Below are 144,179 nucleotides of genomic sequence, written 5' to 3'. Positions count from 1 at the left end.
ACGCCTTTTGGCGTCCTCTGGTCTAACACCGGTTTGAGACGCGGCTCAAAAGAAAGCTGTCTCTGGTGTGGACCGATCAGTTTCAAAGACAATGCATATATTATCAGATTGCATTCTGACCACAAGTAGTGTGGTTAATGCAGACATGATTCCTTGTAAAATATTTCAGTTTGGTGTTTAAACATCTTAATACCTGTTTTGTTGCCAGAAAAAAGGTGAAAACCTATTCTCTTAGTATTTAAATAGTTACTTTTCTCTCTCTCGATGCGGCACACATTGTATTCAAGCGAATCGATTCTATATGAGCACACGATGACACATACAGCGCACAGGACGATTCATTATTAACGACGTAGAAAGGTTGTAAAAGTTTAAAAACACTGAATGTCAAAGCCGGCCGAAGAAAAGCCCCCCCCCCCCCCCCCACGTTAGCACGGTCACGGTTACGGGTAACGACAGCCCGGTCCATTCGCCCGAGGCCCTCTGTTCATATCGCTCTATGAGCTAAATGTCAAGTGTCAAGCCATTTGATATTTACTGCATGAAAAACACCAACCGAGTTTTGAGTACATTTCTCAGCAAATGGTAGACGAATGGATCTTCTTGGTAGATATATAATATATAATAATACAAAACCCAGGATGCTGGCTTTCGATCGTATGCTCAGGCGCCCATACGGGCACGTGGCACTTTCCTGGCCACGCACGTGACGTGTTTTCAGGCGGATAGGAGAGGGCCGTGCCGCCGCTCGCTGGCCACGAGGTTTCAAGTTAAAGTTCATTTATTTGGTATATAGCCCTGTGAGCCATTCGGCTCTTGAATCGGGTGCAACCGCAACAAACAAAAAACAAAAACATGAACAAGAAAACATCTTAACGTGAATATGTGACTAAGTGCAAACAGAAAATCCAAGAAAAGACAGCAAAATATTGCAGAAAAAGCACCGCACACCAACGCTGTGTGCAAAAATCCCAGTGGGATGCAAGTCAAACAACAACAACCACAAGACAACTTAGATTAAGGCCATCAGTCTTACTCCATACTACAACAAACAAACATGGCTAAACCAATAAACTTTTCGAAAAGTTTATTGGAACTGTGACGAAATTTTCACAATAAATGACATAAACAACATTTACTACCAAAAACCCTGCAGCCATAGCTGGCTGCATGAGTCACTCCACAACAGCAGGAGCATCAATCGGAGTATTTAAATGTTTCAATGCACCTTTAAGATCAGCAAACTAAATCAAAGCACAGGTCATACTTTGCAGCGATCATCCGAAGCTAAATATTTTATTTTAGGCCACTGAATAGCACTGGCAGCTAGGGGTGTACAACTCCTCTAGAGCAGTTTTGAGTGAAAATCTCATAGGTAGTGACTCAAGTTGCAATTTATTGGCAACAGCATTCCAGACCCTGCTGTGGCCGTACGCCAGCCGCCTACGCGGACGCCACGAGTAGACGGACAACAGAGACGGAAACCTCAAGCGGTTGTGACACGGCTGTTGCTTCAGTGACAGGAGGTGGGGGCGGGTGGGGGGAGTGGTGTTGGGGTGGCGAGGGGGGTCGCAGAGAAAGAGAGAGGGGGGGGGGGCAGAGAGAGAGGGGGGGGGCAGAGAGAGAGGGGGGGGCAGAGAGAGAGGGGGGGGGCAGAGAGAGAGAGAAAGAGAGGGGGGGGCAGAGAGAGAGGAGGAGGGGGATTCACATCAGCCATATCCGATCCACTGCTAGATGAAGGTCTCATCCGAGCCGTTACCATCTGATGGCCCCGATAAGCTGAATCTGGTGGTCGCGCGCTGCTCACTGTGACTGCGGTAATCCCCCCCCCATGATCTGTTGTGCGCGCTGAGATCTTACCGTGACGCTCGACGATGACGCTGCGGGCCTCGCCACGCGCACGCAGCAGAGACAGGCACACCACGATCCCAACGTGCATCTGTGGACGTGGTCTCGCACGCGGAATAAGCATGCGAGGTTTATGCGCGGTGTCGTCTACGGTGGCTAACATCCATTCATTAAAGCGTCGTAAACGAGACGTTCGGGTGAGCCGGATCGATAAACGATGCGAACGCACGGAGCCGTTTTGAAGACTTTATCGTGAATCTCACTCATCCCTCCACCCAGTGCTCGATTACTACTGGGATAATCTGGCACTGCCTCCACCCGATCCGCGGGTCCGTCGCGGTGTTTTGGTGACTGAGGTCGTGTCGAGGTGTGGGTGAGGCCCAGGTGTTTGCTCACATCTCAGCTGTGATTGTATTACACGCTTTTGTTAAGCGCTGTCAAAGATCACCGAAGCGTTTAGGTCTTTAACAGCAACAAAAAGTTTATCAGGGGTACGTTGACAAATATTTCAACTTGCACCGATTGAATAGCCGTCGAATTACAATTACGGGTATCCCTCGATTTACGAAACGGATGCGTTCTTAAAAAAACGCACGCAAAACGAAATATCGTTAATCGGAACGGCTTTGACCATTAATTTGATACTAAATGATAGGGATGTGTTATACACAGTCATTCCAGCTCATCTCCTAACCTAAAACTGTACACCTAAATCACTGTTCACAATACGAAAATAGTAATAAAAAACATAACTATTAAAACGATTTCATAATTAATTAAAATATTTTTTCAGATAACTCACCAACATATCTGCTGCATGTTGGAATGACCAGAAAGGTGACTTGGGGGTGTCGCTGTCACACACTACAGGGACACCGTGACGCTGTCACGGATGGATGACGACGCAGCCTCCCCGGAGCTGCTTTTTGATGACATCATGGGGCGTGCCGTCGTGAAATTTTGTTAACGTGGAGATTCGATTTCGTTCATCGAAAGTGTCCCTAATTTGGCAATTGCTTGAATGTCAAATTTTATAAACTGAACGTTCGTAAATCGAGGGATGCCTTGATTTAACAATGGATGATGTATTTAGAGACACATTGGATCAAGAATATTTTGGGTGGAGGAGTTATATAGTTATTCCTGATCTGCGCTATGAGCCCAGTAACCTCGGGCACTGCCAACATTTGTGGCAAGTGACATCTGAAGGGTCCTGGCACCCCTCATCACCTCTCCCGACTGAGCAATACACACTGACCAGCATGGTGAAATATGGTTAATCCCACCACCTCCCCTCCCTTCATGATTGACAGAGCTTGCGGAGGCCTTTCTCCAGCGGTAGATTGACAAAAGGCTGAATTTTATTATTTAATATATCAAATACTTATAGGCCGATAATATTTTATGACCACCATTATTTATTAACGCTGTCTTATAAATGGAAGGAAAATACATGTACGCTAAGAAAAATATGTTTTGCTCAAAGGCCATTCTTGGAAACAGAGAAGTCAGAATTTTGTTACGCATAACGTCACTCGCAACTGCTGTTAGCCGTGGCTGGGAATTGAACCCACGTGTCCAGGTTCATAGCGCAGCACGTTAACCACTGCGCCACGGCTCCTCCCGGAACGACGTCACGAGTCACGATTAAAACAAGCACGAGTTCAACGAGCGTGGACACAAGCAGAGATAGCACATCTTTTATGTTTCAATAACCATGACGCAGACAAGAAGATTTCACTGTGAGAGGTTCAATTTGCCAGCATGCTGCGATAAAACAAGGCAGCTCTAATCTTTAGCAGCGCTCGTATCAGGCGCAGCCTGTATGCGTTTCACGTACACGGCATGGAGCACTATCACTCGAAGCACAAATTCGCTCCGATTCCTGGATTCACCGGCCGTTTGATAACACCGAGATGACTGACTCGTCTATGAAAAAAAATCTAAATTGTAAGCATTTTTATTCTTTTTTGTGCTCCACTGGGCACACGTGACATTCGCGGGCATTCGTGGAATTGTAGTGAAAAAAAAATCATTTTTGGTTCGCATGTGGCAATAACATTGAAAGCTGCTGGAAATGCGTCATGCATAAAATATTAGGGAATCGGAAATATTGCGCGTGACAGCAGAATAGCCCCCTCGGTGCTGCGGGTCTCGCACAAATATATGGGAAATGTTTAATGCAATTATTTGGATATAAATGATTTAAGGGAGGGCAGGCAGGCAGGCAGCGGGGCAAAAATTTGAGCACAATAGCCGCACACAGCCGGAGAGTCTGACGTGAATTTCCAGAGGTGCAGACGCAACCACTGCTGAAACGTGTTCAACTGGCAGCGTTCACAATAACACATTCATCACGATTATCATCATAATCATCATCAGCCATGGTCTATCGACTGCTGGATGAAGGCCTCCCTACAACCATCACATTCCTCATGATCCAATACCGCTACCATCCATTTCAAAGCTGCACATAATCTCATCCCATCGCTTAATCTCAACCTTTTGGGCACGTCTCTGTCGGCTGCCATTCGATCACCAGTCCCATCCATCGGCCATCATCATCACCACATCTCGAGCAATGTGTCCTGCTAAAGTCCATTTCATTTTCCTGAATTGTCAATATGATGCCTCTGATTTGTGTAATTTCCCTGGTCCTTGTGTTGCTATTTTTTGTCTCAGTGTCTCATTGCACGTGACATGTATATATGTATGTATGTTGAACTTCTTTCGCACCGTACGTAGCCAACCGTGCACATCGGAGGTGGGTTAGAGCAGAGCCAATGAGCAATATTGAAGGTGGAAGGTTTACAAAGAGAATGGGTGCAAATGCCTGCAGATATTATTTGCATCACTACTCTTCGGAAAAATGATGGCCATTAAAAAAATATTATTGGGGAAATTCCACATTTTTAATTCACACGGGACTGATTTTGTACAACAACCAAACCCATCCATGCCGCTACGACTTAGAGTGGAGCAATTGCAAAATGGCTCAAAGTGGGCAGGGTTCGGGTGGGGGCGAGGGTGGAGACAACGATGCCAGACGAGTTTCTGCAAATGCTTTACATTTTCTGTTTAACAATTCTAAGCATTTGCAACAATACTACAATAAATGTGCCTCCGGGCTTTGGAGACCGCCTGGAGGAGATTCCAGGCATGTGCTGACGATGATTGCGAAGAAGTGGAGCCTCTTTGGCTTTTTGAAGCTATTAGCATACATTTGTTATCATGTTACAGTGTATTATCATCCGTTCTTTCGTCCATTTAAAACGATAGTCCCATACGAGTGTTAAACATGTTTGAAGCAAAGTCACGTATAAAGATAAAATAATAAATAAAATAATTGTATCTTTATACGTGACTTTACCGAAAGAACCAAAGAGTAATTCCTGCAGTCACGAAAGCTCCAAATTAAGAATGTTTGAAGCACCCTGTACTTGTGGGATCTCTCCTCCATTGAGCAGGGAGTAGAGGGCACTGCGGCAGCCCATTCAATACCAAATCGCGCGCACGTTTGGAGCCTCCGATCCAACATTTGAGAGCAGGTTTTTGTTTTTCTATACTTCGTGACAATGTGCAGAATGTCAATTTGTATGCACAACACGAAGACAATGGTGGTGATGATGAATAAAGACGAGGATGATTCAAGTTGTCATGCGCTGCACAGTATTCGGTCAATCTCGAAAAGAGAGATAATGACGAGCAGGGTGCCAAATTTCCCTCCAAGCTCTGCGGTCCCCTCTACATAAAGGGGTTTTAGAACAATTAATGAGCGTTTACAGCATTATAATGATGATGCTTTTGATAAAGACAATGATGTTGATGACTGTTATGATGATTATGTTGACGATGATGATGATGATGTTGATGCTGTTACTGTCGATGCGGCCGCTGATATTGCTGCTGCCATCGCTGATAATAATGAAGAAGATTATGCAGAAGCGGAAAGACTCCAGGGAATGCCTCATTGTGCTGTTTCCTAAGGCTCGTTTCGAAGAGTGTGTGGCAAGCAGAATGGACCTGAATGTGACACAGAAACCCATAACAACAGGCAGCAATCAAATTTCAGGACAAAGATGAAAAATACATCACTATGGTTGCTCTCCTCATCTAAATCACAATTTGATACTAAACTGTTGATTCAATAGGATAATATCGCTCGCGATTCCATTTCATATATATACAGAATATCTTTGTTTGTTTGTTTACACAGTGGTACTCTCTGTTTAATGTTTCTGGGTGGACTTAGCTTTGTAATTTGCGCTATTCATTTTGGACATAATCTTCGCCGAGCAGATTTGCACAACGGGGAATATTTTTGTTGCAATATTTTGAACTCCTCACGTGATGCAGTCATTTTTTTGTTCGCTTATTTTAATACTTTTGTTATTTTTGTTGTTGTAACCCGTGGTCATCTTTTGCAAATGCAACTAACCCCTGGTCTCTTGCATTTTTAACCTGGTAAAAAAACAACAAGAAATAAATGAAACTTGCCGTAAATGCCTTCGCTGGCCGTCTCGCAGCCAAGTGGGATTGGGAATCTCATAAATCCTCAAGTAATCCACCGATCCCACGCCTCCAGAGTGATGAGATTGCGAGCGTCACGCGCAAGTTGCACGAGGCGCCCATTTAAGGTGCAAGAAGAGAGGCGAGGAATAAGCTCTCATAACCACCTGCCACTCACGCGTGCTGTGACCAGTAATCAAACTTCAGCCACTGGGTCCTCCAGACCACACACACGTACTTGCAAAAGCACACGTATACGCAGATGCCAATGCACACACACTAAAAAGATCCCCCACCCCGTGGTGTTAGTGAGCACCTATTAAGGCCGGCACAGCGCGTGAGTGGGTTGTGGCCAGAACCACGCGCGGCCGCCTTCATCTCCATCGTGCCAATGCATACTATTTTTTAGGCTGAGTCAACCCAGTGGAGGCCCAAAACCGGTTCATATATGTACTCTCCACCGATGTGGGACGTTGGCCCAGGAATCGAACTCGGGGAAAAAGCCGCGTTCGTAGTGCAGTGTGCGGACCACAACGCTTACACGCTCCACCAACACGTATTGACGCGCGCGTTCACACAAGGCCACACACACATGTGCATAAGGGCAACGATTCCCTGTGGAGCCTCATAGGCTATTGACACAAGTCACGGGCTAGTAGTGGGGAGGAGGGGGAGGAGAGGTGGGGGGGGGGCTGGTGGTGGTGGGGGGGATGCGGTATGAACCGGTTAACCTCGGCTCGGCCACGGCTAACGTTAGTCAGTATCAAGGCCGTTATTATAATAATCAAATATGCTCAACATGTCCCCCAACAATATATTGCAATAAACAATATATATTTTTTAAATAATAATTGTTATGCTATGTAAATAAAAACAAGAATTTGCTAAACCTTGGCCGCAATATTTGATTTTAGGCAGTAAATGGCAGGAAATTAGTTTTCAAATTTAGATTGTTTTTCTGGGGGGGGAGGGGGGCCCCTAGACCCCCTGGAAGATTTGGTCCCCACCAATGTTGACTCCATGGCCTTCGGCGTTGGTCAGTAGTGACTGCCTATATCATCTACATTTTAGCACTGCATTCATGTTCGATTTTCATAAGTAGCACAATCAAACACTGTCGTTATTTTTACTACAATTAATAGCATATTCTTCATCATCATCATCACGATCTTCAACAACAACATCTTCGTCATCATCATCATCATAAAAATGGACCACAGCAGATATTTTTGACAGGACTTCTGACAAATCCGTCAAGTGGCCTTTTTGTCCCTTGCACAGCATGAGGGGGGGGGAGCACATTGTTACTCACTCTGCAACGAATTTCTTGTCGCTCGACACTCAAACTCAATGGCTGTCTCTGCAGAATTCTCTTAATCTCTTTCATTCTCTCGACATGCAGTTATGTTTCTTTTATATTGCGTTTGTTACGGGTGCACAGCCCCCCTTTCAACCCACAGCAGTCAACGATGTTGGGAATTAGTTGAACCACACTTCACTATGCCAGTCAGAGTGGGTTGGTGAACCTGCCATGTAGCATAGACCAAATGGGGGTTAAAGTAAAATACAATTTAAAAAAAAATCCGTCGGACACCACTTTAAAATTGGACGTGTTGATCGATCAACTCAAATTAATTTCCGGCAAATGTGGAGAGCACTAGTTAAATTTACACCAGTTGGGGACAGCCGTGGTGCGGAAGGCATCTTCGTAGGGATCAGCACAATAGGAGCGAGCATCATCTCCACGACATACACCACAAACCTGCTCAGAATAGTAAATTAATCCAACTCCCAAGCATCGCTAAGTCCATTAATGAACTATTCTTTAACAGTGCCTGAATGTGAATCCTGATGAATGTCAGTTCCACTGAGAATTCTCAAAGTAATTTCACTCTGCATAATTTGACTTCCAATCACATTCAATATATCAAGGCGCTCTTTTAGCTTCTCTTGGAATGTATTAATGTATTTACGCGCCCATACAGACGAGCTCCGCCAGGAAATATTTAATTCCATAGATGGTGTATACCTAGTGGTGTCTGGGCAATCTAATCCTTGCATTCGATACACAAACAGAACTTTGAAGTCAAGTGCATTGTGTTTAGCATTTGAAGGATTAACTTAAACTACAAATCCATAAGCCAAATTGATCTGACCTGTTCTTCAATATGTTTCGCACATGAGATATAAAAGACACTGAATGCTGGATCATTCACATGGGCGTATCATTCTTGTGATATTGATATTTTTAGTACTGCCTGTGGCCAAATCACCACCCAAATCATTAATAAATGTGCCCGATTTCGTAAGATCTCAGGGCTGAGATATACTTGCAGACATATACAAAGATCGCATGCACACGAACACCTGTACTTATGCGAGACATCAAGCTTGTGTGCATGGACAAACAGAAATGCATAGATGACATATGCGCATATCAATGGACACAGTATACAATAAAACACTTTTTTTATTAACACTTATTGCATATAATTGCAACCACATATTTGAAACATTGTACAAATAAAACTGGCAAAAAGGAGGCTTTTTTATTACATGCATAACTAACTTTCAATTTAACTAACTGTACACGTTTTTTTAAATACACAGTCAAATCATAATCATGGAATATGAGGAAGGTCTCGAGGCTTTACTTCAAGAGGAGTTTCAAACAAGACACCAAATGATCTGAAAAGCATTCGGCCTTTACGTGTTGTGAAAACAAGTCGACAGCAGTTCCTGAAGTGCATTGTGGTTCTATTATCTAAGATGCCACATTGACACGGATACAACTGTAAACCGGCGTCATCTTTATTAAGATTCATCAGCAACAGCATAATCACGAATGCTCACTGCTGCAAGTTCAGCAGCAGCACAGATAACTGGTGAAAGAGGAGTTCCAGATGACCAGAGCAACAGTGAAGGAGCGACCGCACACAAAGCAGAGGCTGACTTGGGGCTTCCACGGAGGGACTTGTTTGCTGGTGTGGGGAGCACGCATGCAATGGGCTGCAGAGTGATATTGAAGGGGGAGCAGTGACAGGAGCCGAGTCCATGGATGATGTCGAAGATGGGGAGGACAAGCGCGTCGTTGTTCCAAGACTAGATTTGAGCATTGGGGTGATGTGGTCTTGTTTACATGTCTGAGCAAGAAGAAGCGACCAATTGGCTGCTATAAATGTCCACGTGATAAGCCACTTCGCGCAGCTATCAATCGTGGCCAGGTGGCTTCTGAAAAAGTGCTATATAGCTCAGCGGGCCTTATGTGGTTAAAAAAAATAAAAAATAGTATCCGCCATTTGGAGATGAGAGATGTGGGGAGAGTGTGGAGGAGTTGTTGTAGTAGTCACCGTCGATATGTGACGAAGGGCGTGTATGGGGATCACAGCGACCACTGGGACGAGAGGTGTGCAGATGGGAGGTGTGAGGTCCTGCAAGGACAATAAACTAAAGACAAAAAGCAGTTCTAAAGACGTGAGCGCTCGGAGAGAGATACGCTGAGAAGAGCAAAGGGCCAAGGATGGAAGTCTGTGGAGAAGGAGATGGCCACCGTGTGGAAACGTCGGAGGAGACATTCGAGAGGCAAGAGCAGAGCCGGCGACGCTTACAGCCCCGAAGCGTCACCTCGTTTAAAGGAGAGTGCAATGAAACAAACTAGAGGGGGCACGGCGCAGGCGATGTTTCACAGACTTTCAACTATTTAGCGGAGGGGGTGAGGGCTGAGCTTTTATCATGGGGGGGGGGCATGGCCCCTTGCAGCCTCCCCGCCGCTAAGGGGCTAGATGCCTGCGTGGTATGGAGATGCTTGAGGAGGGTACCGTATCGTGGTCGTTGGTGTCCAAAGCGGTGGGAGTGGTCACGGAGATCTTGGACGGAGAGGCATCCACGGTCAAAGTGAGGAGGTGGTGGACCGCAAAACAGTTTCATGTTCAGAAAGGTACGTCAACAAACACACGCAGGTGCTGCACGTATATTGCACCAGGCATGTCGATTCATGCAAAATTCTGTATAATTATACACAGTTTTGTATAAATCCATGTAAAATTATGATGAAAAAGGGCAATTATGGCCTTAGGGCAGACATTTGAATGGCTCTGGTGGATGCACTGTTGTGTATTCTCTAGCTCGGCCATGATCGGCATGATTAACCTCATGTTGTAAAATGGCAAGGGACACCCATTTATCAATTATCATACAAGCACTGACTTAATGGCTTCATTTCAGCCTTTGACTTCTTGGAATTCCCCCCCCCCCCCCACGTGGGGTCTGCCTTCTTAGCCCTCCTCTTCCACTCATTCCTGTCCTGGGTCATCATCTCCAAATCCACTCCACAGTCCTTCACATCCTCGCTTACCAGCTGGAACCACCCCTCTCAAGGCATTCCTCCTGCCTCTAGACCTCTGCCCTGGCGCTTCCATGTCCATCACCTCTCTGCTTCCGATGTGGTTCTTTAGAACTGTTTTTTGTGTGTGTCGTTTGTTGTCCTTCCCCCGAACCTCCAATTTGCACGGTTAGCTACGTACATCGGAGTCAACTTTCCCTCAGCCAGACTGAGACGGGCACCACTAACACCTAAGCCTAACCGACATATCCCCCTCGCCGCCTGAGTCAATTTTATGTTGGCTTGCCTTCTTCCTGGACTCTTTATTTCAGACCAAACTTTTCGCTCCTACTTTAAGAACTTAAGTACCATCCATTCGTCTGATTTGCTTCTTCTGTGCTGTGGCATTATCCTTGTTTGCGAAACAATAACAAAGGTTAGCGTCAGCTTGTTAAAGACTGCATGTAATGAAAGGGGCCAAGATAGTAAGAATGTGTTCCTGTTTTTTTTGTATTCATCTTATAAAACGGACAAACGGGCCTATACATGCACGGCATGTCTGTAGAACTTTTTTTTAGCACCGCACGTAGCCAGCTGTGCTAATCGGAGGTTGCAGGGCAAGAACAACAATTGGGCCTAGATATGAAATTTCGGAAGATCTGAAAAAAATATTCATAGATATGGATTGACCTGAAAATGTGACGTCAGAGAAAATAACATCACATTATGGCAACATCTCTGATTTACCCGCCAAAAAGCAGCGTCAAGTGACACTGGGTGAAGTAGATTCTTGTTAAAGCGGAGACACGTTAAGTTATTTAATTACTTAACAATCCAGAAATCTGAAGATATCCTAAAACTGTCTTTAGAAATACAAAATCTGAAACATTTAAATCCGAAACTCTTCCCTATAACATAGCATAGCGATAAATCTGGAATAACAATTGTGCACTCTTTGCCTTACATTTCGATTTAAAGCTTTCGTGACTGCAGGGATTCATATTATTGGTTCTTTTGGTAAAGTCACGTAGAAGGTAAATAATAAAATAATAAAAATATAACAATAAAATTCTCACGACGTTTCGGCCACAACACAACAGGATGCTGTCTTTCTGACAGCTCTGTTCTTCGCCTGAGGACGGCTGCTTGTGTTGTGGCCGAAACGTCGTGAGAATTTTATTATGTTTATTTTTATTATTTTATTATTTATCATCTACGTTACTCTTTGCCTCGTTTACAAGATGCAATATGATTCGAGCATCACACGTGAACAATTACATTAACATAAATTCACAAGCTGGAGTTTGCCAGCACATTTTTACGATGCCGTAAAAGGTTCAGGCTGCCAAATGTTGAGGAATAAAAATAAAGCAAGGTAGGCAGAGCACATTTCATTTTGCTTCGATGATAAATCAAACGCACAGACAGATGCTCCCCCGAGAAGCTCATACCACTAACAGGAGCACACTCTCTTAATAGAGTGTTGGCCCCAGAGTGATTATATCTAAAGCACCCTTCAATTATCTGTTTCGGTAGCCTTCTGTTTAGCCACGCTCTCCAAATAAAATCATAGTCCCGTTGTCAATCCACCGCTGGATGAAAGCATCCCCATGTCTAGTATCACACTGGGCAGTGCAGTTTGGTGAATAGATTTTCAGGACTGGTTCAGATATAACTTGCCAGTGATTAGATCCCTGGCTGGGAATTACATATTATAAAGTGGATTTGCATGTTTTTTGTTTGTTTTATAGCCACTAACGAGCGTCAAAATGTCAGAGTTGCAAAATAATATTGCACTGCATTATTTGCCACGGCCGTGGCTTCACACACAATGGATTATGCGTGTGTAATCATAATCATCAGGCACGGTCAAACGTTGATGGATGAAGTCCTACCCCCCGAGGAGGTCGCTATCTTGGTCCCGTGATTCTGCGATGTAATAATCCACGTGGTGGCTCTCCGCACGCCGATTTCATCGCTCTATCTCTCGGTGGTAGACGTAACGTTTGAATTTAGTGTTTAACCCCGGTGTATGATCTCCAAATCACGTCTCTCAGTGTAATCCCAAGCGTGCATCTCTTTCAGTGCATCTTTGCACACTTTTCAATTGCTGTGTGGCACAGTGGTATCACTCGTGCCTCGCACCAGAAATGCCCTGAGTGTGTTTCCCTACACGAGCGCCTTTTTCCGTGGAGTTTGTACGTTTCTCACGCTATTCTGCGTGGGCTTCCACCGAGTTCTTCCTAAATTAAAACAAAACACACAAACACAAAATGTAACTGGTATTGGCCAAACATCTCATTCCTCAAAAAAATAACGACGACATTACTCAATTGGGATGACAACTTCTGAGCAGCATAATCACCCACTCATGAAAAGGACAAAACAGTTGACAGGACCCTCGTGAACAAGAGACATGAGACTCGGTGAGGTTTTTCATGGGTTAGTGTACACATAATAATAATAATAATTAACATACCAATGCTCCCGCAAAAAAAACATATTTAATCGGTAAGTACAACCTGTGATGATATGTAGCTTTTAAACATGGCCAGTAACAAACAACACAAATAATTAGCGAAATCTATAATTTTAAATAAATCTGTTTGTAAAAGCAAAAGTACTTGTGAGTGGAAGGTATAAACCATACAACAAAAAACTAAAATCCACGTGCTCTGACCTTAATCGGATTTGTTGGGAACAAACTGCTCCCAAAGAAAGCGGCGGTACGATCGGTGTGCCATTGAAAATGCAGCCCCACAAAAGGCACCTTTGACCTTATTCCGGCTAGCTCGGACCATGATGAATGCCTGGGATTTGGCATATCGATCCTTATTTTACAAAAAACCAATTAGGAGCTTTAAAAGAATTGCCGGGGGGCGGGAGGAGGGTGAGAGAAAAAATCTCACCTGACCCTTGTTGAATGCTCCGTGATACCATCAGCAATGTGTGATGCAAAAAAAAACACCCCCAGAAAAAGAGAAATAGAGAAATTAGGGGTGCCCAAACAGGTGGCCACTGGGTGCGTTTAATTGGAATTTTGCAATGATAATGACCCAGATGGCAGTTGGTGATGTGTAGGGCTGATGTGCCACACAGTCATTGTGATATTCTACATTTACTCGCGCAGATTATGTTAAAGATCATTAATATATGGATTCATATATATTGAATTATATATCAATGCATAATCTAAAAGGCGCGGCCATGCAAGTGCTTGATTACGCCACCGCGAGCAGAATGGTCTCCACTAGAGGGAGTTTTGCAGAGCTCCTCGAGAAAAGGTATCGGCCTCCTCTTCTACGCTGACCAGTCGTCTCAGAAGGGGTGGACACACCTAACGTTGACTCCACCACGCACAACCTGCGATCCACAAACGGGAGGTGCATCCATTTATACCGTGGGTACTAACAGAGGCGGGCGCATTAAAGAGCTTGCCCCACAGTTTCAACTGCCGCACAGGTTGATCGAACCGGTGACCTCTGGATTGCAAGTCCAGTTCCGCCCACCATTATATCACAGGAGCATCCACCCCGCCCCCCCCTGAATGGATTAACTATGTATATATATATGCCGCATACAGGACGGCACAAAAGACCGGCATTTATTTTAACAAATGTTTAAAGCGACTTCCGTGAATATTAATGCACGCACGAATTAATTATCTTTCGAAATGAATTTATTGATATAATAAAAATGTTTCATCGGTGAACGTTCATGAATTACGTTTTGTCTCAATCCACTCAGGGTTCTTGGTTGAGTTTTGTACATGACGGATTTGAGGTGACCCCACAGGAAGAAGAAAAAATGATATTAATAATAATAGATACAATATTAATGACAGTGTTGAAATACATTAAATAACCCTATATGTCCTGCCTTTGGGGCATTATTATGTATAGCATGAGTTTGAGGTATAATACATCTTGAGAAAAGCCCTTCTAAGTAAAACTGTAATCTTTTCCCCATATTGAAAAAAAGAATCCGTTCCTGTGGTCTTATATATATTATGACATTTGCTATCATAACCTGGTAGACTGCTGAATGTACCAGTGAGAAAAGCTTCTTTAAATAAATTTGAAATCCCAAGTCAATTTGCTCTGATGAAATGCAAATCTTTCTATTGTTTGCTTATTGAAAAAAAAGGCAACATAATTTAGGTTCAGTGAATAGATAAACTATAATAGCTGGCAAAGACTGAAGAATTATAGTGTGTTCACTCAAACGTATTAGGCATATACTGTACAATTGAAATGAATTAAAATGTTACAAAGGGCTCATTGTAAAGTCTGATATAAAATTGGAGGGGGTCAAATGTGGTCACTAAACAATAATTTTAATCAACAGAAGCTTGTACAACTTCGTAGCAAATAATATTGCATTACATCTTGTTTTTCTTCCACTGTTCGTATCGGAACTAGACACAAAATACAAATGACACTTGAAATGAATTGTTCAAAATCACATTCAATAGTTGTAATTTAAAATTCAATCAATCGGTCTCATTTAAATAAATGCGAGCGAGTTACCTGCTGTCGTGATTATTTATGTGAACAATTGAAGACTCAATCCCATACTTGGCAAGATAACTTCATTGTCAAAGCAATGGTGTACTACAACTACTCATTCGGATCACACAGCAGTAAAAATGTAACAAGGCACAATACACAAAAATGTGCGTTTAAGATTCAAATGTAGTTTGTTTAACCAGGTGAGAAAGTCAAGAGACCAGGATGAGTCCCGTTTGCAAGAGTGGCCTGGGGCATTAGTCTGCCAGTAGGGGGCTACGATTACTGCTGTGTGTATAATCCCAACTGTGTAATTTGCAGGTCATTTTGTTTTTTTACATTGACAAATATGGCCTACTCCTGCGACTGATCTCAAGAGATCTTGAACATCCACCGTGCATCAGACTGCGCGTATCGTTATGGTCACTACACCCACAGTAATAACCAGGGCGGCCGCTGGATTAGAAAAACACGCACCTCTTCAACAAGGGGCGAACGCGCTACGGATGGGCCACGTCGCCACCATGATCCGTGGACCCAGTTGGGGTGGTCGCATCTCATTGACAATCACGTCTGCACAGCTGAACCCTTGCGCATAATGTTTTCGGCTGAAAGACAAAGACAACGAAACTCCTGGAGAAAAATCTACACGAATTAAAAAAAAGTATTGAGCCAGCAAACTACTTTCTGTATTGTTCCATGCATATACTCGGTGCCATGGCAAATAGGTGGCTCATTTACATGCGATCCACCCACACTGCCTCCAATCGGTAGATTGTAGGTGGTGCCATCACGATACCTGGCCACAATGCCATTCCATTAGCGTTGAGTGTTTGTTGTGTTAGTTTCCAGAAATGTTAATGTATTATCGGCATCATGTCACGAGACTATCACAAATCTGTTTGAAACTCTTTCAGCTTCCAGCGCAATTCAATCAGGCCTCTTTATTCAGACGCACCTTGAATAGGCCCTGCAGAGAGTGTTCGTCGCATTTTAATCAGAGATTAAAAAAAATCTTCACACAACTGGAATAAGCCAGATTGAGTGACAAATTAAATTCAGCGCGCGGCTTTTTGTAGCGCTATTGGTGACCAGGCTGAGACCATGAACTCGCTTTCCTTGAAAACCCGGATGAATAATGGTTGGCTGAAACTTGTAACTTTGACCGTTACCTGTGCATCGATAGTTCAATGTTCACGTGCCGTTTTATTGAGGGACCGCTGCTGCCGTGGTGTTATCTTGGTGTGGTCTGGGATTTTTTATTGTCCTTTTTGCTGCCTTTCCCAAGCTTGATAAATCGGATGTATATAATGATTATTGTATTTTATGTAATTTTTTTTTTATATTTAGTGACTTGCTTACCTTTTCCTATATGTTGCGATCCTATCGGGTTGTGTTGTATTTATTTAATTATTTTATACCCACGTGACTTTACCGAAAGAACCAAAGAGTATGGATCCCTGCAGTCACGAAAACTTCAAATCTAGATTGTGTTGTATTAATCTTCTTGGTTCTTTCGGTAAAGTCACGTAGAAGGTAAATAAGAATCACAGCGGAGTGGCAGCCAAGGAATGGGCACGGTGGCTGCCGAGGACACGCACAGGCGAGAGGTGGAATGTTGCACGCCAGGTGGAATGTTGCACGCCAGGTGGATTGTTGCACGCCAGGTGGAATGTTGCACGCCAGGTGGATTGTTACACGCCAGGATCGTGAGGGATGGCGGCGGCTTTGGGAGGACTTCATCCAGCAGTGGATTGACCATGGCTGATGATATGTATGTCGCATCTAATAAATTATGGAACAAGAAGTTGGTCCTTTCGAGGACGTAACATTCCTGAATTGTTCCACTGTTTCCCTTGTGGCCTATTTGCACATTCGGTCATCGACCAGTTTCTCTTTAAATTATATGGCTGCTTATTAAAAAAGTTAGAGCTCGTACAATAAGCAGTTGCGAGAGTGATTCACAAGTGTTGAATTTTGTGTTTATCAATTCCCACTATTTTTTTTATTATGAAAATTACACTGGTTGCCAGTAGGGTTAAGTTTAAAATGTAAGTTTTGCACACAAAGCAGTGAACATGTGAGTACCTGCTGCTCATAAGTGCAATCTGTTCAGGCCGTATAGGTTACCAAGAGATCTCCTCTCAAACAATGAGTTAAGTAAATCTGATCACTTGTTATTGCGCGCTCTTATCAGTCCAGTAACGTCCATTACGAATGCGTGCTGATCACATATAGTAGCCAGCTCTTTGGAAAAAAACTGCTTTAATACTCTTCTTCTTGGTTCTTTCGGTAAAGTCACGTAGAAGGGAAATAATACAATAATAAAAATATAACATAATAAAATAATTATCACGACGTTTCGGCCACAACGCAAGCAGCCGTCCTCAGGTGAAGAACAGGTCTGTCGGAAAGACAGCGTCTGAAATACTGCTGCAAAACTGGCTCAGACTCAAGGATGGATACTGATCCTTTGCTGTCGGTAACTGGGCCCGGTGTGTCTGGGCCAGAGACCCTGTATCGCCGCAAGAGGTGGACACGGTTAGAGCAGCAGCAGGAGCAGTAGGGTCACTGTGGACTGCTCGTCATAGACGACGTCGATTGGGGTCCATTGAGGCTGCTACTGCACACTGCTCAGTGAGATGGGACGGTGCAGATCGGTGAAGACTCTTTTAGACGAGTAGACATAGTTGATCAATAATCCCATGTGCGATGGGTAGCCGATGTAACTCGTGCGCTATCGAGGTCGTGATGGGATCAAGTTGAGCCGTAGCATTCAACACCGACTGTAGCGGATGTGTAGTGACACTACAGCGCCTAGCGCCATCTACCGACAGAGAGAGGGGAATTGCGTGTGTAGTAGCCCTCTCTGCTAGCAGAGTACACGATGTCATGGAAGAGGTCTCTAGGGGAGCATGGTTCTGGGGGCTGGCAGAGTAGGGGGCATTTGAGGATGTAGTAGCCCGATTGGCTGGCAAGGGCACGTGATAGGGCGAGGTGAAGATGTAGGCCGAAGGTAACAGAGGGGACACGTGTCGTAGGGCCCAGAACCTTCCAGTAGGTTCCAGAAGGGGGCGTGTCCGAGGGCGGAGCGGGACCACGCTGAGGGGCATAAAAGTGGAGTCCTGGGGCTGCATCGGGGCTGTCTGCTGGAATGGATCCCGCCGTGCTACGTCTTCTCCTCCGTCTCCGGTCTTCCTGCTCGGCATCGTGGGTCAGGCAGTGTGCCAACTGACTTGACCCGTTAATATAGTTACCCCGTGGTGGTTACCGGTTATGTAGTTACCCCGTTGTGGTTACTGGATATGTAGTTACCCCGTTGTGGTCGTAGAATAAGCGTGTTGCCTCCTGAATTTGTGTGTCTCTCAAGTGAACCTACTACAGATGCACTCACTGCTAGCACAGCCAAAGCTGCAATAGTCGGTGTGGCTAATGACGAATGCATGGACAAGCACCGTAGCTGTCTCGACAGTCAGTGCACGACGGACAGCGCACAGTTGTCGAAGCCGATAGAATCACCGTCGAGCCAAACGCCTGATGTGAGCGGCGGTCAATGGCAAGTCGGCGGTGCCACGGTCAAGGAGGGTTGATCGCACATTTGCCTGTGCTGCACTGACAATTAGGAATGGACTGGTCGTGCAACAATCAGCCCAGCACCTCCACATAGTTAACCCTCTTATGGGATTATGTCCGCAGCGGTGGACTGCTACGACATTGTCATTTCAGGCACGGTGCACACGCCTCAAGGCTACCCCCTCCATAAGATGTCATCGATTAAATGCAACAACTGAGTGGTGAGCCATATGACGACAATGGCAGCATCATTGGGAAAATTAGAGCTTAGCTTCAAAGACGGTGACTGCGAGAATCTCGGTGTGCATTGTCATGTCTGCTTCTGAACTATTGGGTGAGCCGCAATCATTTGACACTGGACACTGAGATTCTCTACCAGCCACCATCTTGGCCCATTATAATGTCCATTATAATGGACATTGAGATTCTCCCAGCCATCATCATTGTAATGGACATTGAGATTCCCTACCAGCCATCATCATTGTCATGGACACTGAGATTCTTCCAGCCATCACCACTGCAATGGACACTGTCCGTTATAATGAGCACTGAGATTACATTGTGAGTAAATAAAATTAAGAAAAAACACATTTCTGGCGATGCCATTGACTACATTCACATTAAATCCCAAAACAATAATTTAGATTATTTTTCACCCCCTTTTAATAATTCATGCCGAACCCACTACTGAAGACGCAGACCCCCTTCTAAAATAAAAATGTGTTCGTAAAATATTTCACACGAGTGGCAATTAAGCGATGGTCGTGTCCCCGACCACAGGGGCTGAGTGCTGGAGCAGAATGCATGACAGCTATCGTTCCTCGTTCTCTCACGTGACAGATATCGTCACTCGCTCTCTCACGTGACAGCGCTGATTCTTGCATCAGAGAGTAAAACGTTAAAAGGTTAATCAGGGCCATTATCGCCTCCATTACTGTGGCTATCGTTATCGTAATCAAGAAGTCCACCTTCAAGACAGGTCTTAAGTCAAATTTGTCCACATTGGATTTTCCAGATTTTGCATTATTTCATTGAAGGAGGTTTTTGTTAATATTAGGGTACGGGTATCGGGTACCCGGTTGCGACCTCTGGCAGAGGCCCTACCTTCCACACATTACTAAATAAAATACTCTTATTCCTCTTCACCAACATCAGTCATCATTTGCATGAATTAAGAATCGTAATTCATCATGTGCTGGTTTTTTTTGTTACACAATATAAACTAATAGATATTGCATATGCCCAATTACGTGGCTGAAAACACATGTGTATTAAACGGAAGTGTGCAAACCTCCTCACATTAATCCGTCAAAGAAAGGCGCTGTAATTATTGTCCAAATCAGTGGGACACCATCACCTACACCGTGTGCCTGCATAGGAGATAGAATACACGTAAATCTGTCTCATCTTGGTTATGCAGACACACACTCAATTTCGCCTTCCTCCTCCTCCCCTTCCCATCACAAAAGCTCACCATATATTGCCTGCCCACATGTTCCTCCTCAGTATCCTGCCGCTTGCATACATGCCACACAGCGTGGGGTTATATAGCCTTGAGCGCGCCTCTTTAAATGTCAGATTCACGCCCACACGGTGACGGGCCAGACTTAATTTTTTTTCCTTCCACAAAACATTTTACACAGGAGCAGAGAGAACCACTAACTCAAGTCAAATATGGTTTTCCTTTTCCATAAAAGGATGTGCTGATTTTATGGTCTTTTTTTATAAGGGCCCTGTTATGAACAATTCTTCTACAGTTTCACGTCTTTCAATTTTTTATGTATTTCCAACAGCAGCCCGCAGCGCTATATAACCATGGGCGAAAGCTAGCTGTTCAATTCAATTCTACGTGGAAGGTTCCAGCATACGCAGCGAAATTTCTGGACCTTACGCTGAACAACACGCGGTAAGAACCCAAAAACACATCAGAGAGCTGTACAGCACAGCGGCCAAAAACCTACGCAGCGCCATTCCTAATTTACATCTCCCGTGGATGTTTCATGAAAAATAAAAGCTACGAGGCTTGAATGTTTTAGTAACATTCATAATTTAATCTTTGTATTTTTTAGCAATTTTTTTTTTGCGGTGAACTGCAAGCTATCCGTCAGGCTATGGCCTGAAGCATCACATAAAGCGACAGCTTTTAGCACGCCACGAATGATTAATGCATTTCACGCGGGAATGCGGCCATTTAAAAGTATTATAATTTTCCCAGCCTTATTAAACCAAATATTTCTCAAATAATACTCGAGACACCTTGCGAATATGAATGTATATATGTTTATTAATATCAGAGTAAATGAGCGCTGGCCCATGTTGAACACGATTAGACATTCAAGTCTTTAGGAGGGAGACAAAAGCACCGCATCGAAGGGCTGCGTGGTAATGTCCTTACCAAGGACTTGAATGCATAATGTGTTTGTAATGAAGCTAGGTTAGAGGTTTGCCTCTCAGCCCGGCGTCCACGACGTCGCAATTGCCAAATTATACGTTTTCCATGAATACATTTAACTATTATTTCAGTTCGGAAATATTTAATAGCTGTTACAGTTTTTGGAGACAAAAAAAAATATTAATCTGTTCCCTGTGTGCTAGATATTCTCTTGATACCAATCAACATTGAAATCCATTATGCAGTTCACTTTTTTTGCCCATATTAAAGGTATAAACATCTTCAAAACAGGTGTATGTTAAATATATAATTTAGTGATCACACTCATAATTAGCACTGCCTTTTAACATAAAAATATGCAACAAGGTACATTTTTTGGGGAAGGAATAACCTTTTTTTATCCACAATGTCAGCCTCTTATGTTGTCATGAAGCAGTGTTAATGATTCATGTGATATTTTTTTTAATGGTATTCTTGTGCACAACTCTTTTCAACGCGATGATTTTAAGGCGGCATGCATATAGTGTATGACAAAAATACAAGATACAATTACAAGTTGGGAAACGTTGAATAGAAAAAAAGTAGAGATACAAAACACCTTGCAGCACAACCGTTCTCAAGAAGAAGAGCATGCTCCGGACAATACCTCATTCCAGCTCCAAGCTCCTCAAAATGGCTTAATGCATCAGCTACACGTGCATAACGTCAATTGCGTTCTGCAAAAGAGCGTTTCAAGTACGCCGGCCCGAACAGCGTCTCTCCCCCGCTGCAGATCTGTCACCGATTGTGCCGCGCAAGATTGATGAACAATTATACCTTGTGAAGGCGGTAAAAAAAGCACGCACTTGCCAGGGATTGTTGTCAAATTAATATCCTGAGTCGTGCTTGTTTCACAGGCAGCCGGCCACGTCGCTGAGCATTCGCGCAGAATGAGTGAAGACACAAACGAGTATTCCGCACAAACCAATGTAAATGTATACAACAACAACAAAAAAAAGCATAACACTCCCGAGGGAAAAGTAATCCATTCCGTTTCTGTGTAACGGCTATCGGCAGCATTTTAATGAGGTAGATTGTTCACCTCGTGGGAGACATGCTCCTATTATTCACATAGACAACGTACACGCAAAAGTAAATAATTATACCCTTTACCCATTCATTTATTTAGTGGTTAAATAATGCTCACTCCGGACACTGGGAAAGAAAAAAAACGCACAACTTGGATATGCCATTCAAATTGCACATTCGCACAAACCTTTACGAGTACATTGGAATGCTCAATGTCACTGCAATGTTTATAACGGTCCTGCGGCTACGGTCAAACGCAAACATGTCACCTCTCAGTGTCAGCATCGCTCCTAGAATACAGAATTGGGGTTGCCAGTGAACATGGAAGAACAGCTATTGGAAGAGAGCCAAAAGAACTCACAACAGCTTTGACAAATTTGCTTGCACAGTCTAGCAAGTACATTCGATCAAAATGTTCCTTTGTTACATCGCTTGGTGGAGCGAAGGCGCAGTGGTTTTGCCCATCGTCTTACGAACTCAGCGACATGAGTTCAATTCCGAGCAGCCGCCCCCCCTGCCAGACTTCAACCCACGCTCACGAATGGGAAACCGTGGTGAACCACGATAAAATACACACAAACATACACACACACACACACAAAAACACACACAAACACACACACACACAAAAACACACACAAAAAAACACACACACACAAAAATACACAAAAACACACACAAAACACACACGCACAAAAAGCACACACACACACAAACACACGCACAAAAACACACACACAAAAACACAAACACACACACACAAAAACACACACACACAAAACAGTCACCAACATTGCATGTGGGAGCCTTTATCTAGCAGTGCATTTACAAAAAGGTCGTAAAAAAAGTGAGACTAATTTACGAGATTAATTTCCACCTCTTATTAATGTCAGCAAAATTAAGAACCGATTGATGACAAGAAGGGCGCAAATGCTCTGCTTTCTCTGAGTAGCTGGGACGAAGCACAGAGGTCAATATTCACACATTTCTCCCAGCAGACATGCTTGCCATCCACACATCCTCCGAGCCTACAGCTCTCATTTGTGTGTGCGTACGTGCATGCGTTTGAGTGCATTATATTACATACATATTTATTAGCTGCCGAGCATGGAGCTCATCACTTTATCTTGAATGTGCTAAGAAAAGCAAAAGGAATCGATCAATGATGCCAAGATTACGTTTGTTTTCTGGTGAGAAACATTGGAAGTATCAGATCTTCTCCCACACAGCCTATCGAGCCAAACCCAGCAGGCAAAAATTAGCACGCGCGCATCGCATGTCCATCGTATGACGCGTTTCTCAGGTGTGGCACTAATTGCAATTCAGTTGTGAGCTGATTTCATCATTCCCAGCTGATAGCTGTCCGTGTCGAAGCGAAGACGACATGGCTTAAATTTCGATTTAAAGCTTTCGTGACTGCAGGGATTCATCTTCTTGGTTCTTTCGGTAAAGTCACGTAAAGTCACGTAGAAGGGAAGTAATAAAATAATACCGAAAGAACCAAGAAAATGATTTTGAATTTTACGATACCGCGATCATTTTCATATCAGTTGCACTGAACTTTGTCGAGTATCTTACATCTTTGTCGTCCTGTTTCTATCCTCATGTATATTTTATGTACAAATAAACTTCACTTCAAAGTTCTTAAACTGTAGTCCACTCAACACAAGCCTGCCTTAAGTCTTCTCATCATCGCCGATTTTCAAACTATAATGCTCATGCATGGATGTGGAACTTCTTTCGCACCAAACGTAACCAACCGTGCTCATCAGAGGTGTGAGGGGAAGGTTCGCAACGCACACGGTATCCGAAGTGATGACTTGGCCATCAATTACTCCGGAAAACGCTTTACATAGCAATGATTTCGTTGGTAATAAATATTTGTTTCGAACTATAATTGCTATTGTCAACTTTAATTACTATAATTATTTGAGATTTTTTTATGGAAATTAAATACTTGTGAGAAATTAAACGAGCGACGATAACCAGGAGAAAACAACGAGTACATGACAGCCGGTCTATTTGTAACGCTGATGGGCAAGGCGTGGAGTCAATGCCATTTACCTAAGAAGGCGTCACTGGATCTCACAACTCTTGTTTGGGAAGGCCCTGCGTTTTGCGATGTTTCGCCAATCCATGAAGCACCTGAATAAAATACCGCGGAATATAAAAGCCACGAAAAATACAAGCTGCAGAAAATGAAACCGCGCGCAAAATAAAAGCCGCGCAAAATAAAACCCACGCTAAGTAAGACCCGCGCAAAATAAAACCCACGCCAAATAAAAACCGTGCAAAAAAAAAAACCCCGTGCAAAATAAAAGCCGCACAAAATAAAACCGCGGAAAATGAAACCCCGTGCAAGAGCCGTACAAAACAAAACCCGCGCAATTTAAAAGCAAAGCAAAATTAAACCCGCGCTAAATAAAACCCGCGCTAAACTCAAAGCTCCGCACAGATACAAGCAGCCCACAGACTCAATCCAAAGACTGGATCAAATTTGTCCATGGACCACACTCCTTGCTGTACTGCCACCTACTGGCACCTCGCAGCCCTCACGCTTTAGCACAGTGCAGTGTTGGTATCCCAAGAGAAAGAGAGAGCGATATTTAATTTGTCGTGCTTCCCCCGCACCTTCGATTATCACGGTTGGCGACGTACGGTGTCAAAGAAGTTCAACATACAGCACATACATACATGTTTTTCTTGGTGTGAACACCGCGCGTGCAGGTGATGCAACTGCACCAGGACTCTCAGGTGAGAGGGGTCGCAGGTACTGGACTACGAAGAGGTGGGGGGAGGTGCAAGAGCGGGGGGTGAAGGAGGAGGGGAGGGATATTCATCAATGGCACCAGGACCCGTGCCAACAACACTAAGCTACACTACTGGTGCAGACACCACACCTCTACCCTTCTGCTCAACCAGAAGAGGTCAACTTGACGAAGGTGAATTTAAGCAGTCTACATATAATCCTCCATTACATCAATTTGCCACGTCTGCCGCGGAAAATGCGATAAAAGCCAGGCTGAACATTACGGAAGCTTGCGCCGGTAAGCAATTCCGTCCTCAGCCGATCACAACACCATCTAAGTGGGAGCTCAAAATGTAATTAATTAATTGCTGTCAAACAGCATTTTGGCCCGATAGTAAATGGGAAATAAATTCTCTACGCATTTTAAAGGGCTACAATAGATATTTTATTTCTGAAGGAAGAGGCATGCAAATGTGACTGACCTTCGTGGTATTTTGCAAATGTGTTGTTCATGGCATGGGAAATGACCTCAATAGTGACGCACAAAACAAATATTTGCCACATATACTTCAGGTGTTTTCAATGGGTTTTTCATAATGATTGTTATTACATTGTGTAGATATTTATTGCGTATTATTCCCAACAATATATAACAGAAACATGCAGAGGTAATCTTCAGAGGGCATGTTTCTGTTCTATCCTGTTCTTCTATTTTCACTAAATAATACACACAACGCAAAGGTAAATGTGGCTGCGAATTCCATGTACAGCAGGCGATTCGCTTCACAACGGTGTATATAACAAATAAAGGTGCAGCCCTGCAATTTCTTACTCACGCCACTGCTCCCACAAGAGGAGATCTAGATAGGGTATTTTTGGCCTACTCTTTCCACACATCTTGGAAGAAGTGTGAGTCGTCATCATCATCGTCGTCACGATCCATTGGGCAGAGAGACCTGTAAATGTCCACGATGCATTTCATAATTTGTTTCCACTTTCCTCTGTCCTGTACCAACATGCTCAATCGACATTGTGAAGCCATTCTCTGTTAGGTCTTTCTCTGTTTACATTATTTAATTTTTTTAAAAACACACACTTTTAATTTTCCTGCTATTGTCCATCCTACAATTGTGCCCATCCTACATGTGTCCAAGAAGAGGGAGTATCCACCCTTTACCACACCAAATTCTGCCGATCGACTAACAGTGGTGTATTCATGATATTGATGAGTGGACAGAGGTGGGAGTATTTTAGACACTTTCACCATTGTTACAACTACCGTGCTGGGAGATCGATCTGGCAACCTCTCTGGAGTGTCCAGTGTCCAGAATTGGGAGTTATTTGTATGCTACACCTGTATGATGTAGCCTATCTGAATAGGCTGGTGCTGAGCTTGCTTGCCATTGAGCAGATTAGACAGCATTGGTATTTTTATTCCTTCAGCCATCCATCCATCGCAAAAGTATTCTCTAGGACACGGAAAGTGAAATAGCCATTGAGTGAACTTGAAAATAGCCGTTCAGTGTAGCCAACATGACAAGAGTGAAGATTTCCCACAACTTAAATGTCTCGGCATCTCACAACTTACCCTCCCAGAAATGCAATGCACTTGTCACAATCCGGAGTCACGATTAGAATCAAGCACATGTATTTTTTCGTCGTAATTTTAGCCACCTATTGGAGACGTCTGTCGGAGAAACAAAACAGGAGAACACAGCAGTGTGAATGTGTGTGAACGTGGGAGAGCTGGTGAAGGTGGCCATGAAAGAAATATGAATATTAAGTAAAGAGGCAGATGAGAAGATGCGACACTGCTTTTGAGCTGAACTTACCAAAGAGCCTAAAGAACAAAGTTTCCAAACATTGCATAGCACCTGCCACGACATGTGGCTAAGAAACAAGTACGGTAATTAGACATGCAAAACAAAAACTAAACAGTGCACGAGAGAAGCGGGGCGAGATACGTGCTTGGAATTACATTGGGGAGACAACGATAAACACGTGGATGAGAGAGCATACACGTGTCAAACACATCCAAACTATTAATAAGAGTGAGTTGGCTTGTGCAGGAGACGCTGCTGGCAGATATGATGGGCGATTGTAAAGAAGAGTAATGGAGTGACAGCCAAGGAATGGAACGTATTTTCAGAGGGCGTCTACCGCGGAGACAGAGTGATGAAATCGGCTCCTGCGCAGGAACCGGGTGGATTATTTATACCGCAGGATCGGGAGAGGTCCCTGCGGCTTGTGGAGGTCTTCATCCAGTAGTGGATTGACCATGGCTTGTAAGGGTGTCGCTTTTGGTTCGCTCACATGTTTTTCCAGTAAACATTAGAATGCACTTTTCACGAATTGTAAACAGCTTATTTAAATTTTCGATATAAAGCTTTCGTGACTGCAGGGATTCATCTTCTTGGTTCTTTCGGTAAAGTCACGTAGAATGAAAATAATAAAATAATAAAATAAAACATAATAAAATAATTCTCACGACGTTTCGGCCACAACGCAAGCAGCCGTCCTCAGGTGAAGAACAGGTCTGTCGATAAGACAGAGTCTGAATGACACGTCCTGGGCTTGGAGCGTCTATATAAGCTGGGAGGGAGGAGGAAGAGCGCCTTGACAAAATAATTCGCATATCAAGAGGTATTTTAGCATATTTTTGTAATATTACACTATGTATTATTCTACCCACCCTACTGCACACCACACTGCTGCATATTCACCATACAACTACGCGAATCGATGCATATGTCGTGAAGGTCAGACAATATATATAAAAGTATAAAGTATGCATCGATGCATCTCTAAAATGCCATACATTTACCCTACAGTAGTGAAGTTACCTTCACACTTTACACTCGAAGACATTTGGTCTCAGTGGACTGTTACTTTGTTTTTTTAAAATGGACACCAACAAAAGAACATTTTCAGCACCGCGATGCATATGAATACAACAACGGTTATGGATTTACAAATTGTCTTTTAATGGGAATATATGCAACATTATTCATGACCATTTCATTATTATTGCCAGCTTTGTCTTGTACGCAGAGACTTAGTACTAATGGGAGTTGCGATGATTAAGGAGACTAATGTTCCAACTGTGTTATAATGTGCATGCACATACACAGGGCATTCAATCGATCTGCACTAATTACAGAGCACCATATAATAAGAATGCATTTTAGCTTCGAGACAGAAGCTATGTCTGAAAAAGTATCTGTTAAATATTAGGAAATAAATGTGCATACTTGGACATATAAACATAACACGTTTGTAGGAAAGCTTTGTCGCTTGACATGATAATATTACAAGCAACACGTAATCTTTTTCACAATTCCTTTTTTCACAATTTCTTGAACTGATGACACTGTGTAACAATTTGTTTCGTTCCTGAGTAGTAAGTGTTATTTTATAATTGCTTATGCCTAAAAAGTACAATAAATGACTGTTATTCCCCACAAACTTTTCTTTTGTGACCAGGACAGTGATATTTTGAAATTGACCAATTTTCCAGAATATTCCAGATAGATTCAGTGCTGAGTAAACTTGGAGTAACTTCTAGAACATTCTATTACTTTACAGCAGAGGTGGGACAAAGTCATTGTTATGCAAGTCCAAGTCGAGTCGCAAGTCATCAAATTCATGACTCGAGTCTGACTCGAGTCCAAGTCACATGACTCGAGTCCACACCTCTGGTGTATAGTAGTGTATAGCAGAGGTGGGACAAAGTCATTGTTATGCAAGTCCAAGTCGAGTCGCAAGTCATCAAATTCATGACTCGAGTCTGACTCGAGTCCAAGTCACATGACTCGAGTCCACATCTCATAGGTGGGACAAAGTCATTGTTATGCAAGTCCAAGTCGAGTCGCAAGTCATCAAATTCATGACTCGAGTCTGACTCGAGTCCAAGTCACATGACTCGAGTCCACACCTCTGCTTTACAGTAATATAAATAGTAGCATAAATACAGGGGCCTTAAGCCCACCAGTTCAGTTTAGTTCCAGCTGCCTAAGTGGATGCATATCTGCATTTTTCTGAGATGGCATCAAGAGGCTGCAAGCATCCGGCAGACGCATTTTGCGGCCAATATATCAAGACAAGAGCGTTAAAGTACTCTGTGGAAGCATCTGCTAAGATGTGTGAGGCCTACAAGGCATATTTCGGCATGCCTGTCGGGGATCAAGACAAACCCTGGGCACCTCATTTCACCTGCGACAATTGTTGCTCGGAATTCGATGTCATCACATTTTTTTTTTTAAATGTAAGTTTTTAATTTTAAAATGTTTTACAGTTTTCAATGTTATTGAAAAAACAAATCAGATATGAAAAATGCTGTGATAATCTCTTACACATTAGTCATGAGTGAAATAAATGTATTTTTGTAGGATGGTACAGAGGGGAAAAGAGAGCCATGAAGTTCGCTATCCAAATAATTTGGCGGGAACCCACTGACCACTTTAGTATTGCTGCTTCTGCGTGGTGGACCCTTCCAACCGTCGGACTGGCAAGAATCAACCTGCTATCACGTACCCGGACCTTCCTTCATCCATCGCCCCGGTGCCACACTGCCATGAGCTCCCCGTACCCACTCCTCCGGAGAGAAAGCAGCCGTCTTTAGAAGAGAGCAGCAAGTCAGAGAGCGAGGAAGATGTTGTAGATCCAGATGACAATTTCAGAGGTGGAGCTAAGGAGAGAAACCCATACTACCCCAACCAAAAAGACCTTAACGACTTGATCAGAGATCTTGGTCTCACCAAGTCCAATGCCGAGCTTTTGATGTCTAGGCTCAAGCAGTGGAACTTGTTGGATGAAAGTGTGCAAGTCGCAGATCAGAGGAAGTGTCACCAACCTTTTTGCAGCTTCTTCACACCTCAAGATGGGCTCTGCTTCTGCCACAATGTGACCAGTCTGTTCGAGGCAATCGGAATCGCCTGTAACCAGAATGAGTGGCACCTCTTCATTGACAGCTCATCCAGGAGCCTCAAAGCCGTGCTGCTCTATAATGGTAATAAGTACCCGTCTCTTCCCCTGGCTCACTCGGTGCACCTCAAAGAGGATTACAACGGTATCAAGACCTTGCTGGACACCTTGAAGTATGGCTGAGAGGTAATCGGAGACTTCAAAATGGTGGCATTCCTGATGCGTCTCCAAGGCGGTTTTACCAAGTTTCCCTGCTATCTTTGCCTTTGGGACAGCAGGGACACCAAGGCGCACTACCACAGGTGGGACTGGCCACAGCGGACCGAGTTCTCTGTGGGGAGGAACAAATACAAATGTATCTGTTTTATTTTAACCTACGTGACTTTAACGAAAAAACCAAAGAGTATGGATCCTTGCAGTCACGAAAATTTAAAATCTAGAATTAAAACCGTAATGGAACGAGCGCCGACACGTAACAGCATCTCGTCGTTTGCAGTAGCGACGGTGTGTGTTCCCTCTATGTATATATTGGCAACACAAATAAAACAACTTGAGTCTTTCAGTTAAAACTGTCTGAAGTTACGTTAAAAATGTACAGCCTTCCTTACTGACGGATTCAATATTTGGAAACTTTTGATAATGGCGCGTTGGAAATGTGGGGCAACTTTTAGAGGCAAAGGTTCAATGTGTTGGCAGCAAAACTCGACACACTTGGGTTGGAAGGGAGAACGGTGAATTCAATTAAGAATGACCTGCCACTGAAATTGCATCGGGTGTATCACACGGAAGAACAACACTTTTAATGCATGCCCAATATATAAAATCGATGGAGGCTAAGGAAACACGCCACTAAAAGACCGCGTGAAAGAGTCGAAGTAAATCATTCCAGAGGCACATGTTTTGTCACAGATGGAACGCAACACGACATGTGAACAATGATCAACTGCACAGGGGTGAGGCTGTGCGAGACAGCTGCTCCAGTTAATATTGCTTGTGTGGGCGCTGCATGTGCAGTCGATAAAAAAAAACGCACACGCGGGCCGCAGGGAGCCTGGAATCCGAGTGTCATCCGGGTTCAGGTATGCTGAAAACGCTAGGTACTCGCCATGTGTTTGCGCATCTTGAAAACGCACAAATCTTACTTTCTCCCTCGTAAATTAACGGTCTAAACGTGTAGAGGACACACATGCAGGTACACAGGGACAAGTGATCAAACTGTGATGATGGCCGGTGTGTAAAAAATGACATGGCAGTTTGTCTCCAACACAAATCTAGGCAAGAAGTTTACATATATTATATACTTCCACAGGCGCTGGAGAAAATCTGCACAAAAGGCTTGTGTCACTATGTTGAGATACAGTCCCATCTTCCCGTCAAAGAGCGACTGTTTGCGAGTTACTAACCATCAGCTTTCTTTTTGCCAATTTCACGTTTACATCGTTTTTGTTACAACCATAATTTTTGCACGATGGATTGTGCTATCACACGACCACGAAAGATTGTGTCACACTGGGGAGGACTTCATACGGCTGCGGAGAGCTCATGGCCGATGATGATGATGATGATGCTGTATCGGCATTGAGCTGTATCAACGCCAAGATGCTTCAACAAAGGACATTACATTACAAGTGGAGCCTGGTCTTTGTTCTTGCAACGGATTTCATTTTGTTATAGCCACACCTTTCTGCTATAGACTTGCGCCAATAAGAAAAGGTTAATTAAATTGCGGCGCCACGGGCTCTCTGCAACAACAAAAAATACATCTTGAAGATTACATTTATATTGCAGCAATTAATTAGGCATAGGCTGTTATGTTACTGTGATGACATGTAACGAAAAGTACATTGATGTATTTTAATGCAGTAACTTTTTCGGTGCACTTTAAATTAAGTATGCAGTTTGTAAGTGGACCGTGAATGAGCACCAGCTTGTTTTACAAGTAATGGAATCGCAATAACAAAAAAATGTACTCCAGTCGGAGCCATTCCATGTTTGTACATTAACTTTCCTGTGCAATAGCAGCTGGGGCATCTGCCAGGGTGTACAGGGTTAGCATACTGTTTTGTAATCAAGAGTTGACAGTTGAAACAATGGGGCACGGTTATTAAATCTTGCACTCCTCCACCCACACTGTCCACACGGCAGTGTAAAATAAAATAGCGCAGTAAGGTCGATCGACAGCCCATGTGCGGCAGGGTGGGTAGAGCGTGGGTACCGAGATGTCTCGCCTAGCGTGGAAGAGTTGGCCAATATATATATATATAATCTATTTCTTGAGATGGTTCAACCAGATCTATAATAAAGGTTCGGTTTAGCATTTTTTCCCCTTCTAAATATGCATAGGCAGGCATAAGCCAGCGCGTGTAGCGAGTGGCAAATGGCAGTCATTTAGCCATGAATATACAAAAACAAGCCTCTGTATGTGTTCAAACTGGTGCCCTATGTGTGTACGAAAATGAGAGAATAGCCACTGATATTTGGATTTAAAGCTTTCGTGACTGCAGGGATTCATATTCTTGGTTCTTTCGGTAAAGTCACGTATGATGATTGCTTGTGTTGCAGTCGAAACGTCGTGAGAATTTTTTTTGTTTTATATTTTTATTATTTTATTATTTCCCTTCTACGTGACTTTACCAAAAGAACCAATAATATGAGCCACTGATATGTTTTGGAAAAACCCAAACGGATTTACGTGACCTCAGACGGGTGGAATAAACCTGCACACTAAGCCTATGTAAGCCTTCCACATAGGAATGGTTTCTTGGGATTAAGTGAGAATGCCCAAGGCTGTGAAAGCTAAAATAATTAAATAAGCCACCTGAACTATATGAGAATGAAGGCATTATAAGACATGGTTGGCAAAAATATCAGAACCATCGCAAATGCTATAATTATGCAGTGACTGCGATATGAAACATGTATTATGATATCCAGTACTTTACAAATGTTTGGCAAAATATGTGAATTTAGCAACTGAAATCCCGTAATTAAATTCCAGGACACAATTTCGAGCTTGCTCGATCTTCGCTGCAGTCCAAACCAAGAAAATCAGTCCTTAAAACTAACACACTCATCGAACTCGCCACACACACACGAAAGCATCCTAAATCTTGTACACAGTCACATGTAACGCATTTCCCAATTGTTTGAACCTCTTTTTTGTGTTCACTCATCGGGTCCTGTTCACTTATCTGGCGCCGCTCCTCCACACGTTGTTTTCTCGCCTCCACGCAGCTGCGAACGCGTTTCGAATTCACTTGACACACATGCCATCCAGCGGCTTTGCCCAGTATCACAGAATTAACAACAACAACCGCCATTCGCCACTAAGTGGCGGTGACGTCACCACGACGCCTGTGCCAGGCCAAGTGCACCTTGAGGCCACGTGAAGTGTCGAACGCCGGCTGGCAGGAGGTCACGGGGCAGACCCAGCAGGTGCCACGGGTCGACTGACCGAGATGACCGAGATGACTTAACATAATTAACACCCCCCCACACACACACACCCCCAACACTGCCTTCTCAGATAAAAATAGGTTCCAAGCAATGGGCATTCTTCACGAAGTGGCCTTGTTGCACCACCGCCAAAGCAGCATCGAAATAATTTGCTCGAACGGGAACGCAAAGTCTACGCGCTGACAAGCGGCAACGGAAATTCACGCGAATGGATACAACGGCGCTGCGATCCAATTATCGATACGCCACTAAAGTCACGAGGATTGTGGGTTTATACAGCAGCCAGAGTTGTATCACAACGCCTCGGCCACGTCTCCCGCCAATCTCCAGAGACGAGTTGACCCGAGAAACACTCTCATCTGTAAGATATATGGAGTCGTCGCTTCCCATCGTACAATGTTAGCGTTCATTTAGCGAACAACCAGCGGGGTTTCTATTGATGGACCACCCCTGTACGTGCATACTATTCAATTACACAATAGAATATGCTGTACTCTCTACAAGGTGGCATAGTCTACATCCTATAACAATGTGAAGCCGTCTTCTTGGTTCTTTCGGTAGTGTCACTTTACCGAAAGAACCAAGAAGATGAATCCCTGCAGTCACGAAAGCTTTAAATCGAAATTTAATGTGAAACCGTGTTAATGTTTTACCCTGGCAGCCGCAAGAGAAGGAATTCCAGTTGGACTCCAATGAATAGAAACGTGTTGAGTTTGGCACTACGCATTGGGCATTTTGGCACGTCACAGAACTCTTAACAGGATCGTTCTTCTTCGCACGCATAGCGGGAAACATCAAGCGTGCTGTCCACGTGTGACTGAACAGCTCCGTGAGATACACGCGGCGTGCGAAAGTCGTGACAAAGACCCGTGGCTGATCGATGCCCGATAACACCCCATGCGTCCAATACCGAGCAAGCAATCATCCAGCTTCAGGGGTCATCCATTTAGCACGTACGCATGGAGGGGGAAGGAGGGGGGGGGTAACCAAAATGCGTACCGCTTGCGTATGGGGGGGTCTACTGACATTGTTCGCATAGGAAACGAGGGGGGGGGGTGTCAAGCCTCGATAATGATTTGTCTACATTGGCCTTCAACTGAGTCAGATAGTCCGGCGGTGGACTGTCTGTTTGCGTAAACACGTGGATATAATTAATCCTTGATCGTTTCTGCGTGGATTAAATATCGGCCGTTCGATAGGATTCGGGGGGGGGGGGGGTGCGTCAGGCGTACGTACGCAGGTGGGGGTAGGGGGGTAACGAGTCCGCGTGCGTACGGGGAGGGGGGAGGGGTCAAGTTTTGACAGATTTGTGCGTACCTACTCAGTGGGTGGCCCCTAAGAGGGAATTTCTTAAGCAGAGCGCTTAAGAGAGATTCAGACTCATTTAGTGGGTGACCCGCGTCGGATAAGTGAACAGGGTTGGGATAAGTGGACGTATTGAAAACTATCCATGAGACAGGTTTGTTGCGTTAGATCGCGTAAATATATAAATGTGTCGTTAAACCCGCCACCACCCGACACAGCCAATTAGAAAAGGTTTGTCACGTAGATAGAACGTGGCCAATTCGTTAAGAGTACAGTACACCCGTGTGTTACGTGATCTAACCCCAAAACAGCTGTATTATGGATGATATTGGTCGCAAAAGCCGACTTCGTGTTATATTGAAAATGAGTTACATCGTGAACATAAACAATCTGGGAATACTTCAGAAAATTCTTGCACGAGAGATTCAGAATATTTTAGTGTGTGTGGGTGTCGGATAATAATGGAACAGGGTTGGATAAGTGAACATTTTGGAAACGTGTTACACCATGAACACAAAAAGGTTGTCGAACTCACAGGCAATCGCGACTGACTAGCTTATGTAAAATCTTATAATGTTCTAGAAAGACTAGCAACCTGAAATGGTATACATACTATAGTCGACGCTATGTTTATAACTACACAACTCTGAGAAGCTTTTCTTAGGTTTTTTTCGGTAAAGTCACGTAGGTAAAACATTAAAATTAATAAAAGTAAAATAAAATAAAAATCATGATTTTAATTTTATTTTACTTTTATTAAAATAAAATAAAAATCATGATTTTTATTTTATTTGACTTTTATTAATTTTAATGTTTTACCTAAGTGACTTTACCGAAAAAAACTAACAATATGAATCCTTGCAGTCACGAAAGCTTCAAATCTGAGAAGCTACGTCCATCTCCATGACGTTACCGAAAGAGCCAAGAATCTGAGAAGCAAGAGCTTCGGCCTGGAAGTTGCTCGGTCTCACTCGGACAACCGGCTCAAGCCTGACATTCCACATTAGCTATACTGAACATTGTTTTAACCTTCACGGCTCTCACCATCCCTATCATCAGTGAATCAAGTAATTCGCCTCCCGTGGCGCTTAAGCGGATAAACGGGCAAAATGCCGCGACAAATTGCTTGCTAATTTACCATACTGCTCACAACGTGATTGCAAAAACACAAAGGACCATTTGCAGCTCTCTGAATAAAGCACGCAACACGACCAGTCGTTCTACAGCAATATCCCATAATTGGATTTAAGGTCTATTGTTCGAAGCTATTATACATTTAATTCCGTCCAAGTGTGTTACTGACTGCGGTGTTCAATTTGAATCTCCGCGAGAGACACGCGGACAGAGAGTGCCAGAGGGTCGTGCTTTTACTTGGCTTGGTTCTCCACGAACTTCCGACGATCGAGTTCATGGCTGGAGTTGGTTGACAAAGAAGAAAAAATTAACTCGTAAAAACAAAGTTTTTGACTATAAATCCTTTATTTGCGTGGCGGCTAGAGTCCTCTCGTCCCCTGGCTTGAGATGGCTGCCACCTATGGGTCAGATGATTGCATTGCACCATTAAGCAATTGGTAAATAAATATAATATTTTTGTCCTAAAAAGTGTAAAATTTTGGAAAAAAAAACGAACATTAATTGTCACGCACAACGAGTCTGTGTGCAAAATGTCAGCTCGATTGGGTCACGGGAAGTGGGTTAAAAAAGGACCGAAAGATTTGCACGGTCGTAAGCGCGCAAGCAAGCAAGCAAGTGAACTTAATATAAAGGATTTAAAAACATCGTATCGTGATGAAGGTCACTTGACATTTCACATTTGGTGCCTGGGCTAAATAATGATGGAATTATCGATGGAATTATCAAAGGCACATTCAGGCTCCAAATACGTATATAATTGCTGATCAAATGTGTTGTTTGCGACACGTTTGCTGGGGCAATTGACGACATGATGGCGAGCTGATATGACCTCGACATTTTCGAAGGTTAGATAATTATTTACTGGAGAACCCAAGCCAGACATAGCCTCAGCTGTTGAAAAGTGAAACACAGCATCAGGCAGGACACTTACTGTAGACGTGCTTAATTTGCATATCGAAGGATCCCAACTGTTAACCACCTGTGTGTATTCAATATATCGAACAAAAATAATCAGAATATTTATTCATACTGGAGGAATCCGGTGAGCGATAAAGCTCTTTTTTTCACAGATGTCCAGTAGAGGCAGGTCAGAACGTTACAACAAACAATAGAAACGACACGATAGGAATATCAAAGTATAGGAAAGGTAAACACATCACTTAAAATTATACAAATAAAACTAAACGAGTTATTGTATTTCGATTTAAAGCGTTTGTGACTGCAGGAATTCACATTCTTGGTTCTTTCGGTAAAGTCACGTAGAAGGGAAATAATAAAATAATAAAAATATAAAACAATACAATTCTCACGACGTTTCGATTGTAACACAAGCAATCATCATCAGGTGTGGTTTAACCAGTTAAAGCACTTCGAGCTATGTAGATTCTTTTTCAGAAGCGACCTGGCCTCAAATGATAGCTCAACAAAGTGGCTTATCACGTGGAAATGTATAGCTGCCAAATGCTCGACAATAAATGCATCGTGTATGATGCCCATTCGATTCATGTTCTCAAAGTCCCAGCGAAGGCTGACGTTTGGTATGGCTGAGGTCATGTTTATCACTAACAAAAACTCCAAACACTTGTCAACGACACCGCCTGTAAAATTGCAATATGTATCATCGGCGGACGTTTCGGCCAATATGGCCCTTAAGCATGTACACAATATTTATAAGTAGGGATGTAACGATTTACACCCCTACACGCAACGGTTAGCCGAGAGAACAACCTTGTTTTAAGTCTCGTGCTAAACGCTTCCCAATCTACTGTCCCTATCATCAATTTTGGTCATATATTCACATATTCACATATTCACTTTAAGATGTTTTCTTTTTCATGTTTATGTTTTTTTGTTTGTTGCGGTTGCACCCGATTCAAGAGTCGAATGGCTCGCAGGGCTATACCTAATAAATGAACTTGAAACTTGAAATTAAGGAAATAAATTTTCACCTTCCATAGAGTGTGACGCTAAAAGTCGAGAAGCAAGCAATGATGATATTGCCGTGGTCAATGATCGTGGCCAGAAAATCCTGCAAAGCCACCTTCCCAGACGACCAATAACTCAGCCACAAGGGGGCGAACGGAGGTCAGGAACTCGCCCTTCAACTTTCTCCTCCGCTGTACGTATTTGCTCAGAGACGTGCGGCTACATTGAGTCCTTGCGGTCACTGAGGAGACACTGGAAGTGACAATGAAGAGGCGATCACGACCTCTGGCCCATTGATATGATCACACCTCGCCATCGCTTCTTTCCTTCTGAACTTTTATTTTTTTAATTTCTCCAAAATGTGATGATCTTTAATTCCTATTCCATGCTCGATCACACTCAAACCCGCAACATCGTGTACCCATGGTCGATCCCATGCTGTAACCCGTGGTCATGGATCCAGTGTAACTCGTGGTTGAGCATGAGGTCAACCACTCTGGAAAGGTGTTATAGATTTGAGCACGGAATCGAGCACGATGTCGACCAGAATCACAATATGTATTTATACTGGAGGAATCCGATGAGCCGTAAAACTCTTTTCCTACAAATGTCCAGTAATTCCTTGTATGGACAAGCATACGCCCAGGATAACCATATTTGGCCATCACACACCGACTTTATCATAATGTAGCCCTCCATGTCCGTGTGTGTTAATTTCTACGTATGTGCATTTGCCAGTTTTTTCTTTCAACCAATAGCTAGTCATTCAATAAAGAACACTTAATACACTTAAATGAATACAGGGATGGTAAAAATGTTGTCACATAAAAGGATTCTTTCGCAAAAGGTATTTTCCAGATTGTAAGAACATTTATACGACATTTTCTCATGTATTTGTATTTCATTTGGCTTTAAGATTTATGTTCGCATGCAGTTTATTTATCTTAGCTATGTCCAAATGACATACGAATGATACATTAGTTTCCTTCTTTTTAAAAATGTAAACTTTATGTGCAACTGATATATCGTTACCATCTTGCCAGGCCCGACTTGAAATAGAGATGTTTTTAATTATTACTCTATTTTGTTGTTCTAAGTAAATATCTGATTATGGCCGTGTTTTTCCGGATTATAAGATGCATTTTTTCCCATATGTTAAATCAGCATTGTGGGTGTTTGTTTTACCAGATTATAACTTTATTGACACTGGGCACAAGTTTGGGGTGCATCTTATTTTACGGATCGTCTTATAATCCTGAGAATACGATTTTTTTCTTCTTGGTTCTTTCGGTAAAGTCACGTAGAAGGGAAGTAATAAAATAATAAAAATAAAACATAATAAAACAATTCTCACGACGTTTCGGCCACAACGCAAGCAGCCATCCTCAGGCGAAGAATGAAACACCCCAAGCTTGGAGCGTATATTTAAGCTGGGTTAGAGGGGGGGGGAGGTGGGAAGAAGAGCGCCTAAACAAAATAATTTGCATATCAAGAGGAATTCAGCATATGGAAAATGCGTAGGAGGTGGGCGGGGGGGGTTCCAAATCAATACTATGCCCGTGCATTATGCAGGATTAGCAGCATCAAAGGGGGGGGGGGAAGGGGGGGAGCATTAACAAAGGAAAGGAATGTTAATAGTATGTAGCTGTAGTTACTAAACAACCACGTAAAAAACTACAGTATAAACTGCATGACAAACTAAAGTATAAACTACATAGCATCATCAGTAAACTTACTATACTCTACAATAAGCTGAGTTACTAACAGTAAGTAATACATGAAAAATTCTACGTTGTAAAAAATTATATAATATGCTTCCATCTAAACTTTATTCTCTTACATCACACGCGTCTATACCGTACTATATACTTCCATAGGCAAAACCAACATTAAATTACATACTGTATTGCTATAAACCACCCTATACCTTATACATTTTTAATATAACACTATGTATTATTCTACCCACCCTAATGTGTATCAAAATGGTTTATTACGTCCTTCCAGTGATTGCTAAGCCAGAATCCATCTTCTCGGTTAAAATTGTCTCTGTGTTTGTAAATGTGGATCGCCTCATGTACGAATCTCTCATGATAGCCAGATGGCTTGCAGAGAACCTCTGTCTTGGAGAAGTCAATGTCATGTGAGCCCACTGAGTTGTAACAGTGATCTGCCACGGCTGAGGTGTTTGTCCTACAGTGTTTCAGGTCAGCTTTATGTTCACGGATGCGGTCCGAGACATGTCGTTTGGTTTCCCCAATGTAACTGCTACCACAGAGGCAACTTAGTTTGTAGACACCAGGGTACTGTATGTCTGGAACCACATCTTTTACAGACGGTACCAGATCACGGATTTTATGTACTGTGTTGAATCGGACCTGGATCTTGTGTTTAATCAGGATTTTGGAGATCTTTTTTGTGACCCCAGCAATGTAGGGTAAGGTGATGGTCTTGAAAGGCTCCTCAACAGGATCCTTCTTGGTGGTTGGAGTGATGGCTTTGCGGATTGTGTAGTCGGAGTAACCATTAGCCTTAAGAGCTTGGCGTACGTGTTTGAGTTCACTGGAAATGTGTTCATGGTCGGAGATGCATTGGGCTCTATGATATAGAGTCTTGATGAGGGAATTCTTCTGGGATGGATGGTGGTGGGAATCCGGTTTTAGATAAGCATCCGTGTGGGTGGCTTTCCTGTAGACAGAGTGGCTCATTGAACCATCAGGTCTCCTTTTGATTAGGACATCCAAAAAGGGTAGCTTGCCATCATTTTCGACTTCCATGGTGAATCTGATGGCTGGGTGTATGGAATTGATATGGTCGAGAAATTGGTCTAGAGCAGGCCGGCCATGTGGCCAGATGACAAAAGTGTCGTCTACGTACCTCTTCCATAAGGTCGGGCGTAGAGTGGCAGTCTGGATGGCGTCCGTCTCAAATTTCTCCATGAAGATGTTGGCTACAACCGGAGATAAGGGGGAGCCCATTGGGGTGCCCTCAATTTGCTTGTAGAAGGTTCCATTCCAGGTGAAGTATGTATTGGTTAAGCAGTGTCTCACCAGGGGGGGTACCCCAGCATTCAGTCCTTGATGAACCAAGTCTTCAATGATTGCGATGGTGTCAGGCACAGGTACCTTGGTGAACAAGGAAACCACATCAAAACTGACAAGCAGGTCGTCTGGGGACAGGGCAATCCCCTTGATTGTTGATACCAGGTCAGTAGAGTTTAGTACTGCAGAGGTGGTTTTTCCAGTGAAAGGCCGTAGGATTTCGGACAAAAAACGAGCCAGTTTGTAAGTCGGGGAGTTGATAGTAGAGACAATGGGACGAAGAGGTGTATCTTCTTTATGTATCTTTGGCAAGCCGTACAATCTTGGTGGCCTGGCTGCAGAAGGTTTCAACGAGAACTGTTTGGTCTGATCAATTAATGCGGTTGAAGCAGAAATGATGTTGTTGGTTTTGGAGACGAGGCTGTTGGTGGGGTCTCTTTTTATTTTTGTATAGCTGCCATCGGTGAGTAGTTCTTGAATTTTGTTGTTGTATTCTATTTTGTCCATGATGACAGTGGCATTGCCTTTGTCGGCTGAGAGGATGACAATGTCATCCCTCTTTTTTAATTGAGCTAATTCAAAACGCTCATCTTTGCTGATGTTGCTAGCTGGCATCTTAGCGTTTTTGAGGGTTACAGAGATTTCCGATCTTGCTACGTCTGCAGCGATGTGACTCAAGCCCTTGAGAGCTACATCTACTCGAGCAATTATATCATTAACTGGTATGTGTCTAGGTGTGACTGCAAAGTTTAGTCCTTTAGCTAAAACGGATTTCAAACCTTCAGAAATAGGACTGTTACTGCGATTAATTACGACTTTGTTAACATCTAGCTTTTCAATGTGTGGGTCCGGTTTCTTGTTTGAGAGGCGGTTGAATTTGGAAATCAAGTTGTCCTTACATTTAGTCGACATAGCGGCAGCTGAAGAGGCAGTCATTTTTTCCACATGTTCCCAATCCGATGTGGACATTGTTGCACTCAAGGATAAGTGTGATTTGTAGAGTGTCTTGTCTAACTGATCTAGTTCGGTGCGCGTAAGTCTGATTTTCTCTGAGATAAGAGCTAAGCTAGTTCTAGACAGAATTCGTTTCGCATTAGAAGAAGTTACAGCAGCAGATGTTAGTGTAAATGCGTTCGGTATTACCTTAGAGTCGCGGCATCTCTTCAGAAAGGTGAGAGACTCGATTAGCTGAGCCTTCTTGTCCCGGAGCTTGTTGAAGGATCTCAAAGTTATGTGGAAACCCTCCCCGTAGAGGCGGTTAAATTTCGATTTAAAGCTTTCGTGACTGCAGGGATTCATCTTCTTGGTTCTTTCGGTAAAGTCACGTAGAAGGGAAGTAATACAATAATAAAAATAAAACATAAAGCATTTACACTAACATCTGCTGCTGTAACTTCTTCTAATGCGAAACGAATTCTGTCTAGAACTAGCTTAGCTCTTATCTCAGAGAAAATCAGACTTACGCGCACCGAACTAGATCAGTTAGACAAGACACTCTACAAATCACACTTATCCTTGAGTGCAACAATGTCCACATCGGATTGGGAACATGTGGAAAAAATGACTGCCTCTTCAGCTGCCGCTATGTCGACTAAATGTAAGGACAACTTGATTTCCAAATTCAACCGCCTCTCAAACAAGAAACCGGACCCACACATTGAAAAGCTAGATGTTAACAAAGTCGTAATTAATCGCAGTAACAGTCCTATTTCTGAAGGTTTGAAATCCGTTTTAGCTAAAGGACTAAACTTTGCAGTCACACCTAGACACATACCAGTTAATGATATAATTGCTCGAGTAGATGTAGCTCTCAAGGGCTTGAGTCACATCGCTGCAGACGTAGCAAGATCGGAAATCTCTGTAACCCTCAAAAACGCTAAGATGCCAGCTAGCAACATCAGCAAAGATGAGCGTTTTGAATTAGCTCAATTAAAAAAGAGGGATGACATTGTCATCCTCTCAGCCGACAAAGGCAATGCCACTGTCATCATGGACAAAATAGAATACAACAACAAAATTCAAGAACTACTCACCGATGGCAGCTATACAAAAATAAAAAGAGACCCCACCAACAGCCTCGTCTCCAAAACCAACAACATCATTTCTGCTTCAACCGCATTAATTGATCAGACCAAACAGTTCTCGTTGAAACCTTCTGCAGCCAGGCCACCAAGATTGTACGGCTTGCCAAAGATACATAAAGAAGATACACCTCTTCGTCCCATTGTCTCTACTATCAACTCCCCGACTTACAAACTGGCTCGTTTTTTGTCCGAAATCCTACGGCCTTTCACTGGAAAAACCACCTCTGCAGTACTAAACTCTACTGACCTGGTATCAACAATCAAGGGGATTGCCCTGTCCCCAGACGACCTGCTTGTCAGTTTTGATGTGGTTTCCTTGTTCACCAAGGTACCTGTGCCTGACACCATCGCAATCATTGAAGACTTGGTTCATCAAGGACTGAATGCTGGGGTACCCCCCCTGGTGAGACACTGCTTAACCAATACATACTTCACCTGGAATGGAACCTTCTACAAGCAAATTGAGGGCACCCCAATGGGCTCCCCCTTATCTCCGGTTGTAGCCAACATCTTCATGGAGAAATTTGAGACGGACGCCATCCAGACTGCCACTCTACGCCCGACCTTATGGAAGAGGTACGTAGACGACACTTTTGTCATCTGGCCACATGGCCGGCCTGCTCTAGACCAATTTCTCGACCATATCAATTCCATACACCCAGCCATCAGATTCACCATGGAAGTCGAAAATGATGGCAAGCTACCCTTTTTGGATGTCCTAATCAAAAGGAGACCTGATGGTTCAATGAGCCACTCTGTCTACAGGAAAGCCACCCACACGGATGCTTATCTAAAACCGGATTCCCACCACCATCCATCCCAGAAGAATTCCCTCATCAAGACTCTATATCATAGAGCCCAATGCATCTCCGACCATGAACACATTTCCAGTGAACTCAAACACGTACGCCAAGCTCTTAAGGCTAATGGTTACTCCGACTACACAATCCGCAAAGCCATCACTCCAACCACCAAGAAGGATCCTGTTGAGGAGCCTTTCAAGACCATCACCTTACCCTACATTGCTGGGGTCACAAAAAAGATCTCCAAAATCCTGATTAAACACAAGATCCAGGTCCGATTCAACACAGTACATAAAATCCGTGATCTGGTACCGTCTGTAAAAGATGTGGTTCCAGACATACAGTACCCTGGTGTCTACAAACTAAGTTGCCTCTGTGGTAGCAGTTACATTGGGGAAACCAAACGACATGTCTCGGACCGCATCCGTGAACATAAAGCTGACCTGAAACACTGTAGGACAAACACCTCAGCCGTGGCAGATCACTGTTACAACTCAGTGGGCTCACATGACATTGACTTCTCCAAGACAGAGGTTCTCTGCAAGCCATCTGGCTATCATGAGAGATTCGTACATGAGGCGATCCACATTTACAAACACAGAGACAATTTTAACCGAGAAGATGGATTCTGGCTTAGCAATCACTGGAAGGACGTAATAAACCATTTTGATACACATTAGGGTGGGTAGAATAATACATAGTGTTATATTAAAAATGTATAAGGTATAGGGTGGTTTATAGCAATACAGTATGTAATTTAATGTTGGTTTTGCCTATGGAAGTATATAGTACGGTATAGACGCGTGTGATGTAAGAGAATAAAGTTTAGATGGAAGCATATTATATAATTTTTTACAACGTAGAATTTTTCATGTATTACTTACTGTTAGTAACTCAGCTTATTGTAGAGTATAGTAAGTTTACTGATGATGCTATGTAGTTTATACTTTAGTTTGTCATGCAGTTTATACTGTAGTTTTTTACGTGGTTGTTTAGTAACTACAGCTACATACTATTAACATTCCTTTCCTTTGTTAATGCTCCCCCCCTTCCCCCCCCCCTTTGATGCTGCTAATCCTGCATAATGCACGGGCATAGTATTGATTTGGAACCCCCCCCGCCCACCTCCTACGCATTTTCCATATGCTGAATTCCTCTTGATATGCAAATTATTTTGTTTAGGCGCTCTTCTTCCCACCTCCCCCCCCCTCTAACCCAGCTTAAATATACGCTCCAAGCTTGGGGTGTTTCATTCTTCGCCTGAGGATGGCTGCTTGCGTTGTGGCCGAAACGTCGTGAGAATTGTTTTATTATGTTTTATTTTTATTATTTTATTACTTCCCTTCTACGTGACTTTACCGAAAGAACCAAGAAGATGAATCCCTGCAGTCACGAAAGCTTTAAATCGAAATACGATTTTTTATTAAACTTATAAGCTATCCAGTTATTTTTCAAGCAATTGTCCGTTTGAAATTTAATTGCACATTAAAGTGCATAGAAATATACAGTACTTACAAAACCTGTCCAAATATAGTTGTCTAAATGTCAGGATTTTTTTTGATCCCACATCAGACCTTCAACAAAATGTTAAACTGTAATTATTATTTCGTAAAAAAGAAATTACATTGTGCTATGCGGTCAATTTAGCAATTTGCCATACCCACGTGTAGAATTCAAATATTTCCAGTTTAGCTCCTATGGCATTACTTTTCATAAAGCACGCTCCAAATATTTGCTCAATTAGTTTGCACGCAATGAACCCATTTGAGAAGGAACATTTGGAACATCAATTTAAAAAGTGGAATTGGGCCAGGGCACGTCGTAAGAAGAGTTGATGATGGACGATAGTCAATAATAGTGACGGATTACCGGCCAAGAAATGTAAAGTTGGCAATAATTGAAACAACTTTCAAGACTTCTAACAATCCCGGAAGTTGGGGATGATGAAGTCAGCACGTGCTGACCAGCAGTGGAACGAACATGGCTGATGTAGATTTTGATGGAGCACATAACATCTATGACTGTACAATGTTCAACACGCGTACTGTTTTGATTTATTTACACATTTACATGTCTGACAATTGAGCCTTTGAATTTCTGCCCTGAGGATGATGGGTGGGTGGGTGGGGTGGAGGTGGGTGAAACTTTTTGAAGAATTAAACTCGATTTGATATTTCGCCACAGCCAATCGCCGGCAACCCCTGACGACCCCACGCGTGCTCGTGGCACGGAAATGTGCGGAGTATAAAGAGCAACTTGGGCTCGTACCACCCCCCCCCCGCCTGCCCGCCCCAACTTCACGAGCTTCAAGGACTCTTAAAGGGGGGAGATGGGGGTTGAAAAACAGAGGGTAGGGCGAGAGGCGGCGTCGCGTGGCTCTAATCAACGACTCTCATGGAATATTGCTCAGTGCAAAAAACCGAGCGCACGGGTTACGCAACTGACGTCTCGCCCTCCCGTCGCGATGCCTCTCGTCGTTGTCACGGGCGCCACGAGGCCTCCGGCAGGAACGACACCGCGGTCTACGCATCAGGTAACCGACTGACGTCGGAGCTCCGATTTAAAGCGCACGCGGAGCTCAAAGCACATGCGGGGGCCACGCGTTTGTTGTTCGTGGGCGAGAAACTTCGCGTGAACGGCTGGACCCTGTCAGGTGATCGATGACAGACCGGGTACTGTGGTTAACATGAAATGCAACGCTACTTGCTGCTTGCTTGAGCTCAGTGCTGGGGTTTTGTTGGCTGCTGTGTACTTTTTTTTTAAGACTTCGTTGTCAACAAAATCGGCATTTATCACTTTGATTTAAAGCTTTCGTGACTGCATGGATTCATGTTATTGGTTCTTTCGGTAAAGTCACGTAGAAGGGAAATAATACAAATATAAAACAATAAAATTCTCACGACGTTTCTTGTTGTGGATTTCACACCTGATGATGATTGCTTGTGTTGCAGTCGAAACGTCGTGAGAATTTAGTTTTATATTTTTGTTATTTCCCTTCTACGTGACTTTACCGAAAGAACCGATAATATTCATCACCTTGTTGTGTAACTCAAACAGGAGCATTTTTGTCCAGCGTGCTGTGGGTTAGCCGAGGTCGTCACTGCAGCTTATGCGCTTTTAAATCTCGAGTGAAACCCCCACGTCTTTCGAACCGCTTGCTTGTGTTAAGTTCATCCTCCGAACCTCCGAGAAGCACGGTTGGCCACTACACACGGTGCCCAAAGAAGTTCTACTTAACAGCACGGACAAATTGGTTGTTTGGGACGCCCTATTCTACTCTGGGTGCGTTCCCCCGCCGCATGCGATAGTCATCGCCGTAACTGTTGCCAGGACCCAATGAATCTGGGCTACGTGAGACGGTCACATTTAGCGATGGTGGGAATTGGGCCAAACACCGGCAAGACGACAACCTGCCCGTGACACCTTCCAGCGTTACAGTACCACAACACCGGCGTGTGCCTAAACATGCGTGTTGGTATTCAATGGACATTAACTAACATGTTCATATATAAGAATCGTGTTTTTTTTAGAAGAGTCACCGAGATTAACGGACGCTATTCACGCTTAAAACATTCCTGTGGGGTCATTCAATCTATCATGTCACGAAAACTGAACGCATTTGTCAATAACACTGCCCTCAAGAGGAATATCTTTTGTTACGAAGGGACATTGCCCGAAACGTCACGTATTATGTTTTTTTTTTCTCTATCTCTAAGGCAGTGTTATTGAAGAATGTGTTATTTTATTATTTGCGGACCCAGTATCGCAAAAAAAGTAATTTTCCGTATGTCACTGCAGCGGAAACGTGATAGCTCATTTAATACACAAGCTTGACGTGTGTGCCCTATCAGTGACAGATTAACAGGTTCGAATCAATGAGGACCTAAAGGGCGCGTCTAATGTGACAAGTTAAATGGAATATTGGCCGCAGGTTTCAGTGCAGCGTTAACAGTAATAATATAGGGGATGGTTGTGACCTCCGTGATTTCTTATCGGGACATTCAATAGGACCGCTCTCAGCTGAGGTGCTTTCAGTCGTAATTACAATTCCAGACTACTTGGCCCACAGATTCATACGGACAAAATTTGTGGGTACTATTGTCCATAACAGCAAACGATAACTATTCAACCATAATCTCTCAACCGCTGAACTTAACTAGAAACTCCTAAGCTTAAGCCCTAACCCCTGATGTCCAAACACTAACCATGAACGTTTAAGTGGTAGCCATATACCGCACCCATAAACAGCACATATAAAACTAAACTCACTTGACCCTGACGCCTGTGATCGGATGAAAATATGGTCAATGCTTGAATAAACATCTTTGGGGACAGTAGCCACAATAAATAACACATGTATGGTTCGTGTTATAGGTGTAAAGCCTATGCATTTCTCGAGAAGTAATGCGTATTTTTTTTTTTACCAGGTAAGGTCCACTGAGCTGTATAGCTCTTTTTCAGAAGTGACCTGGCCACAAATGATAGCTCAACAAAGTGGCCTATCACGTGGACATTTCTGGCAGTCAAATACTGTGCACGCACGATTGTAAATGTGGAGGGAGAAAGTGGAGAACCCGGACAAAAAATCCACGTGACCACGGGGAAAGAGACACGCAAACTCAAAATACACGGGCGTCAGATCTGTCGACCCAGCTGTGAAACGCCCAAATTTCACATTTTTGCATGTACTGCTCAATGTATAACTTGAGTATATTAGTTAAATAATTTGCATTCGTAAGTCTTGTGTGCTCACTTCATACTCGAGATCCCAGTTTGAAATTTACCTGCAACTGTTTAATCATGCAGACGTGGGTACTTGCATAGGCTTCCGCATTTTTCTTGCGAAAGAGAATGTATCTCAATATGCTTCCACAAGATGACAATATCCTGCTGTTTAAAAACAACGTGTTTAAATCCAGTTGTATCTAGACGCTCTAAACAGTCCAACCTGTTTTGCGATGACATCGGTGGCGAGTGGTATCTGAACTGGCCCTGGTCACTCTTTCAATAACCAGCACTATCCAGGGGCCCACCATCCAGCCAAGTGCTGCACATTGTTTTGTTAGAACTCAGACTTGTATACAATGGGTGCACCACGGTCAACAGACATGGTGTGTGTTGTTTGGCAATGTGTGTGGATATCCCCACATCTTCCAGGACAAACTGGCCAGTGGAAGAGTAGGCCAGATTCCTTCCAAAATGACTCTCCAGAATCCCCCACCCCTCGAGTGGAGGTGTTCCCACCAGCGGTGGTTGTGAGCAAGAAATTGCAGTGCAGCACCTTCGAGCATTTTATTGCGTTGAATTGAATATAATGTGTAAAAAATTTATACATTTCCTCTTAATGAATTTTTGCAAATGCAGTAAATAATTGCAAACATAAAGTGCATAAATGCTGTAAACAGATGAAGTGCAGTGGTCAATTATTCACAAAGGGCTGTGAATGATTATTTACCATTCCATGGGGTTGTGAGATAATGCCACTTCTGCGTTTGATCTCGTGTGCAAGCAGGTGGCCTGCAGGCACAGAGGGAGAAGGGGCCTTTCCCTGCACATCGCCACCATCCTGCTGCTGTGGCTGTGCTGTGCGCAGTCGCTGACCCAGGGACCCAAGCGGCAAGCGGCTGCGGCCAGACCCCCGGGGGACTTGCCCTCGCCGCGCAAAGAGCGTCCCAACAGCTCGGCCGGACGCGCGCCCAAGGACGAGGTGCTGGCCTCCAGCCAGGACGCCCTCGTGGTGACGGAGCGCCGCTACCTCAAGAGCGACTGGTGCAAGACGCAGCCGCTGCGGCAGACCGTGAGCGAGGAGGGCTGCAACAGCCGCACGGTCATCAACCGCTTCTGCTACGGCCAGTGCAACTCGTTCTACATCCCGCGGGGCGCGGCAGGCCCCCTCGGCGCGAACGCCTTCCAGTCGTGCGCCTTCTGCAAGCCGCAGCAGGTCGGCACGCTCGCCGTGGCGCTGGACTGCCCGGGCCGCCAGCCCGCCGTGACGCGCAAGCTGGTGCCGCGCATCAAGCGGTGCCGCTGCATGTCCGTAAGCGTCGGAGACTGAGCTACGTTTCGTTTTTGCCGCCGCTCGGCCCGGTCTTGCTCGCAAGAGACGCCGGGAGAAGGCGACGATGGACTTTCGTGGTTGTCGGGCAGTGAAATGGCCAGTGTTACGTTTTCTTAAAAATATTCAGCCGTTTTTATTTCAGGTAATTATGGCTGTGAGTGGATGAAAATGACTGCAACTGCCTACCGAGATTATTACGGGAATCTTAACGAAGTCTGACTGAAAATGCAGTCTAAGATAATTTAGTTAAGTTCTTAGAGACAGCAGTGTACCGAGGAAGATCAAAGTAAGTAATTTTCGAGACCTTAGATGTATATACAAGATGTTACCCAGTTCACCGATTGGCTGACCTGATAGTATTAAGAGAAGGGGGTCAGATTGCTTGCCCCTTTACACCAACATTTAGCAACTGAGGATATACTACATTTGACTGCCTTCCCACCTTAGTCGACTAGGCTAAGATTATAATTAAAAAGTCTGACTAAACGAACACTGGTTTCGGCTGTATGTTTTTTGATGTTCCAAAATTGCTTCATGTTCAGGTGAAAGTCACCCAGTTAAAACTTAAAGTTTTTTTTATTTTACCAGGTAAGGCCCACTGAGCTATAGCTCGTTTTCAGAACTGCCCACAAATGACAGCTCAACGAAGTGGCTTATCACGTGGACAATTTAATGCAGCCAAATACCCTAAACGCGCGTTGATTCTAAATGTGGAGGGAATAACTAGAGGACCCGAGGAAATGTCACAGTCGGAATCAAACCCACGACATGCTGTATACCAGGCGAGGTAGTTAACATCTCATCACCATGGCGCCCCAATTGTTGTTGTTGTTGTTGTCTGGAGTAATAAAAAAGAGAAATACCCGCGCGTGCACGATGGAAGAATTACCGACGGCCGCGTGTAAACAATGAACAAGCCTCGGCTATTCATCTCGCCTACTCCTGGGGTTTTTATTTTCTTTTAGAGTATGTTGCTACAATTAAAACACTTAAACCTGGAAAATATCGGATCAATAGCGCATCAAAGAGGGGCACGCGGTTGGAATAATAAACACGACCCTCTTGGGAGTGATCCCTTCCTTGGACCACTTCAGCTCCGTGCGATCGACTCCACTCAACACGACTGCCGTTGAATACCCCTCCAGGAATTCATAATTTCCGATTGGTTTCCATCCGATGGGTAGCGTTCGAGACGATTTTCAAGCCAAGGGGTCTTAGTGTGTTGTGTGTCAAATGCTTAAAACTGATACGAAAGAGGTTGAATTATTGTTTCCGAGGTTCCCTATGGTGTGTGTTTCTGTACGTCTGTCACAGAGGTGGTTCTCAATCAGAATATAACCCAAGGTTTTTTGCAAAATCAATAAGTTACTCAAATGTTCAGATTTTTTTTAAGCAAAAATGTGACATTGCCTATTTTCCGTGCTTTACCGAACACAGTAGTGAACTTTAATAAAAACAAGTTTACGCAATTTCAAGATGTTATTTCATGTAAAACTAACCTATTCTCCAGAACATTATGCACCCCCAACTTTTGCTGAAGAATACTGGGGGTGGGGGGGGGGTGTGGGGGGAAAGCAATTATATTTTAATACGTCACAATTGTGCCATTATCGGATACATTTGATTTTGCGCGGTAGATATGAAAAAGTATATTATTATTATTATTAAGAAGAATAAGAAAAGCCTATTGTGTGTTAAGCAATGTGCATTGTATATTATGAGTCTTCATATGGCAATTGGGTTCAGTTCATTAATTTAAACCTGGGGGAAAAAAATATCTGGCCCAGGTTTCTGCAGCCCTCGCAAAGGCGATGCCCTTGCATGAAAAGCTACATCATTCTAAGCATACAGTGCAACAGCACTTTAGAGATTATTACACCACATGAATATTTAAAATTGGATTTAAAATCGTTTTTACGGCATTACACGTTCAGGTAACTGGATACGTAAAATACTGTTGGTCATAAAGAGACGCTCGTAATGATGTGCATAGTTGTAAAGATAGCATCCGAGATTTACAAAGCTGATGTTCTTTACAATGACGTGAGAAGATTTCGCCTGGGTTTCATTTGTTTTATATATAAACTGTAGCATTTTGCCCAGTTTCACTATCTTCAATAAAAGAGCCAAACTTGAGGACTTTGGACCCAACATTGATAATTACTTTGAATATTTTTTTGTTAAATATTGTCATAAAAATGCTTGGAAATATATTTTTTTATTTGTAAACTATAATCATACTTGCTTATTTGTGCATTGCAGTCCTTTTTGTGAAATACATAAAAGATACGTGGGAAAAATGAGGCTTTTAAAATTATGTGTTGTCTTTTAATAAAAAAAAAATCTTGAACTACAGTTCATCTTGATTAAGATTTCAAGATGTGCATGTGATGTGTACGCTTGTGGGCACGTGGCGATTAAAGGGCTTCGGCCTGGATAAAGGGCACATGATCCGTTTTCTTCAAGGCATCATTAACCACGAGCAGCAACGAGCGATCCACTGCTGGATGAAGGCCTCCCCTCTAGCCATCGCCAGCTCACCTAATACACAGGAGCCGATTTCACCGCTCCATCTCCACAATGGTCGGCGGTGCTCTCAGACGCGTCACAATCCTCGACTATCGGCCATCTCTCGCCATGTGTCGTGCCCACTCCCCATTTTCTTTTCTTGCTGTCGACAGTTTAAAATACATCATTTAACCACCTTATTCTAATTTGGGAGTGAAACGGAAGATGCCCACTGCAACTTGAACCCCGGCTACCTGAGTTAAGATTCCTGGCCGCTGCTAACATCGGTGGCGATTTGAATCGGAGCTGCACCTGGACACCCCTTCAGCAACTCTCACTGACCAGCATGGTGAAAAAAATATGGTCAAGTCACTCATTTATTTCTCAAATTTCCAGATAGCTGCGAGAGTAGTTCAGTAGGGTAAGTGTACAATGTCGACTTAAAAACAAAAATACTGCAGAGTTCATAAATGGCAATTATGCACGCAAAAAGACCAATGTCTGATAAAATATGGCAAGCTATGCTATAACGGCACGTACACATACACACATTGGGGCAAAGAAATAAAATTGCAAGTACACATTTGATACATTCAAATTTGAGAGACAACTACTTCACCTATACATTGCTATTGTAGGTGTAAATTATGTACAATTATTTACAATGTGCAAACTATTGCTTTTCTTGATTTCTATTTTTTTGGGAATCCTAAGCTGGATAATCATTCTCTTCGAGTTAAGGTGGCAACAAAAAGTGCATCCACCTCAATTACATCCACTGCACAAGATGCATTTTTCCATTCTCTCGGCGATATTTGCTTCCGTCGCGTGGATCTTCCTTGATATATTTTTGCAATCACTCCAGCTTTCATCATATGACTGCAACACTGGCGGATGTGTGGCATTACAATTTGGAATGTTCGAATGCACACACACACACACACGGGGGTGACACAGTGATGGCAAACCACCGTATAGTGCCACCAGTGTATGTCCTTCCTGCTATACCTTTGTAAACAACGATGCGGTAAACGGCATCACGCAGACTTGCAGAAGTCTTCAGGGCCCACTTATAAACTTCAGTGAAATACCATTGGCCACAAAATGTGCGTGGTGAATATGCAGGGGGCTTGACACTGGAAGTTTCCACGTCGGTCAACGTTTGCAGAGAACTAGGGTTTGGCCTCCTTCTGATGTAGTTTGGCTTTCTGCAAAGAAAAAAAAAATACAAATGTAGACACGTGTCTCAGACAAGTCACAGACCAAAACTCGACACATTCGTCAATAATACTACGGCCTTAAAATTGAATAAATAAAAACCAATCCTAGGTGACGTTTCAGGCAATGGCGTTTCTATCATCACGCATAACGAGTACGCAACTCTGACGCATCAATATTTGCACCAGTGCCAACGTAGCGTCAACAAATATATATTTTTGTTTCTCAGACGAGTAAGTGCTCGCCACAATTCAACATGTAACGAAGCTCTATTTTATAAGAAGTGCTCCACAGCAGCGCATGATGGGTTTGTGTACAGGATTGCGTTTTGCATCAAGTGCGAGCCCTTTCTTTTATACGGAGCGTTCTTTCCGCGAACATCCCAGAGCATTTATTTACAAGTTTTATTGCCGATGAGACCTAGAATTGTTGAAACCAGTCCAGAGTTTGCTTGGTTAAACAAATGCTGTTTGGTAATATTGGTCTGGAACGCAAATGGACTGATGGACGAAAATATTATTTTATTCTAATGTAGAGACACAGAACAGTGTTCTTGCCAATACTTATTTGACAACAAAGTAGAGGAACATAGTTTGAACATTTTTAAAAATATTGCATCGCATTTAAAGTCTTAAATCTTGTCATTGAACACTGCTGTGCATTATTAAGAAACTGTGTAAAACATTTGAGGCATAGCTGGGTAAAAGAATGAATTGTGCAGTGTTAGACACATTGAGATGATTTACAAAAGAAATTCGTGCTGCAAAAAACCCGAGCATCACAATTTTTACGACCAACAAAGTGATTCAAATCATTAAACATAACACATTCTCATGCAATTAATTAAAAACTGTTACATCGCAACAAAAAGCTAGTCAGTATTTGTCAGTCACCCGATGAGAATACTGTACAAATGCACACGACTACACATAATATACAATGATACATTAAAGCTCTTGAAATTGCCTTAATGTGTTTTTACTTGTGTTTGCAATATTTCATAAGACTTTTTTTAGTACAGTTAAGTTCACAATTGCTGGGGTGAGCAGCTGGTATGACCTTACCAGTCCTGTTGACTTTTTGACAGTAGTCGGTGCCTTCTTTTCTTCCATCTTCTGCTGGACATTCTGCTGTGCTTGTTTGAGTCTAGAATAAAAAAACAAAACCACGCGTATATGCACAGGCATGTTGTATTCTTGTCATCTTAAAAGTCAGCCTATTTTAATTGTGATAGGAATGTCTGGAGCGCTAGGGCAGCAGTAAACGCACTGCAGTATGAACCTTAATTTGAATCTCATCAATAGCTAACATCAGTGTTGAGTGATATCTGATAATGGTAATGGGGTCAGCTACTTTGCGAATCCGCATTGACTAGTGTGGCGAAGTATGGTCAAACCCCAATGACCTTCAACATTGAACTGACCAAGGGCTGACAATTAGGCAAAGATGCAGTCCTGTAATTGTTGCTCACATCACTGCTGACAAAAGGGCCTCTATTAAAGGAATTAGTCTTGAGGGTATTTGGCCTACTCTTCGACGATTGCAATTTGCAGCCAATAATTTGTATAAAAAAGCGTATATTTTAAACACACAAGAGTACATTAAAGGGCAATGATCTCGTTCTTACAATGTTATTTGGGGATGGTTGCCAAATACGTATGGAAAGGTCTGTGCGCCTGGGTTTGCGTGCCACTGAAAGTCACGCTAATAGCCAACGTACAGAGGCCATGCAAGCGAGGGAAAACTCACTCATGCCAACCGCCTCGTAGAGCAGCAAGTAAAAATAAATAGATGATGCGGGAGAGGCAAAGTAAAATAAATTTCCCTCCATCATATTAAACCTAAAATTAATACATTAAAACTTATGTAGTGTAAATTATAACCTATGACAGCTTGTGTGTGTGTGTGTGTGAATTTTTTAAAAGTGATATACAGTGTGGATTTGCTTTTATTTATTTGGGCGAATGTGGAAAACATTGAAAGATTCTTCAGCAACGTGGTAACCCGAACGGAGAGTTTGCCTCTCCAAATTTGTAGGGGAACTTTTTAGGCAACCACAGCAGTAGAATTGTATTTCAAGCAGATTTTTATTTTACATGTATATGAAATTTAAAACGACTCCAAATTTATTTCCCCAACTTTGTATTGGACCGTGCATTATTTTACACATACTTGCCCACCCTACCGATGGTTAAAGCGGTATGCTGGTTATTTTAAACCTTTTTCCTCTACACCGATTTTCTAAGTAAATCATTATCGCTATATAACATTTCCGAACAGAAATTCAACGCCTTGGATGCAACACTTGTGCTGAAAGTCGGCAAGCAGTAAAAGGGTTAGCAAATCGTCAGCCTACGACTTTCAGATATGCTTCTGCAGCCGTCTGGAACGCTCTTCCTTCCAACATTAGGATGCCACTGAAGCTACGTAATTTTAAATCTCGGATGAAAACTCATTAATTTAGAATTGCTTTTTGTGTTGAGTTTTTCGTCCTTCCCCCGCACCTTCGATTATTACTGTTGGCTACGTACTGTGCAAAAGAAGTTCAACATACATACATACATAACTGGGCAAGGACGTGACACACATGTATCTGAACTTCAGAAAGCCTCCGAGTGTCTCAGCATGGCCATATATATTTTCCAGGCCTCCCCTAATGAGCATTAGGTAGAAGCATTAGTCATCAGCGTAGGGGTTTTTATTTACACCATGTGATGATGGGAGTCGGTAATGTGACTAAGACTGGCACGGAATTAACAACGGGGAGTGTAAATCTCACGATGCGCGCATGGTTAGCTCTAAAAGCACACAAGGTGACATTGCAGTGGCAATTTGTGCCATTGTTCATAGCACACCCTGAATACTTGCCTCACCCCCAAGCCCCAACGCGCATTGCTAGCCGTCTCGTACGTAACTTATTCAATGTTACGTCAATCGCAGTGGCCGTCGCTATTATTTTATATCTGCAATTGTTTTTTTTATTTTTCCTACAAGTTAGTTCCGTAAAGAAACGCTTAAAAACTCACGTGTGAACTAAACAAAATGAACATTTTACACCACTGTTTATTATTAAAATTGAAGCGCTTTGGTATAGTAACACTTAAAGTGAACCACGAGAGCCAGTGTGATTAAAGGGGATGGGAATACATGTGCAGTGGATGGCTAATTGCAGCAGCTCGCTCAGCGGTAGAGCAAGCGGCTCACATTCTGGAGGTCCCATCATCCTTCCTGGGGTCATTAAAACGAGTACCACTTTGTGGTTGCCCTGTGGAAAAACCTGCCACCACCATACAAGTGTGTGATATGCACCACTGGCTCAGGACTGTAAAAACAGCAGATGACCAACACTTCAATGCTCATTGAAGCAATAACTTACTTTGAAATTCAGCAGACCGATGGGCATGTTACATAAAGGTAGAGTGGATCATATCAACAGTACAAGCAAAAGCTAACAAATATCACATAGCTCCGCATGATTGTTTAGCCATGCCTCGCCGTGCCATAGCGTACTAGAAATATCAGGATCTTACAGCTCTGCAGCGATGAGCTTGCTGTCTTTCTTCCAGCAGTCCTTGAAGTGTGAGCAGAACTCGTGCCACAGCGAAAAGAAATGATTTGGAGAGACCTCCTTCTCTCCTGACCGGGGCTTTATACCAAAGAAGCGAGCCGTCTCGAGAAAACTGACCCGATAAACAATTGCAAACGCACATCGTCATCATCATCATTATCATCGTCATCATCATCACTGACACAATCGCCTCCATCAACATAATAAAACACAGTACACACCGTCACATATCCGACTTGCAGGGAAATTTTGTTGTATATAGGTGGATATGTGAAAAGGGCCAGATTTTTGAACGTATAGATAAGCATGAATGTATCCGCCAATGCCACACAGTGAGTGTGGGCAGTCAATTGTACAAGGGACAGTCGGATATGTGTCATTGTGCTGTACGATCGTTCTCATGAGCATTGCCTTGTAACGTTAAATGTCAGCGTTAAACATGCACAAAGATAAATCGAGAAAACTATGAAATGCCACTTTTAGTAAAAGCTACGAAAAATAAAATAATTAACACTGCTGGCTTATTTTTCTGGAAAGTTAAAACATTTGCTTCGAGTGATTTAATAGTTATTTTGGCGCCGTAAAAAAGTTTGTTAGATCATGCCTGGTCTTTCATCCTGTTCCTGTGGGCTTACCTTGTGTGCGATTCTTCCAGAAACCTCTCCTCCGCATCTTGTTCAACTTTTGCTGAAAATATATACAGACACGGTAACACAAGGAGAACTCTTTAGAATTAATGTTTATTGCGCCAAACTGGAATAGCGAAGCGGAATTCTGGAAATCAATATATTTCAGCAACAATACCAATGGTGCATTACAAATGTGGGGGGGGGGGGCTATTCATATTTACTTGAGCGCAAGGTTGCCTTGTTTTGTCGATAACTGTGTTAATAAGTTGTCTGCTGTTGGCATTTCTCACAGCAGACTGAAAATGTGAAACACTATATCATTCATTTATGCATCAAAGCAATGTTTGGCAATAGTCATGTAACAAACACAAGTAAAAATACATATTTTTTGTTGTGTTTACTAACTCAAATCACCAACAACTATCATGGACATAATAATGCGAACGTTTACTAATTATTCAAATGGTAAGCAAGTTACACAGCATATTGATATCGGTTGAATCTAGATGCAAGATAAATCTAAATAGTAATTGTTGTTGTCATGTATGCTACATTTAAAAAATAGCGGAACAAGACAGAACACATTAACAAATACATTGCAAATAAAGATCATACAATTGAGACAGAGTGGATTCCTGAATAGAATTGTGACCTCAAATTGTGACACTTGGAAACCAGGCATGCAGATTTAGAGCGCCGACACGGCCTTTCGATTTCTCACAGTTGTATACAGCTTGGAAGCACAAGCACACAAGTAGTTCGCAATAATTGTTGCGCGAATGGATCTAATTGTTGCTATTTAGCAAAGGCGAGGAATTGTACTGCTGCCAACACCGTTAAACATTTTTTTGGTTAGGCACCGTAAAAGGTTGGGAGTTTATTTTTCCCCACGCGTATATATTTATTGGCTTCAGAAGTCCTCGCGGGCGAGCCGAGATGCCTGACGCGGGGATGAATGTTGTTGCTGGCCAAGCTCACAGAAGCTGCGTCCAAAAACAACTGGGCGAAGACAAATGTGCTCGGTCCACTTGTTACAAAAAGCCACTGCCGTTATGGACCGCGATGTTTTCTGCTGGCACCGGGCATACGTTACACATTTTAAGTGAATAATTTCTGATTAATATCAATCTATTTTGAACTATTAAAAAGGCTGAACGGAAATGTATTGCACTTTAGCGAAGTAAATCGCAAATATTGTTTCAAACGTTAACGCAGTATACTGTCAGAAGGCTTAATTGGCTGAGGCTCAATGTAGGAAACATTCTGGCCTTCTTACAGGGTATTCTAAACGATATCAAAGCAATCGTCCAATTATAGGCAACATTTTTTGCTACCTGAACCTTAACTCATTACACTGTTCGAGCTTTTGCACCTTAAAAAAACAAACCAAGTCTTAATCATTTCAGGATATATGCAAATACATGTTTTAAGGTGACATCAAACACTCCTGACGTCTCAATTTGAACTGGAAAAGAATAACACAAAGGAAAAAAAAAAGCAACGGTAGAAATTTTCCAGTGAAAGAAGTTCTTTCTTGTTAAAAAATAAACAAGCAACTCATTAGACAAACAAATACGCTTGCAAGCAAAACTGCCGGCGTGACATCGCCAGGGTCTTTAAGGGGTTAAGCCCCCAGAAAGAGGGATAGTGTCCCTAACAAACCTCTCCCACTTGGGCGGCAAGAAAAAGACCGCTTAAGTCTCAGTTTTTCCCCCCTCCGCCACTCTCTCACGCGTTTGCCATTCCGTTGGGAAGTCGGACAGGATGAACTATGTGTCACTTGGTGCCTCCGCAGGGTGCAGCAGCACACAGCAGGGGGGGGGTGGAGAGGGGTGAGGCAGGGAGGCCGCTGCCTGGCCGTAGCCGCCCTGACCTCTGCCCTTTCTCTCCGCCCTCTCGCTCCGCTGCGCCTTTCATCAGGCGCCTTGTGACTAATGCATTGGTCTCAGGCCGTGACTTTTCCCCGCGCGCAGGCAGGCAGGCAACTCGCTGGCCCCTCTCTCTCTCCCGCTCAAATTGTGAGGCCACCTTTCATCTCGCGCGTGTTGTTTCTTCGCTACTGTTACAACGTCCACCTCCTCTCTGTCGCCGGCTCCAGCGCCGCACTCGCAGCACGCCGGATGATGGGGGTCAGGCCGTGTTGTTCCAGCAATTACATCGGCGACGCTCGAAAACTTTTCGGAAAGTTGCTCTCAATTGTAATTAAGATCAGCAATTGTACCCGTTATGTCACTACGCTGAAAATGCCACGGAAGATAAGGCAATTAGTGAAATGTCACACTTCCAGTCATGTTACTAGAATTTTTATTTAGAATTTATTGCGCCGTGTATGCATGGATGAATGCCTCCACCCACCACACTGTTGTTGGTCATGGCGGTTGATTGACCATATACTCTTAGCTTTTTCGGTAAAGTCACGTAGGTAAAAAATGAAATTAATAAAAATAAAAGAATATTATTAATTTTAATTTCATTTTTTACCTACGTGACTTTACCGAAAAAACTAAGAGTATGAATCCTTACAGTCACGAAAGCTTCAAATCTAGAATTGATTGACCATACTTCACCATGCTGTTCAGTGCCCAGGGCTCCTTCATAGATCACTCGCCACGGATGTTAGTCACGGCCGGGGAACAAACCCAAGTGGCTAGGCTCACCACGCAGTGGGCTAACCACTGTGCCACCACTGACCGCACAGCTGTGCCATTCCGCTGCAGATTATGAACAATCAGGATTGACAAAGTATCGAAGTTGGAGTTGCGGATTAATCACTCGTTACAAGGAAGCCTTGCAAGCTTTGAAAGCGGCTTTGCGAATGGGGCGATGCGTTCCTGCACACGCGATACACCAATATTCTGACACGCGAGCTCTTTACCTCCGCAAGCTGCCTTCATCTCTACGCGACATCAACTGCTCACCTTACTAAGCTTTTTGGATCAATGCGGCTGAAAAAAAATCAATTTTGAGTGGCACTGACGGAACCCGCTGTGAAGCATTTAATAGGTTGTTTTTGTAAACAAGTCACCCGATATATTGTTTCAGCACTACCCTACGGGCAGCACCGGCCCACTGCAACTGGAGGAGGGCCTAGGGATTACTGATCTGAGGGCACACGATGAGGCTTCACTTCGTCAGCCACCGCGACTACCCGCGGAGAGATACATTTCATCAACTGAAGACCTACACATATGTGAACAGATATTATTTCAGTCGCCACGAATTGTATAAAAACACGTTGCAGGCATAACGTTCTTGTTGTTGTAAAAGTAAACGTGGATTGGTGGAGACTGCCGTGGCGTTAAACAATCTGTCTAGTTTTAACAAAATATCCCTGCCACCGTCCACCCAGCGATTACAAATGGGTGCCCCACAGATAATCATCAGTTTGCATATCTTGGGGGTAAAGTGTGGGGATTTCCAACTTCTTCCAAGATGTTTGCTCAGTGTGGAAGAGTAGGCCAAACTTCCCTCCAAGGGGGCTCTCGAGACCCCTCTTGTGTCGGCCCTGTTGCTAGCAGTGGAGTGAAAAAGAAATTGCAGGACTGCACATTAACCTTTTCCATATCCACAAATCAAACATTTTTTCGTAATAATTTCTACACGAAGCAATTTAATATTTCTGTAATTGATAACGCTTAAGTTGCTATTTTAATGAGGCCATTAATGCTCACAATTACAATTGCTCTTGCTGGCAGTGTGTTCATTTTCAAGAGCAGATTAATTAAGTGGTATTTGGCCTGCTAACAAAGAACACTTTATTGCAATTTGAGAATCGCACTTTGATTAAAAATCAGCCACGGTGACCCTACACTTGCACATTATGGCTGTGAGATCAAATACAGTAATTAACTTATCGGAGGCCAATTCACTGGCCAACCAGTGGAAGGGTGTGATGATGTGTAATTCCCTTCCTGCTCTGCCCTTCATACTAAACCAAGGTCTAAGAGCCTGGGCTAAAAGCCAATGAGCTGGCAGACTCTAAGAGGGTTAAGCGAAGATACCATGCTGCGTTTCCACGGCCATCGGTAACCAGACCCGAGTAACGCTTCAACGTTCTTGTCATAGCCCGGCAGAGCTCATTTCTTGCCTCAAAGTTTCATTTTCGCACGGCTCCATGGGCTCGGGACTGGACATCTGTGAAAAAGAGCTTCATAGCCAGTGGCGGCTCCTGCAAAATCTCTCAGGGGGGGGGCAAATGTCTGGATGATTGATAAGGATAAGGTCCACCCATGCAATGGATAAATTAACAGCTTAAGCATGTAAAGGCAACTTCACTTCTTTAATATTAATGAAAAATAAAGTGACTCTTACAATACATCTTGTTTGTTTCTATACTCACTATTAAAACAAACCACTCAGGTTTATTTTATTAAAGATTCCACTAGGTGGCGACAAATTATATTGTTGGATGAAACGTGCTTACGTATGATGACGTAAGCACGTATGATGACGTAAGCACGTTAGGGCGAGCCCTCCCGGAAGCCATAGAGAATGCATTGCAGCGCCCCCGTTCGAAAAAAAACATCTTTGAATGTAAGTCTATGGGACCACTCTGGGCGATTCTCAGCTGGAGGGAAATCGCCCAAAAAGAGGCGGTACTCCACAGAACGTAGCATGACGCTGATTGGACTATATCCAGAGGCACAGTGACGGCTAGCATGACTCTGTGGTTGAATGACATTGGTGGTGCGTCGCCCAATCGCCCTAATGAAGAAACCGCCCCTGTTCATAGCTCAACGGATTTGTCCAGGATGAAGAAATATTTCTGATTCCGACTCCTCCTCCATCCCTCGCCACCTCTCCCTTCGCCCAGAGGTGGGCATGAGTAATTCATAATAAGGTTTAATAGGTGTTTGTGTTAACACATACTATACAAAGCTAAAATCTCTCCATATGTAATTTTGCCTATGCGTCGCCATTTTATGCAGATATTTCATTTTTTACTGGTTTTTTTTCTTTCTTTACAAGTGCAATTTATCTTTTTAGCTAAATAAGGCACTTAGCAGCTTCCACATAAAAGGTGCTTTAAGAGAGTACATTATTATTATCCGATGGCATTATAACTACTTCCGGAGAGCAGCTCCAATTACCGGCCTACTTTGCAGGTTTCTGATATCGAGCAAGCGGGCCTCGCGCGCGAGCCTCCTCGGCCCAGTTCGGCCGACGTGGGAAATCCGGGCCGGCTCGCCGCAGCTACCGCAGGGAACGTGGCACGAGAATCCGAAACTCCGAGCGCGGGATGGGCCACCGGCCACCGTCATCCGTGCCTTACGGCGGCCGCGCACCTTTCTCGATGAATTCTTCCATTTCGGACTTGAACGGCTCCAGGTTTTCCTCGCTGGAAAGTCGGCAAACCTTCGCCATCTCAGTCTCGCACACTGCAAGGGAGAGATGCGAAAAGGGGCCCGGTGGTTTAAGTCACAGACTTGTATGGCGAGTAACGACGCGTTGAATGAGCAATCACAGATGTAGATTTTTTCTTGCTGGTAATAGATGCGAAAAATCACGCGTGTTCATGTGCGAATGTGGAGCTTCTGTTACACGGAGCCTGATCAGAGCAAACGAAGGTGGAACTCATAGGAGGCAGGCAATACAAACGAGACAGGACATGGGAAACGGAGGGTAAAGCGAGATTGCACAAACAAGGCAGTACGAATTAATTTAAAAAAGACAAACGGAACATGAGACCTCACAATTAATCAAATCACTTTGAGGGTGAACTGTCATACGTGTACTAATCTAACAAGCATTGCAACTCGGTGGATAATAGAGCCATTGGGAATTTAAATTTGTTGACAAGTTTAAATAGTAGGTGCCAACATCAGGGGATTTCGTCAATGAAATTCTATTGCTTGGTGCAAAACATGTTGCCCTTTTGTTTTCATACCAGATGTTATTACCCACATTTACATAAGTGGTACCACGTTAAGTAACAAACTTAAAACACGCTTGGCTGACATAATCATTTGAGCCTTTCTCCAGACCTGTTTTCACACCATTTGAGGCCCGGATTTATTTTGCAAAAGGAAAATATTCGGCAAGCAAAACACAGGGTGACCAGCACGGACACCTTTCAACGGGCAAACACTCACGCACACACATGGAGATTTCTTTAAAAGCTCGCAGACATTCAAAAATGCCACGTCGCACGCCACCGACCCCAATTCAATACATTCACCGAATTCTCTCCTGGACGACAAAACAACAACCCACGACACCTGAACGTGTCATCGTCTGCTCAGTTTACGCGCTGCAGGGAACAATACGTTGTTATTTCACAGTCTCACGCCTCCTGCATTGTTTCCCATTACTGCACCTTTCCTTGGTTCAGGAGTGAAGAGAGGTGCGAAGGTGGTGCTCGATTTCAGGACAATAGGTGTCAGTAACAGGTGTCCCAAGGCCTCCAAAAATAAAAGCAGAAAGTGGAAGAACTGAAGCGGGTTTTTATTTTGTTTGGAACATATATACCCGCATTTGCCAATCCACGGCTGGATTAGGGCCAAGCCACTCCGCGCAGGCCATTGCGGTTATTTAATAATTCTTCACCACGCTGGTCAGTGCGGGTCGGTGAAGATGGGAGGACACAGTCGTGAGGGCATGTTACAGTACAACAATTTATTTTGCTGCATTGGTGACAATGTAACCCCCCTCCGCCCAGCAACAGCAGCCTATAAATGCATTTGCGTGCATCGAGGATCAACTTGGAAATAGTGCTTGGAGATGATTGGGCGAATTTTAGGTAATTTGGCCATAGAGTGTGTGGGTTTATGTTTTTTTAAATATTTTTTTGTTATGCAGCTTGTGCTGGAAAATGCAGACTCTAAATTACGACACTCACGTAATAAGAAGTATGTTTAATTTGACCAGGTATGGCCCACTGAGCTACTGTATATAGCTCTTTTTCAGAAGAGACCTGGCCAACAATGGTAGCTCAACGATGTGGCTTATCACATGGAAATTGATAGCAGCGAAATACTCTAAACGCATGTTTCTAAATGTGGAGGGGAAAACCGGAGGACCCAGAAAAACATTCACGCGACCACGGGGAGAGAGACATGCAAACCCCAAATATACAGCAAAAATCATGGAAGGGATCGAACCCACGACCTCCTGTATACCAGGCGAGGTAATTTATATCTCTCCACAGCGGCGCCCTTGCACCAAGGAAAGCCTCTCTGAGTGCCACAGGCACCTTTTTAGAAGGGTCGTGCATTTGGATGTTTGTTCAATTCCAATAATAGGTATTTGGCATGTGGGAACAACAGTAGAATAGATGGGAGTAACCCCATTCATACGAGGAGGTAACGGTCTCAAAGTTCCCCACAGACAGTTTCAAAAATCCATTGGCCACATAACCCAAGCCTACATTCATCTATTCCCATAAGCCTCCCATTCAAATACCAAGTTCAAAGCGTGCTTAGCTCCAGAGATCAAACCAGATCAGGCGCAGAGTGATTTATGGAGTTCATTGGGTCGACTACAGCATTCATATAAAGGTGCGCACAAAAGTCCTTGAAGCATTGTAGGCCAAGTTTCCATGGTTGTCACCCATCACTACAGTTTACCCAAGATTGTTCCAGCTTTAATTTACAGCTCTGCGTGTGAAATATATCCTCCATGTCAAAACAAAGACAAAGATCCCCCGTATAGCCTGTAGCAGACTTTTGCGGCAAGTGCCGTTCACGAGCACAGCACACGAACGGGCCAATACCACGCTTGGCTGCCTTCGTCTCCCTAGTAGCGATGTTTACACACCGCACCAGGTACTAGTTTGAGGCCGAGTCGACCTAGGGGAGGCCCATAAACGGTTCAGATAATCGTCACTGGCGTTGGCCGTGAGCGGGAATCGAACTCGGTTCGCCTGGTTCGTAGCGCAGCGTGGCGCTAACCGCTGCACCACCGCTCGCCCACACCCACACAGGTGAGAGCACGTCGAACCAGAACGTTCAAGAACGCCAAGCGAAAATGGCGGCAGCGTATTTTGTATTTTGACCCTCATTACCTTGGTCTGTCTGTAATTTTCTTTTATTATTAGCTGTGCATTATTGGGGGGGGGGGGGGGGTGCTTCGAGTGACGCAGTACGGTAGCAGGGGCTCCCACTGACACTTTTACACTTGGGGTCTCCCCGTTTATCACCGGCTGTAAATTGTTTTTATAGACGCGCTGATTACCAGCCAGCGCCAGACACCGCTTCCTGGGGTCCAACAACCAAGGACCCCCTCTGCACTGGGCTAAAGTTTCCTCTAATCCCAGCCCGCTCTCTCTTTCATCCCATTTATTGCCGAAAACAAATTATTTTTACAACCTACAGCGATCGATCGCCAGATTCACCTTGTAACCGAGAACCTCTCGCGCCGTCGACCCGTACACGTCGCAACCGTTGCGGTAACGGCGTGTGCACCGCGCTAAAGGGGGCAGAAGCGTCCGTCAATTGTGAGGTCCATATCCCCGTCCGGCGAACATACCTCACCCCCAACCCCCCGCTCCACTGACCATCTTTGTCTTCCCAATGCGATGCCTCAACATTTTCCCAGCCTCCCCGGGCTTTCCGTTACCCTGCCAGCTACGACCAGGCCTACCGCCACCACGACCGCTCTCCTTAACTCTCGCGCGCCTGTTCTGCCGTCACGAAAACTACACCGACACTTTCAATAACCCCCATTGGTCGTCTCAAAACCAGCATCGTCTTATGGACAATTTTAGAATCGCCTTAAAAGCGTCTCTTCCAAGGCCCTATACAAATTTCGATTTGATGAGATCTCAAGTGGAGATGTTCGACAAGGAACAAGCAGCAACAGCTTTGAATGCTTGCGTTCATATTATATACGAAGGGCGTTTCAGTCGGGGTACCATTATCCCCTTCATTGTTTTCCAACCGAAAAGGTTCTGTAGCAAGCACTTCCATGTCTGTATGTTCTTTTTAAGGAAAGGAGCACAAGCCACCTGTGATTATTGTGGGGGTCCGGGCACCCAGCTAAATGTTTTGACATGGCTGAGAGGCACATTTTTAGGGGGGGAAACTCGCGGTATATTATTGAGTCCAGGCTTTTTTCTCTCTTCCACAAGGTGATTATAATCGCTGATTTCTATGCCGATGATGGAAACATTGAATACACAGCGGGGCACGCAAACAGTCCGGCTCAGTACCGAGCCAGTAGCCAGTAGTGGCATAGATTTAATTGTAGTTAGAGGACTCCTCTTATCCGCGATGATGTTGGGGGGGGGGGGGTGAACTTTAGGGATCCTATCTATAATCTACCCAAGAACCATCATGAACCAACCATTCACTTGTTGGGGATGCCATCTATAATCTACCCAATAGCCACCAGGAACCAACCATTCCGGCGTCGGACAGCTCCCAACTTCCATAGTGTGGCCGCAACCCCCCCCTCCCCGCCCCCCGCTTGCAGGTCCCGATGCCGCTCAAAGCCCGAAACGGTCCTTTTCATCATCGGCGTTTCGACAAAAACGCGGCAGACCCCTCCGTCAACCGACGATGCGGCAAACTGCTGACGCGATGCAAACCTGGCCGTTTCGGCAACGCGTGGAGCTCGCGGCCACGATGTGGCGCTCGCGAGGTCAATGGGGCGCCGTGGTAAAGTCAGGGAATCGTTTGCCGCGTCGATATTTCTCCTTTGGTCACGATCCATCGACCACGTCCGCTCGATTACATCATCGTGCAGCGTTGTTACCGCTTTCACTGGGGTCTTCAAAAACGAAAACACATTGTAGATATTACTCTTCACTCAGTGCACGGTCAGAATTTTTTTTTCTTTTAATTTCTCTCACGACTGCCGATCAAAAGATGTTTTTACCTTCTTAAGGTTAATGAGTCAGCTTATGACAGAATCACCCAGAATTCACCTGACCTCAGCAGACCTGGGAAGCTAAGCAGGTTCGAGTCTGGATAGCCCTTGGATGGGTGACCACCTTGCATAGACCAGGTGGTGTAGGCCGCTGTGGGGTTAAGTTGTCAGCACAGACCGGTGCAGAAAAATCCACTGTTGTACTGTACAATCCTAGAACGTCTATGCTGTCCGCATTCACGAACCCGCATTGATCAGCATGTGGTCAAGTATGGTCAAATATCCCCCATCACCAGCAAGGCATTGGCGAGAGCCTGAGCCAGAAGCGGGCTGACAAACACGGATGTACATGTACAAAGTTACTGATTTAGAAAATGTAAGCAGACACCTTGTAGATCTTTCCTCAATTTCCGCAGATCTTTTTGAAAATCTTCAAACTTGAGCTGCGAGACTTGGAACAAATCCTGCGGCTCTGGCAAGGGGAACACACTGTGATCCGTGCCAGCATTCTGAAATAAGGAGACAAAAACAACCCAAAAAAGCATAAAAAATACAACTCTACACATTTTTTTCAAATAAAATACATCAGCTGCATCATTTAAGATGCAAGCGCTGCTGCAGCATTTTAGGATTGTTCAAAACAGTGCGTCCACGTGAAAAATAACAATTCATAAGAAGGGATTGTATTGCCAGATGTGTAGCCAATAACATCTATCCCCTCCTCAGCTCTGAGTTAAGAGCTGTTAAGAGCCAACAGAGTGGTGCATTAGGTAGGCTAGTGCCAGAGTTTGGTGTGAGCAGGTCAGTGGGTGAGCAGTGCTGATATTTAACGTGAGATGGTGGGCATTGTAGAAGTGTTCATGCGCTTACCTTCAAGGCAAGGGCAATCGGACGAGACACATTGCGTGGACAGATGATGACTGATGCACAGAATTTATTACGGTGTGGTAGCGAAGATGCCGAAATAATACAATCAGGGCACGCAGGGATGGGTTTTGGTGATGTCAACACAGACAGATGGCGATACGTGCGCGAGTTTAGTATTGATGATGATGAAGGTGATGATCTGTATTTTATAGCGTCGTCACTTAGTGCACATTACTTGTAGGTGCATCATGGGATGTCAACACAGACAGATGGTGATACATAGATGAGTTGAGAATGAATGATGATGATGATTATAATGATGGTGATAATATTTATTTTTTGGTTTCATTATTTAGTTTTGTATGCATTATTTGTTTGTGCAGTATGACATCTCACGGTTTTGGCTTGTATACACTACCATGTAGTGCTCGTACATGAATTCAGCAATGTGCTACATTATCATGGAACTGTGCACGTGTATATTTTGTCAGTTAAAGACACAAACACATTTATCTTCAACAAGGAAGCAATCTAACGCAGACAAGTTGCATTTAAAACAACACAACCTCAAATAACAAAAAAAGCCGAGGCATGCAAGACAAGACAAACGGGACCGCCTTTATAGGCACACACGCACATAGCTCTACATGTACAAGACGCGCACACACACACACGCGTGCAAGAAGGATATCAGGGCGAGCAAGAAAGAGAGAGGAGCATGCTACACAGACAGATAGGTAATCTCCCTAGGGAGGCGAGTGGCATCCATGGCGCTGCCCAGCAATGACAAGCGACAAGCCTGCACAACTAATTATCCGGCTCACTAAGAGGGACCCACGCCACGTCCGAACAACATGTGGAGCCGATCAAGCGAGAGCCCGAAGAATGCAAACGAAGACGGTGACGACTTTGAAACTTGCGGGGGGCTTTGATGCCGCAAGCGGCGCTGCTCGTAATGTCCCCCGAGCGTGGGGGAGGTCCCCATCGCGTTGATTAATGTAGACAGGGGCGTACCCCACCACCCCACCACCCCCCACACCACCATCCGCTACCTTGTCGATGTTTCTCAGATAAAACGTGACGATGTAGCTGACCAGGCTGATTCGATTGTCCTAATGGGAGGTGGGAAAAAACACAAGAGATCAGATGTACTCAATTATTCCAGGCTCTTGCCAAAGGTGAAGTGGGCAAAACTAAAAACGAATAATAAAAGGCATATGAATACATCACCGGTGAAGAATAAAATAGCTCCGTGATGTGTTCTCAGGTTGCACGGCATGTTGCTTGGCACGATACAATATGTTGTGGATTTACGTGGTGATTTATATACGTGCCGTGATGATGACTTTGCTTTGTATAAACGATCGTTCCAACTTCACAATTGAAAGAGCTCATGAACTGAAGAAGCTTCCCAGCACGTGCATCGAAACATCAGACATCACGCCGCACAACATTTGGCACAAACCCGCCGACGCACCAGAGATCTAAGCAGCGCAATGGTGACATCGCCTGCAGTAGATGTTTATGAAATATTCATTCGCTGTGGCTTTCTCTTGCTCCCAAGTTTTACACAAGTATCTCCAGGAATTTTCGATTTAAGCTTTCGTGACTGCAGGGATTCATCTTCTTGGTTCTTTCGGTAAAGTCACGTAGAAGGGAAATAATAAAATAATAACATTAAAATAATAAAATTAAACATAATACTGAAAGAACCAAGAAGATATCTCCAGGAAAGCGCTTGCAGTTGAGATCCGAGCTCCTGGTAACGATGTAACGGTGCCGATGTAATCTCCGGTGATATGTCGCGTCCGTTTAAATGTTGGGAGTTTGCCCTCTAACAACACCGGTGGTGCTGCCAAAGCTGTAATAAACTTGGCACGTTTAATTCACGTGACACTTTTATTAATTGGCTTTGTCGGGTGGAGGAGGGTTTACGACAAACACATTATTTAAGACCAAACCCAAAATAAGCCAATTATGAATCTAGCGTTTGTTGGTTTAAAAATCAGCTTTAAAAATGTTAAAAATAAGTATTTACTAAATCTGTGGAATAGCTACATTGAGTTGTACGTAGAAAGCACGCTGTTTGATTGCAAGTAAAGCTAATGTTAATCTGCTGGTAAAGATAAAACATTTAAAAATATCTTTAAAAAAATAATGACCAGTTATTTGTTTATGATAGTTGTTTTCTGGCCAGTATTTTATCAAGTACAATTGTTTTTGGTCTTTACAGAATTAACACGTGCAAATACCATGTAGAATTTCTATTGGCGAGAGATTTGGGTTGCATTCATTAAACATGACATACATATGACAGCATACAGTGAAAACGGCAATTCTGCATAGCCATTCAGAAACTTCAAAATGAAATAAAACGTGCTGTAAATACCTTGAAGTAATCACAGCATCTGCTTTTAGTAAGCATTGTTGATGTATGAAATATCATAAATAAATATTACATTATTTTGTAAAATAAGAACCTAGTCGATTGCTCACCTATACCAATGAGTTGCCAAATGTTTATAAATCACAGCAACATAAACAAAGTTATGCAATTCTTTTTTACAATAAAAACATTCCAGCCACTCAATACACCGATGGATGAAGGCCTCATTACACCTTGTCAGTTATGAGGGTTAGTTTTGAGCTATATTCACCACATTAGTCAATGTAGGTTGGTGAATGGGGATGGTTTTGATATCACTTGCCATTGATGTCAGTCGCCACGGTTGGGAATCGAACTCGTGTCGCTGGTTCCGTAGCACGGCGTTTTAACCGATGTACTCTCCTTATTCCCACAGCCTCTCCATTCCACCTTACTTTCCACACGAGTGTGAATCCAAGCCCAAGAAGGTCACACGTGAGTTCATCTGGTGACTCTGGGTGCCGTGGTGGTGAAATGTTAACTGCCTCGCCTGGTATACAGGAGGTTGTGGATTCGATCCCGACCATATTTGGAGTTTGCATGTACTCCCCGTGGTCACGTGGATCTTTCTCCGGGTCCTCGGGTATTTCCTTCAACATTTTTAAACGTGCTTTTAAAGTATTTGGCTGCTATACATTTCCACACGGTAAGCCACTTCTCGTTGGGATATCATTTGTGGCCAGGTTGCTTCTCAAAAAGAGCTATAGAGCTCAATGGGCCTCATCTGGTAAAATACAAAAAAATTGGTTAGTTTATAAATATTCGGTTGGTTTGAAAATATTAAGAAAAGACTGAAACCTCTGTACCATCGACAAAACTTCCAAAAAAATACTCCGACTCATTCCTGTTCGCGTTTTGGCGTCCTCTGGTCCAACACCATTTGAGACGAGGCTCTAATGAAAGCTGTCTTTGGTGTGGACCAATCAGTTTCAAAGACCATGTTCTTTTTTGTTTGCATGTTCACCACAAGTATATGTGGTTAATGCAGACATGATTCCTTGCAAAAGGTTTCTGTTTGGTTTTTTAACATCTTAACACAACCGTTTTATTGCAAGAAAGGGTAAAACCTATTCTTATGCTTTGATATTGGCAAGGGAGATCCCATGATGATTCCTATTGAGCTTGCTTCTCGGTGCTTTTTGCTTCTCGCATGGCCATGAGCGATAAGCCCGTCTCAGGATGGAAACAAGTCAGCTGTAATGCAAACCGAGTGGTTAGCGGAAAAGAAATGTCCATCAATTAGAATTAGAATCGTTATTCCAGGGTGCATAAAATACATCGTTTCTATCTATGAAGTTGGTTACCCCCACACGCCCCCGTACATATTTACTACTCGGAGGTCTAAGGTTAACCAACCAATTTCATTGTCCCATTACCTCCCGACAGTCATTCTGGTTTCACTTAGACCACATTTGTCAACGTTCGGCCATTTCTTATGGCGAGTATAAGCTTCGAGGCACACGCACAGACATAATAGATACCTGATGCTAAACACTCGACCTACACACTAGGCATGTCATAATTGATTTAAAATTATGCTTAAGCACAGAGTCAAAACTTTGACTGTAATCTGAATATCAACAATTAAATGCTAATTATATTCAAACGATGGGCTAATTGTGCCTTTTGGCTTCCTTGCGGGAACATAACCGCATATAAATGACAAAAATAATGATCACACAAATTGATGAGACTTCAAAAAATACGCAAGCAAGAATATTCCTGGATACTGAATAATGATCCTAAAAAAGTTTCATCGCCATTCTAAAACTACTGAGGACCGAATTTTTAATGTCTAACAAACATAACAATCTAAAGCCCTTTGGTAGTCCACTGCTAGTTGAAGGCTTCCCCAGGCTATCTCAGTTATGGGGATATCACTCACCACTGATGTCAGCCATGGCCAAGAACCTAACTTAGGTTACCAGGTTCATAGTGTAGTGCATGGATCACTATGCCACTCTTCCTCCACCATGCCTATTTTATACCTGAAAATATATCATCATCATCTGTCTCTTCCATCAGCTCATCAGCAAAGATATGGCTGGATGAATTTCCACCATGGTTTTCTTTCTTTATCCAGTATCACTGCTCGTCTCAATCTCATCCCTCATTCTTCTAGATCTCTTACCACTGCATCTATCTACCTGGTGTTCTCTCTCTTCCCCTACTCCTCTTTACTTCCACTCCTGTCTGCATCACCAACGATGAGATCAACTCCTGGCTCATTCTCGTAGCGTGCACGAACACCAATGTCGTCTTTTCTCTCCTTGACTTTGTCCGCAAAGGTTGCTTTCACCACCAACCGTTTCCTTACGTCATCATTTCTCACTCTCTTTGCAGCCTCGATCCACTCTCGCGTACTTCACTGGCAGAGTGAGTAAATCTACCGATCCCTTGACCCTCGCGTGACAAGGGAGGAGAGGGGTAGGGGAGGCGCGTACGCTGCTCTTGACGTCGCTGAGCTTGGGAAGGATCTCGAGGCCGAATCCGTCTGCCTGGCCCCGAGTGCGGTTCCCTCCGTTCATGTAGTTCCCCAGCGCCAGGATGAGCCCCAGCACCTGCTGCACTCCCTCGCTGGTGCGCAGGCTCTGATGGCGGCGCCACCGGCCGCACCAGCAGCAGCAGCAGCAGCGAGGTCAAGCAGAAGCAGAGGGAGGACGAGGCGCAACACACAAACGCAACACACGATGATAAATTAGGAGATCAGAGGGAGATGAGGCATGAGAGGGATACGCACGTCGCGTTATGGTCCGAGGCAGTGAAAATACCCGGCGTAAAAACATTCGCGCCATCTGCTTCACGGGAGACGGGGAAGGTGCCCCCCGGCTTATGAGTGGGCCATTGTGTGCCGGCGTCATGGCACAAACATACATATTTTTATTTTACTTTTATTAATTTTAAACCCGGCGTAAAAACATTCGCGCCATCTGCTTCACGGGAGACGGGGAAGGTGCCCCCCGGCTTATGAGTGGGCCATTGTGTGCCGGCGTCATGGCACAAACATACATATTTTTATTTTACTTTTATTAATTTTAATTTTTTACCTACGTGACTTTACCGAAAAAACCTAAGAATATGAATCCTTGCAGTCACAAAAGCTTCAAATCTAGAATTAAAACCAAATTAAATTACCTGCAAATCACTCAATTGTTAGCAGCAGCAGCAGCAGCAGCAGCAGCAGCAGCAGCAGCAGCAGCAGCAGCAGCAGCAGCAGCAGCAGCAGCAGCAGCAGCAGCAGCAGCAGCAGCAGCAGCAGCAGCAGCAGCAGCAGCAGCAGCAGCAGCAGCAGCAGCAGCAGCAGCAGCAGCAGCAGCAGCAGCAGCAGCAGCAGCAGCAGCAGCAGCAGCAGCAGCAGCAGCAGCAGCAGCAGCAGCAGCAGCAGCAGCAGCAGCAGCAGCAGCAGCAGCAGCAGCAGCAGCAGCAGCAGCAGCAGCAGCAGCAGCAGCAGCAGCAGCAGCAGCAGCAGCAGCAGCAGCAGCAGCAGCAGCAGCAGCAGCAGCAGCAGCAGCAGCAGCAGCAGCAGCAGCAGCAGCAGCAGCAGCAGCAGCAGCAGCAGCAGCAGCAGCAGCAGCAGCAGCAGCAGCAGCAGCAGCAGCAGCAGCAGCAGCAGCAGCAGCAGCAGCAGCAGCAATCATCGCCTCCCTCCCGCTACTGGCAGAGTAACGTCCCGCTGGCAGGTTGGTGCCGAGTCACCCTGTGCCACACGGGGCCAGCTGCCCCTGGGGGTGCCCTTGCAAATGTTTGAGATGAGAAGTGACGTTAAGTTGCTTATTGCGTGTAACGCGCTCTGAGACGGCCCGGCATAAAGGGTGCGATATCAAAAACAAATTATTATTATTATTATGATGACGATGATGATGAGTAAGTGGTGAGGTGGCGTCGCACCTTGCACACGCGCTGCAGGATGAGCATCTTGCGGCGGATCGTGGTGATGCCCTCGGTGAACGTGGCCTGGAAGATGACGCAGAATACGCGTTCCGCGAAGCACGGGATCCGTGACAGCTCGTACAGGAACCTTGGCACACGAGCGCACACACGCGCGCACACACACACAAAGAGCCACCATTACCAATGAAAAGTAAGAAGGCCCGGCGCCAGACTGCAGTCCCCACGGTCAGGGCTTGAATTATCATGGAATGTTTTCTGGACTGCTGATTAGACTGGAATAGGTCCGAGAGGTGTCGTGTATTTAATAGCCAGAGCCCTCGTGAGAGGTATACTGGATGTGGTGTGCTGCGTTGGGAAATATTTTACAAGCCGCTGAGCCGAACAGAAACAGCTGAAATCAAGCCGCGCGTACCGTCCCCGTTACCGTTTAAAACTCGCCAGCACTTCCAAAAATCTGCTCCTCACAGTACACCGCGGTCTTCTCCGTGAAAATGCAGAAAGGTTCATTACATGCTGAATGTGCCTGAAGCTCGCTAACCATGCGCCACATGGCATAAGATATTCAAATAGCACTCTACATCACGCGAGGCATGTGTGAACACATTCACACAAAAGAGGGCCATTTCATGCGAATTGGTGTCATGTGACGTGGGGGCCATTTCTGAGCACACGCAGCGTGTAATGACTTCATTTGAATTTGAAAGGAGATTGCAGGTAGGTGAGGAACCGTAGACTCTACTCACTGTAGGGGGTTGAGGACTGGAGTTTGGTATACTGTGCTATCGGCAGTTGAACGGTTGCACATGTGTTTTTTTATAAATATGATTTCGTGAATTTACTTCATATTTTTTTTTACAATTATTTGGCTACAGATGTTTGATTATTACAACTTTTGAGGGAAACCATCATGCGTTGTTTAGCTAAGACGCGTCATTTTGTTCCTTGCATTCAAACGGGTGTGCTTGAAACATGTCTGTTTTTAATGTTATCGAAGTCAAATTCTTGTTGACATTGCATCACCGTTGTAGCATATAAACCAACCCATCGAGAGAAACAAGACAAAGGCAATCACGGAGGGCAGCTACCATTGCCATTCAACAATCACTGTAAGCGTGAGAGGCATTGTGATGAGAGAGGCACATTGAGAGAGGCACATTGCCTCTCTCATCACAGCGAAACACAGTCGAGCAGAGTGAGACCGCCACCTTGTGGCTAGCGACGCGAAATGCAACATGCGCTAAGCACACCGCCATTTAACAGCGGGAAACGTGAAAATGAAACGTGGATATAGTGCCGAGATCACAGGAGTGGGGTAGGAGTTTTTTTGTTTGTGACGCCATCGGTGGCTTTCAAAAGCAACGCTGGCTTGGGCGTAATTGTTGTCATCGATAACAGCGATGTACGTCCTGTGAGTTGGGACACCGGGTGAACAATAATTCACATTGTAAGGCGTCTATTTAGCGCCTTGCAGGTCAGTAACATGATCTTATTGTCCACTCACATTGAGTGGAGTCTGCGACACCGGTGGGTGAGTTTAGCAACAAAAAAATGTGAGTAAAGTGGCAAAGAGAGGTTGGGTGTGTGAGCAACGAGCAGAGTAGCCGAGATGCTGCCGTTGTTTTCGTGGCAATGCCCATGAGAGAGCAAACGAGCTCAATGGGGAGTTTAACAATTCACCACTTCTCCTCCTCAATCAAACATTTTGTTGTGCAGGAAGATTGCAGTTAAAGTTCAATGTATACATGTGTCAGCAATGTGGTCTTCACCTATTCTATTATTTTCGGAAAAGTCTTGCTGAAAAGAACGCCTGAGAAAGATCTGCCCAGCTCACAGAATGAATCGAGCGATTCGGCAAATCACGCAAATGCCGCATTTCCGTTGAAAATTTACAAACTCGACTCGCCATTCAATATGAGTTCTGGGAGAAGCCAGGCCAACTCGGACCCGCCAAGGTCGCGCCTCGGGTTGTGCGTCCAATGGAAACAAAGCATTTGTGACAACGCTGAGCACAACGATGAACGGCAGACGCGAACGTGATTGAAACACCTTGACGTCGGTCAACAACGTTGGGCTTACTGCTCGGGTTTGTCCAGTGGCTTGTGCTCGCTCTTGTCTTTGCTCGGCTTCACGTGCTTCTCTATTTTCTCAAGTTCTTCCTTCTGGGCTCTCTGCAAAAGCATTTCCATATGAAAGCAACAAACAAGCACACGGCTAAGCAGCACCCTCTGGTGGACGGGAATGATGGACTTTTTAAACCGCAAGCTGTTCGGCATGGCGTTCCGATTATTTGCTCCGCATCATGCGAGCTTCCTTTGGAGCCAAACAGCGCTGCTGGCATTCTACCGCGGTGATACAGAGCGTTGCAGACCGCCGCTGGTGTTACCGATTGGCTCGGCTCAACATCAGCGCCGGCCTATGCAAACAGCAGCAGCCAACGCTTTGTTTTTTGAGGGAGCAATTCAGCAGCTCGATTGGGTTCCTGTAGGAGCTCCTAGTGTGTGCAGAGAAACGTCGGACATGATGCCGAACAACACATTGGAGGGCTACGCAGCACAAACGTGAAAACCTACGCAGCGATGGCGGAATGCTCTCCACGGAATGACTATTGGTCTTTTTTGTCTTTTTGTCTTTCTCCCTTTGTGATGCCGGCGTCATGAGGCAAGTATCTATTGGATCTCTGGCAAGAGCAGCGAAATCCTTCATGTTAGAGAATGTCCCACGGAAGTGGATATCACAGAGTGACCTCTGAAACCTCCTTCAAGTGACCTCTGCTCCACACCACAGAGGACAACGCTCTCTCACTCGCTCTGCCACAAACAGCATCGTTCACTGCATGACAATCAAACTGATATTTTCCATTCCCATAGTCGAAGATTAGCCAAATTAAGTGCGGAAGCAAACTTAATGAGACGTTTTTGTGCAGTCATTGGTGACTGGGCTGAGACCATCAACTCACTCCGCTTTAGATGCCGGTTTCATGACAGCATTTGCACCGAGGATCTCATTCGTGCCCTGACCCTCTGGGCTATCCAACCACCTCAAGAATACTGGCTCTAAAACCAACGTGTAATTTCAAATACACGTATTCCTATAACATTCTAATTGCAAATGAGTTGTATTATATATGGATATACAATGCAAATGTTTATTGAAAAATGCATCATAATAATGTGCAGCTGTTTGTCAATGCACTGTTGGATGATATCAACGCCTTATAATGTGTCAGTCACGAGGGTAGTGTGACCATACTTCATGATGCTCGTTAATGCAGGTTTGGTGAAGGGGGTGGGGATTAGAACTCGTTGTTCAAATTGTCACTTGCCACCGATTCTGGCTGTGGCCGGGAATTGAACCCAGAGCGTCGGATTGATTGCCAAGTGTGCCAAGAACTCTGCCACCATGATAATAATGTTTTACATATCCATTAACTTTTGTTTATGGACTATATCAATGGGAATGAATACTAATGATGACTTGGAAATGTACCTACATATGCGAATAAATATATTTCTGTTCATTTTATCGTAATTGGCTTTTTTAATCAGGCGAAAAACACAGAGCATCCGTTCCTAAACTTCTTCCATTAAAAGTTCCCCCCTACCCAAGTAATCTGGCGTGAAGCTTCGTGTGTGACACTCACATTTTCATAAAGCGCCTGCAGTGTCTCCAAATCGACCACGGAATTGTCCAAGTATAAGACAGCTGTCAGAGACATACAACATGCAAGTGCGTCACATTCATTGCTCGGAGTAAAGAGATTACACGTTCACGTTTTCAAACATTAAAAGCACAGTGTTTACCAAGAGTTATTTGGAGGCGCACCATACAATAATTAACATTCTAGATTTGAAGCTTTCGTGACTGCAAGGAATCATATGCTTAGGTTTTTTCGGTAAAGTCACGTAGGTAAAACATCAAAATTAATGAAAATAAAATAAAATAAAAACAAAAATCACGACGTTTCGGAGGCAACACAAATCTCCGTCATCAGGTGGGACCGTCACAGCCAGATTAGATGCAGCTAATCTGGCTGTGACGGTCCCACCTGATGACGGAGACTTGTGTTGCCTCCAAAACGTCGTGATTTTTGTTTTTATTTTATTTTATTTTCATTAATTTTGATGTTTTACCTACGTGACTTTACCGAAAAAACCTAAGAATAAAATAATTAACATGAAGACTATTGCATTCTTTAGAAATCGTTTAAAACTTGCATAACATGGCCTAATTTCAGACGCGAACTGTATGAGAAATTTACAAATAAATTGCATTTTTTTTTCTTTCTCACGGAATTACATGCGATCGCTAACAAAAGCTTTAGGGGGTTGCCTTGCGACACTCCGCAAATTACACCGAGTTATGTTGGACGTTGGACATAACTCTGACAAGGGGCAATTTGCCAGAATCACTGCTCACAAATGCTGACCCTACACGGACTATGACAGGGAGCGTTTGGGTGACAATAGCAGACAGCCAGGGCGCGTTCTCTGTCAGCCGAAGGCCACGGCACACGTGGGGTGCTGCTCTGACATGACAAAGCACGCTATTTACTATCAATTTGTGCATTATTTTCATCTTATTTTATACGGATAAAAATCAATCGAGCATCTTACATACGTAGCAGCCACGGACAGGATATAATTCCGGGAACAATACAGCACCCTATTAAGGCAGACGTACTAATAATTGTATTTATTTACTGAAGAATACCACATTGAGTCTCAAGACTCTCGCTTAAGAGGGTTCTGCATTTCGATGTTTGGCAAAATCCCTCTGTTGCTTTTCTTCACAATGTTATCTCAGTTGTGTCATCGGTGTAATGTCTATGTTTCACCGCTATTCCTCGGGGTTCATGCGAATGCCTGCGGCTCAGTGTTCATGCCCGAGTCTCACAAAGAGAGTTTTGAGGGCAGCAACGCAATGTGGACCAGCCCTTGGTCAATCCACTGCTGTGCGAGGGCTTCCTTACACCGTGCCAGCCTTAACATGCTATCTGCCCATACTTCATCCCACTGGTTAGTGTGGGTCAGTGAAGTCGGAGATCAAAGACTTAGAAGTACAGCATCGTGTACAGTACAACAATCATTTGTTTTGCCCTTTCATCTCCTGTCCACCAAAATAGCCAAATAGCCCCAGAGCCGATAACAGCCAATTGCGCATGGTGGTCAGCCATCTATGCCACGTGCAAGTGCCAGCCTGCTTAGCTTCCGAGATGTGTCGGGATCGGACGCATTCTAAACTATAAACTGAAACTATTTTTGTTATTTTACCAGGTAGGGCCCACGGAGCCATATATCACTCTCCACTGGTGGCCAACACAAGTGGAGAGTGATATTTATAAGCCATCCTGCCTTCCAGTTACTAACCTGCACTAACCATGAAGGAAAAGTATGGTCAAACACTAAACTAAAACTAAACTATGTTTTAATATACAAGGCAAGGCCCACTGAGCTATGTAGCTCTTTTTTTCAGAAGCGACTTGGCCACAAATGATAGCTCAACCAAGTGGCTTATCATGTGAACATGGATAGCAGCCAAATACTTCAAAAGCACGTTTCTAAATTTGGGAGGGAAAAATCGGAGGACGTGGTGAAAAATCTACGCGACCATGGGGAGAACATGCAAACTCCAAATATACAGCAGGCGTCAGGGTCGGAATCGAACCCACGACCTCCTGTATACCAGGCAAGGTAGTTAACGTCTCGCCACCGGTGATGCGATAGAAGACGCACCATCCGGTGTGCGTGTCAAACGAAGCGAGAGATGGCACACCTTGCTGAATGTCCTTCATCTCCAGGTGGAGGCTGGACATGAGGATACCGACGGCTTGCGACCGCTTGCTGTCCAGGACCTTCACGACCTGTGCCAGGAAAGTATAAGCACTGCAACAAAGCAACCGTGGACGGCACCTGCATGCGCCCAACAGCAATCCACCGATTTCCTAGAGAACTCTGATATGGAAACAAAAATATCCATCCACAGCATAAAATAGATAGATGCCTTTTGCCACAGAAAATATCAAAGATCGAGGCCGCCTCTGCCATTGCTTGCTCATGGCCATTCTGATGGATGGGCCTGCCACTCGGGGGAGCGGTAGAGAGCCCTTATGGAGGGGTATTTCGGACTGCTCTTCAACACTGGCCAGACGCCTGGGAAGAGGCGGCAGTAACCGCACCTTACACCCAGGACACCCGACCCCACCGATCGTGGTGCACCCATTTATTCTGATAGGCAGAGGCAGAGGCAATTTAAGAAACGTGCCCATAGTTTTTTCAACCACTGCATTTTATACCAAAATAAGTATAACCCGTAAAAACAAAGTTTTTCACTATAAATCCTTTATATGCGTGGCGGCTAGAGTCCTCTCGTCCTCTGGCTTGAGATGGCTGCCACCTATGGGTCAGATGATTGTATTGCACCATTAAGCAATTGGTAATTAAATATAATATTTTTGTCCTAAAAAGTGTAAAATTTTGGAAAAAAAATTTCACGAACATTAATTGTCACGCACAACGAGTCTGTGTGGAAAATGTCAGCTCGATTGGATCACGGGAAGTGGGTTAAAAAACGACTGAAAGATTTGCACGGTCCTAAGCAAGCAAGCGAACTTAATATAAAGGATTTAAAAAATATTTTATGTTCACAAAGAAGAGCCAACACTGGCTCTTTCCAATAACATCTGGCAGCCCAGCATTATGGATTTAACAGGCCACACTCTTGATGATGCAAGCCAAAAGGTTGGAACCAGTCCACAGTCTGCTTAATTGTTCTTGCAAAACAATCATCTGAAAAGCCCCCCGAGGTTGATGGAGTAAAACAAATACTTTAGATGTAGGCACAGGGCATGTAACTGGTAATGGCCACCTTAGAGAACAGCGAGCTAATGACCATAAGGGTCTAAGTTATAAATCAAATTCAAGGTCAATTCAGCGCCTCATTCCTATGGGATCAGTAAACAAATTATCATCTGTCATGTACCAATGCGTAAAGTAAAAGAAGGCAAGGCCTTTAAAAGCCTTCATTTTTATTTTCGTTCACTGCACTATATGATGTTTCCCGCAGCATTAAATTACATGGCCAGGCATTGGCCTGGGATCGTGCTGAAACGAAAACATTATTTGAGGTGACATTATAAAGTTATACGTTCTGTGGTTCCAGGCGTAAGATCAGGGGCGGTTTCTTCATTAGGGCGATTGGGCGTCGCACCACCAATGTCATTCAACCACAGAGTCACGCTAGCCGTCACTGTGCCTCTGGATATAGTCCAATCAGCGTCATGTCACGTTCTGTGGAGTACCGCCTCTTTTTGGGCGATTTCCCTCCGGCTGAGAATCGCCCCGAGTGGCCCCATAGACTTACATTCAAATATGTTTTTTTTCGAACGGGGGCGCTGCAATGCATTCTCTATGGCTTCCGGGAGGGCTCGCCCTAACGTGCTTACGTCATCATACGTAAGCACGTTTCATCCAACAATATAATTTGTCGCCACCTAGTGGAATTTTTAATAAAAGAAACTTGAGTGGATTGTATATTAATAGTGAGTATAGAAACAAACAAGATGTATTGTAAGAGTCACTTTATTTTTCATTAATATTAAAGAAGTGAAGTTGCCTTTACATGCTTAAGCTGTTAATTTATCCATTGCATGGGTGGACCTTATCCTTATCAATCATCCAGACATTTGCCCCCCCCTGAGAGATTTAGCAGGAGCCGCCACTGCGTAAGATTGAACCCTGAATATAAATTACGTGACTCTTTTGAACTATAACCAAGGCAGTGGGAAGTAAACTTTGGTTTTCCAATAGACAAACGCATCGCAACTAATCAGAATATAGAATTTCAACAGCTGGCTGAATACTACAAAACATACAGTAATGACTGTAATTATCTTTGTTTATCCATGAAGGCCTCAGTGTTGTTTGTCCAATTTCTTTAAGGAGAGTTTCGTTTCACGTGCGGGGAGATCGGCGAATCCAGAGAAAAACCACGTCCATCAGGGGGCAACAATCAAAGTTCTGCATCGATACATTTAAAAATTACTTTGGGGTACTACCATGAACTGCCATCTCACAGCTAGAACCTACAAACACATAGTATTTCCAAGATAATCCCACATCCAAATAAGACACCAGGCTAAAACCTGCAGAGGTTACAATATATAGCAAGATCAAGTATATTCAGTGATCAGGCACATTCGGTGTCAGGGTAAGTTGATCAATAAATGAGCGATTCCCTAGGCTAGAGAGAGCAGCATCGTGGCACTTAAAGTTTGAATAGTCAACACAAGAGGCTTTGTGGAGGTGAGCGATGATGACAGTGCTAATTCACACTGCAGAGACAACGCTTCCTTAACTTTCTTCATCGATCCGTTGCCGTACTCACCTGCTTGACTTTAGACTTCTTAATGAAAGTGTCCGCCAGCGGTTTCTTCTTCTCCTTGACGCTCTTCTTCGAGAAGAGCTCTTCAAACTCCTTGGGGTTGATCACCAGCTCCTCCAGGCTGTCCCAGAATGTATCGCTGCTATCGTCCCTTCACGATTCACAAACCAAAACGGACAAGAGCCCGGCTGTCACGTGGGAGCTCATGTGGAATACGCTCAAAACGAAATACTAAAATATACAGGCTACACAAATTTTGAAGGTAATACAAATATTGCCACAGGGGGGGAACCTGGTTTGAAAGTGTTTTGTTTAATAACAAAATTACCCCACGAAAAGTGGTTCAGCCTCAATGCTCGTTTTAGTAGGAGCTAACTTGAGTCACTGTTGACCTCCAATGGTGTTGTAATTGCATCTTCTTTTGAATCCATGTCAATGGTCATAAGGCATAGATGGCTCATCAATTATACCAAAAGTACGGCGTTCCTTCTCGTTAGAATGGCCCCTTAATCGACGCTCCATGATGACATTTTACTCAAGTGCTGTGACAGACAGGTTCAGTTTCGTCAAGAGTAAACAAGGATCTAAGCCGTACCATCGTAGAGAAGAAGTGGAAGGACCTTTTATAGATATAAGTTAAATATCTGCTGTATCTACAGCCTTCAGTCAATTGTACAATCCTCAACATTAGGGGTGCAAATAATGTTCTGGGCATCTGAATAATTCAACCACTCATTTTGACAAATAATACGAGTTACATTATTTTAACAGGAGTTAGAATATTCATTCTTAGGTTTTTTCGGTGAAGTCACGTAGGTAAAACATTAAAATTAATAAAAGTAAAATAAAATAAAAATCACGACGTTTCGGAGGCAACACAAGCCTCCATCTTCAGGTGGAACCGTCACAGCCACGACATTACTTAGAAGTCAAGACAAACACTGGAGAGTCTTGAAAGATAACTAATTATGTATGCATTAACTTAGAGCGTTACTCTGAACCACTGTGCAGAAAGTCTGCCTGACGGAGGATGGGAAAAGAGAAAAAGTTTCTCATTGTTAATCTGTAAAAAATATATTACAAAAAAAATGATTTCTTTCCAACAGAAATGAAAACTTATTACAGTGGCCCCGTGGTGCCCATTACTGAACGCCCCCACATGGGCCCCGATGATCTAGCTGCAGTTTTCTTTTTGGTTCGGTCATGTGAACTTAAGCTGCGTTTAAAAATTGTGCATTACGCGAACGTCGCTGTCATAATTAATATTCTCAATGCCCATAGAATGCCCGGTACGCGGCTTATCCGCAGCTCTGACATTGCCTCTCTGCTGCCCGCCAGCAGAGCTGCACCGAGACAAACCTTGGAAGAAAATTGCTGCTTAGGTCTTCACAGTCATGCCACTGCTCAGCTCTCCGATGTGTTTGCGGGTTGTTACCGCGCTTTGTTTGGCACAATGTCTGCTCACTTTCTCTCTCAAGTAAGTAGCGTTGCTTGCTGCTGCTGCTGCTGCTGGTGCTGATGTAGACTGGCCTACATTGATCTAAGCCAATCAGCAAATACCAGCAGCAGGCCTGCAACGTTACACGACTGAGCAAGAATCTTCCAGCAAGAGCAGCTAAACGTCCTCACCATGGCGGACAAATCGCAGACCAACCCGAAAACACATCTGAGAGCAATACAGCTCAGAGGATTACACACCCAGCCATGTATTGCTTTACCATGACGATTGTCCACCCATCAGACGGTACCTCTTCACTTTGAGCTGAATGCGGGTCCAATAAAGTGGCTTCATGGGGCAGCTCGGCTCCACGGGTGGCTTCCTGCTCTGCTTGTCAAGGATCGACGTCAGTGGGGTCAACGCGAGGCCTCCCCCGGGCAGCATCATCTGCGCGCTCAGACCGTGCCCTGGCGGTGCCGGTGGGGGCATTGGAGGAGCACCTGAGGCCCCCGGTAGAGGCGGAGGAGGGGGAGGACACATTGGGCCTCCCGGCAGAGGAGGCGGAGGAGGTGGACACATTGGGCCTCCAGGCAGAGGTGGTGGAGGAGGGATGAATGCTGAAGCTCCTGGCAGAGGAGGTGGTGGGGGTGGCGGGGGTGGCGGAGGAGGAGGCGGAGGAGGCGGGCACACAAAACCTCCTGGAAGCGGAGGAGGAATAGGGATGTATCCTTCGGGAAGAGGTGGAAGCGGCGGTGGCGGAGGAGGAGGTGGTGGTGGGGGTGGTGGAGGTGGTGGTGGAGGCACAGAAGAGTCCGGACCTCCTGGGAGGGGAGGAGGTCGAGGTATCAAGCTGCTCAGCTCTGCAGAGCCGCCGAGCTGCAGTTGTGATGAAGGCACTTCTTTGGAAAAAACATCGCTCGGCGGAGAATGCCTCGGTTTCTCCGGCGACGTCTGCACGCCCTTGGCCTGCTGGTTGCGCTCCTCCAGGGCGAGCAGGAGGTTTAGTTTTTCAGTCTGGACCGTCGCGTGCTGCAGCATGGTGGTGTACACATCGCCGTGCGTGTCCACCCCCGCCTCCCTCGTGTCGACCGGCGGGCGCACGCTCAGCTCGCTCAGCCTCTGCTGGAGTTCCGCGATGGTCCTCTCCAAGTCGGAGACACGGCGCGCATGCTCGCCGCTCGTCTGCGTCACCGCCTGCTCGTTCTCGTCCTGAAAGTGTGCGGGCGTGCAGATCAAACTTCCAAGATGAAGCTGATACGCAAATTTTTTAAAGCTACGTTTTCAAATGTGCGAATTTTGTCATTGTCTTTCACGATGAATACAACTAATGTTTAAAAGTGCATCTGTAGGGATATTCAAATTATTCAAGTCATTTCTAAGCTCAAAGTGAACACTCCTGTGTATTATCAATAACATGTGGCGGGCTCGGAATTTTGGGGCCTCTGAAATAATGCAATGGCTCGATCACAATCTATGAAAACTCGAGGCATATGCTAGCAATTTACTTTAGCATTGCATACCATCGAAGGTGAATGACTTAGTTTGGTGACGATGGGGACCACGTATTTGTGAGTGTTTTGCGTGAAATTAAACGGATTTACAACTTGAAGGTGACTGCCTTATGAGTTAAACCACTCGGTGGCAGCAATTCTGGGGGCCTAAATTCAAAATTTCTAAACTTAGACTCGACTCATATGTGCACCAAAGTTCAGCACTCCAGCCATTCCGGAAAATCATTATAAATATTCACCTGTCACTTGGTCACAGTTATCTATATTTGTATTATTATTATATATAATTTCTGCTTATTAAAACTAAAACTTGGCGAACTGGGTCAGTCTGTCTGAGTGCACAACTCAACGATTAATTTGTGCAAACACGGGATGCCCTGTTGAACCGAAAATTGTCTCTGATGAATGATGTTACTCATGGAATCTAAACTTTAAAAAAAAATACGTACCAGGTAAGGCCCACTGAGCTATAGCCCTTTTTCAGAAGAAAACTGGTCACAAATGGCAGGTCAAGTATGTATGCATGTTTAACTTCTTTCGCACCGTATGTAGGTAGCCAAATACTTCAATGCATGATTCTAAATGTGGAGGGAAAACCCGAATGGCCCGGAGAAAACTCCAAGTGACCACGGGGAGAAACTTACAAATATGAAGGCGTCAGGGTCGGGATCGAACACACGACCTCCTGTATACCAAGCCAAGTAGTTAACATTGCATCCATGTGAATCTGCTGCGCAAGATCCCCCGGTGTAGCAGTACCTGAAGCTTCTGTAGTTCTTCTTCATGCTGGTGCTGCACGTGGATGAGAGAAGCCTGGAGCTCTGCAGATGGGCAGATGGGCACAAGGCAGATGGGCACAAGGTCACCACCTTTGGGAAAGCGCAGCACTGCCTCCGAAAGCAATTTTTGTTTTCTCTTAAAATAATACGTAACATCTCCTACCCATATTTGTCTCTGCACACTTTAAAAATATTATTTTTTTACACAACCCATTGGTTGCACAGCCTTCTGGGTATGCATCTTATCAGTTGGCTTGTATTATTCAATTGCTTGCATTATTCAATGCAAAGAAACTCTGGATGGGTTTTGAAATTCGGTGTTTCATAAGCGGAGTCAGGCTTGCTCGAACTGATGCTGGTGAGCTGGCCATTGTTAATCGACAAGAACTGTGATAAATGGGTCCTGGTTTGATACATCATTATAGAATACATAACACAAATCAATCATTAAGTGCCATTGTAGAGATGTTAATCATGACACAAATAACACCTCCAGATTCACCGGGACTCTGATAGCATGTTCTATTTCAATTAAAAGAATGTGATTTCAATTATTCTCCTAAATTGTTAATTTTATCTTTATTTTCTAGATTGTGGATTCTTATGTGCGTGTAATTGTTTTCTGTTACAGCTATTAGTCAATAAATATCTATATCTTTGCTCTCTGGTTGCCCTGATGAATAATAGTGGTGCCGTGTCCTTGCCTAGTTTTGGCTAGTTGGTTCCAAAACTCAATAAATATAACTACATGAATATCGGCGTTTCTGCTCACTATTTCTCAAAATGAAAAGACTCGAAATCCCAAGCATATGAGACAAAGTCCCATATCATGGGCTAAAATCACGCGAATATGACCTCTTAACCGAAGACATTGGGCTCGGATTAAAATGTACGAGAGAATGAAAAGCAGCCCCTAAAAGGAGCCTTTATTTTTGTGTTTCCCATCCCAATCCATGTCTATTCCACTTGGGTCATCACTGGTCACGCCACAAGAGGAAGAAACTTCCAATCAGAAATTCACAGTAAGCAGGGGTCTACCTGGTGCAATACAATAGCACCGGAATGTGACATCGCAAAACTGTTTCTGAAGCCCCCTTTAAGAGCCTCTTATAAAACACAAAGCGATGCCCTTTTATATGCCCTGCAAAGAACACTTACCAAAGAGAAACATTTCAATTCTCAGACGTGGAATAAGGGAATCTACGTCAAAAAAACAAACAACAAATGTAACTGTCGATAGTGTGTGCAGTCATTGGTAACTGGGCTGACATCATCACCACTTGAACACAATTTTAATTACAAGTGGCCAACAGAAGCTGGCCCCAGCGGTACGAGCGCAGTGCACTAAAGCAGCATTAGCCTACTGAACTACAGAGGGAGACTTTTGTTTTGCCCAACTACCCATTATTCCTTAAGCCAATTCATTACACCAAGCCTCCAATAACATTGCCATCCCCACAGTGTTTCTGTCACTAATGTGAGCTAATCAACTGAGCCGTACGTTTCATCAGCAGGTTTCACCAGCTGCCGTGCGTTAATTCACTCGGGAAACGCACGCAGCCACAAATTCCTGGCCCGCGAAATCGCTGCTCGGGCAGTGTTACTGCGCTGTGCTATGAATACACCCAACAGTTAATTCTAGATTTGAAGCTTTCGTGACTGCAAGGATTCATGCTCTTAGTTTTTTCGGTAAAGTCACGTAGGTAAAAAATGAAATTTAAATTTAAAAAATTAAATAATAAAAATCACGACGTTTCGGAGGCAACACAAGTCTCCGTCATCAGGTGGGACCGTCACAGCCAGATTTGCTGTATCACTTGATACGGTAAAGAAAAAACTAAGAGTATGAACCCAACAGTTATATTCGTGGCCATGGCCAACCACCAGTGGTGAGTGATATTTATAAGTCCTCGGCCTTCCAGTCACAAACCTGCGCTAACCATGGAGGCAAAGTATGGTCAAACACTAAACAAAAACGAAACTATGTTTTAATCTACTAGGAAAGGCCCACCGAGCAATGTAGCTCTTTTTCAGCAGCCACAAATGATAGCTAAACAAAGTGACTTATCACGTGGAAATTTAATGCAGCCAAATACTCTAAATGCATAATGATTCTAAATGTGGAGGGAAAAACTGGAAATCCTGTAAAAAAAACCACGCACCCGAGGGGAGAGAGAGGAACACGCTAACTAAATATACAGGTGTTCAGATCGGGATCAGGATAGAACCCACGACCCTATTTATACCTGACGAGGTAGTTAACATCTCGCCACCATGGTGCCACAACAACTTGTATGACTGACATGACATGGGGAGGTCATCATCCAGCAGGGGATGGACAAGGTTGTAAATCATTATTATTGAAAGTGTTTGCATGCAGTCTCTTCAATTGCGTTCTATGGTTCACTCATACTATATAATTGGACAGAAATTGAGTAAATCGCATTCCACATAAAAAAAAGATAGCCTTTGTCGCTCGGTTTATTGGCCTTGCCGTTACGGCAGGTCAAAGGGCATTAAGGCCAATTGGTCTTCCAATTATAGAAAATGTTCTTACAGTTGGTACATTATTACGTAATTCAAGCACCGCTACTGCCCAACACCGATTCATAGAAACGTAATGGTGAATATCCGCAATTTTACAAAAGCTTTGAAGAAACTTCCAGTTATGGAAGGCCAATAAGCTGACAGATTGAAGACGTTTTAAATTTTATTGGGAGAGTTGACATGGAACAGAAAGTGATTTGTTGAACTTTCTACCCAGATGTATGCACTACAGCACTTTGTGAGGTTGTATACGGTCTGTCACGGGATGAATTATTTTAATGCAACGCCTCTCATGAATTCACCGGATTGGACCACGTGTTGTTTGTTTGGTATGATGTCTGTCGTTTCATCCCAGGTGCTTAGAGATTCTTCTGGAACTGAGGAAGCCGAAGTTGAAATATCTGCTTCAGTTCCAGAAGAAGTCCCCCAGCACATGCAGCGAAACGTTGGACACGGTGCCGAACAACACGCGGCGCAACCCGAAAAACATCATCGGAGGGCTGTACGGCACAACCACACAAACCCACACAGTCGTAATGCCTTGCGTGCTCTCACAGAATGGATCACGGATGCGCATTTTGTCAGATTGGCACCAAGTTTAATTTCAAAGTGCACTGATGGTTGATGCATTAGGACATTGCTCTTCGTATCATAGCAACGATAAAATAATGTCACCTACCTTTAATGTCATCCACACCTGAAAACAACAAATAATTCAATTAGTCTCAAGGTTCAGTTATTTTTCTTCATTCTTTTTTTCTGTCAAACATTGACTCTTAAAAGTATAGCAACATAATAAAACGATATTTTAAGGTAGCAAAAGTGACTAAATATGCATACTGAAATGTTAAACATTTCACGGTTGGAAAATTATAATTAAGCACAGTCAATCCAGTTATTATTTAATTCTTAGAGCTGAAATGTAGCCAAACTAATTGCAGGGGGCTGCTAGTATTTGATCTCAGGGTCTCGGCAGTGACAGCTCATCACTCTGACCTCGAAGCAACCTAGCCACCGCCGAGTGGGCTGAATTCAAGCGTATGTTACCCGACAAGGAGCTGTCCAGCGTTGGGTGGGCCTCTGCGTCTTGAGGCAGTGCAGGCGGAGGCCACACGGCCTGTAGTCTCTTCCACGAGGCTCTCTGCTGCCCCAGGGCTACCCACGTGTACTCCTGCTCCATCTGTGGATGCACACAAATACAAAGACAAAGATTCCCCCGTGTACCCTTAACAGCCGTTTGGGGGCAAGTGCCGTTAGCGAGCAGCACCTATGAAGACCAGCATGGCACACGAGGGGGGTATGGATGGCCAGCACTTTGCCTGACCGGCTTTGTCTCCCCAGTAGCGATGTTTGCACACCCCACCAGGTACTCATTTGAGACGAATTCGACCTAGGGGAGGCGAAGGACCGATTCAGATAATAGTCACTGGTGTTGGCTATGACAGGAATTGAACACAGAGTCCCAGGTTTGTAGTGCTATGCGCTAAACGTTACCCTATGCACGCACACATAATCACTCATGCCTCATGCAACACCATTCACGTTCTGCTTATCTATTTGTCGTAACCATAAGAGCACTTCAACGCACTTCTCATCCTCTTTAGCTACAAGACTATGAGACAAATTACTTTGTTGACTGGTGGATGGGGACTGCTTATGTTTAATTGTTTAGCGTGATACTTGAAGTATTTTTTTACGTTTAATCCTAAAGATAAAATTATCAAGATCCATGGTGTGATTTTCGGGGGGGTCCAAAACTAAAACTTGTTTTTTTTTATTGTTATAGTTATAAGCAACGACTCAACTATATGCATGCCTATCTTTTAGATCCATCCTAGACAATAATTACGATTTACAACATGTACTCTGTGAGTTACAGTTGTATTCGGTACATGTGTTAGATGTCCACCACCAAGCAGACATTTTCTTTATGGAATGAGCTATTTTGCTGGAGGTGGATAACCAACACCAAACGAAATGACCATATAGTTTAAAGGCAGAGCACTTAACTTATCTACAGTATATTCGATCTCTTAGTTTAAATTATAAAAAAAAACACAAGCTCAGTGGGGCTGCTTGTACTGAAGCAAAAAAAAGTGATAATGCGATGCAGGTCAATCCTCTAAAACTACTGCCAAGTAATACCCTACAGTAAAACAAAGTTAAAAACAGGGATAATTTCCACTGAAACTTAATTATTCCTCAGTATTCACATCCACCTGCTGGATCGGTGACTTGCAGCGCAGCCAAGGCTGGATTGAAAAACTCAAAGGTGACGTCTTTTTGTGTGGAGCGTCAAGGTCAGCGTCAAGGGCAGCGTCAAGGTCAGCGTCAAGGTCAGCGTCAAGGTCAGCGTCAAGGTCAGCGTCAAGGTCCGCGTGGCGAGGGTCTCACAGAAGTCTGCTTCGCCGCTGCTCTCCAAGTTGAACACTCAGACTAGCTAGGTGGCGTGGTGGGCATTCCGTCCAAACAATCTCGCGAGCTCAAAACTATTTGAGATGAAGTAACAAACCACGGTTAATTATTCACAGCACACGGCAGAGCCAGCCGCTTCTGCAGGTTTTTCCCAGTGCTTTGCCCAACCAAACACAGGCACCGCTGCACTTGAACGTGCGCCTATTTTGGAAATGGCACTCGCTTCAATTAAGCCGTGGCTGGCGAGCAAGTGGCAGGTTTTGTGGCGTTCTATAATTGAATGGAGCATGCACGAAAAAAAGTTGGGCCTACCCTCAGAGCTCGGGGCCGGCTGCCAGCAGGTAATCATACCACTACACGTGTGCAGCTTGCATGAATAATTGACCTGCTCTGGTCTGCATCATTTGGTACTCATTGCTTACTGGGCATGTTTGACAGAATTCTTACGATGACCTTCATAAAATACCACTGTCCCTGATGTTTAATGAATTGTAATTGTGTGCGTATCGGAAATTAAAGGGGGTTTTTTTGATGCCTTGCGCATTTCATCTCCTGCGTCTAAAGGTTGAATACTGCCAGGTAAATTATCCACTTTCAAGATGTCAAGCGAAAATAAATTAAACCTTGGACGTCCATGCTATGTTATTTCCTATTTCCCAGACGACAAAACTGCGCAGCGACTGCTCTTGCGAAAAACGTTTCTTTCCATCGCACAGCGACGACAGTGACAGTTCCAAGACCAAAGAAAGACATTTCTACCATCCACTTCCAGCCCAAAACCTCTAAGCAAATCCTCGAGTGCTCAACTATGAAGAGATTAAATAGAAAATCACGTAAAACATGACAAGCACTTACATGTGCAACATGACAGTCGGGGGCATATCAAAGCAAACACAGAACGGCTTTGGTTTTGGCTTATCAAGTCCTCTATTCAACCCTCCTTGTAACCTTATGCGGTTTTACTTCAAAAGCTGACGGATTCACCACATTGCTAATTATGCATTTCCCGTCTCGCCTACTTGTGAGTGAAGTTCAGGGAGTGGTGGATTAGAAAGCAACCCATCGAATTGGCTCCTCCATATTCTTTTGTGCAACCTTCTACCACCCTGCATCGTGTAGTTTCTATACTCTCTGAAGCATCCCCGCCCCCCCCCCCGGCTGTAATGCATTAGAATGATTTCATCTTTGGCAAATGGTCTCAGTCATGTTTCATGAATAGTTGCTTAGCTTTGGTTATCGAATGTTGATCGCAATTGTAGATTTGAAGTTTTCGTGACTTGCAAGGATCAATACTCTTTGTATTTTTCGGTAAAGTCACGTAGGTGAAAACAAAATAAAATAAAAATAAAACAACTAAACTGACGAAACGTCGTGATTTAATTTAGTTGTTTCATTTTTATTTTATTTTGTTTTCACCTACGTGACTTTCCCGAAAAAAACAAAGAGAATGTTGATCGCAATTTAATGTCACTTCGATCATATTACCCTTTTTTCAAAAACTGTTTTTAAATAACATATTACTACACGCGCATTGGCTGGGAGGCCTGATAGGTACACACCGTACATGCATTAGCAAAATAATAATTTACTTTAAGTGCTCCGTTCTGTAAAGAAGTTTCAGAATGTCTTACATATTAAGTGAGCGGGGTGGAGTGGTGTCGCAGTGGTACTTGCACTGCTCTGTGAACTCAGTGACCTGAGCTTGATTTCAGACAGCGGTTAACATCAGGGGCGAACGATATTTGAACCAGTCCTGGGCCCCTGCCTTCACCCAACTGCACTAAATCAATCTCTATAGCTCGCACAACCACTTCATGAAGCACTCGATTGACAAAGGGCTATACATAATAATGATTATTATAATGTTTGCCACATGTGAGACTAATCTAAAGTGGAATAATGGATCCCTCCTTAGGGGCCGTTCATAAATGACGTCACGCACCTGGGGGGGGTCAGCCATTTGTGACGTTGTATGTCGACGGGGGGGGGGGTTTGATAAATGTGATGTCACATCAAAATGCGCAACTTTAAATAAATATCGACAACACGTTCTACTGAATTAAATAGACTTTTTAATACAAGTTTTCTCCTACAACATCAAAGTGCAGCGCCACATTAAATACGCACTACAATGACAATAGTTTAAAGCGATTTGAAGCATGTTTTATTTGGGGGGGGGAGGGGCAGAGCTTTGTGACGTCATATTAGAGGGTGGGTCTGACTTTTTGTGACGCCGTGTGACGAAGGGGGGGGGGGTCAAAAATCTTCAAAATCGCGTGACGTCATTTATGGACAGCCCCTTATCTGATTTGCCGGGTGTCCCTGTGGTTAGAGGTCATGACCCACGGTGGCAGAGTTGAAAGTTCAAACTCCAAATGAGGGTCTGCTCAACGCATCACTCCCCAAGTCACTGCCACGAGAATCACTTTTGTGGAGATACAATAGTGTTCCCTTGCATAGGAAGACTGTCCCCTGTCATGGAAATGTGGAATTTCCACCACTGGTTCAGGGTCAGGAAAAGAGCACATCAAACCATTGGTGGTCTGTGCAGATGTACAGCACGTCTATACTTTTACTCATCTACTTGTTTTGTATGTATGGTACTTTTTACTTTTTACTCCACTCGTTTATTTGTTATAGGCAAGCCAGCTGCTGTAGCGAGTTTACAATTAACTTTTAATCCAATCAAAGTATGCTTATTTCAATAAAAGTAATTTGGAAAATCGATACAGTGGATACAAATATATGTTTTTCCCGAAAACAAGTATTCTACTTGTGAATGGGATAGATATTTATATTCTCCTCCCTTCAGTTTTGTTTTCTATAGATAAATTTAGGAAGTGAGATGTAAGTTGAAATAAGCTACACGTGCCAGATTCTATACAATCACAGACCGTAATTGTCAGGGTGCTACTTGAAAAACAATGCATCAATCAGAGCTCAAGATGCCAAAGGTGACTGTGAAAGAGAAACAATTCAATATTACACAAACAAATTACTTGTCACGATGAGCTGGCAGTGACGCACAAACATAAATCTAAATTGTTTTTATTTAATAACACTGTGGGCCTTAAAAAAAGAGAAAACACAACAGGTGATGTTTTGGGAAATATGGCTCTGCGACAACGCGAATACATTTTCCATTATTCAAAGGACAGATTCATGTGCTATGAAGAAGAGCCATTGCATGAAACATCAACTATTATATTTTTACCCCTTTTAAGCCACAGTGTTATTGATGAAAATCAGAAGCGATACTACTACAAGACAGATTTTCACGGTGATGCTGTTAAACCCCCCCTGATGTCCTGTCGGCTTATACTGCAACATCATGGGAACAACACGCGATAAAACCCCCAAAAAACCTGTTAGATAAATTGCATTTTGGAAAACATAACTGAAATAAGCCATGCTATCACTCCCCCCCCCACCCCCCCCCCCCCTTAACATTGTTTCTCCCACTCCAGCGGAGCCATCCAGTTCATCTCACCCTGAACGTCGACTTGTCGGCATGAGCGTCATCAGCCACAGCCAGGCGGTCCAAAGAGTCCCCGACAGCTCGAAGAAGCCCCACTTCCAGCAAGTGGCAGCAGAGGCCCACCGCGTCACCAGGCATGGCCTCCATGCCGCTTTGGATGCCTGGCCCGCCTGGCCCACCTGGCCCACCTGGTCCGCCTGGGCCACCTGGTCCGCCTGGGCCACCCAGCTCCGTGGGGCCCGTCACAGCGAAGGTGAGAGCCCCCTCTCCGAACGGCGCATGGGACAGCCAGTCCAGCAACGTTTTACCTGTACGCACACGCAAAAAACAAAGATCCCCCGCATATCCTTACAACAGACTGTTGGGGCAAGTGCTGTTAGCGAGCATCTATTAAGCCGACGCAGCACACGAGGTAGCCAGAACCACGCCCAGCCGCCTTTGTCTCCCAAGTGGCGATGTTTACACACCGCACCAGGTACTCATTTGAGGATGAGTCGACCTAGGGGAGGCCCAGTGCTGGTTTAGATAATCGTCACTGGTGTTGGCCGTGAGCAGGAATTGAACCCGGGTCGCCAGGTTCGTAGCACGGCGCGCTAACCGCTACACGATGGCGCACACAGGCACGCGCACACACACACGTGCGCACGCGCACACACACACGTGCGCACGCGCACACACACACGTGCGCACGCGCACACACACACGTGCGCACGCGCACACAGGCACAGATAAAGAACCCACGGCTTGAACAGTCGACTGGACAAAGCACAGCACGGGGCCATGGTGTTGACACGTGCAAGCGGCGTTCATGGAAAAGTATCGTGTGTAGCCCTGCTATCGACACGCGTGTGTTATACACACGTGTAACGTTCTTGAAGGAGACGAAGACTTCTTAGAGGCCACGCGATTTAATTCACCAAATACTTGCTACACCTAACACAAGGGGTATACGGTCCCCTTACCCGTTATCCTGACGATGCTACAGACTCCGGACTTGCCGGCTATCTCCCCCGCTAGCCAAGCGTCTTCCGGCTGGGACCTAGGGGAGGCACACTGACCCGCCGCTGGCCCGGCAGGTCCCCGACCCTCTGGTCGCTCAGGACCTTCGCCCTCACAAGGGCGGGAAGGCTGGGAGCCAGGGTCCTATCCAGGACCTATCCCCCTGACCACTGGTTACACTGAGCCCCAGCCCTGACAAGGGCTGGAAGGCTTGGTCCAGGGTCCTAGCTGTCTTCGGCCGACTTGGGACTTCCTGTAGCAGAACTAACCAAGAGCTCTCAGCGCTCCGGCTTTTATACCTGTTCGTGGCCGGGTTAACTAATCCCCGGCCACCTCTTGGACCCCTCCGATTGGTTCTTCCCAATCTGGCGTTTGTATCCTATTTCACCCCATTTGACCCTAACTGTTTGATTGAGCGGAAAAACCTTGTTTACCAACTGCTCTCTCACAGCTTGCGAACAGCGAGTAGTTATCACCACTACACACGTTTGTGTGTGTATGCGTGCGTGCAAGCATTGTGTCGCCACTCCCGGTAACTCCTAGTCTGAATGTGCACGTACAAATTATTTAACACAGATAAGTGTGGATAATAGAAAGACTGCTACCACCTCCATAGAATATACCTTATCCGTAGGTAAGGTCAAACAATAGGATGAATTCAAGTTGCGGATTAAATAATTTTCTGCAGATCGATTCAGGAGTATGGGTAATGAGAAAGTGGAATCTTCTATTGTTATGACTTACAGCAGCCATACATAATTCAAGGCCTAATGTGTAGTTCGTGCCATAGTTAACATATTCCAAAGAACACAGGATGAGATGTTACTATCCTTTGCGCAAGCACTTCCAAGAGTTCATGAACAGTGAGCCTGGTGAAATTTGGGGAGCGCATCGTCAGTAGTGAACCTTTGGTTCCTAGGGTGTTTCGGCCTTTCATACTATACACCCTCCCCAAAGGCGGCCAGCGACAGGGTGATCAATCCTACGCTTGCGTCCCATTCCCAATTAGTCATAGGAGTTGCCTTGTTGTTGATAGCCAACATCCCATGGGACTATGCATGGCAGGGGCGTCCTCCTCCCTGAGTCAAGCATTGTTGACTGCATACCTCCTGGCCCTCTCACTTTGGGGCCCAGCTGGGGTCTTTCCTCTTCATCCAGAGCAAATATATGAAGGATTCTCTCCAAACGTGTTTTCAGGTTGGAAAAGTTCAGAAGAATCTCCCAGCACGCGGAGGAAAACGTCGAACTACACGGGGCAACAACCCAAAAACGCATCACGAAAACCTCCATAATGTGACGAGAAACAGGATACTTTATGAGCCGTTCTACATGGCTAATTTGCTTTTAATATCCTTTCCTCAAAGTACACCTAATATTAGACGTGTTTTAGATTATATATTTTTTTAAACCTTAAATGCTTGTATAGCCACATAATTGCATCTGTCTGACATCTGGAGGAAACAGCGGTGAACTTGATACATTTCTCTATTTAGGAATGATATTATGGATTATTTCTAAATAGCACGCAACATGAAACGTCTTGGGCAACACTCAGGCCTGACAAATTATTTACGAACGAATTCTCCAGTGTATCCGAATGTGTGTTCTATTTATGTGATTACTGTACATATATACACAGCATTCATGGTGGAGTTGTAAGCACAGTGGTTAGTTAGTGCACTGCTATATGTACCCAGCACGCTGACTTCGATTCCCAGTCACAGCTAACATCTGTAAGCGAGTGATGTGTGAACAGGTTCTGGATATCCCCTTCACCGACTTGCAATGACCAACGTGGAAAAGTAATGCATGTGGGCCTTCATCCAGCAGTGGATTAAGGCGCGTAAATTCGGAATATTAGAACGGTAAAACAAAAAGGTTCAGTTGTTCACAAAGGGTGGCAAATTATTGTTGTTATTTATGACAGTATTATGAATAATGTGAATGTTGGTATATCCTACATATTGAAGTGAGTCGGCTGGATCAGCTAGCCAGAATGCTGAAATTTGTCGACGATCTATGAGAGAACAGATCAATGCACAAAGTGCGGAGTGCATCAATAACCACGTAGAAAAAACACATTCCTCCTGCGGAGGGAGCTGGTAGGAACGTTGGGTTGCTCGGTCAATGGCCAGGGTCAACGGCGGCGTGGTGTATTCCGCAAATATGTCCGACTGTGAGGGTGGGCACAAGCCGGCGTGAGTAGGTTAAACGTTGAGTTTTATTGGTAGGAACCACCTGGTTCCACCAGCCCACAGGGGATTATTGTGTCCGTCCGTCATGCATCCAAAAATGGAAGGGGTGGGGCTGGGTAGAGACGGCAGGGTGGGGAGGGGTTGGGTGGGGAGGTTAGGGTGGGGAGGGTGGGGAAGGGTGGGGCTGGGTGGGGAGGGGAGGGGAGGGGCTGGGTGGGGAGGGGCTGGTCACCCCGTGGTGCCCTTATAAAACTCAACGTTTAACCTACTCACGCCGGCTTGTGCCCGCCCTCACAGTTGGCCATATTTGCGGAATACCCCACGCCGCCGTTGACCCTGGCCATTGACCGAGCAACCCAACGTTCCTACCAGCTCCCTCCGCAGGAATGTGTTATAAGGGCACCATGGGGTGACCAGCCCCTCCCCACCCAGCCCCACCCCTCCCCACCCAGCCCCACCCCTCCCACCCCCCACCCAGCCCCTCCCCACCCTCCCCACCCAACCCCTCCCTGCACGACGGATACAATAATCTCCTGTGGCCTGGTGTAACCAGGAGGTTCCTACCAGTATAAATACATCTGAAAGACAGCTCTCAGTGATGAGAAGGGACAAACCTTTGAAACATCGACATTCCTCCTTGACTTGTGCGGCACGGCATGCAACGAGCGCCACTTCTCGATGACGAGATACCGAACAACGCTCGACTCAATAGACAACCGGTTCCATTGACGCGCACCATGCCTTCTCCTCTGCAAGCCGTGAAAACCAATTATCGCTCCGCATGACGTTACTGCCACAGAATCGCACAACCTTGACTCCAATCCCACGCACTCTCTCTCTCTCTTGGGCGTCAGCTGAGCGAGGTTCTCTGTGTCTCTTCGCGTGACTCACCCGGGTGCTGCCCTCCCCGTGGCTCGTGTGGGCAAAAAACCACCACGCGCTTTTGCCGGCGCATTTTTCTGAAATTGCGTTTGCCGAGCGCAAACACAAAGGCCCAAGATGCAAAGCTCCCAGTAACAAACAGCGATATTGAAGGTTATAGTAGACAAAGAGTAAGTATAGTTCTTGAATTGAGCACAGTTGTAAGGCATGTGGAGAAGAGAGATGATGGGAAGGAGGGAGGGGAAGGGACCATTAACTCAAGATACTTATAAATGTGATATAATCATGGGAAGCTTAAACTCAGATTCAAACCTACCACCTCATGTGGCAGGTCACCCCGGGGAATCCTCGAAGTGTGATTTCTTTACACAAAACTCCCATGATTTTTTTGCAATTAATGTACCCACATGTGCTTAAATTACGCACACATACCAATTAAAAATGTTAATCGGAGTAAATGCAATTGGAATAAACGAATTACGACAAAACCTCCAATGCGATGGGACCATGTAGAACGGGCTATTTGTGAATGGAAACATTTAAATCATATCTGGTTACATGAAACCTAAGATAAAAATCTATTGTCCTTCCTGCTTTTAAAGACATCCCGTGGCTTATAGAGCACTATTGATTGCACACTGACGAATACAATTAATTGAGAAGGCTTCATCCCACTGTAGAAATGTGTAATTTAAAAACAAAAGCAGCAAACCACAGCATTAAATAATTCACGTCATTTTTGCATATTCTTCATTAAATGCGTTTTGTTGAACATATGCTGTTTTCATATAAGTATTGGCAGCACTTAAATAAATCTGATCATTTTCTTTCAAACTTAATGCTGATTCATAAACATTGTTAAAGCCTCGCCTGGACCTTTGAGGGCTTTGTGTAATGTGAGCTTTTCGTGTTGTTGATCATTAGCTTGGTAAAAATTCTAAGCAGTTTTGATTAATTTTCACAATTTCAGGAGTAGTTATTAAATTAAAGAATGTATTATTTTGTGTCTAGTTCTGCCGTCTCAATGGTATTCGTGGGTGTGTGCGTGTGTGTTCTATTTTTCGAGTTTTGTTTATTATTCCCTTAACCGACATAAATTAGGGCATATCGTTGCCACATAACGTTCCCAAATTGAAAATGATCAATTCTAACATGCACAAATGTTACCCATCATTTGCCCAACAAGTATATTTGATGATAGTTCATTACACGTCACCTTTAAAGTGAAATTTAGTCAACTTCACGCATACATTCGTGCCCTTCGGACTGTTAAATTGTCTTAACCAAATTAGTGATTAAGTGTTTGTCAGCAAAGATTTGTTTTTAAGGCAACGAATACTACAAGTGGATGAAAATCATCGCGCATCATGATTCTGACTACTACCTCCCCAAAGACCAAAGCGTGACACACTAGAACGAGACGATATCAACTCGTCTGATCGAAGATGCAGGCTCAGGTAATTTAGTAAGGTTATTAGAGACAGTGGCGCACTTAGGAATGCCACAATGGTCATGAGTTATACTGCATATGTACATCACAAATACGTACTAAGTTCAACATTTAGCCGACCACGTAATATCCAGAAACTGAAAAAGTGCAAACCCATCACACCAAGATGAAACGAATAATAGTGGCCTAAATGTTTGAATGCTTTAGTCGATGAGACAAAGACTGACTAAAATATGAGATTGAGGAAATGTTCTACAGAACAATGACAATGATGCTGCTACTGCTGTTGTAGTTTAAATACCTCTGGTGACATATATGCTGCAGCTTCAGCCACTGCTGCGCTGTCATCAGCCAAGTGGAACATAAAATTGGTTGCAAACACTGTTCCGAGTTGGGAAATGGATGAGGTTCAATAAATAAAACTGCCATGCCACACGTGACACAATGAGATATCGTATCGGCTCGTTGAACACTCATGGCTTCACAGTCGTGATGTTGCGAGGTCGAATGCTGTCGTAGGGGGTTTATTCAGCCCATCATCCCTCTGGGGTGATAAAATGGCTATCACCTCCTGGGAAAGTCAACAGTGGTTGTCCTATGTATGTATTATGTTGAACTTCTTTCGCACCGTACGTAGCTAGCCGTGCTAATCGGAGGTGCGGGGAAAGGACAACTAAGCACAAAAAGCAGTTCTAAAGAAATTAGTTTTGAATCTAGATATAAAAATACACAGCGCATCCGAAAGCGCGTGATGCGGTGAGCGTCCTTCATCGATTGATTAGCCCAAAGCCACACTGCGAGGATGAGCGGAGTTCGCGTGATGTTTTATGCTCATTGACAACATCAGCAAGGTGTTGTGGTTCATTTGTGGCAAGCACCGTGTGTGTAATGAGTGCGACCCTATAAGAGCGACTTGCCCCTGCGCCATAGGCATGTCGTAGGAATGTGCAATTCCCACTACTGTCTCAGGGCTGAGAGCAGGAGAGGAGCACAGCCTGAATTCTGATTTGAGCAGGACGTAACTTTTACTGGTAGGAACCTCCTGGTTGCACCAGCCCACAGGGGATTATTGTGTCCGTGCTGCAGGGAGGGGCTGGGTGGGGAGGGGAGGGTGGGGAGGGGAGGGTGGGGAGGGGCTGGGTGGGGGGTGGGGGCTGGGTGAGGAGGGGCTGGTCACCCCGTGGTGCCCTTATAAAACTCAACGTTTAACCTACTCACGCCGGCTTGTGCTCGCCCTCACAGTCGGGCATATTTGTGGAATACAGCACGCCGCCTACCAGCTCCCTCCGCAGGAATGTGTTTTATAGTGGCAGGTGTATGAAGTTAAAATAAAATAAACATAGAAAAAAAACACTTTTCTATAAAACACGACATAATGTTACTTTTAGCAGCATTGTCGGACAAATTATTTTCAAAATCTTACGAATCGCAAAGAGATCATCTATGAATGGGTTGTTAATTACATGCATTGGCTACACTGATTCTCATTAACTGAATCCAAATGTGCCGCTTAAATTCGTTGACTTTTGAAAGTTTGCAGTTACGCACACTTTGGAGTGTTTGTTTGCAAAATAAAACAATGCACTGAAAGTTATGTATTACCCTACTACCGCTGGAAAATAAATTATAATGAAAAAAACCCTCTCCCTTGGAGTTTTTATATCCACTGTTACATTCATAAGGGGGGGGGGGGGATTTGACAGGTTTGAATATATAGACTAGCCTGCACGCCTAATTCTGCATCCATTCACAAGGCTATAAATAATATACTGCATACCTATCACGGCAGCCGAGTGAAAAACGTGCACAGCCATAGATTAATAAAAAAAACTAACACGGCAGAGCGCACAAAAAAACGTGCATTAACCCTGCAGCGCAGTTTTTTGGCACAAGGGCGGCCATAACACTTGAAGGCGATGGTGGCGGTTAAAATGCCAAAACGATGTAAACCTCACTGGTGGTCCACGCCAATCCTGGAGGGGCCAGCTCATGAGGAAGATGAGTCTTCTGCTCCGATCGCCATGGCGACGAAGCCTCCATGGCTCCCGCAGAGCTCGCCGGCCGGGATTACAGGAAGAGTGAGAAGCGATGGTCGTGGGACCGTCTTGCGGGCCCACGCAAAACACTCCCCGTGCAACAGCTGTCAACGTCGCACACTCATCCATCATGCCAATTCTGAAGCGCATTCTATGTATATGCACTGTATTGTAAATACCAATAATTGTACAATACAGACAGGGCATTGAACACACCCCTTTCTTAATATCTTCCTGCAATGCGGATGATGTATTATGTTATACGGTAAAAATACAATTAACATACATGTCCCATAACATATATACAGCAGTGTTATCATATACAATAGAAGAAGGATATAGGCACACATGTAAAGTAAGCAATGCATCCTCAAATTACACTGGTGGTGGGAGGCCAAATGGAAGCTGGTGATATAATCTCACGTGCATTTACGGTCATTGGGTCGGTTTACATCCTGCTTTAGCTGTATATATTAACACACAATATTACAAAAAATGTTGTATTAACATTCACTTTCGGAGGCTCCCGCATTTGGGTATTTGGCCAATTTGATTCAGGAATGTTTGGTTTCATGTGTGAGGAATCTAGTAAACCTGGAGAAAAACGTATAAATAGGATGACACTCAAAGCTCTGCACAGATATATTCCAGAACCCATTGATGGACTGGCATGGCCTGGCCATCAAGCAATCCTAAGGCCTGATATTCCCCAGGCAATCTCCCATCCAAGCACCAACCAGGATCCACCCAGCTTAGCTTCGGACACGTGATTAAATTGGGTGCATGTATGATAATTTTCTTGTCCTGTACTTTTCCACAAGGTAAGAGCCCACTAAGCTGTCAGCTCATTTTCAAAGGCGACCTCGCCACACGTGATCATAGCTCATCCAAGTGGCTTATAACATCACGTGGGTATTTCAAGCAGCCAAATTATCTAAACGCTTGTTGATAAATTGTGGAGGGCAAAAACTAGAAGACCCATAGAGTAATCCACGAGAACACGGGTGGAACACGCGAACTCCAAATTAAAATATACATGCATCATTAGGATTTGGATTTAACCCACTATATCCTGCATCCCAAGCGAGGGATATGTTGTTGTCAGCTCTCGCTATATATATATGGACTGTATACATGGAAGTGACAAGATGGTCATAGTGTGGAGCCAGCATTGCTGAGATCCTGGATTTTCATCCGAGTTTCAGCCCACTAGTGATGAAAGTGTGCTCTCAAGTCTAGTGAGTTGATGCTCTCAGCCTGGCCATCAATCACTGCAAAAACAAACCACAACTGTAACATTGGGGGGTTTCACTTAATGTGGCCTAAATGCATTTCTGAGGATAAAAAAAAATCAGCTTCACGTCATGGCACAAAAAAACGTCATAATGGGAAAATGTAACTCTTCCTGCGTCGAGAAAAGAATGTTACGCAGAAGGTTGCTTCAGCGGAAGTCCTGTGAAAAATCACTTGGGCAGCTGATTGGTGAAGATTTCCAAATGGATTCTTCATTGCATGGCATGACACCAATAGCACAATTGGAATAACATGACGGGGGGGGTGGAATATGAAGAAATATTTTTAAAGGAATATATATTGCAAAGCTGCGAAAAATATTAATTGTACTACTAGTACTAATTGTAGCACTAGTTGTACAATTAACCAAAAAATATGAATTCAAATCAGTTTAAGAAAAATATTGCAACTCATTGGTTCAGGATTGTGACTCACAACCTTCGAACCAAGGTTGCAAGTCCTGCAGTTTGATTTAGCCATGAAAAACATCGAATTGGACATCCTTTAAACTGTGTGATCAAATAAAATGTTTTTTTTTATGAGCCATCTCTAGATACATTAATTCCATCCGCTTGTGCATATCAAAGGAAGACCATTATATTGCACCGCACCCATCACCCACGATACCCGGCTGGAGTCTAAGAACATCAATGGAAAAACAGGGACCTAATGACAATTTGTGTCCCGAATTTGCATTTCTGGTAAAACAGTGTTGGCTGTAACTGAAAGCCAGAAAGGGACTCGATGAACAGGATGTGATTACTGTATATGGTGAGTATGAAAAACTGCTATGTGTCTTTGTTAATGTACATACTGCAGCATTAGTAGTAGAGTACTGGCGATTGCTTAAACATACTATCAACTGTTGGCAAGCATACACTGCACTATTGCAAATATTTCAGCAGTTTTTTTTAGTATTTGGATAATTTTCTCAAAATGTTATATTCTATGTTGTATTTATAAAGCGCCTTTCATCAAGGAGCTTAACATTGTGCCGTCAACGTCATAGCATGAAATGGATTATCTATTGGGATTTCTGACAGAGCAGTGCTATTGATGTCATATAACGCGAGATGGATTACTGATTGTAATTCCTCAGAGCAGTGCAACCCTTTGTGTTAGAGAATGGCCCATGGAAGTGGACACTACAGAGCTACCTCTGAGATCCCTTCAAGGGACCTCTGGTCCACAAGATAGAGGACAGAACTTTTCTCTCGCCATGCCACATGAGAGGAATGTTGTCGCATGACAGTCAATCTGACATTTAAATTCTCAGAAGTATAATTTGGCCAAATTAAGTAGTGAACCACATTTTATTTAAATGGGTTTTCTTGTGTAGTCAAGTTCAATTCTCTATTATGCATTTTACCAGGTGAGAGACAAGGATAGTTTAATTTTAGCAAGAGTGACTTGGGGCATTAGTCTGTCAGTAGGGGGCGACAACTGCCATGTATAATCCTAATTGAGTATAGATTTGGCTCGCTTTATGCAAGTTCCGTTTGTGCCATTTTACGTACATGCAGCAAACCTATTTCTACACAAAATGTGCTCTGCAGTTTGAATTCAATCATATGCGGCGATGCGGTCAGAAGTGGGACAACGCTGTGTGTGTATTGTGTGTGTACCGTGTACTGTGTGTCTACCGTGTACTGTGTGTACTCTGTGCGCGCTACTCGGTAGGCTGCTGTTTCGTGCGTTTTTTTCTTCGGTGCGCCATTTACTTTGGATGGCATCTACCGCACGAAGTGAGGGAAACCTGTAAATCCCTTACAGCCATTGGTCAATGGGCTGAGATCATCAACTCACCACCCTTGAGTACACCAGTTTAAACAGAGGCAGCTGACTGATTATAAACCCCAGGGTCCCAGTGGTGCCAACTCAGCGCTGTTACGTGTGAGCCATTTGGCCACGTACGGTACAGCAGCAGCAGCCTTAAAGATGATGAAGTTTGAATGCCATGTATTCCAGGGGAAGTTAAGAACACTACTTTTGAATGACCACACTATATTTGTAATGTATATACAACTATTCTGCGGAGATTTAAAGAATGAGGTAGGTAGTGTCGCAGTGGTTAGCGCACTTCGCAGTGAACCCGAGCCACCCGAGTTCAATTCCTGGCCATGGCTAACAATAGTGGCGAGTGGTATCCGAACTGGGCTTGCCTTTCACCAGCAGGCACCGAAAAGTGTGGTCAGGTATGGTCAAACAACTCCAGTGATTGGTACAATGTGGGGAAGCCCTTCATCCAGCAGTGGATTTACAAATGGCTGTAAAAAATAATCATGGCCATGAACATCCAAGCACACATCATAAACATTTTTAAAATAACGAACAAATTTGTATAAAATGACTTTTATTACACGAGTCATTTAAAAATATTAGCTGTGATAACGGTTAAGTGTTCTACTATATATGTAAAGTAACAAAGTTTCAACAGTGACATTTTGCAAGCCGCTATCCTAGCACAGTCCCCAGTCTGCGGTGACAGCCCACTCGCGGATTATAAAGAGCTTTAACATGTAGAGTTGAGCAGCTTGAAGAATTTCTTTCCACCAAAAATGCACCAATTTCAGAGCACACCACCTGGTCTGCACTGATAACTAAAGCCCTAAGTAAATGGTGCGTGGCTCTGACTGTCTCCTTGGCACATACTCTAACTTGCAAATGCTATTCATGGGCTGCTGGAACCACGAACAAAGTATTATATAAAGGATATCTGAAGCTCACCATCTTTTAAATGTCATTCATGGCTTCAATTATTTCCCAAAAAAATTGCTAAGTTGTTTTTCTTCCGATTGAAGGCAAACATGATATGACAGCGTGCGGTGAAGCTCCTCTTATTGAAAGGTGATTTTGTGGTCACGAGTAAAGGAGCCTATTACCGTATCCACATTCATCCATGCAGATAATGCATTTTATCCGCACAGTAAACGCAGAGATAAATGTGAATAGGTTGCATATTCCACCACTTATGGGTGACTCTTCCTATCCTCATTGTGGCACGGACAACAGGAAGAATTTGGTGCATTTAAGTGATTTCCACACATCAATCCAGGGCCATGGAACAGAAGTAGCGACTACTCGGGTTGTGGATGGCGTTTCTCTGTAATTATAGCAACAACACATTTTATTTTCATGGATTAATGCGTTTTTTAAATCGAGTGGGTGCTCATTGTAACTTTTTTTAATGATAATTTCTGCAAGGTCGGAAAGAAGCGTAATAATAATATTAATTACAGATTCCTGGCTATGGCTCATTATTTCCCCCCCCCCTACAATTGGCGTGCAGCAGAGTGAGGCAAGCACGATTGTAATGTGCAGTCCCAAATCTGAGAGAAGCGGTGGTTCAGTGGTTGAGTGCACTGCGCTCTGAAATCGGCCACCTGAGTTCGATTACCGGCCACGGCTAACATCAGTGCAAGTGAGATCTGCGATATCCCGAAACCAAGTCCACCCCTCCTCCCCCTCACCCACCTACATTGACCAGCACGGTAAAGTATGGCCAAACAACCCCCACTATAAACAGTGTGGCAAGACCTTCATCCAGCAGGACATTGACAGAGGACAGCGAGTTCAGAGTTCAGTGTCCCAAATCAAAAGGTTTTCATTGATATATTGCTTTGATCACTGTGGTAGATGGTTAGGGGCATACACATTGATGAATGTTAACACGAATTGTGAGTTTGAGCCCCTCGTGAAAAAAAAACACATTTCGGATGGGCATGCACTGGTACAATAGTTCAGGATGTGTAATGCAGAAGGGTTGTTTCGCAAACGTTGGTGGCATTGTATAGGCCTCACATCATTAGGTATGACCCTTGACCCCAATGCACTCTGCCTCACGCCTCACAACCACCACTTCCCCTCCCACATGAAAGAGCTTTCTCCCACAACTCTCTTGACAAGTGAAACTTAATCTTATTACTGGTGGATAGTCAAGGCGGCCTTCCATCTGCTGCTTTAACAAAGACCACTGAAGCAGACGCTTATCTTTCCTCTTATAGCACAAGTCACAGAAAGACAATAATCCATGACCTTACATTACGTGATCGTAGAGAGACGTGTGAATTCATCTCGTAAGCTTCAGAAAGACAAAAAGCCACCACCTTAAGTTGCAGCATGTGATCATAGTGAGCATGTGAATATATCTCGTGAGCGGAGAGAAACTGGCTGGTGTGGGAATGCGTGATGTAAAAAAAATATTTATTCTTCTGGGTTTCCACCGAGCACTTGAAAGCAGTCCTGTACATAAAGTAAACCGACAACTAGCCCAGCACAAAGGGAAAAGGGCTGCCCTTTTCAATTTGTGACACGTCATTAAAGAGCCTTTAAACCCAGAGGGCCAGGGAGATGGGGAAAGCATGAAAAGAAATCCCTCACTGTGCCACCCACCAATTGTGCCGAGTCAAGGATTTATGGCAGAAGCGTACACAAAACGAAGATTTGCTTTACATTTCAACAAAGCATTGGATTAAATGCATTCTTGTAAGTACTTTAATGCCCACAAATTTACCACCTTTGTAATTCAAGCCTCACTGGTTGCCATTACGTGGTGTGCCTACTGCCGCTGTGTGAGGAAGCCCTGCCAGTCTCAGTTGGGGGTTGTGAGAGAACAAAAATGTGCGTGTTTCTTTTATCCTCTCAACTTGCTCCCCCCTCTCACGCCTCTTTTTCTTTCTCTCTGTGGAGTTCAGCTCAGAACCAACTTGCAGTGCTGACCACTGCAACAGGTCTCCCCCTATTAATGTGCGCACAGATAAATAGCATGAATGCGCCATACAATAAACACGTTGATGCCAGGTTACCGCAACACTGCCATTAATATTAATAATAATAAATTATCTCGTAAGCTTCAGAAAGACAAAAAGCCACCACCTTAAATTACACAATAATAAATTACAGACATGCTAAATCGGCCAATGGCAAGGCGTCCCCATGCCGTGTCACTGAAGGAAGTTTTTTTTCTTTATCCATACTCATCCACATGATCAGTGCGAGTTGGCGAAGGTGGCACAGGGTAGGGCCACCATGTTTGTATGCCACATTCAAAAGTAAAAAAAAAACACAACACGCCCCTCACCAACCCATCCAAGCCTCAACTGCACACCCATCCCCACCAACGCCACTTCAACGACTCATCTTTTCCACACGAACCAAAATGTACACCGACTGAACTTTCCAGAAGCGGGCGCAAAAAAAAAAAACACACCGACACAACACAAGAGCAGGTAACAATACCTCACGGACGGGGCACGACACCCACTGCGCTCACCTGTGAAAACGGCGACGGTCGGTGACGAAGGCGTCCCGCCTTGGCCCGCTTCGGGAGATCCGAGGAGGCTCATGGAACCGGCCCTCCTTAGGCGTGGCTCTCCGCACGGCAGCCTCATCATCTCCCCCGTCCAGTCAGCCGAGCGGCTCATCACCACGGCATCCCAGGCCGAGACCAGCGGCTTGGTGGCCACCGTCATCGTGTCCCTCCATCGGTGTCGATTCTCCCCGGGCTGCCCCTGGTCGCCCGGTGTCTCGGGCCCGGCCAGACGCCGCTGCAGTAGCGGGCTGGGCGCCGGCGAGGGCAGCGGCGAGGAGAGAGGCGAGCTGAGCTGGCGCGTGGTGGTGATGGCGTACGTGGTGTTGATGTGATGGTGGTGTTGGTGGTGAGGAGATACGCGCAGAGTCGAGGTGGCGAGCGGCGTGCCGGGGTGCGGATGAGAGTTTTTGTCAGCGAGTAGCATGGTCGCGCTGGTGCCGGCCTTAGACTCTCGGCGTGCCCAGGCCTGCTTCGTGTTGCTGCAGTCCCCTTCAAACGCAGCAGCGTCCAAGCTGGGTTTTCTGTGATCCTGCAAAGCTCCCTCCACATTCGTAGCACCAGCATTAGCCAGAAATGATGCAGGTAAGTTGATATGGCCAACTTCTTGATCTCCATCGAATTTGAACTTATTCCCTTCCGCAATTCCACCATTCACAGCTTTAACAGATGGTAGGTCACCGACCAAAGGTTGTACATCAGCCACCTCTGTACTTCTAAAATTGTTTCCCATTGCTTTTCCATCGGTTGACTGCAGTTCTGTAACTTCCAGCTGTGTAATGTGGTCTTGAGCTCCTTCACTCAACGGTTTTACTGTTTTGTCAAGTTTTCCAGTATCCAAGGTGCTACACGGAGGATGTGAAAAAGTCGTTCCACCTGCCGACACATTGGAAGGACTTCTGCCAACAAGTTTGTCATCGGATGCCTTGTTGTTGTCATGGCACACGTCATGGTCCGTCGAGCCTTCCAGCGATAAATTGTTTGCATCACTGCGCTTTGAAGCTGCTTTGAGTTCACCTGGAATTAACTGCAGTTTCATAGCGAGCTGTATATCAGCCAGCAGGTCATCCCCACCCATGAGGCCTTTGTCCAGTCCTTGGTCAAAGTCAGGTGCAGAGTGAAAGCTGTAAGCGTCTGTGTCAGATCCAGAGCTCAGCACGGTGCATTCTCTCTGTAGCGCTGCGACAGTCTTCGGCTCCGTCTTCTCCTTGTCCACCCTGGTGCCGGGAACGACATTACCGACCTGGGCACCAGCGTGCACCGCCTGCCTCCCGCCGCAGACGTCGCCGACGCTGGCCGTGAAATCACCGCTGTCCTCGGTGTGCGTGGACGATTTCTCGTGCTCAGCTTCCAGGTCGGCCGCAGCAACGGCTTCGGTGCGGCCGTGGGCAGCGGCGGCAAAGACGGCAGCCGCTGATTTACGTTTGCGAATCCCGGAAAAAACGGAGGAGCCCGAGGAGGAGTCTCCCTTCGCTTTCTTCTTCTGCTCGCCCTTGCTTCGGCCGAGCTTGCCCTTCTTGCCCGAGTCTTTGTAAGCGGACGTGGGTTTTCCAGAGGCCTCGCCTCTCGCAGCATCCTCGGCTAGTCCCCTCTCGCCGGCACCCTCGGCAACGCTGCCCTTCCTCAGCTTGCCATCCTGATTCCCCATTTCCCTACGCTCGCCGCCGCTGCCGCGGCACGCTCGCAGCCGGAGGGCCGCAGCACCGACGACAACGTTCCCACCTATCGAGTCACCATCCCAGGCTGCCGATATCGCGCGCAATTGGCTCACGCTTTCCGGCAACAATACAGGGGTGGCTCTGAGCCCAACGCCCGGCAGCGGTTCGTCTGAGCGCAGGCAGCTCACGCGTAACGAGGCGTCGCTCCCTCGGGCATGCTCAGACCCACCGGACCTGGCGCCCCAATCAGAGATCGCGTTTTTGTTCCCGATGCGAGCGCTGTGCTCCGGCGCCAGTGCGGACTGATACGAGCGCGTCAGGCACACGTCCCGAAAGCGCGCGTGCAGCGACAGCACCGTGTGATATTTTGCCATGCCACTCCTCTACCTTGGTAATGTTGCAATTTTTTTTCGTCATTTACATATGAATATTACATTTTCGAGTGCGTGTCCATGTGAAATGTGGCCATTCATTCATCCATAGTCATATTCCTTTGTCCCCCCACGCATCGGCTTAGGAGCAGCTGGTTATAAAAACACAAGGCAGCTGCCGCAGCTGAGCTTGGGGGAGGGCGGCCGGAGCTGAATGCTAATTGCGGAGGCCGGCACGCGGCGGTGTTGTCTAGAACGACGGTGGCGAGAGCTCTCCAAAGGCAACGGACCACCATCTGTGGAGAATGCAAAGGGCCAGCATGGATTAAAAAACACAAACCCTCCGCGCCACCTTTGCCCCAAGGAAGGAACACAACTGTGCAGGCGACCGCCCGCGCTGTTTGCGTTGGTTTAACCCCACGCTTGAGTCGAGTTCTTATTTTATTTTTCTTACGACAGAATACGTCGTTAATGTATGGCAGCGAACACTTAAGCCTGACCATACTTGCGCTCCATTGGCCCCTCCCCGTGCCTCCCCCCTCCACCCCAACACTGATTCCCCTCCACCCACCCACCCACATTGCCCCGCAGGGCCATCTGCCACACGGAGCATTTTCATCAACCCTCTAATTGATTTACATTACATTGTGTGCATTGCAGCGTATTGCACTACACGTGCGCTACACATACGATACGTGAGCACGCACGGCACACGCACTACGGTCGCGATGTGCGCACAAATCGCCAGGAAATGCGCCCGATCTCGACAGATCTCAAAAAGCTGGGAAGAACCGAGCCCGAACGCTGCTTAGAAGGGTTGATCACCATGTGCTAAAAATAAGTGTAACAGACGTTGTGGGTGGTGGAGGGAAGTGTAGCAACATCAATTGTTCAGAGCTACCGCCACCATCACCAACGTTTGCTGACCGGAATGGTGAAGTATGGTCAAATAGCCATGATTGCTAACAAAGCATGGGCAGGCATTTGTTTAGCAGCGTATGAACAAAAACTGGCTGTACGAGTGCATATGTATGTTGAACTTCTTTCGCACCATACGTAGACAACCGTGATAGACAACTTTACATTTTTACTGTAGCAGAAACTATTAAATTGTTAACACAAGGTTAGCATCTTTTAAATATCATTATTAAAGCTTTGCTAAGCATTGAGGACGCCACCACAAAGCTCATGTTGGACTTGGAGTTAAAGTTCAAGATCTTTGAACAATAATGTGACATTATCTAATTTTAAAATACCATGCACAAAATTATTGTAGTATTTCAAACGTACGTGTACTGCAAAACACTTAATACAATGTATTTTGGAATAATCATACAGTAATAATTCACTATGCATATGTCAATTTAATAACTGGCTGTAAGAAAACACATCAACTATTTTCTCATGACGCTCCATGGTGTAAAATGCAGTCTCCACCTGACTCAATATCTATCTGGACTCTCTGTTCATAAGCTCTGAAGAGCCATTGCTCCCAATGTCACCAATTATATATTTTTTCTTTGAAGGCCACATTTTTTTGTTGACGAATGTGTTGAGTAATACTTTAATATCTCTTTGTCAATACTGCTGGATGTGTATCCTATCCACGTGCCTTATCTGGCAGAAAGGTTGTGTTACCATCCTTTATCAAAATGGTCAGTACTCGGACATCGCTTGCCAGGGATGTGGTCAGGAAGTGAACTCGCAAAGCCAGATTCACAGTGCACCGCGCTACCCACTGAGCAACTGCTCCCACCTCAGAATTCTTCAGGTTTTTTAGCTCACTGATCCTCTTTCCGGGTTTGGGCATGACACGTGGCTAGAAGGGATCATGGGCCAATGGTTGAGACTGGCAACGGAGGGACAGCAAAAGGAGGGGAAGCGCCTGGGAATATGTCCACCACGGTAATGGAACGATGAAACTGGACGCATGTGTAGGAGATAGATGGATTGGATGGATCTATTTACATCACTGGGCGCCGAGGATTATTGGCGCCTCAACGAGTCTTTCATCTAGCAGTGGAATAGATCGAGGATGATAAATGAACACTTGAGCATGTAACAATTGAGTTCATAATAATTGTATGTCAAACGGATATCATGCTTGAGTAAGAATCGTGCCCTGACAAACAGGACTGCCGAAAGTTTTTTGGACGCCCGGGGCAAAATGCCAGATGAGGCCCCATCTAAGCTCCCCCCCCTCAGCCCGTTCTGAGCCCCCTCTGATGCCGGAGTGAAACAGCCCCAACTGCACCCCCTCTCCCCTCTCCCCTCTCTCTCTCTCCCGACCACCACCCCTCCCCCTGATGAAGGCTGAACGGCTGCCAATGAGAAGCAGCCGCAGTTGAGCAAACTGCTGAAGTCAAGAGGCTGTAATCTTCCACTTTATACATATAAGCGCGTTACAATGCAACACAATTCGTCGATTCATACATTTTAAAATGAGGCAGAACAAGCGAAACAATAATAAACGTACGAAATCTTCAAAATGAGATAGTAAGAATTTATCATTGAATTAAATTGTGACCCCCAAATTATGACAATCCATAGAATCGCACAAGGCTTGGGGAGGAGCTGGGAATAAAGAAGTGCATACCCACCCAATACGGCGTGCAAAACGTTCAACCAGTCACCGTGCAGTTATCGAGTGTGCAGGTGCTCCAACTGCACCATGGCTACAAAACAGGAGGGACATTGGACAGGGCCCCCATTTCATTGATTGGTGCAGAGCCCATGCCAACCACAGCTTAATTCTTTGCCAACAGCCGCGTTATTAGAGTTACTGGATTATATGCACTGTTGATGTATTTATGCTGAACTTTCACCGCACCGAACGTGGACAACCGTGCTGATTGGAGGTGTGGGAAATGTGGTGATGTGGTGTGCAATTAATTTCCTGCCACGTCAATTCCAGACGCTTAATAACGCCACCATATCTGTTCTCCCTAGATTGAAGAATAATTTATTTAGAACTGTTTTGTGTGTGATTAGCACGGTTGGCTACATATAGTTGCAAAAGAAGATCAACATACATACACACCTAACACTGCCAAACGTAATGTAACGATTTAACTAAGCTTGGACTGAATATCTCCCCTCCACTACAGTACGGCATTGCAACAAAACCACAATAGAAACCGATCCTTGGCCACATTGGCCATGGCGGTGAAGTATGGTCACACAACCCCCATGACGGACATGACATGTAGATGCCTTCACCAACAGTGGATTGACCAAGGACCTATACATTAATATTTTATATGGTTGTTATTTTCTTTAAGAACCTGACAATGAAAAAACCCCACCGAGATGAAACACCCATTTCCATAATCATTGTTTGCACACGCACACACTTTTCTAACCACCGATGTCAATCAATTATTGGAGCCCACGTGAATAATCGTATAAAGTAGCCCACATTTTTCAATTAGGCTAAAAGCTTCTGGGGGAAGGAGCGGTGCAGTGATTGGCGCACTGAGCGAGAACCTGGCAAGCTACGTTTTTATTCATGGCCACAGCCAAAATCAGTGGCGAATTTTACTGGAAGGAACCTCCTGGTTACACCAGCCCACAGGGGATTATTGTGTTCGTCGTGCAGGGAGGGGCTGGGTGGGGAGGGAGGGGCTGGGTGGGGAGGGGAGGGTGGGAAGGGGCTGGGTGGGGAGGGGAGGGTGGGGACGGGCTGGGTGAGGAGGGGAGGGTGGGGAGGGGCTGGGTGGGGCTGGGTGGGGGGTGGGAGGGGTGGGGCTGGGTGGGGAGGGGCTGGGTGGGGAGGGGCTGGTCACCCCGTGGTGCCCTTATAAAACTCAACGTTTAACCTACTCGCGCCGCGGCTTGTGCCCGCTCTCACAGTCGGGCATATTTGCGGAATACACCACGCCGCCGTTGACCCTGGCCATTGACCGAGCAACCCAACGTTCCTAGCAGCTCCCTCCGCAGCAGGAATGTGTTATCTGAACTGGCTCCAGAGCAGCCCATCCCCTTACCAACCCACACTGACCAGCATGAAATTGAATGTTCAAACAACACCCACTCATGACTGTCATGAAGTGGTGAGGTCTGTAATCCAGCAGTGGATTGAGAAAGGGCTGTAATTCTGCTTCGAAAAACGCTTCAATAGCTAACATTTTGATCAAACAACATTGAATTAAACATTCACGAACAGTGCAGTAAACTTTTATGGCAAATGGCTATCATTTTTTGGACATTCTATTCCATGTAATTTCATGACCAAGTCAAGGATATGCACATCAAAGAGAGACGCGTGTTGGTTACTTATTCCCAAGCCTACCCCCACATCGCATCAACACAAGTCAACACAAGTCAATCGGCTTATACCGTGGCGGTTGGAGGCGGGGGGAGGGGCTGCTATAAGTCTGCTTTCCACCTGTCGATCCAATAACACCTTGCCTTCTTAATCAAAGCAGTCATTATTAATGATATGAGATAAACAACCCAATGCCATGTATGAAACCCACTCAGGTGCCCATCATACTTAACCTAACAACTTTCAGAAACAGCACTGATTGTTCAGCTCACAAACCATGCATGAGACGACACTGAGATTTAAGATTGAATTAGGCATGCCATTTTGGTTGGTTCTGCAGTAATCGACCTATACATAGTGCAAACGCACAATTATTCATTTACACAGGACTTGAATTACATGTATATTATACTTGACATATTTTGATCTTACATAACGCCACAATGTACATGGGTACCGTTCACCGAACAATCAGCAAGGCACAAAACTGTTTCAACAACATGAGCATCTATCCTCAAAACACATGCACGCAGGGCGAAGCTTTTACGTATACAATCTCCCTTGTTTAAGTGTCCATACCCTTTCATAAGCAGAGCTCTGCATGAAACTTGGACTCCGGCTACCTGCTGTGGAAACGTTTTGAACGTTGGGCCTCTGCCTCCCCCGTCACCGCCACCCAACTGAGTCTGTCAGGAGAGAGGGATAATAAGCTCCCTCTGTGCAACTTGTTACCCCTTTAAAACATCCCTCCCCTTCAAACAAGAAATCCCCTCCAAAAATCATAGCATTGGCTTCATTCCCTAAATTCACTTCGAAAAGGAAGCGACAGTAGCTGTTATACTGGTAGAAACCACCTGGTTCCACCAGCCCACAGGGGATTATTGTGTCCGTCCGTCGTGCATACAAAAATGGGAGGGGTTGGGCTGGGTGGAGAGGGGAGGGTGGGGAGGGCTGGGTGGGGAGAGGCTGGGTGGGGAGGGACTGGTCACCCCGTGGTGCCCTTATTAAACTCAACGTTTAACCTACTCACACCGGCTTGTGCCCGTCCTCAAAGTCGGGCACATTTGCGAAATACACCACGCCGCCGTTGACCCTGGCCATTGACCGAGCAACCCAACGTTCCTACCAGCTCCCTCCGCAGGAATGTGTTATACACTCTGGCAAGAGACCGGTACAAGGCACAAACTGTAACAAACGCGGTGGGGTGGGGGGTAGAGACACTGTGCAGACCGAAGCCCGAAGTCAGTGCTATGCATTGCGACTCTAAAACGGGAAATCAAATGCTTTGATATTTTATAATGTGAAGAAGCACCACGCTGAATCCAGCACTGCACATTACAGTGTCTTAAAACGATCCGGGTCTTGGCGGCTTAAACCTGACGCTAATGTGAAGAAATCCTCTGGAATCCCCCCTTCCGTATGGCACCACCAACATGGTTGTTCGGATTAAGTTTTATACTTTTGGCAAATGCGTCAATTCCGTAGATTTCGATGACTAGAACCCTGCTACGCATTGCTTGGAATTTACTGCCCAGAAGTTTAACCTCAGAGACATCTCGAACATTGCCTCTATATATTATTCACAAAAAGCGATTGACCGTCAACTGGTCACGGGTGAAATCTTTGTTTAAGACTCTGGGATTTGGCACTGCCCTCTGCTGGTCCACAGTGCATTGGGAAGAGGAGAGGGCACGTGGATAAATTGGCTCGAGCCCTGAATGCTCCTCTCATCCGCAGCGAAAGGAATTTGCCGTTAGGCCCAAGAGCACTCACGAAATTACCCTTTTCATAAGCACTGCTCCGGATGAAAAGAAAGCCGAACTTTTAATAACTCACGAGCGAATAAAAAAGTCAATGAAGGCTGTACGGTTCCTTTTTTTTTGCTACATTGCAGCACTAAATTACATTTTCATACAGACATAATAATATTAATAAATAAGAAAACGAATTCTTTGAAGATCTTGTCAATTACTTTCTGGATGAAAGCCCTGCTTAGTCTAATTGGTCGAGCGGATTGTTTGACTATATTGTACCGTGCTGGGGGGGGGGTGCTGCCTGTGGGGGCGGGGCGGCTGCCCAGAACTGGTTGAAATATCACCGGGACACTGCTGTTAACTAGAGCCAGGAATTAAATTCGGGAGTACAGCATTCAGAGTGCATCGCGCTAATCAGGTCCCGAGATTTTTCGCACCCTCTGCCCACCTAAGGGCTGCGGGGGGCCGAGGGCTAATTGTTTGCAAGGACTTTTCATAGATTGGCGGTTGGGTTTTACTGCCGGTTGCCACCAGACGCCAACCTATATCTTGGCTTGGGACAGACAGAAACAAATTTCTGTCGGAGACGATGCTGTTCTCTTGAGCTTACACATGGTTCAGCGAGTGGACTTGAAATTTGACACACTGTACCATTGCTCCACTGCATCCAACAATTACCCTTTGTTGTTTTGGGTTCTTCACCATGAATAAATTACTAAAGTAGGATGACGAATAAATGCCCAAATGAAAATATAACATCATCACACTGCTGCCACCTGCAGTGGATAGACATCCTAATGCTTAACAAACGCCTGCCTGAATATGTTGGTCTGAAACCTGCTGTGAATCAATGATGCTGTGGAGTGTTACTAAAGTGCCGATTGACATAAATCAGCATCTTGAGATGCAGCTGCATGATGAGACTGCAGTGGTACATATATGCAAAATTAATAATAATTGTATCATTATAATGCAGGCTTTGAAGGGTTCGTGACTTGCAAACATTGTGCGCAATGTAAAATCCAATAATTAAACCTAAAAGTATATTTGTAACACTGGTGAGGCAGGTCAAGACACAGTACAACTATGCATTCTCATGGATGTATAGTGAACTTTCTTTCGCCCCGTACGTGGCTCAAACCATACATACATAAAACACATGCCATCTGCTTCGCAGTGGACAAGTTTTGATGTTCCCTAAAATAATGTGGGTTTTCTCCAGGTACTCCTGTTTGCCCTCATGTGCCAGGCGCTCATTAAAGTGATCAAACATCCCTGTGCAGGGCCCTCCTGAAAAACAAATGTTGAGATTCAGACTTTCCTGGGTACAGCACATTTTCATTTATTTTTACCTATTCGTGCGACTTTGTCGAATACGTCCATGTGGCTGCACATCAAAGAGCTGCATATTTATGTCAAGCCATCTATCGTGCAAGAATATTTGTAGAAACCAAAAATAAAATCCGAAAATCACCTAAAGCGTGAAGCCTACCCGGATACTTTTTTCAACTGAACATTTTATTTGAGAGGGATATATCCAAGCTAAACGAACAAAAGTAACTTTATAGTATTTGTGATTAGGGCTTATAATCATATAGTTTAACAAACTGAATGTAAAAAGGTAAAGGTGCAGCACTGCTGATGGAAGGGCCTCCACTAGTAGAGGGAGCTTGAGATGCCGCCTCTACACTGGTCCAACATCTTGAAAGAGGTGGGAATACCCACACTTTACCCCACCAGGTGTTACCTGCCCACTAGCTAACTGTGACTGTACCTGTTTATACTGCTGGGGTGGACAGAGGCAGTGGCAGGGAGGGGGATTGAGTTAAACTTGTACCATGTGGATTGGGAGACCAGTGTGGTAACCACTACAACGGTATTAACACCATAGCGGAATCCTTGAAAATAACTTAATGTATGCCTATTAAAACGTAGCACTAAATCTGTACCAAGTGGTCTAGCACACACGACTTCATGCCAGACGTGGTTTTCAACAACTCATTTCAACAGGAGTGATAACGTACTTCATATATTGAATAAAAACACTACTGTACATAACAAAACTACCACAATACTAGAACATAATCGTGATTTTTAAAACCTCCATCCATCATGATATGGTTCACTCTCAGTCCCTTGCATCTGTTTAATAACCATCATTAGGGTTAGCTAGTCATATTGGTATTGACAGTAATTTGTCTTAACCAGAATCTGATTCATAAAACATACGTCTTGAAATTCATCGTAGAAAGCCCTTTCCTAAATCCAGTTTGCTCACATGGTTTGTGGTATAATAAAACAGCCAGTATCTCCCCAATTAACTTCACAAAAAATGTACGTACACGTGACAGGAAGCACATGGTCTGTAATTCTTGAAGTGATTTTTGTCTCCTTTTGTTGATAAGAATGAATGTGATAATTATCTGTTCAATATTTCAAGAACATATCTGATTATTTTGTTACAACAGCTGGTCCTGCGTCTATTATGAAGTCGACCATGATCGGAGCTGGTCTATAAGCTTCCAGCTTGGGGAATTCATCAGCAGCCATGTCCAATCCACTGCTGGATGAAGGCCCCCCGAAGCCATAACCATCTCTCACGCTCTTAGTCCACCTATAACACCTACATAGGAGCTGATTTTATCACTCCATCTCCTCCTTGAAACTGAATTTTAGAAGGCTTGTGAAATTACACAGTACAATTTTAGCGCACGGAACCCATGGCGGATGCAAGATATGCCAAGCTGATGAGCTGAAGAAGCGGCCTATTCTCATTGCCGGGAGGCGAACAGACTTGCACGTCTCTCTTGATGCAACGTGACAGTGTCTAGGCCCAACAGAACAACTCACCCACCACCCTTCAACACGCAGCATGCACCCAGTCGTCAATTAAGGCCCAAACTGCTAACACAGGCCACCCCACAGCATTAGCCGAACAAAGCAAGCGATTGCATGTGGGAAAATTATATTGAATACGTGTAAACAAACGTAGTTGTAATTTTTGTGAATTCTCTCTCCTGTAGTTAATAATCCCATACATTGCATACTATAGCCGAGTTTTGCAATGCTGCTATTACGACTGATGTAACTTGCATGTGTTAATTGATAAAATGCCCATTTGCCTATGACCAAATCACCCTGAATATGCCCGTTAGATCTCAGAAATAAAGTCGAGTCTGGTTAGTGCTTGGGATGGGAGGCTGCCTGGGATTACATTACCCGGTGTTGTTGGAGGCTTGAGCAGTCAATTGACCAGTAGAGCAATGGATCATTGAATCCAACTGTGCGGATCTGTGTTATCCGCTCGAACGCATATTTTCTCACGGTAACACACACTGGTTTCCTTCTGCAGGAAGGTAGACCCTCATGATTTAAATTGATCAAATATCGCAATGTAACAGGAGCATCGTGAATAATGGTCTTTAAAACCCAGGATTTCCTGAGTACGGCACTATAAATAACGGGCATTAATAAGCATGCAATCGAGACGAGCATGTAATTGTGGGTTAGGATAACGTATCCCTGCAGCAAATAATAACACGTTATGTTACTGTGCGAGAACTGGCTGCAACTGTGTGTCACGCTTGCATATGCAGTCTGACGCGCAATTAAATGTCATTACAATCATCTCTGCACTAATTATCGTCATTACCCGCGCGAGCCCGGAGCAGCTTTTGTTCTGCGGCGTGCATAATTTGAAACCGGCACAGAAGACAATCGTATATATGTGGGTTATAATATAATCTACATATTGTGAGGTGTGCACAACTGCAAGTACTTTGTGCGTGCAATGTTTGCCTGAATTAAGTCAAATACAGAAGACTGCATAAATAATAGGCCAATATTACAACCACTTTGTCAATCCACTGCTGGATGAGGGGTCCCTCTCTCTCTCTCGGCCGTGGGGAGTTGTTTTTTTCCCATACTTCACGTTGCTCAGTGCAAGAGTCGTGATGTTGAGAGAAGGACAGGTTCAGGTAGAAACTCGCCACTGATGTTAACCGTGAATCGAATTCAGGTGGCCGTGCTAGCATCACAGTGCGCTAGCCACCTTATTATATTACTATTATACGATACTTTAATAATAAGCAAGAATCACAATGTGAAAACGCCAGCGTTTATTGTTAACATTCGTGTGGTTTCATTTATAAAGGTGAAACATTCCAACTTCAACGCGGTACTCGCAATGAATTCACACGGGCTACGCGCTACGACACACACACACTTACCTATCCCAAACTTTAGTTCACAGTTTCTTCAAACCCTATATTATCAGACTCGCATGAATCAGTTATACTTGCATCATTTCAATGGACATCGCGTTTTTACGACAGTATACTTATTAACTTTTGCGCCCATGCATTTGCACCGATTATAATTATTCAACCTCGTCGATCAAACAAAACATCGGAATCGTTCATCACTGCTATATGGTAATGATCGCATTACCTGTTAGGTGTTGTGTGGTTTCTTCTGAGAAGCTCCACTCGCTCCAGCACACATCGTTTGTTCATCCTCCACGGTATTCCCTTTGTGAGCCATCTAGAACAAGCATCCCCCCCCCCAACGTGTTATGATGTCGATATAAACACACGCGCTCTCAAAGATACACTTCGGTAGTATAACATCAACATAACACGCTAATCACCACTATTTGTTTTATATGTATATACACCACACTGCGTTTCTTCTGTCCCGTGCATTCAGTCACCATTCCTTAGCGCTCATCCCCCTGCATATGATGAAAACCACGTGTCTGCAGCGATGGCGCAAGCCGGCAGCCCCACTCCACCGTGAACCCGGCAAACCCCGAGTTCGACTCCCGGCTCCAGCCCCGGGCTAACCGGAGCAGGCGTCTGACATTCACCAACCACGCACTGAACAGCGCAGTTGAGGTGTGGCGAAACAACAACAGCAGCAGCAGCAGCCGCGAACTGCAAGGCTTGGTGGGAGGCTCTTCATCCAGCAGTGGATTGCCAATGAATAAGAAGAACTGAAACCCACGGTCGTATATTCTCCCGGCCTGCCTGCTCGCTCTCCGCGTGCCTCTCTGGCCGCCTGCCTTGCTTACATCCCCGCATGCGTAGCCAGCTCCACCCCCCTCCTCCCACTCACACGCGGGCAGACGTTCTCATTCAAGCTGGCTGTGCGGTGTTGAGTGGTATCTCTATATATGCTCGTGCTTTATGTAATAAATACGCAACGGCGATCGGAGGAGTTTCGCGTTTGTCAAGTTTACAGTAACGATGCCCTTTGGGGCCGTCCATAAATGACGTCACGCGATTTTGTACGATTTTTGACCGCCCCCCCCCCACAAAAAGTCAGACCCCCCCCTCAAATATGACGTCACAAAGCTCTGCCCCCCCCCCCAATAAAACATGTTTCAAATCGCTTTAAACTATTGTCATTGTAGTGCGTATTTAATGTGGCGCTGCACTCTGATGTTGTAGGAGAAAACATCAAAAAGTCTAATTAAGTAGAACGTGTTGTTTATATTTATTTAAAGTTGCGCATTTTGATGTGACGTCACATTTCTCAAACACCCCCCCCCCTCGTCACACATCGTTAAAAATGTCTGAACCCCCCCCCCTAGGTGCGTGACGTCATTTATGGACGGCCCCTTGTTTCACCTTACTCGTGATGTAATGATCAGCGACGGGTGCAATCCATCCGTCGATGGTCGTGTTCGATATCATTGGCGCGACAGCTAAAACGATGAAGTTTCTTAAACTCCAGCCCAGCTCCGTCCAGACAATTGCAGTCAGTCGATCAGCAGCAGATCGCGTGTGGTCGGGTAAAGTATGGATACTCCCACCTCTTATGGAAGAGTAGGCCAAATACAGGAGCTCGCTTGGATCTATCACCCGTGAAGGCTCAACTCGCAGCAGTGGCGTGAGCAAGCCGTTGCAGGCCTACACCTCTTTGTTGTCTTTCACCTGGAGAGGTGGCGCAATTCGAAGGCCAAGTGTGCAATGGTTAGCACACTGGCCTTCGAAACCAGTTACCGGAGGTTGGCTTCCCAGCCACGACGAACAATCGAGGCGATTCATATTTGAACACATTCCTGCGGAGGGAGCTGGTAGGAACGTTGGGTTGCTCGGTCAATGGCCAGGGTCAACGGCGGCGTGGTGTATTCCGCAAATATGCCCGACTGTGAGGACGGGCACAAGCCGGCGTGAGTAGGTTAAACGTTGAGTTGTATAAGGGCACCACGGGGTGATCAGCCTCTCCCCACCCAGCCCCACCCCTACTTGTGGTCAAAATGCAAACAAAAAACACACTGATAATATATGCATTGTCCTTGAAACTGATTGGTCCACACCAGAGACGGCTTTCTTTTGAGCCTCGTCTCAATTGGTGCTATACCAGAGGATGCCAAAAGGCAATGCATATATTATCAGAGTGTGTTTTCTGTTTGCATGTTGACCACAAATATTGTGGTTAATGCACACATGATTCCTTGTAAAAAGGTTTCAGTTTTGTTGCCAGAAAAAAGGGGAAAACCCCTATTATTATTATTATTATTCACTTTAAGATGTTTTTTGTTAATGTTTTGTTTGTTGCAATTGCATCCGAGTCAAGAGCCGCATGGCTCACAGGGCTGTACCTCATCCATGAAACTGAAATGAAATGAAACTGAAAAGGCTGATTTGAATGCCAATACGATCTCATCGAGTTGTGAATAGGCGATTGATGATGTTGATAATGTGTTGATGAAGATGTAATGTCTCACAACTTAGACAGAATAGTAACGCCCTGCTAAACGTGTCAATTCAAAATTAACTGCTTTGTAAAATATGCAACTTGAATGTTGTTAATCTTGCCTAAATATACGAGCAGCTTGCATTGTTGTTTTATGGGATCATAACACTAAAGTTATGAAATCAAAGACGTATGCTACATGATATAACAAAAACAAAGTGCTGCTATTTAACTAAATATTCCTTTAACCATTTATAATTAAGAATGTAATCAGAGACACAATTTGCGTTTGTTCTGGTCGTGAGTTCGAACCCGATGCTGACACCTGTTGTATTTTTGGAGCTTGCATGTTCTCCCTGTGGTCGCGTGGATTTTTGGGCCTGATTGACACCAGTTGCGAGTGATAGCTAAACCTGACCTTTTTCGATTTAAAGCTTTCGTGACTGCAGGGATTCATCTTCTTGGTTCTTTCGGTAAAGTCACGTAGAAGGGAAATAATAATATAATAAAAATAAAGCATAATAAAATAGTTCATTATTTTATTATGTTCCTTCTTTGTGACTTTACCGAAAGAACCAAGAAGATAAACCGTACCTCTCTATTCATAAACCCATTGGTGTCCAGCGTGGTAAAGTATGGCCATAGATCTGATACTACGTAGGGAGGAGGCCTTCTCCCAACAGTGGATGGACTGTAAGGATTACTTAGTGTTCTTTTCAAAACAGACAAGGCTGGATTAAGCCATTATTCTACTGCCTCTTGTCTCATGTTCAGGGAGCATTGCATATATTCTCATAACAAGGACGCTCTTCGTGTCCTTTCGTGGCCACTCAGCTGACAATTTACATGGTCCGCCGAGTGTGTAATAGCAGGCTTTTGTTAATAATGCTTGTATAATGTGCATGCTTTTTCATGAACGCACAGTGGCACTTTGCGTAACAGCATATTTTTTGCAGCTTTCGGTCCAACACACCACTTCAGCATGTGTTTTTTTTATGTATCGTTATTTTACAATTTCGACTTTGTTCATTGCTCGCATCTAATAAATACGAATAAGAATGTGCAGCCCTTTGCCAGTCCCTTGTTGGATAAAAGCCCCCCCCCCATGCTGTCGGGCTTGGGGATGTTTCACTGTGCAGTACTTCACCACGATGGCCAATATTGGTGTTGGTGATATAAATTCGCCACTGATGCTAGCCGTTGCCAGGAACTGAACTCAAATCGCAGGTTCATAGCGCAGTCAGATAACCAGTGCTCCAGCCCTTATAATGCCGAAACACAAGTATGTATAAGAATGTTAATTGTTCGGATGACATTTGTCGGAGTTTTTCACGCTAGTAATCTATGACCCGAAATGACAGCACTTAAGATATGCTACTGCTGCTTCTCGTGGTGGTGATCGTCGTGGTGATCGTGGCGGTGACGATCTTGTTAGACGAGCTGGGCTAAACACCTACGGTGACCGCACTTTTCAGAATGTGGGTCCTGTCGAGTGGAACAACTCCCAACAGGACAAACACCTCGAGTTCAACCACCGTTTCAAGTGAGACCTTAACGTTCAACCTCATGTCCACAGCGCGTCGATGAGACGGCAATGCACATTAGAGATGATTTTGGCATGATTTTGAGTTGCTTAAATTCCATTTACATAAAAAAAAATGTTCAACACTTTATTCAAGAGCACTGCCCGAAAGGAAAATGTGTACACAGTACTGTATAACAAGCAGTGTTTTGGGTGATGATCATTCTTCATAGGTCTACTTAGAAGCAGGTGGGGCGCCATACACATTTTCAGGCCACATAAACAAGCAGCGCTTGTTGTACTGATTCAAGTAGTTGTGATATGTTAATCCAACAACGTGATTTTAAATAAGTAAAAGTCAGTTTATTTCTACGTGGAAGTATTGTTGAGTCCATCAGCGTTATGAGCCTTCCGTATGGACCATTGTTTTTGAGCTGTTTGTTTTAGCAGGGGGACTGAACCGTTTCTGCATGATGATTTACATCAGCAAAATCATGTCCGTTTAAAATATGTTACCGTGTAATGTTTTAAGTCTTTGTTTTATGAACGGAGCTTCAAAAGTGTGTCAAACACCCCAAGACATAAGAATGTAAGGGAAATGTTTATGCAAGATAACCGTGGGTTTACATTTTAGGTTGAACCAATGTTTGCAGCTGGTCGGGTGGCGGCTCAGGGCTCGGGGCAGAGCCAAACCCGGCTTCTGGTCTCAGGCAGGTCAACGATGACATTATGGAGCTAAAACGTAGCTAAATTCCACCTCTGGAAATGAAATATCCATGGAAAGGTTGCACTGACATGCCACGAACATGTCTGCGAGCACTGCACGTATGAAATGTAAAAGTGATGATGTCAGAAATAGTTCTGTGTTGCACGCTTCCGCAGGATAGGTTCTTCTTCGGTATTCTTTTCGTGGTGTGATGTTGACAGCACAAATGAAATACATTTGGGACAAAAGGACAAAAGTGAAATGTTAACATTTGAGGTGTAAAATAATGTACTGTATATCAGTATAAGCACAGGTTTCGTGTTGACAGTACAAAAACAAAAAACTTTATTCTGAACTTCCTCATTCCTCCCAGCTGATTATAACCGGATTCTTTGGATAAGATGCAGTTTGCCCGGAGTTTTAAAAGCAAGCCTCTTAAAATCTGTCAGATGGTGAGTGTGATAGATGGAGTTTGTGTAACTACATTCAGATTGGGCACAAGTTTAGAGGGCGTATGTTGTGTTTTTGTATATCTCTGAACCTTACTCATTAGGTAGTTTCGGGTTATTGCGCTCAGTATAAGTGTTCCACATATTTTAGTTTACGGAGTGCCTTGGAATCCTTAAGTTCGAAGTAAACAACACAAAACGCTGCTTGTCAAATGATCTGGTTTAACATGTTTTTCTTGTAGACATTTCTGACAAAACCAACAAGGAACTACTATTTCCTACAACCTCACAGGAAAGCATGCATGCTGCCTCTTATGTGAGTACTGCCAAACTTGTTAGTAATTCTACTACATCACAATTACATTGAATTAGATTTAATGCCAAACCTTCAAGAGGCTGAGCAGCCTAATTAGCAAGGGACCGCGGCCATGTGTGCACATTTGACAGGGAAGGGTTATTTTAGCCGTCAAGTGAGCGCGGCCCCTCAAAGCCAACCCATGTTACGTGTTTACAACGCTATGCAGGATAAACACGTTATAAATATTCCCAAACTGCAGCCAACAGCTTAAAAAACAACAACAGAAGGTATTGCGATGACACGGACTTGCCTACACTAAATATCAAATCGGCGTTGTAAGTTTTAAAAGGCGTGCTTTGTGCGTGTGTCGGCCACCGGCAGTGAACGTGCCGGCGGCCGAGGCACCCTCGTCTTCCCCGGACGGCGAGGCTAGGACAGGGCGTAGGCTTCGGCCTACAACTACGCACGCGAAACGGAGTGGCCACGATCGTAATCATCATCGCGTGCAGCTCGCTGCTTGCGTGCGGATGTCTTGCGATCGGCTCCATAGGCTCTGGTGCTGCCTATAAACGTAATTATTTTCCAACCTGTACTCGCAAAAGGCCGTGTACTGTGCATGAACAGCAAGGGGTTAGCGTTGTGGTTCTTCGTCAAGGTTCGGCGTTGTGCCTAGAATCGTGTTTAATCATAAAAGGTTCGTGTTTAATAATGCAAGGTTCCTGTTTAGGATTGGGGCTAAGGTTTTGAGACGTGGTTAATCATTCGGGTCATAGCTGGGGTTAAGGATGATGATTTTTGCGCACAGTAATATAACGTTCACGTTATCAAATAACACCAGTATTTAAATATGTTCATGTTCACTTATTGTATAGTATTGCTTGATTGTATAAGTCTGCAGCGCATTCGATATGCTTAAAAGTTACATATATGCACTGGCAGTGATAACTTTTTTTTACTACAAAATGCACGTCGATTTGGCATTAAGAACAGTGTTTTTATATGCTATGGTTCTTTCGGTAAAGTCACGTAGACAGAAAAAATAATAACAATAACATAATAAAAAATAAAGTGAATTAAAATGTTGTTTTCATGTAATGTACTCGATTGACATCTCGGTTATTTCATTACCATTATTTTGAAGCACACATTTTCACGAACGTGCAAGTCTGCACGTGACAAAAGTCTCAAGTTCACAAATGTGGTTTACAGGTGGCGCTACACAGTCATGCTGCTGCTGCTGCTGCCAATGCTGCTGCTGCTGCAGCAGACTGGACTGTCGCTCTGCACAGTCCCATCTCTCAAATCCACCGACATGAATACCGTGGTCAACTCTCCATATTCTTCCCTAATTTATTTTAAACAGAAAAGTAAGACCGGTTAGCTTTGTAGATTTAACTCCCCCCCCCCTTCCCCCCTTTAACTACTTTTATGTGCTTAACCATGCACGTGCATTCATTGAGATGTGGACCATCGGCAACGGACATTTATTGACAATCCGTGCATAGGTTGAGTATGAGCATATCACTTGATGACACTTGTGGAAGTGGTACATTGTGAACGTTATTTCAATGTGTGTTTATTTGATATAGTGCTTTCGCTATGTAATGTATTCTCTTCCAAGATGTGTGGCCAGTGTGAATGTGTGGGCCAATACTCCACCAGAGGCTGTCAATCTCCCATCTAGTGGAGGCCCTTCCACCAGCAGTGTTGAAATATTTCGAGTAATTATTTCAAGAAATGTGTTATTTAAATGCAGCTGTATGAGTTGGTTTAGGCATTTAAGTATTCAACTCCCCCGCCCCACCCCAAGTAATTTGTTGAATTGTTAGCGGTTAAATTTAATTTTTTTACTGCATTCTTATATTAATGTTTTGGTCGTCTTGTCGCCTTTATACAATTGTATTCTGCTCCATTAGCCTAAATAAAACAATTCTGGAATACCCTTGCCGCTTATCTGCAGCTTAGTTCCCTCCCTTCTCTCCATGTCTGTATTTCCCTATTACACCAAACCCAGAGCATAATTGCACCTATACCTAACATTCTGGCACCTCTAGCCGCACGTTTGCAGCTGTTTTTTTTATTTGCGTGTTTATGTCACTGTTAGACTAAAATATAGAGCTTGTACCTACCTCTGGCGCCACTCACTCTCAGATTTGCATGTTTGTTTTTAATTCGCGTGTGCTTAGTTTACGACTGTCAAACACCTTGTTGGTTGTGCAATATTTCTTAATGACCCCAAACTCGTTCTCTGCAATGTTTATGTTTTTGTTTTGTTGTTGTTGTGCTCAAGCACCAGAGATTTCCCTTGTGAGATAGCCGGGGAAACCAGCTAAACGCGATCATACGTGTTGCAAGTAAAATCAACTTAAAATGTCATCTTCGTGTCATTTTCATAAACTAAATAATGTATTCTCACATGCACTACTTCGTGCATGGATCATGAGTGTGAAAATGAACGAAAATTGATTAATCGATGAGGACATTTAAGCTTGTTTTTTTATGCTCTACCACAGGTACCATCCAAGTCAAACATTTTTTGAAGAATCTGGATAACGCTTCTGAACTGCTTAAACAGTATGCAATTTCAGTTTGGCAGGTATTTACATTAAACACAGATATAACAGGGGTACCATATTAAAGCATTATATGAAAAAAGTGATGTGTTTATCACTGTGTTTCTCTTTTTGTATTACACTGTATAATATTTTTCAGGTTGACTGCCAAGAAAACCACGTGGAGCACTTTTGTGAGAAAGACAATATTATCAACAAAGCCTATCTCTTTCAGTAAGTGTCCAGTCTTGACATCATTTTATTTCATGGGCCACAGCTATGGTGGACAGAAAGTATTTCTATAGCTTTGGAACGTTATCCTCTTACATCAACATACGGTGTGTAATCTCTATTGCAGGCTGAACAAACTACCTCAACCCCTATACCTCGACACTCTATTCGATGTCGACTCGATCATGGCCAACACTCTGCAGTAAGTATCATTGTGACCCACTCCAAAATGCGGGAATTGGCCGAGCAGCATTTTTTTTTGTTTATCTTAAAACAACGTGTACGCTCATGTAGAGGGTAAATGTTGCATGTAGCAAAAAACCCTCCAGATACTGGGATGTGTTTTTAAAGGGGATTTAATGTGGGGTAATACAACATTTATAGTAAGTTACAGGATATATATAGAAATGGCTGAACATTATATTTTGTTATGCACTTATACTTTCGTTATGCATCTTTAAGTAACAATGCCATACAGTATATATGTGTTATAGTATGTGATTCAATCATTATTCTAGGTAAAAAAAAAATCTCTTCCTGAGTTGTTTAAGAAAGGAAGAGTACACCATCTTGTCAAGTGTCATTGTTATTTTGGTTAAACTTCCACAGCTTGCTCTTGATGGAGGAGGTGAGATTTGTCCAAGATAAGCAAGGGCTGCAGATCCTCAAGGACACAGAGAAGGGCCGTAAGGATGTTGTGTTTGCTTATCTCCGTGCTACTGGTCTTCCAGGTAGGAATGCCTTGAGAATAAAAGTGCAAATCACTTTTCTTTTTGCGTGGTCAGTGTGGATAGATCAATCCCCTAAACTAACTGCACATGACTTGTAACTCTAGTTTTTCATTTCCTGCCTACGATTGAATATAACTTCTGTTAAAACTCCATTATAATATGCATAAACAGGTAGAAACAGAGTGATCTATTTAAAGACACAACTACAATTTTCAAAATAAAGAGAAATTCATTTTAATTCAAATCGTCTACATGTCTCCCACCAATGTCAACGTATTTAATCTTTTAGAATTCTCCGAATACACTTCATCCAACATATCTGGAGTAATTTATTTGCAGCATTCAATTATGCGTATACTGAGGTAATTGGAAATAAATGAGTTGTCTATATATGGATCCCCTTGTACTTTTGTTTAGCATTTTACAAGATTACTACTAACCTCTCTGAGTGATGTGGTTTTACTTTCAGAACACAGAATATTCATAGAAATGGCATTTGTTTATGGAAACAAATTCATCTTTGCCTTCTCAACAGACCAAAACATTCTAAAGGACCTTGGGTGAGCACTATTAATAGTTTTTGGGAAAATAAACTGAGAGTTTGTACCTAAATCTTGATTACAGTAATTAAGGGAAAGTTTATTAAGTTGCTGTTTTCATTAACCGATGCATACAATTTCAATGTTATTTGTATAAAACAGCTTTTACCATCACTTAGTGAAAAGGAAGAGCTCAGCATTTCAGCCTCCTGGCTTTTATTTCCTTAAGATTACTTGGCAAAAATAGCTTTCCAATGTGTTTTCCGGTTGTACCACGTGTTGTTCGCTATTATGTATAATGTTTTTCTCAACATGCTGGGAGCTTCTTCAGTTTTATTAGTTCCCAACGGAGCTTCCAGCATGTTGAGAAAAACACCGGATGTAATATATAACACCAAAAAACACGCTGTACAACCCAAAAACACATTCTTGTTTTTTTTCGGTAAAGTCACGTAGAAGGGAAATAATAAAAATAAAACAATAAAATTCTCACGACGTTTTGATTGCAAAAAACTTTTTCAAAAAATTTCTTTCTGTGGTTTTCACACCTGATAATGATTGCTTGTGTTGCAATCGAAACGTCGTGAGAATTGTATTGTTTTATTTTTATTATTGTATTATTTCCCTTCTACGTGACTTCCGAAAGAACCAAGAATATGAATCCCTGCAGTCACGAAAGCTTTAAATCGAAACCCAACAACACATCGGAGAGTTACACAGCACAATCGCGAAAACCTCATCAGCCAAAATGCCAAGGTCTATTTTTTTTTTCTCTGTGACAGCATGAACAACATTTTCCATCTACCTGTTATTTCACGTAATGGATGCGTTTGTTTATTAATTGGTGACAGTTTCCTTGGTTTTAATCCTACATTCCACAGATGCTGGTGTGCATTACGAATTGTTTTGTTCCTTTGCTGTCATACAGAGTGCTGGAGAGCTCCTTCTCCCCACACCTATGGCTCATCAGCTGTGGGGCTTTGTCACTGAGCGACGACCAGCCATGCCCCGAGACCGCCTATCGGCAGCCCTTCACCTTGCCTTACTTGCATCGCTTCTTTAAGCTCGCTTCAGGGCCACCTTATGTGAGTAACATTTGGAAAGAATAATCATTTATTAACACAGATGGTAAGTAGTTGTAGTCCATTGCTGATTGGTTGCACTAAAGTACCTTCATATTAACAGAATGGTAAATGTATACTACTTACAACTGTAAAAAATATGCAGCAGTAGTGTGGTGTTTACCACACTGCATTATGCTAACCACCAAGCCACTGTCCCATGCACTTGTAGGTATTTGTATATATATTTATTTTTTGCTAACTAGTTTCGTTTTCAGGTGGAAACAACAGAGGATCCTGCACATGCGCAGACACTTTTTTCGGAGCTGCACATCCCAGAGGTGTTTTTGTTTTCACGGAGAGAGACGTACCAATATGACAAAATCACCGCGCGCACCTTGTCCCATCGCCTGCTGGGCTCAGCCGGTGTCGTCCTTGTCCGCTGGTAATGTTCTCTTTACAACAAGGCCACAGGACATTCCGTAGGCTGCCTAGTCATCCTGCTGATTGCATTAGGCAAACTGCAATGAACCGTGCTATTTGTAATGTTTCGTGTTGTGTTGTGTTGTATCATGTGCCACAGTGAGGAACACGGAGTTGCATTTCCAACTGATTTCAATGTCGCCTACAGAGGTGCAAATCCAGTAAGTTTTACTGAAATCTGCATAGAAACATGCTCTTAAAAGCTGTTCTGTCGGCATAGCCGTGGTTAGCGCTGCTCCTTTCTGCCTGAGGATGCCTCCAACGTGGGAGGAGAAACGTCACGAAGGAGAAAGCAGTGGTTTCCACGGCTATCCCAAAATAACATCTTTTATGAGTGTTTTTTCATACATCAAGCCGTGAAAACCTACATCAGTACATCTACATAAAGCACATGATTTTCAACATGTAACTAAAAAGTGAATGGCCAAGCGTGTTTTTTTTTCAAGAATGCATTTCTGGTTACAGAGCGCAAAGGTGGAGCATCTGTTGATGCAGTCATTTGAGGCGGTGATCACCCGAGTGGAGCGGGAGGAGACGCATGGCTCCGAGCAGGAGCCAGATCACAGTGGTTATGGTCAGCCCCAAGAAGAAGATGATTATGACCCCTCTTCCTCAGACTTTATGCCACTCTGGGGTAACAACTCTTCAGTTTCGTTAATGTTAATATCTCAGCGATTGACACTGCAATCAAATGCATTGACATCACTGTAAATAAATAGTTGCAAAGTGGATGAATGCAATTATACTGCTTGCATGCTTTAGATGTACTTGGTGCAATGTAGTTTATTGTTTCATATTTAACTGGACTGATCACAATTATTGTGGCTGGAGTTTGCAATAGTTATGAGCAGTCCATTAAATATGATTCCAATTATCCGAACTGGATATCTCAATCATTCGTGTCATTTTTTGTTATCTTCTTCGGGGAGAGTTTTATCGTGAGTTTTTTTGTTAATTGAATTCATTATGAATCGGAAAATTGTGCTTATGCGTAAAAGTATCGGCTGTGAAAAACCTATGTGTAAACTTGAATTGTGTAACATGGGTTCTTCCCGCAAATTAGTTCATAAATTGTCACAGAAATTGCAATGTCCATGTGTGTAAGTATTCAAATGTGCTGGTTTTTGTCTGTATGGTCTTACCTCGCAGCCATGCAGGATGATGAAGTTGTAATGGCTGTAGAAAAAATAAAAAATAAGAAGCTCAACCTGGAAGAATCAGTCCCTGCACTCACGGACGTCGGCTACCAAAGGGTCTTATCACAGACAAACATGGATCTAGTCATCTTCTATCTTGGCTGTACGTTTATACAAATGAAAAATATGTATTCAATGCAGGGTAACGAGTCTTAACGCTGCGTAAGAACTTGTGCAAAATGATTACAACTGTTACTTTATGTGCACAGTTTATGTATTGTTATTTGTAAAATACATTGCTGATTAAAAAAGTATTGCTTTTTAACACATGTATTACAAGAACATAAGTTGTCATGCCATTGACATTTTTCACGTTGCAGCTTTTGCTGTTGAATAAATGTAGCTTGTGTTTTCATCCACAAGGGGATGCTGTCTCTAAAGCTTTTTTATGGACCTTTGCAGAAGTTGCCAACAAGATATCAGGTATGTGACTTTTAAGGAGTTTAACTGGTAATCAGCTTTTGGCTAGTTTAGAATTAACTTTTTATTTTGCGATATAGATCATAATTTACATCCTCAAAATATGGTTATCTAAGCTAGTGAATGTCAATTTAGTTCTTGGCAAAATGTTTGATGGATTGAGAAAGCAGACACTAAATGGTTTAGTATTTAAATTCATCATAATGCATTCTACAACACAGCAGATATTTACTGTCATGAAATATGGTCCACCTACCAATAAGTATGACTTAAAAAAAATTCACTCTCCGTGCACTTAAAACTTGAAAGTCTGCCCGCGTGCCCTATCCAAGACAAATATTTAAACACAATTTCCATCCAATAAACGCCTTATTTGCGGATGTGAGAGCAACCTTAATGGCATTTGCTGCACGAGTCCCAGCCCTAAGAAGTCTGACATTTTGTGCACACAGCAGCCTTCAGCGGTGTTGGCAGACGAGTCTCCCCGTGGCGCGTGGACTGTGCCGAGTGGACGGATGTTTGCCAGCATGCCAATGCGAGCCGCCTCCCCGTGGTGTTGCTCTTTTCATCACTGGTTCAGGGGCCAACCGCCTACCCCGGAACCTTGTCGAGGGATGCGCTTCTCAGCTGGGTGGCGATGTGAGTAATTTGCTCTCTCGTTATCCCTCACAGTGACTCTCCTGAAAGAATCCATGAGCCCGAATCCCATATTGGCGGAAGGCTTTTTCACCTATTGTGTGTTGAAAACGCACCAATTTTTTTTACAATATACGACGTTTGTTATTGAATGTTTGGTGATAAAAGGCTTTTCACTTATAGGAAATTGTACCCCATGCGTGTCAACTTCCCTTGGAGCATTCAAAACATCGAGTGTTGATTTATTTTGTATTATCGTCTCAGTAATGCTGATCTCCAAATACCTGTTTAGTTTGTCCTTCCCCCGCACCTTCAATGAGCACAGTTGGCTACGTGCAGTGCGAAATAATTGTAACATACATAACGTATTATTCATATAAAGATGCATTCAAGTAAATATACCATGATGGTGTAGCTGGCGAGTGCACTGCTATGAACCCAGCAACCTGAGTTTGATCCCATGCCATGGCTAACATGGCAGTGGAATAATATCTCAACCAGTCCTCGCTATCTCCATTCACCATCTCGGCGTGGCCAAGTATGGCCAAACAATCCCCATTACGTATGTGGCTTTGCAATGTCTTCAGCAGTGGATTGATAAAGGTCTATTAAATAAACTTTACCCATGAAATTTGCATGATCTTGTCAGTGTTTATACACTCTTTGCCTGAATAATGAGCACACGTATTTTGATTAAATTTCGCTCACTTTCACTCCCTCTTTAACAGTAGCATTTACTTGCTTTTTTTCAATCCTTGTGTGTTCAACATAACAGGAAATTGTGGTTTTAGCCACAGCAACCATGTAATTCTAAATATTATCTCAAGTGACCGAACACCCACAGGGTGCGATTACTGTTATTTTGGCATTTGTGCGTATAATATTACTCACTTCTCACTTTAAAAGTTACGTCCTACTTGTAAAATATACGTACGGTATGAATAACCAATTTTAGAATGTTTCAAAGCACATTATCAGGAAATGGATAATTCTGTTTGGCTTGTCAATATTTATGTACACTAGACAGTTGTAAGTCAAAGTCATACAATGTTTGCATCGGTTTCCAAAAGCAATATTAGTTGTCGATTTGAGCATATGCAATATTCCTATAGTTGGTAAGTGAAATATTGTTTCTGAAATTTAGTCCATTTAAAATACAACATCGGACAAACTCTGGAATGTATGTGTAATCACATAAGGACGCCATAAGTAAATTATTATTGAAACAACGCTTGACACAGCCAGGCAGGAGAACGCAGGGGATTGGCGGATAACTTGAAGAGATTTGGTGGGAAAGAGAAAGCAGGGAGATGGTTGTTTAATTTAAAATTTAGTTTATTTGTTACACGGATGATCCTGTTTAGCCAGTTGTCTGGCTATTTTACGAGCAGCAACAATAACAAAGACAAAAACACCAATATTGCAGAGAACGAGTACAGGGTCCTTCAGGAATATTGCACAACTAACAATCGAGGTATTTAATGGCCCTAACTGAAACACTTGCGAATATTTAAAAAAACCTGTGCAAATATGAGAGCAGGAGGTGCCAGAAAAGGTTCGGTACAATAGCAAGCAGAGCGCTATATTTTACTGGCATAAAAGAGAAGCAATTAAAAAAAAACTTTAGAATCTTGCACACGACAATCGATGGGTGTATTGTGAGCTTAATTTATGTTAATGACTGCAGAGTAAGACTTTTATTCTGACTACTCAGCATTTTCTCGTAAGATTAACCATTTAAAACACAACAGAGGAATGCAACTCCACATATTAAAAGAACTGTCGACAGAAGCAGATATTATGGAACTCGATTTGAGATCCCTTGAAATTACCTCGTCCACGCGAGGAATGCTTGTACGTGACGATCAAAGCAATATTTGTAATTCTCAGATGTTGAATTTCGCCAAATTAATTACAAAACCACATTTTAAATGTTGTATTTGTGCAGCCATTAGTGACTAGGCTGAAACCATCAACTATTTACTCTTGAGAATCCGATGTAATATTTTCAGCCACCTTTTGTATTTGTTTTACCTTACTGAACCAACAGTACCTTTAATTCGGTGCCATTTTCATTTAGGCTGTTGACAGCACTTCAGGCATATTACAAATCTTGATTAAGCTATCATAATAATGGCTGGAATATTCCAAAATGTTTCTAGCTTCAGCAACTATCCTCTCTAAGTTAAATTAATTATATGGCGATACTGCATTAGCGGTGGTGCACAAGCACAAATAACAAAAATGCAACACATTCATGAATAACACTACCCTACAATAATACTATATACATATATACCCGTATAAAGAGTTGATATTTCTGGCAATGTCCCTTCTTCATAGCAGAGATATCTCATGCCTCAGACAGTATATGTATTTTTGTAACTTTTAGGGCAGTGCTTTTGATGAATGTGTTGTATATTTATCATTTTATTAGCCTAATAAATCATAATAAGCTATGTGACCCAATGCAAAGCTGTTCAGTTTGTATAACTGAGCATTTATAATAGAGGGTGTTTGGGTTAGATCGCTTAAGTATAAATGTGTCGCAACCCTCCACCACCCTACATAGCCAATTAGTAAGGGATTTGCCACAGCCAGCTTCATCGGGCGATTTGCCAGAAGCGCGTAATTACCAACGAAACATCGTACTACTCAAATTGTAAATGTTGTGGATTTGCTCTCCAACACACCGGTGGGCTGAAGTAGCAACTAATTGGTGTTTTGTTTACGTGGCAAATGCATTACTGATTGACTGTGTCGGGTGGTGGAGGGTTACGACACATTTATATTTACGCGATCTAAGCCAAAAATCTTTATTATGAGTAATATTGGTCGCGAAAGCCTGCTACTACGTGTTAAACTGAATAACCGAGCATGTTAGGAAATGAGATGTGAAAAAGTACAGATGCTTAAAAATTGTGTATCATATTGTACATATTAAAATGAGCAATGTGTTAAAATCAGGCAGTCCATATGTCCCTAATGCGAGTTTATTTAAAAGTACATTTGTAAATATGTTTTGCAAATATTATTATGAGAATATTTACTTTTGCAAGTATTCAAACAGTAATTCGAACCATGATAGAAAACATTTGTTTTGGGACGTCATGGTGGCATTAGCAAATGATCGTCGTAATAGATTGAGTGGGCCTCCACTGCTATTAGTATAACTTTGGTAAGTGCTGTCAGAGCCATCATAAATTCCATGTAGTGCGGGTTTTTCTGCATTGTATATACACAGCACAAATGCCTTAATAAACTTGCGTAGTTTGCCAACACAAAAAACAGCATTAGTCATAGAATCTGCAGCAACTGGCCCCAAGCCCCAATTCTCCCACAAACCCCTGTACGTATGATGTAGGTGTCAGTGTCTGCACACTGTCCCTTAGCACATTTAAAGTTGATAATGTGCACAACACACACATATACTGTCTGATGTATGTGAGAAAGTCTCAACAATAATATGTGGGGAATGTTTTTGTTATCTCTTTGCAATCCCTATATACTCTTCAATGGTTTTGCAGCACCGATTAAATCTGCTGGCCCTCGGGTTGTAAGTATGCCAGCGATGAGCCTGTGCCAGTATATTTATGTCACTGGCAGCTGTGGGTGAGTTTTTGGAGGTTACAAATACAGGAAAATTACACTTTGTCCTGAAAGTGTTTTATCACTGTCAAGCTCAATGTTAAGGCTCATTACCATCCACAGCAAATATTTTATCGGTAACTACATTGATACAGGGGGTTACTTTTTAATCAGCGGGATAACAATTAACATTTGTAGTCATGACAAAAACATGTCTTTGATGAATCCTTGACAATTGCTTGCACTTGCTCCAGTGATGAAGAAAGTGTAAACGAATAAGATGTTACTCAGATACAGCAACCCTTTGATGATTACACATTAAATATATCCTCGGTGTGAGCATTATAAAGTGCATAATTACAATTCAGTGAGAAATGAGTTCTACAACAAATGGAATCACCCAGACAAATACAATAACTGGATAGATTAATTATGCCCTGATTATTTATGCCCTCGTCTATAGGCTTCATTAAACATATTTGTCATCCATATCCAAGGCCTCTTACATTACACCTTCCATTTAGAAGCCAAACAAACACATGGAATTAACTAAAGCTGCTTGCTCTGAGTGAGTATTAAATAACATTTGTACCAACATCACATCGGTGTCTTATCGCCCTTCCCTGTCATTTTGTACATTCGAGTGTGTGCACTCTTACACCGTTTGATATTTGCAATGTACCTAAAATGCCCGTAAATGTGTTTGTTCATTGTGACAGGATTAGAGTAGACAGCCCACTACCGTTGCACTCGGTGGAAGAAGCGATGAGTTTCTTGCGAGGGGATTTGCCCAGCTGTGCTGCCGACCTTTGCAATACTTCTGCCCTTGCACTGCTCACAGTCAACATGCCTGCTGGTGAGCCGTGCCTAGAGCACTTGATTTATTACAAACTCAGGCCAACGTAACAACTTAAAAGCATTTTCTATGCAGAGTAACTGTTTGTTTTTGGAGTTCCTTCAAATGTTTGTTCTGTGACTCAATTTGGAGTGTTCACCTATTGAAGCTTCTAAAACACAACCATCTGGTCCTGTAGCTGCAGGTTTGGGTTTCATCTTCTGGATTTAAATAACAATAAATTGAAAATTTGTTAGTATTTTCTTGCTTGTGGGTGGCCTTGAGGTTATTTTTCCTGTCTCTTGATTAAGTGTTCATACAGTCAATGTCCCCAGTAATGTTCTAAGAGAACATTATGAAATGTGAACACAATGTGTGCTAACTCTATAAGGTAAGTGGTCTAATGTCACTGCAAAAATATGCCATTGTATGCTGGTGTCTCGCCAACATTTCAAACAATTCCAGAAGATGAAAGAGTTCCCAACTCACAATCAAACGCTTGTGAATTACAATCACGGTTGGGGAGCTGCTCAGCCTATTATCCCTTTGTGATCCACAAAATGAGCATCACTGAAAAACATCACGCTGCAGTGGTTGTCCATTGGAGAGGCTGGCTCCTGCCATTAAAATGTGGAATGTTTCACTGCTAACAGGATTACCAAAGTAAATAACTACTGCCCAAAGCCTGTTTAAGCCTAAGTCACTTTCACTCGACTAAATACTTTATATGGGGGTTAGCTGTGGTGCAGTGGTTCACACACAGTACTATGGACCCAGCGACCCGAATAAAATCAGAGCATCAATACATTTGGTATTCGCGTCGTTATCGCACAAGGCTATTACGGAGGTACTCTATTTCACAGATGATTACAGTCTGCAGTAGTTTCACAGCAGTAGATAATGTTGCTACGTGACTTTCCCCAATTATGTCTTTTGCAAGTGATCTTAAAATTTTGCTCATTTGGACCATGAAGCTGGCACACGTGGACTACTTTACTTCATTAACGTCCCGGGTTCTTTAATGTCCACTGCTAAGCAGATGGCGGGTATTTTTCGTTAATACACACGGCATATTAACCAGCACCAGAACCGAAAACCACATAGCCATGTGCCATGTCACCACTGGCTTGAATTTGATTTGCTGGACATGGCTTAATGTATGATATCTGAACAGTTTTTGCTTCTCCCACAATTTACTAAACCTGCACTGACCTTCGTGGTAAAATATGGTCAAACAACCCCCATGACTGGCACACCGTGGGGAGGCCTCCTCTAGTTGTGGATTGACAAAGGACTGTAAATAAAAGGCTTTATAGGGTTAAATGCCCCTGCTTTGATATGAGAGGAAATCACACTGATCCAAACTGCTGCGAATCAATACACGGTGAATGATGATGTATTGAAAAAGTGCTTTTTTTATTTAATGTTGCAGAGACCACAGCCTTTGTTGAAGCCAGTAAGGCCCTGAGAGGAGAAGTTCTGATGGGATTGTGCATCACCGATCGTGTGGCCTTGGATGTGTAAGTCACACCTGCCACCATGGCTCAGTTCCATTCTGGAGGTGAAATCAGTTTAAACTCGCGTGGCTGACAGTGATGGCCTTATAAACACCATTAGTGATCTAAAAAGCCACATAATGAAAGTGGTAAAAGTAGTGTATACAGTGCAGTAACGTTTTGTTGTGTTTGCGTGGATATTTCACAGTTCATATTGACATTTTTTTAATCGTTTTTTTTCTGCTCCAACTTTAAACATCAGCATTCTAAAAAACGAGTGTTGTGTCTGTGTTGTATAATGGTGATGGCTTTCCTTTTTTGTCAATGTTTTTACTTGTTAGGTCCACTCAACTTGGCAGTACCATTCCTTCCATAATTGTCTTCAAACGAGGGGAGCCTTTTTTAAAGACATTTGCGTTCCCACGGCCGATCAGCGCAGATGTCACTGTGAAAACTATCCGCGACTCCAGCCAGCCTGCATTTGTATGCTGCTCTTGTAAATTACGCAGATTCAAACATGCATATCAACAATGAGCCTCCCATATTATTTCCCACCCTATCTCGCAATCCCTTCTATTTGAAAGTATTATTTACACACCAGTATCTTGGCATTCCAAACATTTGGTTTCGTTAAAAAATTCCTCCTTTATCTTTAATATCAATGCGGATGTGTATTTTGTACTGGAAATGTACTACGCAGCAGTGTTACATAACATGTTTCCATGCGTTGGGGGTGGTAGTATTGTGGTGTGCGTGCCTTGTTCTATGGTCCCAGTGGTACAGGTCTAATTTCCTGCTGTCCACACCTTTGGCAATGGATATATGGAAATGCCCTGAACCTACCCAAGGTTTACCCAGCTTATAGTAAATTGGTGCGGTGTGTCAACATCAACGTCATGAAAATGGTGGTAGCATGCATGAGGCTGGCCACATCATCCCACAGTCAGCCTTACCATTGTTCCATACCACTATATGCAGTTGACAATAACCGATTAAATACATTATTGCCAACAGCATTCACGTTGACAGTATTGAAATTTACCTATTTAATCTTTTACATCTTTATATATGTACATTAGTTTGTTTTACCGTTTGGAGACTGAACAGTGCATGTAATGAGTTTTCAAATTTAAATGCATTTTCGTTTATGAACTCATGTTTCAAGTTTGCGCAAACGTTTGTGTTCCGAAATCTCTAAATAACGCTGTTGTTCGTTTTAATTATATGGAATGCACTGTTTCCTGTAAACTTGAATTGACAAAACTGTCCAATTTAGATGTTCATTTTATCATTCACACGAGTATAATTTTTTCACCAGTAATGTTTTTTCATGTCAACGTTCAGCATTATCTTGCCTGTTTGCATGCAGGTTCCAATGGAATTTTGTAGAATACTTTCATAAAGCACATTCTTATCAATTTCATAGCACCTTGTTTGGCCACCGAAGTAATTTGTGTTTGTCGGGCATTTACATATCAACATGCAAATTTGCAATTGAAAGTGTCAGCTGTGTCCTGTACGCTTCATTGCAATGTGCAAACAGCTAAATGCCCGTTTTCAGAAAAAACAAACACCCAACGAGAGTTTAGTTCAGTGCCGCACCACTAACAACTCAGCATCGCCTCGTGGTGGTTCCACTGATTAGGAGAACAAAGTGAAGTCGCTGGATTAAAGTTAATTGTCTTACAGATATCATCTCTGACTCTTTTTAAACCGCCACGCTAATGTATTCATAAACAGAATAAGGACATGTCACAAGGAAAACGCCCATAATACAAAATTCACTTGAAACCAAATCAAGTCACCTATATTTGTATCTTCCATACAACATCTTTCGCCATATTTCATATAAAACAAAACAAACTCGAGCTCATGTTACCCCACTTTAGTACCATAAACGTTTACTCATCATCACCCTTTACCATGATTAATCCACTGCTGGATGAAGATCTTCCCTTTCTTCTTCTTGGTTCTTTCGGTAAAGTCACGTAGAAGGCAAGTAATAAAATAATAAAAATAAAACATAATAAAATACAATTCTCACGACGTTTCGGCCACAACGCAAGCAGCCGTCCTCAGGTGAAGACCATTCAGACAGCGTCTGAATGATCTTCCCTTTCTGTCGCTGTCCCGCGTCATACCACGGCTTTAAAATTGAAGGACGACATCGTCCCTCAATTTTCACGTCTGTTGTCCTCTCGGGAGCGTTTTCCTCTTTGGCACGTACAAACGCGTTACATTTTAACTCGCGACATTTAACGCTTGTCCTGCAGGCAGAGCTGAGCGTGTCGCTGCTACCGAAGCTGCTACGTGTCGGCCGGCCTCTCTTAATCCTGTTTGTTGGAGGCCGCGATGGAGCCTCCGTGTCAGCCATGCGTACACTGGAAGCCGCAGCTCGAAGCGGGGCTCTGGCTTACAGCACGGCTTGCTGGATGGACACGTAATGCCTGCACACAACTGCCCCATCGCGTATCCATTCCACGCTGTAGTCAACCTGACCAATCTTGAGCCGAGAAGATGTTTTACCTAGATTTTTTCGTCACAGTTACTGAGCATAGACCCAAAAGCCCGATACACCTTGTGGTCAGCAAAAAAACGCTTTCACTATTATAGGTGTATATAGATAACAGTTCGTATGTTTCTTGAATTGAACAAGCTTGAATTCATTTGGTAATCGAGATGATGGAAGGGGGAGATACAAAGTCCAGCAGTATGAGGGTAGATGCATCAAGAAAAGTGTAGAGTGAATCGTTTTCGACAAAACCACGAGTTTGACTTGGATTTTTTTCTTCTAATTTTAGTTGCATTTCCCAGGACAATTGAGACATTTCAGCAATATAATGAACACGTTACCGGACACGTTACCGGAAGCGTGTCATCGCCTTTAGGAAAACTAGGCTACACTGAATGCATCTGGCACACTCGTGAGCATTCCTTAACATGGTGCACAGCTACTTGGAAAATAAATTGTGGAATCATCTTGTTGCAGGTTTGAATAGAGTGATTCTATTCAGGATATCCACCGGTGTCTCATTTAATTAGCCTCCTATAAATAGTCAACTTTTGGGAGCGCACCTTCGCGTATGCTCGGTCTACGGCTAGGAGCTCACTTCCCAGTGAACTGCATGCTGAGAAAAATGTAAATCTTCCAAAATGTCATCTTTTAAACCAGACATGTATTTAATGTGGTGCGCTGCTGGTCTGTATTGTACTCGGCACGATATAGGAAACGTTCGTACTTTCGTACTTGTCTGGGTGGAGCGGTGGCACAATGATGAGCATTCTGAACTATGAGCCAGGGGAACCTGAGTTTAATTCCTGGCGATGGCTCGAACATGAGTGGAAGTTTAATATCTGAATCAT

The 144,179-nt window shown here is 43.9% G+C and overlaps 3 protein-coding genes across 5 annotated transcripts in view; 2 read left to right on the top strand and 1 right to left on the bottom strand.

Annotated features, from left to right (window-relative positions):
• Nucleotides 1-46,034: 46,034 nt before the first annotated feature.
• LOC144943347 (uncharacterized) lies at nucleotides 46,035-49,713 on the top strand. The gene is made up of 3 exons (XM_078870721.1): nucleotides 46,035-46,293; nucleotides 46,971-47,077; nucleotides 49,153-49,713. Exons 1-3 carry the CDS (start codon nucleotides 46,035-46,037, stop codon nucleotides 49,693-49,695), a joined length of 909 nt encoding a protein of 302 aa, XP_078726847.1. The 3' UTR covers nucleotides 49,696-49,713.
• A 2,207-nt stretch (nucleotides 49,714-51,920) lies between these two features.
• On the bottom strand, nucleotides 51,921-122,414 carry LOC144943128 (uncharacterized). Of its 2 annotated transcripts, none has more exons than XM_078870329.1 (21): nucleotides 122,376-122,414; nucleotides 121,821-121,913; nucleotides 109,286-111,646; nucleotides 95,171-95,466; nucleotides 90,313-90,445; nucleotides 89,945-89,962; nucleotides 86,699-86,760; nucleotides 84,739-85,637; nucleotides 82,994-83,141; nucleotides 80,384-80,471; nucleotides 78,252-78,313; nucleotides 76,688-76,779; nucleotides 74,609-74,738; nucleotides 73,165-73,311; nucleotides 69,348-69,407; nucleotides 67,817-67,937; nucleotides 62,907-62,999; nucleotides 57,628-57,679; nucleotides 56,955-57,104; nucleotides 54,489-54,570; nucleotides 51,921-53,414 (listed from the first exon to the last, which is right to left on the bottom strand). In XM_078870329.1, the coding sequence occupies exons 3-21, from the start codon at nucleotides 111,351-111,353 to the stop codon at nucleotides 53,379-53,381; spliced, it is 4,737 nt and encodes a 1,578-aa protein (XP_078726455.1). In that variant the 5' UTR covers nucleotides 111,354-111,646; nucleotides 121,821-121,913; nucleotides 122,376-122,414; the 3' UTR covers nucleotides 51,921-53,378. The 2 variants fall into 2 exon arrangements, with proteins under 2 accessions (XP_078726455.1, XP_078726454.1); XM_078870328.1 differs by lacking the exon at nucleotides 122,376-122,414 and adding an exon at nucleotides 122,083-122,165.
• A 4,817-nt stretch (nucleotides 122,415-127,231) lies between these two features.
• TXNDC16 (thioredoxin domain containing 16) overlaps nucleotides 127,232-144,179 on the top strand; it is a 23,401-nt gene continuing 6,453 nt past the window's right edge. The window contains exons 1-19 of one of the 2 annotated variants that reach the window (XM_078870326.1): nucleotides 127,232-127,335; nucleotides 127,430-127,619; nucleotides 128,258-128,415; nucleotides 129,562-129,644; nucleotides 129,761-129,834; nucleotides 129,959-130,033; nucleotides 130,441-130,562; nucleotides 131,032-131,122; nucleotides 132,030-132,186; nucleotides 132,441-132,607; nucleotides 132,746-132,806; nucleotides 133,111-133,279; nucleotides 133,795-133,944; nucleotides 134,205-134,264; nucleotides 134,714-134,900; nucleotides 139,205-139,341; nucleotides 140,753-140,840; nucleotides 141,158-141,299; nucleotides 143,090-143,256. In XM_078870326.1, the coding sequence (XP_078726452.1) occupies nucleotides 128,274-128,415; nucleotides 129,562-129,644; nucleotides 129,761-129,834; nucleotides 129,959-130,033; nucleotides 130,441-130,562; nucleotides 131,032-131,122; nucleotides 132,030-132,186; nucleotides 132,441-132,607; nucleotides 132,746-132,806; nucleotides 133,111-133,279; nucleotides 133,795-133,944; nucleotides 134,205-134,264; nucleotides 134,714-134,900; nucleotides 139,205-139,341; nucleotides 140,753-140,840; nucleotides 141,158-141,299; nucleotides 143,090-143,256 (2,072 nt within the window). In that variant the 5' untranslated portion in view covers nucleotides 127,232-127,335; nucleotides 127,430-127,619; nucleotides 128,258-128,273. Of the gene's footprint in view, nucleotides 127,336-127,388; nucleotides 127,620-128,257; nucleotides 128,416-129,561; nucleotides 129,645-129,760; nucleotides 129,835-129,958; nucleotides 130,034-130,440; nucleotides 130,563-131,031; nucleotides 131,123-132,029; nucleotides 132,187-132,440; nucleotides 132,608-132,745; nucleotides 132,807-133,110; nucleotides 133,280-133,794; nucleotides 133,945-134,204; nucleotides 134,265-134,713; nucleotides 134,901-139,204; nucleotides 139,342-140,752; nucleotides 140,841-141,157; nucleotides 141,300-143,089; nucleotides 143,257-144,179 lie in introns of both variants that reach the window. The other variant, XM_078870327.1, reaches the window with a different exon arrangement.

This window comes from Lampetra fluviatilis, chromosome 30, assembly GCF_964198595.1.
Source record: "Lampetra fluviatilis chromosome 30, kcLamFluv1.1, whole genome shotgun sequence".
Taxonomy (NCBI): Eukaryota; Metazoa; Chordata; class Hyperoartia; order Petromyzontiformes; family Petromyzontidae; genus Lampetra; species Lampetra fluviatilis.
This window is presented reverse-complemented; position numbering and strand designations above follow the sequence as displayed.

Bases quoted from the DNA above. Each gene is read 5' to 3' on its own strand.
- LOC144943347 (XM_078870721.1), top strand. From the start codon at position 46,035: ATGGAATATTGCTCAGTGCAAAAAACCGAGCGCACGGGTTACGCAACT. The intron at 46,294-46,970 runs GTGATCGATGAC...AACTGTTGCCAG, and splicing joins GAACGGCTGGACCCTGTCAG to GACCCAATGAATCTGGGCTA. The intron at 47,078-49,152 runs GTACCACAACAC...GTGTGCAAGCAG, and splicing joins TGACACCTTCCAGCGTTACA to GTGGCCTGCAGGCACAGAGG.
- LOC144943128 (XM_078870329.1), bottom strand. From the start codon at position 111,353: ATGGCAAAATATCACACGGTGCTGTCGCTGCACGCGCGCTTTCGGGAC. The intron at 90,446-95,170 runs GTGAGATGAACT...GTGCATCCACAG, and splicing joins CCGACAAGTCGACGTTCAGG to ATGGAGCAGGAGTACACGTG. The intron at 69,408-73,164 runs GTACGCGCCTCC...ACCTCCCATTAG, and splicing joins TCAGCGACGTCAAGAGCAGC to GACAATCGAATCAGCCTGGT.